Source organism: Pan paniscus, chromosome 2 (genome assembly GCF_029289425.2).
Source record: "Pan paniscus chromosome 2, NHGRI_mPanPan1-v2.0_pri, whole genome shotgun sequence".
NCBI lineage: Eukaryota > Metazoa > Chordata > Mammalia > Primates > Hominidae > Pan > Pan paniscus.
In genome coordinates this window covers 12,732,941-12,854,836 of record NC_085926.1, presented here as the reverse complement: position 1 = coordinate 12,854,836, position 121,896 = coordinate 12,732,941, and the positions used below count along the sequence as shown (strand labels likewise).

At 49.6% G+C, this 121,896-nt stretch overlaps 4 protein-coding genes, 1 non-coding gene and 1 pseudogene across 7 annotated transcripts in view; 4 read left to right on the top strand and 2 right to left on the bottom strand.

The window, feature by feature from the left end:
- Positions 1-284: 284 nt before the first annotated feature.
- Positions 285-31,133, bottom strand: LOC129397375 (intraflagellar transport protein 122 homolog). Its single transcript, XM_055109515.2, has 3 exons — positions 30,970-31,133; positions 21,410-21,607; positions 285-465 (listed from the first exon to the last, which is right to left on the bottom strand). Exons 1-3 carry the CDS (start codon positions 31,120-31,122, stop codon positions 427-429), a joined length of 390 nt encoding a protein of 129 aa, XP_054965490.1. The 5' UTR covers positions 31,123-31,133; the 3' UTR covers positions 285-426.
- RPL32 (ribosomal protein L32) lies at positions 30,558-36,318 on the top strand. The gene is made up of 4 exons (XM_003826249.5): positions 30,558-30,848; positions 32,099-32,199; positions 32,816-32,997; positions 36,121-36,318. Exons 2-4 carry the CDS (start codon positions 32,104-32,106, stop codon positions 36,248-36,250), a joined length of 408 nt encoding a protein of 135 aa, XP_003826297.1. The 5' UTR covers positions 30,558-30,848; positions 32,099-32,103; the 3' UTR covers positions 36,251-36,318.
- Positions 31,891-32,029, top strand: LOC112439459 (small nucleolar RNA SNORA7). Its single transcript, XR_003027736.1, has one exon. It is a non-coding gene; the product is annotated as a small nucleolar RNA SNORA7 (small nucleolar RNA).
- Positions 36,319-37,547: 1,229 nt separating the features above from the next.
- CAND2 (cullin associated and neddylation dissociated 2 (putative)) lies at positions 37,548-73,422 on the bottom strand. Of its 3 annotated transcripts, none has more exons than XM_003826247.5 (15): positions 73,056-73,422; positions 66,225-66,368; positions 62,400-62,554; positions 61,527-61,650; positions 59,537-59,802; positions 56,957-57,062; positions 56,664-56,806; positions 54,620-54,912; positions 54,044-54,185; positions 52,176-53,678; positions 49,869-49,964; positions 46,725-46,894; positions 44,762-44,926; positions 40,788-40,895; positions 37,548-38,600 (listed from the first exon to the last, which is right to left on the bottom strand). In XM_003826247.5, exons 1-15 carry the CDS (start codon positions 73,121-73,123, stop codon positions 38,373-38,375), a joined length of 3,711 nt encoding a protein of 1,236 aa, XP_003826295.1. In that variant the 5' UTR covers positions 73,124-73,422; the 3' UTR covers positions 37,548-38,372. The 3 variants fall into 3 exon arrangements, with proteins under 3 accessions (XP_003826295.1, XP_054965482.1, XP_063458258.1); XM_055109507.2 differs by lacking the exon at positions 73,056-73,422 and adding an exon at positions 72,408-73,002; XM_063602188.1 differs by lacking the exon at positions 73,056-73,422 and adding an exon at positions 63,362-63,469 and having other exon boundaries at positions 66,225-66,363.
- A 7,624-nt stretch (positions 73,423-81,046) lies between these two features.
- Positions 81,047-83,331, top strand: LOC100971872 (keratin, type I cytoskeletal 18-like; annotated as a pseudogene).
- A 35,075-nt stretch (positions 83,332-118,406) lies between these two features.
- TMEM40 (transmembrane protein 40) overlaps positions 118,407-121,896 on the top strand; it is an 18,963-nt gene continuing 15,473 nt past the window's right edge. The window contains exons 1-2 of the mRNA XM_034955845.3: positions 118,407-120,198; positions 121,166-121,306. Of these exons, the coding sequence (XP_034811736.1) occupies positions 120,126-120,198; positions 121,166-121,306 (214 nt within the window). The 5' untranslated portion in view covers positions 118,407-120,125. The remainder of the gene's footprint in view (positions 120,199-121,165; positions 121,307-121,896) is intronic.

Below are 121,896 nucleotides of genomic sequence, written 5' to 3'. Positions count from 1 at the left end.
CATGGGCAATGTGTGGGACTCTGCCCTGCACCCACTCAGAGCCTCAGCCCTTCAGAGCCACTAATAATGATTTGCTGTGGGTGGGGTCATCCTGATACTTCCCTGAGGTCTCTTTTCCTTTCAATTTTTCTGAGTAACTGAGAGGATCATATGACTGCCTGCCGCCTAAACTAGGGTTTGCACAGCCCCCTTTCTGTGCAGGGAGGGCGCAAAGCAGCAGAGTGTCTGTGACCCACCTGCCACTTTTCCAATGCTACTACAAGATTTGCAGGAAACGGTCATTTATCAGGAACCATCTTTATTAAAAAAGATAAAATAGAGCAGGGCAGAGGAAAAGCGCTGCAGGCTCCAACGTTGCTGGGCACGTGGCAGCGTGGGCGTCTCACCAGGCTCCTCCCCGCAGCTGTTGGCATCCACTGTCAGGTTTCAATGTTCTTGGACCTCAGGGCCTTCGTCCTCTCCAATCTAAATGCAGGGAGACATTTGACACGGACTCTCTCAGGTGTTTTGCAAAACGCAACACATTCTCATTGATCTGGTCACCCTGCTGTGCACTAGATGTCAAAACCTCTTCCTCTGGTCCAGACTTTGGTCCTTTAACCGACAACCCCCCATTCCCTCCCTCTGTCACTCCCCAGCCCCAGTTCAACATCGATCTACTTGCTACTTCTATGGGGTCAACTTTTTCAGATCAACACTTCTGGGACATCATGTGGAATTGGTCTCTCTGAGATGGCGGAGATGCTGAGTAGCGGGATTTCCTCATTCCATGGTGCACACATCTATCGAATCCTCACATTGTACCCCATAAGTGTACAAGCATGATTTGCCAATTAAAATAATACTAATAAAGACATAATAAATACCATAAAATGCAGTAAGTGTGGTTTCACTACCCCACCTACTTGGTTTTTGTCTTCACTACTGCCGTCCAACTACTTCTTTGGGGTGATTTTATTGGTTGGAATGTTCTGCGCTGGGCTCAAGTGACCGAATCTTAGCAGAAATGAAAGTCATCTTCTGGCAGCCCTGCGGCAGCCCTGGTTTCTTGGTGAGGCTGACGTCACAGCCTCTGGCTGCCCAGCTTGGAGGAAGCTGGCTTCCTGCGATGGTTCTCGCTGGGCCAGGGACGTTTCTGGGTCTCTGTCACTGCTTCTGGTGCTCTGAGTGGAGGGGGAGGCCACAGGGTCATGCTGGGGGCTTCACTAAAACTGTCTGGCTTCCTCTGCAGGCCAGCAGGTGCACTGGCAGGAATGGTGGTCTTCTGCCCTGACTTCTGGCTGTCCTTGGGCAGCTGAATTTTAAAAGTGTGACAAGCTGGCTTGCTGTGAGTCCATTTCAGTGGGAGCAGGAAGGTGGAAACTTCGGTGGATAGGGAAAGACAGGTGGGAACCCCAGGAGGAAGGGACAGTTCTCTGAGGGTAGAGTGCTTCCTCTTTTGTTTTGGATGCTCTAAAATGAGGTATGGGGCCATGGGATAGTTGAATTTTCTTTCTACTATTGACACGGAGATGTTCTCAGCCTGGAATCCCATGACCATCATGAGCTGAGTTGTTTGTGGCTCGGGTGGTCCAGGAGTGGCACTTCATATGGTATCACTGGCATCTCCCGACCACTGTTCTCCCATGGGTCCCTCATCAGTTATTCCAGTGGGGGGCTGCTCCCTGGGGTCTAGTGTTAATAACTTTTTAATCAGTCTTTCAAGTTGAAGGGAAAAAATGGTGGGGCATGGTATTTTCTTGTGATAGTTTTATTATTGAGGTCTGTAGGGCTCCCTGAGTAGAAGGGCAGGGCCCAGCCACCATGGAATAGAGAATGACATGGAAGCTCCATATGTCCATGGTGGGGCACTGGCACCCCCAGGCCCAGGAAGAGTTCTGGGGCAGGAATGGTGGTCTTCTGCCCTGACTTCTGGCCCTCCTCAGGCAGCTGAAAATTAAAAAGTGTGAACAGCTGGCTCCCTTTGAGCCCTCTTTGGTTCCATGGGGAAGGTGGACTTTGTCAGATGGGGAAGAACAGGTGGGACCCCCAGGAGGAAGGGACTGTGCTCCAGTGATGGAGCCCTTCTTCCTCTGCACTTTTCCTGTACCCCAGGATTAGGTACGTGGCCATGGGATAATTACATGCATATTTTTTTGTGGGGGAAATACTGATTCGGAAATGCATGGGGCCTGAAATCCCAGGGGCACCATGACCAGGCTTGTAGGGGGCCCAGGTGCTTAGGCTCTCTGTATGGTGTCAGCAGCATCTTCTGGCCAAAATTGACCCAGGGGTCACAAGTCAGCTGGTTTAGTGGGGGTCGCTCCCTGGGGTAGAGGGTGAAAAATTGTTTTACTAGTGTTTCCAGTGGAAACGAAAAAAAATAGGTGGGGTGTCATACTGTCATATAGCCTGAGGTGGGAAGGGGCCACAGGTGGGGCTGGATGTTCTTTCAGCCTCTCTGGCAGAGATCACAGACAGAGTGGTCAGCTTGGCCAAGCTTTTGAGGGCTGGCTCTGATGTAGGGGAGGGAGGCAGTCCCCAGAGCAGAAATGCCTTCCCTGGGGCTCATATCCTTGCAGGGGAAAAGCTGGCCATCCTCCCCTCAGAGCCTCCTTCACTGCAGCCCGTGGGAGGCGAATGACCTGGGGAATCCGTGCCCCAGGGGCAAACCTCTGGGTTCTGGCTTCAGCCCCACCCCGGGGAAACATTCACAGCCCCTTGGGAGGAGAGCCCTGCTGCAGGAACACTCTAGGGGAGGGCCCAGCTGCGGGAGTCCTGGTCTGTTGGTGACAGTACCCCAGGCTCCAAACTCTCTCGGCCTGGGGGCAGTTCCCTTCTCTGGTTACAAGATTCCCATCCCTCACTGCCCTACTGCCCGCTCCGCGGGGAAGTGGCCCGGGAGTGGAGGCGTGGACAGGCAACCCGGTGTCTCGAGTCGGGGGACAGCCTGGTCAAGCCCCCAGGCTCCAGAGCAGCAGCTAACAGGTGGTCCGGCGGCGTAGGGTCTCCATGGAGACGGAAGCGGGGCCAGGAGGCGGTGAGCGGCGGGGGGCGGGGCTTCCAACGGCCATCAGCCCCGCCCAGCCTGGGCAAAGAGAGCCCGGCCTGGGAGGCGGAGCCAGGGACCCCCGGGCTGAGCCTGATTTCTGAGGGCGGTCGGGGCCACCTCCCTCCAGGGGCTGCTGCGCCCACAGGGACCGGCGCCCTCTGTGCGTACCGCGGCTCCTGGCCCCGTTCAGCGCCTCCAGAGGCCTCACCCGGGCCCTCTCCACTGGGTCCACAGGGGCCTCAAAGCGCTGGCCCAGACGCGGGGTCACTCCCCTGAGCCTCCCGACCTTCCCATGCATTGGTCCTTTGGAGCCCTGGGTTCTGGAGTTTGTCCTTCCTAAGTGCCGCCCGCCAGGACGCGGCTGCTCCAGGACCACAGCGGACCGAGTGCGGCCGCGTCCCCTGCGGGCCACCCATCAAGGGCACAGGGGGAGAGGCGTCGTGTAGGGTCCAGCCCTACTGGGTCTGTGGGTTTTTCTCCTCGTTTGCGGAGACGAGAGATTGTAGAAATAAAGACACAGGAAAAAGAGACAGAAAAGAGCAGCTGGGCCCGGCGGACAACTACCAGCTAGATGCGGAGACCGGTAGTGGCCCCGAATGCCTGGCTGCACTGTTACTTATTGGATACAAGGCAAAAGGGGCAGGGTAAGGAGTGTGAGTCATCTCCAATGATTGATAAGGTCATGTAAGCCGCGTGTCCACTGGACAGGGGGCCCTTCCCTGTTTGGCAGCGGAGGCGGAGAGAGAGAGAGGGGACAGCTTATGCCATTATTTCTTCTATGCATTTCAAAGACTTTTAGTACTTTCACTAATTCTGCTACTGCTATCTAAAAGGCGGAGCCAGGTGTACAGAGTGGAACATGAAAGCGGACCAGGAGCGTGACCGCTGAAGCACAGCATCACAGGGAGATGGTTAGTCCTCCGGATGGCTGCGGGCGGGACTGACTGATGTCAGGCCTGCCACAAGGAGTGGAAGTCCTCCTGCAGAATTGTGGAAGTCAGCGCTTCCACAAGCGTTGGCGTTACCGCTAGACCAGGGAGCCCTCTAGTGGTCCTGGCCGGGCGTAACAGAGGGCTCACATTTGTCTTCTGGTCACTTCTCACTGTGTCCCTTCAGCTCCTATCTCTGTGTGGCCTGGGTTTTCCTAGGTTGTAATTGTAGAACAAAGATTATAATATTGGGATAAAGAGTAATGTTACAAACTAATGATTAATGATATTCATATATAATCATATCTATAATCTATTTCTAGTATAACTATTCTTATTCTATATATTTTATTATACTGGAACAGCTTGTGCCCTTGGTCTCTTGCCTTGGCACCTGGGTGGTTTGCTGCCCACAATGTCCCAAGGTGTAGTGACCAGCCCTGCCCGGGGCTGACCCTCGGGGTAGGGAGAGGGCACTAACTCGGGTCCTCTCCCCTTCCTCAAGGCTCCTTCCTCAACTGGGCTGAAGGGCTCCCAATACCAGCACCTCAGGGGCCTTCCTGTTTCATTGATGCCAACAAGTGAACACTGATGCCAACAAGTGAACATTGACCATCTCCCATGTGCAGGGACAGAGAAGACAGACACGCTGGCCCCCGGGTGGGTGAGAGAGACTAGTCTATCAGTGCAGAAAACTCTCCATAGAGATAGGGGCTAGGAAGGAAACACCAGGAAAAGTGAGGGTGGGAGATGGAGGTGACCCTACTGCAGATGGGGTGCTCAGGGAGGGCTTCCCTGAGGAGGTGACATTCACTTGATTGGCAAAAGGGATGGTCAGGGCCTGTGAAAGTCTTCTAAGGGAGGGAACAGCAGTGCCCAGTGAGGTGGGACCCACGGAGTCTGAGAAAGGCTTGAGCCTCAGAAGATGAGAAAGCAGGAAGACCCATTTCCAGGCCTTCACAACCTTCTAGGGCACAGACGGTGAAAATGGCTCAGGTCAGAGTTCAGTTTAGGTTTCAGAAGGATGCTGGGTCCCTCACACTTTTCTTGAGGCTAAAGGGCTCTAGCTCCTTGGGCCCTTTCTATGCAGACATGGTTCTGGGGCCCCGGCTACATGGACACCCTTCTGGTGGTTGTCTTCTGCAGCCAGACGGGGGGTGTGGGGCGACCTGCCCCTTCCTTGGCCAAGTGGACAGATGAAGGGAGCCTCTGGGGGCAGGACTGCTGGACTGAGAATTAGGCTTGGAGTGTAACTCAAACGCCCCACGGGCCCTACCTCTTCTCTGGAGCTCTGCTTCTTCAAGAAAACTGGGGATAAGGGACATCAAGACCCGCTCTCAGGACCCTTGCCCCTCCACCCCGTGATGCTTCTAGATGGCTCTCAGGGGCCACCTTTTTCAGGAAGAATTCTTGGGATATAGGAAAGTAAAGGGAGGAAACGTGTTTTGAGTGGCACTTAGATCAGGCTCTAGACTGGGTGTTGGTTTGGTGGGGTTTGCTTTTGCTTTTTCTTTTTTTTTTTGAGACAGAGTCTCGCTGTGTCCACCAGGTTGGAGGGCAGTGGCGCAATCTCAGCTCACTGCAAGCTCCGCCTCCCGGGTTCAGGCCATTCTCCTGCCTCAGCCTCCCGAGTAGCAGGGACTACAGGCGCCCACCAACACGCCGGCTAATTTTTTGTATTTTTAGTAGAAACGGGGTTTCACCGTGTTAGCCAAGATGGTCTCGATCTCCTGACCTCGTGATCCACCCGCCTCAGCCTCCCAAAGTGCTGGGATTACAGGCGTGAGCCACCGCGCCCAGCCGGGGGTTTGCTTTTTTCTACTGCCCAACACCCCTTCACAAAACCTGGGTCCTGGCTAGGCTGGGAGTGAGATTCCTGTATCTAGATGTTCATCATTCCGTGTTGCACAGGAGGAGGTCTGGGGGAAAACGGAGCAGATACTAGCAAGTGTATAAAAAGATAACTTTGAGAAAACCTAGAAGAGGAATCAGGATGGGGGGATTAGGAATGGCAAAGGAAGAACTGGGGGAGAGGGAGTTGGGGGTGGGGCTGGGACAAACAGAAAGGAGGTGGGGGAGGGGGCCAGGGAAATAAAGTCCAAGAAGTCAGCGGGGACCAGAAGCCACAGCCTTAGTCGGGGCATCAGGAGAGCAGCAAGCTGCATCTACCTTGGAAAGGTGGAGAGGACTGCAGCGAGCTGGGTGGCGAGGAAGGGAGAGGTGGCAGGGCAGAGGAAGCAGGGGACAGACAGGAGGAAGAGATGGTGCTCTGGGCCATGTGGCCACCACCGCTACCATCACTGAAAATGGAAAACTCTTTGCCTTCTCCTTACCCCTGTCACCATAACTACCCCATTCTCTCTGCCCCCCGTTCTTTAGTAATAGGTGCTGGCAAGTAAGGAGCAGAGTCTTCTTTGAGGTTGCCGAGGAAACCCTCAGGGGCAGCTGTGAACCCACCAGCCTTGTCCCGTAGAGAGCTCAGGATCCCCAAGATTGGATGAGCAAATAAGCTTAGTGAGTGACAGTCCCACCAGCCTTGCTGAGAGTCACAGTAGGCGTCCACTCCCCCTGTGGGTCCCCAAGCCTGCTCTGCTGGGCAGCCTCAGGGACCCAGAGCTGCACTTCCAATGCTCTGCAGACACAACTCGGGCTTGAATCCCATCTCACCAATTCCACATGTTGGATATAAAATACTCCAGGAATAAATGCTTGGTGCCGCGAGTAAAAACAGCACTCAAGCAAAAGTTTAATCCTCTCAGCAAGGCAATTTACTTCTGCAGAAGGGTGTCACTCCTGTCAATCAAGATCGCAAGTGCACACAGAACAAAGGAGACCAGGGGGTTTTATCCTTAAAGCAGTCCCTATCCCTATCTCTGTACCACTCCCCCATGGGCTGAGTTCAGACTGCACAATCTAAGCTGACCTGATTGGCTACTTGTACATATTTTCCTAAATATAGCAGAGGAGGGAGACGTGAGGTACAGAGGTGAATCGTGTGAGATGTTCAGTTTCGGGGGAACAATGGGTGCAGGTAACCAAGGGAACAGATGTGAGTTATTGATTAGAGCCGACAGGAAGTGGTAGGCTATTTACGGTAACTAGGGGCAAGGGAGAACAAGAAAGTTGAGTTTCAGAACAAAGGATAAGGAAGTTTTTTGTTTGTTTGTTTGTTTGTTTTTTGAGACGGAATCTCACTCTGTCGCCTAGGCTGGAGTGCAGTGGCACGATCTCGGCTCACTGCAAGCTCCACCTCCCGGGTTCAGGCCATTCTCCTGCCTCAGCCTCCCGAGTAGCTGGGACTACAGGTGCCTGCCATCACGCCTGGCTAATTTTTTGTATTTTTAGTAGAGACGAGGTTTCACCGTGTTAGCCAGGATGGTCTTGATCTCCTGACCTCATGATCCACCCGCCTCAGCCTCCCAAAGTGCTGGGATTACAGGCGTGAGCCACCGCACCTGGCCAGGATAAGGAAGTTAACAGGCTAAACCCTTTGAAGAGAAACTCAGAAAGATTTATTGTATCTTACACACAACTATTGATTGAGGGCCTACTGGGTGTGAGGGCTGTGTGGCTGTGGGGGGGAGGCAAGGTCCCTGCTCCAGTGGTAGTGACAGGTGTAAAACAAGATAACTTCAGAACCTAAGAAGGGGGACGAAGCAGAAAACTGGGAAGTGGCTGGGTGTGTGTGGGGCAGCCTGGGACGGGGTAAACAGCAAATCTTTGCCATCCCTTCCTGTCTAGATATCATTGGGGATGCTACTCAATCTCTTTGCAGCCTCAGTGGCCTAACCTGGACGGTGGAGCTGGAAAGCCCCCCACTGCCTGTTCCTCCTCTCTGGGCTGCCACTAAAGAGCCTACCCTGCTCAGGCCTGCTACCCACCCTCCATGGCTGTCATTCCATGCCAAGAAGAATATTCTCCCAAAAGGAGGCCACTGGCTGCAAAGGGAGATGAACAAGTCAAGGTTGCCCGGCCTGCACCTAGGGCTGCGTGGCTCCTGAGGCCCGGCCTGTGTGGACACAGGAGGGAGCTTTCTTTGTGAGTTTTCCCTGGTACCTGGAACCCCTTCTCTATGGTCCCTTGACTCAGCCCATCTCACTGAGCCTTGGATCCCTGGCTTCTAGATTAGAGATGTCAAGCTCTACTGCAGGACATGAGCCAGAAACAATTCTGGCCTTCTCCGAGGCCAGTGGAAGCCAGGAGTGGGGAAGGCGTCTTCACTCACAGGGCTGGCACTTCCAGAGAGTGGATGGCAGCAAGGAGGGGAAGACAGACTCTGAAGGAGCACAAACAGGGCCCACAGGGACCCTCTCTCTGGGGTTGCAAACTGGCATTAAGTGGAGGGAGATTCAGTATTGACACCTGGGGGAATCTCATCTCCAAAGTGGATTTAAAAACGGCAGCAAACTGAAGAGAAAAGGGGTCCGCAACACTCCCATCCTGTCCCCAGCCCACTTCTTACTTCCTGGTCCTGCTATCTTGGGGGGAAGGAGAATCTTAACTGCTTTTCTCTGACTTCTGGCCCTGCTTGGGCAGCTGAAAATGACAAGAAGGAAATACTGGCTTGCTTGGAGGCCTCTTTGGTTTTGCTGGGAAGGTGGAAACTTTGGCAGAGGGGAGGGATAGGTGGGAACGCCAGGAGGAAGGGACGGTGCTCTGATGGTGGAGCGCTTCCTATTCTGTTATTTCTTGTGTTCTCAAATGACATATGTCCCATGGGATAGGTGATTTCTTTTCCATTGTTCACACTGAGATGTTCTCAGCCTGGAATCCCATGGCCACAATGAGCTGGGTTGTTTAGGGTTCAGGTGGTCCAGGAGTGGCTCTTGGTGTGGTGTGAGTGACATCTTCCTGCCACTGTTCACCCACGGGTCCCAAATGAGCTTGTCCAGTGGGAATTGCTCCATGGGGTCCAGTATTATAAGTTTTTATTCTTTTTTTTTTTGAGATGGAGTCTTGCTCTGTTGCCCAGGCTGGAGTGCAGTGGCACGATATCGGCTCACTGCAAGCTCTGCCTCCCGGGTTCACGCCATTCTCCTGCCTCAGCCTCCTGAGTAGCTGGGACTACAGGTGCCCGCCACCACACCTGGCTAATATTTTGTATTTTTAGTAGAGACGGGGTTTCACCGTGTTAGCCAGGATGGTCTCGATCTCTTGACCTCGTGATCCACCCGCCTCGACCTCCCAAAGTGCTGGGATTACAGGCATGAGCCACTGCTCCCGGCCAAGATTTCGTTTTTTTAATTTGAAATGAAAAAAATGGTAGCAAGTAGCTCTTTTCTGTTCTATTTTGTTCTTGAGGTCCATAGAGTTAAAGCACAGGGACCTGGCCATTGTGGAATAGAGAATAATGCTGAGGTGTTGTTTATCCCATGGTGGGCCACTGGCACCCTGGAACCAGGAAGAGTTCTGTGGCCACATAGGGGTACATGCCACAAAAAGGGTTTCCGAATCTCCTTTCCCCGAATGTCATGCTAAAGCCAAAGTCCACGATTTTTATATTGCACTCTTCAGGGAGCAGGATGATTTGTAAACTTACGTCTGCATGTGCGATGTTTTTATAGAGGCAGTACTACATTGCTAACAGAATTTGCCCAAACATGGTCTGGGCCTCCTCCTCTTCCTTGATGTGCCCTTGGTGGCATATCTGGTGCAGCAGCTCTCCTCTGGCTTACAACATCACCAGGCGGATGGTTTCTGCCTTGTCAAACACCTGATAAACCTGATTTATATTTGGGTGGTTGAGAGTCTTCATGATACTCATCTCTGTCTCTGGAGAGCAAGGCCAGTCTTCATAGAGACAATTTGGAGGACAACCTGGGTCCCAGTTAACCTAAGCTGGGCCAGTTCCCTGGGGAATGGTGTCTATGATCTGCTAATTTAGTATTTCCTTGTGAAGTGAGGTAGAGACCAATCCCTGCTTTATGGTACCTCCTCACTACACTGCTCCAAAGGGAGATGAACAAGCCAAGGTTGCCCGGCCTGCACCTAGGGCTGCACAGCTCCTGAGGCCCGGCCTGGGTTGACGCTGGTGGGGGCTCTCTCTGTTCCTAGGTTTTGTTCTGGTGCCTGAGGCCCTTTCCCTATGGTCTCTTAACCCAGCCCAGCAGGCTGAGGCTGGAGCCCCGGATTCAAGAGAAGAGATGTCAAGCTCTACCACAGGTCATGTGTCAGAAACAATTCTGGCCTTGTCTGGTGCCAGTGGATGCCAGCTCTGAGGGAGGCACCTCCTCTCAAAGGGCTGGCACTTCCAGAGGGGCCCCTTGAGAGCTCAATGGGGCTGACAGGGACCCTCTCCCTGTGGTTTAAACTGCCATTGGGTGGAGGGAGATTCAGTATTGACACTGAGTGGACCCTCACCCACGGAGTGGATTTTAAGGACAGCAGCACCCTGCATAGACAAGAAGGTCCACAACACTTTTACCCTCTCCCCAGCCTGCTTCCTGCTTCCTGGTTCTTCTGTCTCGGGGGAAAGACGAATCTTATCTGACTTTTGGCCCTGCTTGGGCAGCTGAAAATGACAAGTAAAAAATACTGGCTTGCTTTGAGCCTTCTTTGGTTTTGCGGGGATGGTGGAAACTTTGGCAGATGGGGAGGGATAGGTGGGGACCCCAGGAGGAAGGGACGCTGCTCTGATGGTGGAGCGCTTCCTATTCTGTTATTTCTTCCCTTCTCAAAGGAGGTATGTGACATGAAATAGTTGAATACTTTTCCAGTGTTGACACTGAGATGTTCTCAGCTTGGAATCCCGTGGCACCATGAGCTGGGTTGTTCGGGGTTCGGGTGATCCAGGAGTGGCTCTTCATACATTGGTAGTGGGATCTTCTGGACACTTTTCACTTAGAAACTTTCCATCACTTGTTCCAGTGAAGGACACTCCCTGGGGTTCTGAGTTAGTCACTTTTTAGTAAGTCTTTTCATTCATAGGGAAAAAAAATTGTGGTGAATGGTATTGTGCACTGATAATTTTTTCTTGAGGTCTGTAGGGTTCCCTGAGTAGAAGGGCAGTGACCCGACCATCGTGGAACAGAGAATAGTGCTGAGGCAGGACACGTCCATGGCAAGTCAGTGGTACCCCGGGCCCAGGAAGACTTCTGTGACCATGTAGGGGTACGGGCTACAAAAGGTTTTCGGCATCTACTCTTCCCGAATATTGTCCTAAAGGAAAAGTCCATGATTTTTATATGCTTTCCTCTGTGACTAGATGGGTTTGTGGCTTTAGCTCTGGGTGTGTGATGTTCTTTAAGTGGCAGTACCGCAGGCCTGACAGAATCTGCCTGAAGTTGATCAGGGCCTCCTGATGTGGCTGCCTGATGTGGCCATGGTGGCATATCTGGTGGTGCTGTTCTGTTTCTTGCTTCTCTAAGTTGTGGATTTTGTGTTGTAACTTTGTCAATTACCTGGTATGCGTTTATAATATTTGGGTGGTTGAGAGTCTTCATGATACTCATCTCTCTCTCTGGAGAGCAAGGCCAGTCTTCATAGAGACGATCTGGAGGACAACCTGGGTCCCAGTTAACCTAAGCTGTGCCAGTTCCCTGGGGAATGGTGTCTATGATCTGTTAATTTAGTATTTCCTTGTGAAGTGAGGGGGAGACCGATCCCTGCTTTCTGGTACCTCCTCACTACACTGCCGCAAAGTGAAATCAACAAGCCACGGTTGCCCAGCCTCCACCTAGGGCTGCACAGCTCCTGATGCCCACCTGGGTTGATGCTGGTGGGGGCTCTCTCTGTTCCTGGGTTTTGTTCTGGTGCCTGAGGCCCTTTCCCTATGGTCTCTTAACCCAGCCCCACTGGCTGAGCCTGGAGCCCCAAATTCTACAGAAGAGATGGCAAGCTCTACCACTGGTCACGGGCCAGAAACAATTCTGGCCCGTGTCCAGTGCCAGTGGATGCCAGGTCTGAGGAAGGCACCTCTTCTCAGAGGGCTGGCACTTCTAGAGGTGGTGGATGGCTGCAAGGTGGGGAAGACAGACTCTGAGGGGCCCTTTGAGAGCTCAAGTGGGGTCCACAGGGATCCTCTCTCTGAAGTTTAAACTGCCATTGGGCGGAAGGAGATTCAGTATTGACACCTGGTGGACCCTCACCCCCAAAGTGGATTTTAAGGACAGCAGCACACTGCGTAGACAAAGGGGCCCGCAACACTTTTGTTGTGTCTCAGCCTGCTTCTTGCTGCATAGACAAAGGGGCCCGCAACACTTTTGTTGTGTCTCAGCCTGCTTCTTGCTTCCTGGTTCTTCTGTCCTGGGGGAAAGGGGAATTTTATCCAACTTTCTCTATTCTCTGACTTTTGGCCCTGCCTGGGCAGCTGAAAACGACAAGTAAAAAATATTGGCTTGCTCTGAGCCTTCTTTGGTTTTGCGGGAAGGTGGAAACTTTGGTAGATGGGGAGGGATAGGTGGGGACCCCAGGAGGAAGGGACGCTGCTCTGATGGTGGAGCGCTTCCTATTCTGTTATTTCTTCCCTTCTCAAAGGAGGTATGTGACATGAAATAGTTGAATACTTTTCCAGTGTTGACACTGAGATGTTCTCAGCTTGGAATCCCGTGGCACCATGAGCTGGGTTGTTCGGGGTTCGGGTGATCCAGGAGTGGCTCTTCATACATTGGTAGTGGGATCTTCTGGACACTTTTCACTTAGAAACTTTCCATCACTTGTTCCAGTGAAGGACACTCCCTGGGGTTCTGAGTTAGTCACTTTTTAGTAAGTCTTTTCATTCATAGGGAAAAAAAAATTGTGGTGAATGGTATTGTGCACTGATAATTTTTTCTTGAGGTCTGTAGGGTTCCCTGAGTAGAAGGGCAGTGACCCGACCATCGTGGAACAGAGAATAGTGCTGAGGCAGGACACGTCCATGGCAAGTCAGTGGTACCCCGGGCCCAGGAAGACTTCTGTGACCATGTAGGGGTACGGGCTACAAAAGGTTTTCGGCATCTACTCTTCCCGAATATTGTCCTAAAGGTAAAAATCCGTTATTTTTATATTGCCTTCCTCTATGACTAGATGGGTTTGTGGCTTTAGCTCTGGATGTGTGATGTTCTTTAAGCGGCAGTACTGCAGGCCTGACAGAATCTGCCTGACGTTGACCGGGGCCTCCCCTGCTGCCTGATGTGGCCGTGGTGGCATATCTGGTGGTTCAGCTGTTGTTGTTGTCGTGCATCATCATATAAGTTGTTTCTGGCTGGTCAATTACCTGGTAGAGCTGAATTATATTTGGGCAGTTGAGTGTCTTCATGATACTCATCTTTCTGCAGAGCAAGGCCAGTCGTCTTAGAGATGATTTGGAGGACAACCTGGGTCCCAGTTGACCTATGACTGGCCAGTTCCTTCGCAAATTGTGTCTATGATCCAATAATTTTGTATTTCTTTGTGAGTTGAGGTGGAGACCAATCCCTGCTTTATGGTACCTCCTCACTATGCTGCTGCAAAGGGAGATGAACAAGCCAAGGTTGCCCGGTTTGCATTTAGGGCTGCACAGTTTCTGGGGCCAGGCCTGTGTTGACACTGTAGGGGGCTTTCTGTCTTCGTGGGTTTTGTTTGGTGCCTCTTGCCCCTTCCTTATGGTCTTTTTACCCACCCAAGCTGGCTGATCCTGGAGTCCTGGCTTTTAGAAAAGAGATGTCAAGCTCTACCGCAGGTCATCACCCAGAATCAGCTCTAGCCTTTTTTGGTGCCAGTGGATGCCAGGCCTGAGGAAGGCACCTCCTCTCAGAGGGCTGGCACTTCTAGAGGGGGTGGATGGCAGCAAGGTGGGGAAGACAGACCCTGAAGGGCCTTCAGGATCTCAAGTGGGGCCCACAGGGACCCCTTCTTTGGAGTTGCAAACTGGCATTGGGTGAAGAGAGATTCAGTATTGACACCTGGTGGACCCTCACCCCCAAAGTGGATTTTAAGGACAGCTGCACACTGGGTAAACAATGGGGCCCACAATTCTTTTGCTCTCTCTCCAGACCTCTTCTTCCTGCCTGGTCATGCTCTTTTGTGGGGAAGGAGAGTCTTACCTGACTTTTGGCCCTGCTTGGGTAGCTGAAAATGACAAGTAGGAAATTCTGGCTTGCTTTGAGCCCCCACTGGTTTTGCTGGGAAGGGGGATATTTCTGCAGATGGGGATGGATAGGTGGAAACCCCAGGAGGAAGGGGCGGAGCTTGATGGTGGAGCACCTCCTCTTCTCTTATTTTTTGTGTTCTCAAATGAGGTATTTGCCATGGGATAGTTAATTTCTTTTCCACTGTTGACACTGAGATGTTCTCGGTCTGGAATCCCATGGCACCATAAGCTGGATTGTTTGGGGTTCAGATGGTCCAGGAGTGGCTTTTCATACATTGGTAGTGACATCTTCTGGACACTTTTCACTTAGGGATCTTTCATCACTTTTTTCAGTGAAGGACACTCCCTGGGGTCCAGCGTTAGTCACTTTTCAGTAAGTCTTTCCATTCGTAGGGAACAAAATTGTGGTGAATGATATTCTGCACTAATAATTTTTTCTTGAGGTCTGATAATTCTTTCTTGAGTCGAAAGGCAGGGACCCGGACATCGTGGAATAGAGAATACTGCTGAGGCAGTATATGTCTATGGCAAGTCAACGGTACCCCAGTCCCAGGAAGATTTCTGTGACCATGTAGGGGTATACCCCACAAAAGGTTTTCAGCAATCCGCTGCTCCCTGAATACTGTGCTAAAGCCAAAGTCTATGATTTTTATTTTGCCTTCCTCATTGAGTAGGATGTTTTGTAGCTTTAGGTCTGGATGTGTGATATTCTTTAAGTGGCAGTACTGCAGGGTTGACAGAATCTGCCTTAACATGATCCAGGCCTCCTCCCCCTCCTTGATGTCATGGTGGTGGTGTATCAGGTGATGCAGCTCTCCTCCTCTGGCATACTCCATTACCACCTAAATGGTTTCTGCCTCGTCAATCACCTGGTAGAGTTGAATGATATTTGGGTGATGGAGAATTTTTATGAGCTCATCTCTGTCTGGAGAGCAAGGTCAGCCTTTTAAGAGATGAATTGGAGGACAACCTGGGTCTCAGCCTATGCTGGGCCAGATCTCTGGCGGGATGGTGCCTATGATCTTATGGTTTTGTATTTCTTTATCAAGTGAGGTGGAGGCTGATTCCTGCTCCATGGTACCTCCTAACTACGCTGTTTACAAGTCCTAACTCTGCAAACTAGGCTAAGATGCACAGCACCACGGTTGCTAATTAGGCTAAGGTCACTAACCGTTGCTGACAATACCTCAGCTGCCAAATTTTCTGGGCCTGGAGGCCCTTCCCTTTCATGGTTATAACAGACTGGATCCCTGACCTATTGCCCACTTCACAGGGAAGAAGCAGAAATGTGGACACATGGACAGACTCATGGTGTCTCCTGGTGGGACAAGCCTGGGCACCATGGCTGCAGGCACAGACAAGGCAGAGACTGGGGCAGGGCCAGGTGCTGGGGGCGGGTCTGAAACAGAACTCCCATGGGCAAAGGCCCTGCCCAGCTTGGTCTCCCTAGGCACAGCCTGACCCCTATGGGCTGCTGTGGCCACATTTCTCCAGGCAATGCTGTCCCTACACTGTTGGGCACCCTCAGCAGGTTCTGCAGCTCCCGTAGGCACTCAGCACCTCTGGATACCTATCAGGAGGTCCTCTCTGCTGTGTCCCCAGTGGCCTCGAAGCACTGGGCCCAGTACAGGTTCACTCCCCTGAGCCTCCCAACCTTCCCATGGGTCCTTTGGAGCCCTGGGTTTTGGAGTTTGTCCTTCCTAAGTACTGCCTACCCAGACGTGGCTGCCCCAGGACCACAGCTGACTGAGTGTGGCTGGGTCCCCTGGGGGCCACCCATCAAGGGCACATGCTACAGGCACCCCAAGGCAGAGTGGCCTGGCCTTCCCGGGGCTGACCCTTAGGGTGAGGAGAGGACACTAACTGGGCAAGATAGACTAGTCTATCAGTGCAAAAAACTCCCAATAGGGATAGGAACTAGGAAGGAAATACCAAGAAAAGTGATGATGGAAGATGGGGGTAACCATACTGCAGATGGGGTACTCATGGAGGGCATTTTAACATGCTTCCCAATGGACAGAAATCATTTTTTAAAAATCCTGCACATAGCTCAGGCTCACCAGACAGACTAACTCCTAGTACTTGGAAATGAATTAAAATCTGGCAGTGAGTTTAAACAAAAACAAAAACAAAAAAAAACAAAAAAAAACCAAAAAAAAAAAAAAACCTTTTTGGCTGGACATAGGAGCTCACACTTGCAAATCCTGCACTTTGGGAAGCCAAGGCAGGAGGATCGCTTGAGCCCAGGAGTTCCAGACCAGCCTGGTCAATATGACAAGACCCTATCGCTACAAAATATATATTTACAATAAGAATTTACCAGACATGAAATTCAGACCATATCCATTCTAGGCCCCAGAATATCACTATGACCAGTAAAAACGATCTATGGCCTGGCACTCAGCAGGTGCAGGTCAATGTGGACAGATTCTTTCCCCCCGTCAGCAGGACAGGGACATCTTCCCTCTCCAAAAGGCATCTGCTGAGGATCCGCGGTTCTCTGGAATTATGCTGGGCACCCAGATGTGTGCACCTAAGGCCATAGGACAGTCAACATGGAGTGCACTTGAAGGCACTTAACTTTTTTTCAAGAAACCTCTTACGAGTTTACTTTAACCCACTTCCCACCTCATAGCACATAAGGAGAGTCAGACATTTTGACCTCAGTAAGACGTGACAAATGACAATAGCTGGACCCCACAGCAACCAGTTACTTTTGTAGAGAGGAAAATTATGCTCATTGGCTTCAGGTGAAGACCCCTAGATCCAGGCCAGTGGATTTACAAGTGAGAGTCAGCAGCACTGGGCATTTTGGGCAATGGCTCTGAACAAGCCCTTTACCATGCGGGTAGGTAAACCCCAGAACATACAGATGCCCTTTACGATGCGCAGGTGGGGAGGGTACATGGCCGAGAGAGCATGAGCTTAAGAAACAGACTGGGCTTGAATTTCACTGAGCTTTTGTCTGTGGACCCATGGGAATGTGGCATAGCCTCGCTGAGCCTTAGTTTCCTCCTGCATGGAATAGGGATAGCAACAGTACCTGCCTCATTCGGTTGGCGTAAGGATCTAGAACAGCGCCCACATGGACTGACCCAGTCGAAATGGACTGACCTGCACCTAGAGGAAGCGGCAGCTCTGGAGCCCTTTGAATTGAAAGTGCAGCGCAACCCTGCTTGCCACTGGCAGCCTCTGCTTGGCTGTATGGTATCCTCCCTCCTAAAAAGACCTGGGGAGATGAGCGAGACCCTGGCCCCTGGCTGCTTTGAAGATGACCACAATGTGACTTCATCTTTTCATCCTGCAGGGCCAGGCTTCTGGTCAGAGGCTGCTCTGCAGGCATCTGTGATTCAGTTGTTGCACAGCTGGACAAAGCTGTGAGGATTGAGTGGGAAGATGCCTATAAAGTCTGACCCAGGAGCAGCATGTCAGATTCTGGCTGTCACTCTTATTAGCTGTTCTCTATGGGAAGCACCTGACTAGTAGCCTGGCACATCATAGGCACTCCATAAATAGCGGCTTTTATTATCGGTGTAATCACTGGCCATGATTCTGCACACAATGCTGCTTTTCTTAGCATCTGCCAACTAGAGTGGAAAAGATGGTCAAGGTCTCTGATTCTGACAGCAATGTGGGCACTTCCCACGTACCTTCATGGCGGGATTCATGGACTTGATTCATTGTGTCCTTTCCTGGCCTAGTCTATGAAAGCTAGAGAGATGGCTGAAAACATCTGACTCCTTTCTGCACATAAGGAAATGCCTAGGTATGTTCCTGAGCTGTGTTTCCATCTAGAACCTGAGATGGAGGAAAGAATGGCTTCCAATCCCCTCTCCCCTACTCCTTCCCTCTTTATCTCCTCACAGTCAATTAACGAGCTGCTCATTTTGTCCATACTCCTGGGCTGATATTGAAGGAGTGGCAAGGAGGGATGTGATGCCAGCCTTGGGTTAGGTCAAGACTTGTAGGCATGAAGAGAGAGGAGACCGGACCAGACCAGGACTAAGAAGCCTGGCTGAGAACCAGCTGTGCCACGTAAGGGGCTCTGGGACCTCAGGCCAGCCACTTTCCTTGGAGCCCCAGTCCTCCCAGTTCTGAAATGGGGGTGGTGAGAATGCCTGCTACAGTCATGAGGCTTAACTGAGATGTTGTAAAGGGGAATTCAAATCAGGGATGGTTGTGCAGATGCTAGCCATTACTAAACAAGGGAAGTGATCGTTGTGTAACAATGATCTAGATTATATTTTTAGATGTCCTCAGTGTAGGTAAGTGGAGATGGAGGAGGCTGTAAGAGTCAGAAGAGGGAAGAGGCATCTCCATGGAGGGAGCTTCCCTCTCCTGCCTCAGCCAGAAATGCCAGCAGGGAGGAAGATGACAAATCCCTAGAATAGGTGTTGCTTGCTTTGGGCACAGAATGAAATTTAAAGTCTTCCCTCTAGATTGTCACCTCCTTACACCCAGGAACTAAACACGTACCTCATCTTAGCATCACCCCACACTACCTAGCACAGTGCCTTCGACGGGTCCTTTGCTCAGCAAATGTTCGAATGGCAGAGTCAGGACTGAAAGCCGGTGCTCCTTCCCCAAACCGCACAACTCCTTGCCACACTGACTGCCCCGAGAGTGGGGCGGGCACTCAGGCATATCACAGCTGAGCATATGATGGATGGCTAACACTTGGACTTGCTGGGGGGCACAATTTGAGTGGAGTTTTAGAAATAGACTCATTCACCCTCTGAGACTCACTCACCCTCACTCACCCTCTGAGCTATACTTTATCTTGCTGTTGCTTTCCAAACATGAAGTCACCACCACCTGGAGAAGCCCTCCTAGGGCTCGCTGTCCTACTTGGCAGCCCTGACAAACCAGTTCTTGCACAAGATTATATAAATTTTGAAAGAAAACCAAAAATTCCAAGACTGTATCTCATGCTTTATCCCTCCTCTCTGGGCAGGATGGCCAGAGGCAGAGGTGACAGATGTTGCCTTTGTCTTGAGACTGCCTTTCCTAACTTTTGACAGTCCTGACCTGCTGTGTCAGGATGGCCTCGGTGCAGCCAGCAAGACTTTGCTGCTGAATCTTTTTTTTTTTTTTTTTGAAATGGAGTCTCGCTCTTGTTGCCCAGGCTGGAGTGCAATGGTGCAATCTCGGCTCACTAACCTCAGCCTCCTGGGTTCAAGCGATTCTCCTGCCTCAGCCTCCCGAGTAGCTGGGATTACAGGCGTGCACCACCACGCCCGGCTAATTTTGTATTTTTAGTAGAGATGAGGTTTCTCCAGGTTGGTCAGGCTGTTCTCGAACTCCCGACCTCAGGTGATCCACCCGTCCTTGGCCTCCCAAAGGGCTGGGATTACAGGTGTGAGCCGCTGCACCTGGCCTTGCTGCTGAATCTTAAGGTCCTGGCAGAGGAAGCCCCAGGCCACCCCTTTGGCTCCTCTTGGCTGGCCACAGTCAGGGAGCAGCAAACTGCATTTATTTTTGAGGTCAGGATGGCAATCTTGGGAGAAAACCTTTTAATAAGCAGAGCTAGTTTGGGGCAATTGAGGGAGATGAGTTCCTGGTGGATGTGGTGCGTGGGTTTGTAATGGGGCAGACACGGATGACGAGGACACAGTCCAGGAGAAGCTGTTTGTGCCCCTCATCCTGCTGCCACTTCCACCCACCTCATTCCCTTCTTCCTCTTGCTTTCTGGTCTCTTTCCTCAGATCTGAATTCCACTAAATTTCTGAATTCCACTAACATTTCTTGAATAGCTGCTCTGTGTCAGGCATGGATGATGGACCTTTCCCCAGTAAGTCTTGCAGTCATGAGTTTCGAGGGTATCATCAGCTTAGAAGAAGTGGGCTCTAGCCTGAAGCTGAGTTGTGTGGGGGAAAACACAGACTGACAGAGCCTAGTGGAAGGAAAACCTGGAAATTTCCCTAAAAATCTTTCAAAGGTACACATGCTTTGACCCAGCAATTTCATTTCTAGGAATTTATGCCAAGGCGCCAAGTTGGGACAGATGCAAGGACTTAGCTAGAAAGATGCCTGCTATTTACAATACAAAAAAAGCTGGCTGGACACGGTGGCTCATGCCTGTAATCCCAGCACTTTGGGAGGCTGAGGCGGGCAGATCATCTGTGGTCAGGAGTTCGAGACCAGCCTGGATAACATGATGAAACCCCATTTCTACTAAAAATTCAAAAAATTAGCCAGGCATGGTGGCACGTGCCTGTAATCCCAGCTACTTGGGAGGCTGAGGCAAGAGAATCACTTGAACCTGGGAGGCGGAGGTTGCAGTGAGCCGAGATCACACCATTGCGCTCTAGCTTGGGCAACAAGAGCAAAACTCTGTCTCAAAAAAAAAAAAAAAAAAAAAAGCCATAAGCAGCAAACATGTCCAGTAGAACTGGTCAAAGAAGCTGTGGACCACCCACAAGACAGGATAAAATCCAATGGTAAATACAATGCAGGAGGGCCCGGGCAGGAGGGAGGTGTGCTGGCTGTAAAAGGGTAGTGCAACACCCTTATGCCCTTTGCCCAGTTTCCCCCAATGGTAACAGTGTGCAAAGCTCTAGGGTGCTCTTTCCTTCTACGTCAACATGTGTAATCTCCCCTGACAGTCATGACTAGATGACTGTGTATATTATGTTGTATATTATGCATATATTATATATACACAAAGAAAAGCTCTAAGCAGATGTATTCCGATATGTTTAGGAGTGATTCTGTCTTGAGGATGGGATGCTGAGGGCTAAAGTTTCTCGCTAGCTTGCATCTCTGTTTTATGGCAATCTTACAGTAAGCACCATCTGCGTGGGGTGCAGAAGGCAGAGGGGAGACCACCCCACATTCGGGAGGTCAATCTCAGCCACCTGTCTGTGGTTCTGCCCTCCCCCATTCTGTGGCTCCACACTTCAGGGCCCCATTTCTGTTGTGGCCTCCTCCTAGTTCAGGGGCTCATGCAGAGTCCCATGCTCCCTTATCGGCTCACAGACCTCAGCCCACACCCCCCACCCACTCATTCTCTCTCTCACACACACATCACCACCATCACACACGTGCTCACGCACACACCCTGCCGGACTCCCGGCTTTGCTGCTCTCTCCACTTGGCCTCATGCTTGGCTCTCCACAAAACACACTCTGCTGACGACACTGCATACCCTTCCCATCCCTACAGAAAGGGGACAAGGAAGAAACTGAGGCTCAGGGAGGTTGAGCTGTTTGCCCCCAGTCACACAGGTTGCAAGGAGTGGAGACAGGGCTGCAGGTTCCAGGCCCAGACTGCCTCCCACGACATCACAGCTGCCATTCTTCTCTCCTTGCTACTCTCTCCCCAAAGCACCAGCAAAGGGCCCAGCTTCCCTGGTCTTGTCAGCCTTGCCAGTGCTAAGAGTGGACAGGCGCTCCCAGTTACCTGCGGCACCTCCACGGCAGAAATGGAGAAGACGTGGAGGCAGAAGATCTTGGAGCCATTGTAGCCGACCACAAAGCCCTGCAGCTTCTGCCGGTGCATAGGGAAGGTGCTGGCTTTGATGTTGAGGTAGCCTCCTCCCAAGAAGCAGAGCATGTCCTCACACTGGGTGTTCCAGGCCACACTGTTGGCGTTTGGTTCCTGGGGGACAGGGATGGTGGGGATCCTGTGAGAACCACTCTGGGCTTGGGCAGTGCTTGCACATTTCAGCCCAATACCCTCTTAAAGACTGAATCCCCTCCCCCCTCCCCCTCCCCCTCCCCCTCTCCCTCTCCCCCTCCCCACGGTCTCCCTCTCCCTCTCTTTCCACAGACTCCCTCTGATGCCGAGCCAAAGCTGGACTGTACTGCTGCCATCTCGGCTCACTGCAACCTCCCTGCCTGATTCTCCTGCCCCAGCCTGCCGAGTGCCTGCTATTGCAGGCGCGCGCCGCCACGCCTGACTGGTTTTCGTATTTTTTTGGTGGAGACGGGGTTTCGCTGTGTTGGCCGGGCTGGTCTCCAGCTCCTAAACGCGAGTGATCCGCCAGCCTCGGCCTCCCAAGGTGCCGGGATTGCAGACGGAGTCTCGTTCACTCAGTGCTCAGTGGTGCCCAGGCTGGAGTGCAGTGGCGTGATCTCGGCTCGCTACAACCTCCACCTCCCAGCCGCCTGCCTTGGCCTCCCAAAGTGCCGAGATTGCAGCCTCTGCCCGGCCGCCACCCCGTCTGGGAAGTGAGGAGCGTCTCTGCCTGGCCGCCCATCGTCTGGGATGTGAGGAGCCCCTATGCCTGGCTGCCCAGTCTGGAAAGTGAGGAGCGTCTCTGCCCAGCCGCCATCCCATCTAGGAAGTGAGGAGCGTCTCTGCCCGGCCGCCCATCGTCTGAGATGTGGGGAGCGCCTCTGCCCCGCCGCCCCGTCTGGGATGTGAGGAGCGCCTCTGCCCGGCCGCAACCCCATCTGGGAGGTGAGGAGCGTCTCTGCCCGGCCGCCCCGTCTGAGAAGTGAGGAGACCCTCCGCCTGGCAACTGCCCCGTCTGAGAAGTGAGGAGCCCCTCCGCCCGGCAGCCGCCCTGTCTGAGAAGTGAGGAGCCCCTCCGCCCGGCAGCCACCCCGTCTGGGAGGGAGGTGGGGGTCAGCCCCCACCAGGCCAGCCGCCCCGTCTGGGAGGTGAGGGGTGCCTCTGCCCGGCCGCCCCTACTGGGAAGTGAGGAGCCCCTCTGCCCAGCCAGCCGCCCCGTCCGGGAAGGAGGTGGGGGGGTCAGCCCCCCACCCGGCCAGCCGCCCCGTCAGGGAGGGAGGTGGGGGGATCAGCCCCCTGCCCGGCCAGCTGCCCCGTCCGGGAGGTGAGGGGCGCCTCTGCCCGGCCGCCCCTACTGGGAAGTGAGGAGCCCCTCTGCCCGGCCAGCCGCCCCGTCCGGGAGGGAGGTTGGGGGGTCAGCCCCCTGCCTGGCCAGCCGCCCCGCCCGGGAGGTGAGGGGCGCCTCTGCCCGGCCGCCCCTACTGGGAAGTGAGGAGCCCCTCTGCCCGGCCACCACCCCGTCTGGGAGGTGTACCCAACAGCTCATTGAGAACGGGCCATGATGACAATGGCGGTTTTGTGGAATAGAAAGGGGGGAAAGGTGGGGAAAAGATTGAGAAATCGGATGGTTGCCGTGTCTGTGTAGAAAGAGGTAGACATGGGAGACTTTTCATTTTGTTCGGTACTAAGAAAAATTCTTATCCTGTTGATCTGTGACCTTACCCCCAACCCTGTGCTCTCTGAAACATGTGCTGTGTCCACTCAGGGTTAAATGGATTAAGGGCGGTACAAGATGTGCTTTGTTAAACAGATGCTTGAAGGCAGCATGCTCGTTAAGAGTCATCACCACTCCCTAATCTCAAGTACCCAGGGACACAAACACTGCGGAAGGCTGCAGGGTCCTCTGCCTAGGAAAACCAGAGACCTTTGTTCACTTGTTTATCTGCTGACCTTCCCTCCACTATTGTCCTATGACCCTGCCAAATCCCCCTCTGCGAGAAACACCCAAGAATGATCAATAAAAATAAACTAAAAATAAATAAATAAATAAGACTGAATCCCACAAAATTGCTTACAGTGGGATGGAGGGAAAAGGAGGAAAGGGGACCACAAAGAAATGAACAGAGGCAAGCCCCTCCATGCACCTGCGTATTGTTGGAATTTTTCAGTAAGCAAGTATTACTTTTGAAAAATGTTCTCCTGAAATATGAATCCCTATATAGAAAGTGGAGAGTCAGCAAAGTGGGATTCCACTTCTATTACAGAAGAAATATACGTCTCTCTACACAGAAGAACGTTTACAAGAATAAGCTCCAAACGATTAACAGCGTTTCTGGGTAGGTGGAATTGCATAATTAGAAAATCTTTTTTGTTTGCCTGGATTTGTTTTGTCATGAACATCTATTGTGGGGCTTTTTTTTTGAGATGGAGTTTCACTATTGTAGCCCAGGTTAGAGTGCAGTGGCGCGATCTCGGCTCACTGAAACCTCTGCCTCCAGGGTTCAAGTGATTCTCTTGCCTCAGCCTCCTGAGTAACTGGGATCACAGGCATGCACCACCACGCCTGGCTAATTTTGTGTTTTCAGTAGAGACAGGGTTTCTCCACGTTGGTCAGGCTGGTCTCAAACTCCTGACTTCAGTTGATCCACCCGTCTCGGCCTCCCAAAGTGCTGGGATTACAGGCATGAGCCACCGCGCCCAGCCCATCTATTGTGTTTTATAAGAAAAAAAAAAAAGTGAGTTATTTGTAAGATTTGAAAAGAATATCTTGTATTTGCATTTACAGTTCACACATTGTGAAAATAGAGTTTTCCTGGGAGGCACCCCGGGTACCTCAGTTTTCTGCTCAGCCCTGGAGCCCTGGGGACCAGCAGATGCTCACGGCTTTCTACTTAGGATATTTTATAATGTCTGACTCTTTTGTAATGAGCATGGATTGCTTTTATAATGAGAAAAAAAGCAATATAGCTGTTTTATGTGTAGGGGGAGGGGCCGTGGGAAGAGGAAAAGCCAGCAGGCAATGTCACAGCTGGGAATGCTGATGTCTCCTGGCAGGGCTGAGAATCACCTCCCCTAGCCCGCTACAGAGCCAGCAGTGGGGACAGGGAGGAGCACACACCCTTCCACACTTGTATGGTTCTAGGCTCAGACAGATTCACATTTGGGGCCGCCTACCCACCCCCACCATAGGTGGAAGTTGAGGCTGGGGAGAGAAGAAGTAACATTTTGGGCCCTGTTTTGTGCCCAGCACTGAGCTAGACACTATGGCATCTTGTTTATTCCTGTAACAATTCTGTGAGGGGCAATTACTAATTTCATTTTAGAGAAAAGAAATCAAGGTTCAGAGAGGCTCACTAACTTGCTTAAGATCACACAGTAAGGGATGCGGGCAGGACCCAAGCCCAGGTCAGCCTGAAGGCCGTGCCCTCTCTTTCCCCTGAACCATTTTACTTCCTCAGGGACTGAGTGAGTTGAGATTGACAGGGTGTCACCTCTGGGCTAGTGGTGGCCAAGTGTATTAGTCTGTTCTCACACTGCTAATAAAGACATATCTGAGACTGGGTAACTTATAACAAATAAAGGTTTAATTGACTGAGAGTGCCACATGGCTGGGGAGGCCTCACAATCATGGTGGAAGGCAAATGAGGAGTAAAGTCACATCTTACATGGTGGCAGGCAAGAGAGTTTTTGCAGGGGAACTCCCATTTATAAAAGCATCAGATCTCGTGAGACTTATTCACCACCATGAGAACAGTATGGGGAAAATCACCCCCATGATTCAATTACCTCCACCTGGCCCCACCCTTGACACATAGGGATTATTATAATTCAAGGTGATATTTGAGTGGAGACACAGCCAAACCATATCATTCCACCCCTGGCCCCTCCGAAATCTCCTTTCCTCACATTTCAAAACCAATCATGCCTTCGCAACAGTCCCCTAAAGTCTTAACTCGTTTCAGCATTAACTCAAAAGTCCACAGTCCAAAGTCTCATCTGAGACAAGGTAAGTCCCTTCCGCCTATGGGCCTGCAAAATCAAAAGCAAGTTAGTTACTTCCTAGATAAAATGGGGTACAGGCATTGGATAAATACACCTGTTCCAAGTGTCAGAAATTGTCCAAAATAAAAGGACAACAGGCCCCATGCAAGTCTGAAATCCGTGGGACAGCCAAATCTTAAAGCTACAAAATGACCCCCTTTGACTCCATGTCTCATATCTAAGGTCATGCTGATGCAAGAGCTGGATTCCTACGGCCTTGGGCAGCTATGCTCACAGCTGTGTAGCCACAGCTATGCTCCTGTGGCTATGCTCCTACAGCCTTGGGCAGCTTTGCTCCAGTACAGCTCCCCCACCCCCACCCCATCCTGCCTGCTTTCACAGGCTGGCATTGAATATCTGTGGCTTTTCCAGGTGCACAGTGCAAGCTATCAGTGGATCTACCATTCTAGGGTCTGGAGGACAGTAGCCCTTTTCTCACAGCTCTACTAGGCAGTTCCGCAGTGGGAACTCTGTGTGGGGCTCTAACCCCACATTTCCCTTCTGCACTGCCCTAGCAGAGGTTCTCCATGAGGGCTCTGCCCCTACAGCACAACTCTGCCTGGACATCCAGGCATTTCCATACATCCTCTGAAATCTAGGTGGAGGTTTCCAACCTCAATTCTTGACTACTGTGTAACCACAGGCTCAACACCACGTGGAAGCTGCCAGGGTTTGGTGCTTGCACCCTCTGAAGCCATAGCCCAAGCTGTACCTTGGCCCCTTTTAGCCACTGGAGCAGCTGGGATGCAGTGCACCAAGTCCCTAGGCTGCACACTGCAGGGAGGCCCTGGGCCTAGCCCACAAAACCATTTTTTCCTGCTAGGCCTCTAGGACTGTAATGGGAGGGGTTGCCTTGAAGGTCTCTGACATGTCCTGGAGACATTTTCTCCATTGTCTTGGTGATTAACATTTGCCTCCTCCTTACTTATGCAAATTTCTGCAGCCAGCTTGAATTTCTCCCCAGAAAATGGGTATTTTTCTATTGCATCATCAGGCTGCAAATTTTCCAAACTTTTATGCTGTTGTTCCCCTTGAACACTTTGCTGCTTAAAAATTTCTTCCCCTAGATAACTTAAATCATCTCAAATTCAAAGTTCCACAGATCTCTAGGGCAGGGGCAAAATGCCAATATTCTCTTTGCATAGCAAGAGTGACGTTTACCCTCGTTCCCAATAAGTTCCTCATCTCCATCTAGACCACCTCAGCCTGGACTTTATTGTCCATATAACTATCAACATTTTCATTAAAGCCATTCAGCAAGTCTCTAGGAAGTTCCAAACTTGCCCACATCTTCCTGTCTTCTGAGCCCTCCAAGTCTCTAGGAAGTTCCAAACTTTCCCACTTTTTTCTATCTTCTTCTGAGCCCTTCAAACTGTCCAATGGGGCAGGAGAATAAGGCCTGGAGGCAGGGAACATAAGGCTGATCCATGCTGACTTCTTAGAACTAAATCAAATGGAAGCACTTCAGCAATGACAGAAATGTGAATGGCTTTGTAACTTCACTTCATCCTCTCCATTTACACCATTTACACTTTGTAACTTAACATTCATCTTCTCCATTTCTGTAGCCCACACACTCCAAGTAACATCCTCTCCATTTACACTTCGTAACTTCACATTCATCCTCAGTATTCACATAGATCACACACGCCAAGTAACATCCTCTTCATTTATATAGGATGCATTCCGAGTAAATGACTTTGCAACTTCACTCCATTCTCATTTACACAGAGGTACACCAAGTAACCAAAGAGAAACCACTAGAGTATTGAAACCCCAGAAAACTCTGTAATGGGGACTCTTGAGCCCTGATGCTCAGGCCTGCTTCCAACACTGTGGAGTGTACCTTTAAGAAATCTCTGCTTTTGCTTTCCTTGCTTTGTTTGTGCATTTTGTCCAATTCTTTGTTTAAGACGCCAAGAACCTGGACACCTTCCACCAGTAACCTCTGCCTGTTACTCAGTTCCAAAGTCGCTTCTACATTTTCAGGTATCTTTACAGCAGCCCCTCACTCCAGGTACCAATTCACTGTATTAGTCTGTTCTCATGATGCTAATAAAGACATACCCGAGACGGGATAATTTATAAAGTAAAGAGGCTATTGACTCACAGTTCCATATGGCTGTTTACAATTCATAATCATGGCGGAAGGCAAAGGAGGAGCAAAGTCACGTCTTGCACAGCAGCAGGCAAGAAGAGTGTGCGCAGAGGAACCCCCCTTTATAAAACCATCAGATGTTGTGAGACTTATTTACTACCAAGAGAACAGTATGGGGAAAACTGCCCCCATGATTGGATTATCTCCACCTGGCCCTGCCCTTGACACTTGGGGTTTATTACAATTCATAATGAGATTTAGGTGGGGACACAGCCAAACCATATCACCAGGTAACCCTTTCTAATGACTGAGGCTGCTCCCTACTCCAGGCCCCTCGCACTATCGATTTTGCTGCCGAGAACAAGGAGGAGCCTAGTAAGGGGACCGAATCTGCCTGTAACATTGGGAAACCCTGCAGTGGCCAAGATAACCAGTCAGGAGGGGCTCCAGGTCTGGGGGGAACTTCATTCCGGAAAACCAGCCCTGACCACCTACAAAGCCCTAAAGAGGCAAAGAATGGTGCAAGCCCAGCAGAAAGCCAGCCAGGCCCTGGGCATGGAGCCTTCGAGCTGTCTTCTCTGGTGACATGCTTCCTCAGGCCACAAGGCTGAATGATACGTAAACGCCCATGCCCCCAAAGATCCAAGCACTTCCTGTTCTGCTGGCTCTTCCGGCATTCCTGTGAAGTGAGCAGAAGGCCAGGTTTGCCCGTCTCTTTTCCCCTTTCAGATGACAAAACTGATGGTCTCCTTCCTGCTCTTTAGGTGCGCATAGACACAGGCAGGTCTGCAGCAGGTGAAATTTACTCAAGCTAGAGTGCAGTGGTGCCATCATAGCTCACTGAAGCCTCCAATTCCTGGCTCAAGCAATCCTCCTGCCCTTGCCTCCCAAGTAACTGGGACTGCAAGTGAGTGCCACCAAATCCAGCTATTTTTTTTAAATATATAAATGGGGTCTTGGTTTGTTTTCCAGGCTGCTCTTGAATGCCTGGCCTCAAGCAATCCTCCTGCCTTGGCCTCCCAGAGTGCTGGGATTACAGGTGTGAGCCACCATATCCAGCCCAGCTCTAGACTTTTAGAGAAATTTTAATAGTATTTTACACCACAGTGATTCCTTTTTTAAAAAAAATTTATGTCCCTAGTATGTAAAGTAAACACTAAAGTGATTCCTAAAGAATTCTTCCCTTTTATCACTTCCAGTAGGCCTCTGTGAAACCAAATCTACCTCCGCTTACAAGAAAGATGCTGGGCTGGCCTTCTCTCAAAGTCTTTCCAAACTTTTCTTGGCATTGACTTAGACACCCTAGGAATCTAACTTGAGAAAATGTTTTCATTAAAAAAAATCTCAGGAAGTAAAACCTCCTGAATGATTACTGAGTTGACATAAATCTTATGTGTATATTCTTATCAGAAAAAAAGTATCTTCATTTTGTGGGACACCAATTTATGTATTATTATTATTATTATTATTATTATTTTGAGACAAAGTTTCGCTCTTGTTGCCCAGGCTGGAGTGCAATGGCGCGATCTCCACTTACTGCAGCCTCCACCTCCTGAGTTCAAGTGATTCTCGTGCCTCAGCCTCCCTAGTAGCTGGAACTACAGGCATGTGCCACCACACCCAGCTAATTTTTTGTAACTTTAGTAGAGATGGGGTTTCACCATGTTGGCCAGGACGGACTCGAACTCCTGACCACAGGTGATCTGCCCACCTCAGCTTCCCAAAGTGCTGGGATTACAGGCATGAGCCACCGCGCCCAGTCGCTGGGTCTTATAGTAACTTTATGTTTAACATTTTGAGGAAATGCTATTCTTTTCCAAAGTGACTGCACCATTTCATATTTGCACTAGCACTGTACGGAGATTCCCATTTCTCTGTCCTAGTGAGTGTGAAATGGTATCTCACTGCAGTTCCAGTTTGTATTTCCCTGATGGCTAACGATGTGGATCATCATTTCACGTGTTCATTGGCCACAGAGAAATGTCTATTTGGATTATTTACCCATTTTTCAATTGGGTTATTTGTCTTTATAGGTTTGTTGTTGTTGAGACAGAGTCTTGCTCTGTCACTCAGGCTGGAGTGCAGTGGCATTATCACAGCTAACTGCAGTCTAGAACTGCTGGGCTCACGTGATCGTCCCAGCTCAGCCTCTCGAGTAACTGGGACTACAGGCATGCGCCACCAGCCCCAGCTAATTATTTTATTTTTTGTAGAGACAGGGTCTTACTATGTTGCCTAGGCCGGTCTTGAACTCCTGGGCTCAAGCAAATCTCCCACCTCAGACTCCCAAAGTATTGGAATTATAGGTGTGAACCATAGTGCTCAGCCAATTTTCACAATAATCTTAAATACAAAAGCTAAGCAAAACAAATCAAGAGCATCTTTAAAAACTAGGCAGTCTGGGAGGCAGGGGCTGCCGTGAGCCGTGAGATGGCACCTTTGCATTCCAGCCTAGGTAAAAAAAACCAAAAAACAAAAAACAAAACAAAACAAAAAACATCTAGGCAGTAGCTCGTGCCTGTAATCCCAGCTACTCAGGAGACTGAGGCGAGAGAATCGTTTGAGCCCAGGGGTTCAAGACCAGCCTGGGCAACAGAGTGAGACCCCATTTCTAAAAAATGAACAAACAAAAACTAGGCAGTTTCGCCCAGTGGTTAGAAGCGTGGAGTTTGGAGTCAAGTCTCCAAATTTCATCTTCCACATATGCAAAATGGAGACAATAATAGGGGTACGTTATAGAATTGTGGTAGGCATAGTGAACTCCATCGCATGTTAGCTGTTTTCGTTACTATTTACTGTCTAAATTCGGTGATGAAATTATTAAGAAGTCTCTGTCTTGTTCTCTTCTGACCACTAAGAGGCGCACTTCGGAGTAGAAGAAACGCGGGCGGAAATAGCCCAAAAGCGGATTGGCTTCAACTTCTGGCGGAAGTAAATTCCTCCCTCCACCAGGTCTTATTAGCTCAGAAAGAATTCCAAATTTCTACGTAGTCCCAAGGATAGGTAGAATACATTTCTCAGTCCTATTCCTAGTTATTATGGTCTATTAAAACATGTATACTCAGAATTTTTGCGGCATTATTTTTTGACGTGTCTTTATTTTATTTAAAAGAGCCGGAGCCGGAAGTGCTTGCCTTTTTCCCTGCCAGGACCCAGGGGTTACGTCCCATCAGCCCTTGTGCGCCACCGTCCCTTCTCTCTTCCTCGGCGCTGCCTACGGAGGTGGCAGCCATCTCCTTCTCGGTAAGTGTTAATCCGTGGCAATCCGCATTCCTGCGGGGTTCATCTGGCCCCGTTGCCCAGTGGTGCGGAGGCCTCCCCTTCAGCGCGGTAGTGTCTGTGGGTATTGTTATTGTCAGCTTACCGGAGCGTGTACAGGAACAGAACGAAGCCGCCGAGTTGATAGGGCTTTGCGTCCCAGAGCCTCCTGCCCTCCGCCTGTAGTCAGAGCTGCGGGCTGCTTGTTTGTTCCTTGGCGGTGGAGGGTGCTAGTTGAGGCCAGACTTCGGGGTCTCATGGGGGCCGTGGGACGACCAGGGGTGGCCCAGCTTGACAGCTTTCAGCTGGGATCTGTGGATCCCGGCGCTCACCAATGTCGGCCCACGTGTATTCGTTCATGCCATGGCCGGCTTCTTCCGCTGCAGTCTCTGGCCCGAGGGCTCTGCTGCGGGACCGCCAAGGAAAGACGAGCTGTAGGTCGGCTGGTTCAGCTGCAGGCAGAAATTCTGGTAGTATCTCTGGGAATATGAAGATGCAACTGCCCCCACCTTGCCTTCGAGGATATCATGGGTCAGAAGGCAGAGTCGTTTTGAATACGTGGTTCATTGAGTACCCACTCTGTGCCAGTTGGTGGCTGCGAATAGAGCAGAAGGGGTGCTGCTGTAGGAAATCAATGGCTCGGAAGACCACACTGAGGAAGGTGTGAGTTGATACTGGAAGATCTCCAGGTTTGAGGCATCTTCAGAGGTATATGGTGGTTTTGTGTGTGTTGAGGGTGTGGTAGCGCAGCAGCTCCCTAGGGAATTAGAAGATTTTATTGAACATTTACCCTGTGACAGGCACTGCAGGCATTCAGCGCGCAGTGTCATCTTCATTTTACAGGTGAGGAAAAGACTCAGGTTCAAGTAGATGGTCAAGGCCAGTACTACTGGAAGGACCATCTGGGGGTTCGGACACTGGTGGGGTGGGATTTGCTGCCCCTTGCAAATTGAGAGTGTCTTGGGGTCAGTTTTGATTTGCTCAGCTGTTGGCATTCTTTGGGCTCTGAGTGGGTGAGGTGACCCTTGACCTCCTGGGATCGCATCTGGAGAGTGCCTAGTATTCTGCCAGCTTCGGAAAGGGAGGGAAAGCAAGCCTGGCAGAGGCACCCATTCCATTCCCAGCTTGCTCCGTAGCTGGCGATTGGAAGACACTCTGCGACAGTGTTCAGTCCCTGGGCAGGAAAGCCTCCTTCCAGGATTCTTCCTCACCTGGGGCTGCTTCTTCCCCAAAAGGCATCATGGCCGCCCTCAGACCCCTTGTGAAGCCCAAGATCGTCAAAAAGAGAACCAAGAAGTTCATCCGGCACCAGTCAGACCGATATGTCAAAATTAAGGTATGTGGTCCTGGGATGGAAATGGGTGTGGGGTGAAGAAAAGAGTTTCCAACAGGCCGCCAGTTTCTGACATCACCTAGTCAGGATTATCTTTGACCGATGAACCGGCTTGTGGAAGAGCTTTCTGTAGAAATACAGGTCTCCCCCAGTGTGCCCTAGTGCTGGTACTTATGTCTCTTGATGTGTGAAGTGAAACTTTAATGAAAAGGGACATTTGGCCGTTTTGATGTGTTCAGAGGGCTTTGCATTTGTGTCATGTATTTTGGGTTGCTTTGTGACAGCAGGATCCCTATTTTATAGACAAGAAAACTCAGGTGCTGAGAGCAGTGTCTGCAGCTGTGCTTGCCATCTCTATCTACACAGTCCCCTCGCATCCCATTGGTGCCTCCTCCATTGCTTGGGAGTGGCAATGGCGGGGGTGCCTTCATACCTAGTGGCTAAAGCCACGAGCTCCTGGTTTTTCCCACCAAAAAAGTAAGGAAATAGTGAAGTCCTGTTACCAAAGGCAACTACTGTGTGGCATACTTCCTTTTCATTTGGTCCTTTTTTCCCTCCCCAAAAGGAAGAGTTCGCACTCTGCACAGACGCTAACCCACTTGTGTATTATTTCCTTCAGCGTAACTGGCGGAAACCCAGAGGCATTGACAACAGGGTTCGTAGAAGATTCAAGGGCCAGATCTTGATGCCCAACATTGGTTATGGAAGCAACAAAAAAACAAAGCACATGCTGCCCAGTGGCTTCCGGAAGTTCCTGGTCCACAACGTCAAGGAGCTGGAAGTGCTGCTGATGTGCAACAAGTGAGTTGGGTCCCACCTCTAGTTTTCAGGGATCAGAAGTTTGCATCTGTGTGAGCACTTCTGGCAGGAACTCTACAAACTCTTGGGATGCATTTTGGCGGGGGGTGTTGTACATTCTCTGAGGGAATCAGAAGTTGTTCCTTGCAGGATTTTAGAGAATGCTTGTTGGGGAATTCAAGGTGTTTCCTTTGCTGAAGGGAGGAGACTTGGTCTTCTAAGTGTAGAGACCCAAGACCAGGAAAAGACTGCTTTGTGAACACTGCAATAATAGCCACTTTCCACTACTACAATATCCTTTGGCTGTTGTTTCCAAAATGTTGCTTTCTTTCTGAAGGTGTCAAGCAAAAGAGTTGAACTCTGAAATATTTGAAGAGATTTATTCTGAGCCAAATATGAGTTGACCATGGCCCGTGACACAGCCCTCGGGAGACCCTAAGAATATGTGTCCAAGGTGGGCGGGGAGCAGCTTGGTTTTACATATTTTAGGGAGACATGAGACATCAATCAAGTACACATAAGGCATACATTGGTTTGGTCCAGAAAGGCGGCACTTCGAGGTTTTGGATAGATTTTCTGTTTCTCGTCGAGAATTGGTTATCACTAGAAAGGAATGTCTTGGCTACAGTAAGAGGTTGTGGAAACCAAGAGTGCCCTATTCAAGGAGGGAGTGCATTCAGATGGTTGCTGGGGGCCTTTGAATTTTATTTTTGGCTTACAAGCGGGAGAAGGTCAAACATGGACCTCAGACCTTAAGGGGCTCTTAAGTCTGTGCTGTGGTAAGGGGTATCTTCAGGGGCAGGAGGGCTCTGGAAAGTTTGGATTAGATGGAGAACAGGAGGAAACTTGGCAGGCAGAGAGTGCTTACACAAAGGTGTAGAGGTGAAAGCGCATGGAGGGTTTGCAGGGCATTGGTTCCAGGTGGGTTTTATTGGTTTTTGTTTTTTAAGATGAAGTCTTGCTCTCTTGCCGGGGCTGGAGTGCAGTGGCATGACTTCGGCTCACTGCAACCTCCACCGCCCAGTTTCAGGCGTTTCTCCTGCCTCAACCTCCCAAGAGCTGGGATTACAGGCATGCACCACCATTCCTGGCTAATTTTTGTATTTTTAGTACAGATGAGGTTTCACCATGTTGGCCAGGCTGGTTTTGAACTCATGACCTTAAGCGGTCTGCCTGCCTTAGCCTCCCAAAATGCTGGGATTACAGGCATGAGCTACTACGCCTGGCCTGGTTTGATTTTAGAGATAGACAGGCTCTGTGTTGCCCTGGCTACAGTGCAGTGGCTGTTCACAGCTGTGATCATGGCACACCGCAGCCCCAAACTCAAGATGGGCTCAAGCTGTCTTCCTATCTCAGCCTTCCTGGTAGCTAGGACCACAGGCACACTCCACCCCACCCAGCTAGTTCTAGGTGTTTTGAGTAAGTTAGACACTTGGTGAGCTTTGTGTATAAAAGACTCAGTGACCTGCTTAGATCAAAACTAGGGCAGTGGAATGAAAAATTCTCATGGGAAGTGACAGTTTATTTTCTTCACTTACTGGTAAATGAAAGCCAAAAAGCTGAATTTTCCTAAGTAAACTAGAAAGAACATGGAGTGTGTGTGACTAACTAGGATATTTGTGTTTACGTTTACAAAGATAACTTTCACCTACAGTGGTTGTAGATACAAGTAATAAAAATGAACAAGACCAGTATTCTAACGTGGTTACCTTCCAAGATTGGAAATTTAACCAGGCGTTGAAATGCTGAAAATTTCTGTTAGAAAAGATGGGTGAAGGAATTAATGGTGGATACTGAAACCACAGTTGGCTGTATGAGTTGAACTGTAACAGGCAATACCTGTTGTATGGCCAGCATGATTACTCAGTTGCAGTGCACATGTTGGCTAGTTGGCATATGCTCTGTAAGCGCAGCTTGGCAGTCTTTAAGATCCATAGAAATACTCTTTGACGTTTGATCTCTAAGTTCCATTTCTGGGCATTTGTCCTTAAGGAATGGAAAAGCAGGCAAACTAAAGCTAGTCATTGCAGCAATAACCCACTGGAAACAACTGAAAATATAATGAGAGAATTGTAGAGTGCTGGATAAAATGTTGTGGGTCCATTCAAAATGACTGGAGTGCTGTAGTGTGGAAAATGCCCAAGCTGGGGGGACACATTTAAAATGGTGGGTACACTCTGATTGTGATTATCAAATATATAGATGGACAAGGACAGGAGGGTTTTTTGAAAAGTAAAGACAGATGAGAAGTGTAATGTAACCTAAGTCTTTAAAACATAGAAACATTTAAAAATACAATTGCTTTGAATTTGAGTGGACTCATATAAAACAAGAATTGTCTGGATTTGCTGCCTTGCTGTTAAGGCAGGGTTCTTGAAAAGAGCTGTGTGTCCACTGCCTCAATCACTCCTCACAGTCCTGCTGCTTCTCTCTTTGCTGAAAATGCTTTAGGGGTGGAATGTCTGTTCTTAACCACTGTGGGTGGCTTCATAAATCACCTCCTTACTGAAGTGTGCTTGTTAGGCCTATTGGTTATCAAATGGGGCACAGTGTAGCTGCCTCTTAAAAAGTTGTGAGGAATGAGTTAGAACTGGATCTGAAGTCCTCGGGTATTAGGCATGGCTATGACTGGGTGACTAAGCATTGTTGCGTCTCAACTTGCTTTGTATCCTCAGCAGTCAAACCACGTGCTCTTGGCTCCATTCAGACTCTTGGGTTCTGCTCTTGACCATTTTGCAAAGAGTTCTGAACCTTCATGGGCAAGGTCAAGCACCCTGTGACTGGGGGAGAACCTTTGAACCTGGAGTGTGGGCCTGGGTTCGCCCCGGATCCCTGTCCATTGCTTGCTGTGGGCCTTGGTTTCCTTATCTGTAAAATGGAGGTAATGCCTGGATTACGAGGCTGCTATAAGGATGAGAGGGGACAATGAGGGTACTTTTTAATGAAAGCATTCTTGTCACCACCAGGGAACCATAGTCAGGATTTGGGGGCATGTAGGTGTCATTCCACAGCCACTTACCAAGCAGCCCTCTCTTAGCTTGGTGCTGGGACTCATTGCCTCCCCAATGGAATTTTCCAAGTGTATTGAGGGCTGTCTTGCTCCTTACCTACTTGATTCTCTTCCAGATCTTACTGTGCCGAGATCGCTCACAATGTTTCCTCCAAGAACCGCAAAGCCATCGTGGAAAGAGCTGCCCAACTGGCCATCAGAGTCACCAACCCCAATGCCAGACTGCGCAGTGAAGAAAATGAGTAGGCAGCTCATGTGCACGTTTTCTGTTTAAATAAATGTAAAAACTGCCATCTGGCATCTTCCTTCCCTGATTTTAAGTCTTCAGCTTCTTGGCCAACTTAGTTTGCCACAGAGATTGTTCTTTTGCTTAAGCCCCTTTGGCATCTCCCATTTGGAGGGGATTTGTAAAGGACACTCAGTCCTTGAACAGGGGAATGTGGCCTCAAGTGCACAGACTAGCCTTAGTCATCTCCAGTTGAGGCTGGGTATGAGGGGTACAGACTTGGCCCTCACACCAGGTAGGTTCTGAGACACTTGAAGAAGCTTGTGGCTCCCAAGCCACAAGTAGTCATTCTTAGCCTTGTTTTTGTAAAGTTAGGTGACAAGTTATTCCATGTGATGCTTGTGAGAATTGAGAAAATATGCATGGAAATATCCAGATGAATTTCTTACACAGATTCTTATGGGATGCCTAAATTGCATCCTGTAACTTCTGTCCAAAAAGAACAGGATGATGTACAAATTGCTCTTCCAGGTAATCCACCACGGTTACTGGAAAAGCACTTTCAGTCTCCTATAACCTTCCCACCAGCTGCTGCTTCAGGTATAATGTTACAGCAGTTTGCCAAGGCGGGGACCTAACTGGTGACAATTGAGCCTCTTGACTGGTACTCAGAATTTAGTGACACGTGGTCCTGATTTTTTTTTGGAGATTTTTTTTTGGGTCTTGCTCTCACCCAGGCTGGCAGTGCAGTAGCACACTGACTACAGCCTTGACCTCCCCAGGCTCAGGTGATCTTCCCACCTCAGCCTTCCAAGTAGCTGGGACTACAGATGCACACCTCCACACCTGGGTAGTTTTTGAAGTTTTTTTGTAGAGATGGTCTAGCCATGTTGCCTAGGCTCCCGAACTCCTGAGCTCAAGCAATCCTGCTTCAGCCTCCCAAAGTACTGGGATTACAGGCATCTTCTGTAGTATATAGGTCATGAGGGATATGGGATGTGGTACTTATGAGACGGAAATGCTTACAGGATGTTTTTCTGTAACCATCCTGGTCAACTTAGCAGAAATGCTGCGCTGGGTATAATAAAGCTTTTCTACTTCTAGTCTAGACAGGAATCTTACAGATTGTCTCCTGTTCAAAACCTAGTCATAAATATTTATAATACAAACTGGTCATTTTTGGGATTTTGTTTTTGAGACTCATGCTGTCATCCCGGCTGGAGTGCAGTGGCTTGATCTTGGCTCCCTGCAACTTCTGCCTCCTGGGTTCAGGCGATTCGATTAACAATTGGAGACGAGTCATGCAGAGAAAAGAAGTAACTTAGAATCTAATCTTTATTAACCTGGGATATCACAGAAAATACTTGGGCCTGCCACTTGTATTTCTTTGTCCTCAATACTGAACACTAGACACATTTGAAACCTTCCTCAGAAGGAAACAAACCAACTGGTTATGCCTGGGTGGTGGCATGGAAGATGCCCATTGTTGCCCAATTTGCTAATAAGTATTTTGAAATTAGAAATGAAACATGAGGTCCAAGCCTGTCCAGTTCCCTACCCAACCCATTCCTCCTCCCTGGAAAAAAGAAACCCGTATCATCTTCCAAATTTCTGATTCATCACTGCCACTTAAAAATGAACCGTTTTGAATTTTAAAATGTGAATAACTCAAGTATCTTTTCTTTTGAGATGCCCGGCCTGAGCACTAACTTCAGGCATTGCTGAATGCAGTGAAGAAACCAGAGTGGTGTCTGCTGCCTCCTGATCTTTTACAGCTAACAGCACAGCCTATTTCTAAATACTACTAGTTTGTGAGGCAGAGACACCCTCTGAAGGAACCAGACAGACTATGGAGGGGTACAGTGTGAATGAAGTCACTGGAAAACTTCCTCACCCTATTTCTTTGGATGACTGTCCTGAGTTAAGGAAGGGGCCCAACTGTTGGCAGACTCACAGCTTGGGCTGGGGACCTTTGAGTTGGGTCCCTGGAAAAGGCACTGTAAGCCCTGACCAGGAGCGACAGGGCCCCCAGTGAGATGGTGGAAGGGCAAAAGTAGAGACCTGCGGTGGTGGGATGGGGAGGCCTCGGACTTGGGTGGGCTCCTTTCTCTTAAGCGAGGGCCCACCTTGGTGCTGAGGGGACTAGCTGAGCTCCATTGAGTCTGTGCTGGGGGCTGAAGCGGAATCCTTCTGGATGCTTTCAAAGAGGGCAGCAAGTTCAGGGTTGGATCTGATTTGGGAAGAGAAGTCGGCCATGATGGGGCTTTTCCCCACCTCGGGGATGGTCAGCAGGGCAGCCACTGCCCTCATTGCAGAGCGCTTCAGTTCATCTTGCTTTTCAAACTCCTGCTTCACAGAACCAGCTTTGACCTAAAGTAGGAGACAGCAGAAGCAGCCATCCTTTATTGAGCCTGGCCCACACCACTGCCTCCTCACTGGTCTTTGGCTTCCTCTCTGCCCCATCATCTTCCCCAACATAAATCCCTGCTGCGAGGTCTCCTGAGGCTTCTGTCTCACCAGCTATTTCCTAACTCCACCTCCGGGCTTTTGCACTGGCTAGTTTCCCCACAGAGGTTCTTTGCCATTCAAATCAGCTTGAGTACAGCCTGAGGGGCCTCTGAGCAGCCAATCTGAAGTGCTCGCTTTTTGTTAATTGACAGTGGCAAGTACTGTGTTCCCATACTTACGTCCTACAGACCGCAGGGATCCAGCCTATACTTGCTGTGCTTAAAACCAGCTCTTAGCACCATATGACTAGACTGAATGAGTGGATCACCGCGATGGTCTTCTAGCAGCCTCCTCCCCACACTCAAGTCCCTGCCCCGCAATCAGTTTTACAGATGCAGCCGGAGAGTAAGCACCCCAAACTACCTCCTGCAGTTTCTGTTTCCTCTTCCCCCACCATCTCCCACCTAGGCAGAGGAGCTCAGTAATTCCTCCACTGCTTATGGACTAAAGTTCAAATTCCTTATTATGCTGGGCTCTTCCTAAAGAATTCAATGCAGTGGGTAACAGCTTGGCATTGGAGTTGCAGAGTCCTGTGTTCAAATGGCTCTGCCCCCAAGAGCTGTGACTTCAGGTAACTACATCTTTGAGCCTCATTTCCCCATCTATAAGTAAGAGCTGCCTCGTCGTAAGAGTTGCCAAGAGGATTAAACAACTTGACACAAGTCCACACTCCCTTCTCTGAAACCCCTGGATCCAGATGTGCTTTGGAATCCAAGACATTTTGGGTTTTAGAAAGGTAATACTGTGCAGATAACATTCCCGGGGGGGGTTGTACAATACCCTGTAATCAAATACATGAATACTCTACTACATGTATGAGTAATGTGATAGTACAGGTGTCCCTCAGTATCCATGGGAGTTTGGTTCCAGGATCCCAGGGGATGCCAAAATCCTCAGATGATCAAGTCCCTTATATAAAAGTGGTACATTGGTAAAAATTAAAGATCATAGCCTCATGCCACTTCAAGTCAAGTTGTGTGACAAACAGATTCCTAAAAAGCTTTTGGTTGTCAGAGCTTGGTAGATTTCAGGGTCATGGGTAAGGACTGTGGGTGTGGATTTACCCAGGCTCATCCCTATGCCCAACAGACAGCATCCTCCGCGTGGCCAGATGAGTGGCTCTTGTGGAAACTCAGGGCAGAGCTTCTCTTGCCACCTCGGCTTTACTGCAAGAATGTTCTGGCACTGCAGTGCCATATATACCTCCCTCTTAAGAACTGGGACTTTTCTTGGTGCCATAGAGCTCAGAGAAAACCAGAAATGAGAGACTGTCAAAACTGGCCTGGCCCTGTAGAAGTGTTTTTTTGGATGGACTCAATAATAAGCATATGTTAAAAAATGTAAACTTACAAGGCAGGTTTCTTTGAATAAACTACCAATTTTAGTGTTTTATCCACAGAAGATTTCATTTTTGAAAATCACCACTCTATGGGTATCTCTCCTCTTTAAGTGCCAACCTAAAACACTGCTCTCCTTTTGGTAATGATTCCCATCCTTAAAAAACCCAAATGTATTCTTTCATTCAACAGGTATTTACTAGGTACCACCTAGGTGCGCCAGGCTCTGCTCCCAACGCCAGCTCTCCATGAGGGCTTGCACCCCAGATCCCTCCTCCAGACCCTTCAGGCACTCCACTCTAGCAGCAGCTTTGTCCTAGACCAGTCATCTGACCCAGCTTCCCAACAAGGAGGTGAGAGATTGACAGTAGGGAACCTATCAGGCTCAATGTTACATCTTTAGTATCTCCCACGAGGCTCAGCACCCAGGAAGTGTTTAATGAATGGAAGGAGAGACAGAGGTGGGTCTGAATCCAGCTCTGCAATTTACTAGCTGTGTAGCCTTGGCCAACAACAACCTCTCAAAGCCTCTGTTCCCCTGTGTATACAATGATAATAAGAGGTACTTTATAAGGCAATGACAATGATTAAATGAAGCACTTTCACAACATCACCTGCACTGCAGGAAGTGCTCAGTAAGGGTAACTGAACGACTGGCTGAGGACTCCGTAGGTGCTCCAGGGCCTGGGCTAGGGCTGGGCCAGGGACTTACCTTGGCAGTGCAGGTGGCCCTTAGTGGCTCAATGAGTCGGTCCACCCTCTGCAGGACAGGTGCAGGACACAGGGTGGCCAGCCGGGCAAGCATGATGAAGGTCAGCATCTGCCCAGAGGAAGGAGACGGTTCTTAGTAAAATGGTGCAGGAGCAAGAGCAGCAGCCAGCCCTGGGAAAGAGCAGAGGCCCCACACCCGAAACCTGAAGCCCAAGTTCAGACCACTGTGAAGTCCTGCCAGAGTCTCTCCCTCTCTGGGTCTGTTTCCTCAAATGGTGACGCTTTCTTTGCCAACTACACTTGGATGACCCAAGGAGGAGCAGATAAGCACCAGGGAGGGAGTCGTTCTCAAGCTCAGCTGCCCACCAGTCAGGCAGATGCTGGGGATGAGTGAAGGGGGCTGCTGGGGCAGCTCTGGCTGAGTGTGGCCAGGTGGGAATGCAAACATGCAGCTTGGGGCCACTGGACTGTTTTCAAAAGAAATCCCGATTTTCATGTAAAAAAAAAAGTCTCGATTTTTAAATGTTGACACCTGATTTCAAAACCAAACAAAAACTTTAACACCAACTAAACATGGCTGCAGGCCTAGATTCAGCCTGTAGGGGAATAATTGTCGTGTCTTTTGAAAATGGTCAAGTCCTCACAAAGAAGCCTTGCACACCATAAAGACTGGTTGTCTGAAATCCCCACGCCCTACCCATCTCCACACCCTGACCCCTAAGCCCCACAGCAAAGGAGGAGGCCCAGCCCACGGCAGCAAGGAGCAGCGGTGCTAGACTTCAGGAGCTATGACTCTTGGCTACTCCATGACCCTGTGCCCTAGAACTAGACAAGATTCTGTCTCCCCTGTGAACTGGGCGGTGTTCACTCCCTCTCTAAAGGCTCACTTGAAGACTTGATGACGCAAAGCTGGGGGCTCTATAGCTGTAACACCCACCCTCCTCACCCCAGGGGGTGGCAGCAGAGTGGACTCCAAGGCTGCACTGGTGCCTAGGCCCTGTCCTGCGCTCCTGGAGGGCAGGCATGAGAGGATATGGCCAGACTGGATGGAAGAAACAGACTTGCTCGATCCTGGGGAAAAATCCCCACAAGCTGGAGCTTTGGGCTGGCCCAGAACTCCTCACTCTGTGTCCTGGGGTCAGTAGCCCCACAAGATGCCTAATACCAGGCACACCCAGATGATGGAAGCTGAGTACACCCCTCCCACCTGGAGCCTCCCGGAACCCTGTGGTGGAAAGTCCTGTTCAGCTTTGTGCGCCCCATCATTTTCCACTAGTTCGCATGGCATACACTGGAAAACCCAACCCCCTTTCTCAACCAAGATCTTGGGGCTGGAATCCCAGAGAACTTATGTTGTTTCTTCTTTTCTCTTTCTTGGGGGTTGGCAGGAAGCAAGAGTTTAAAGCAATAATAAAGCCGAGGAGGAGACAGGCAGACAGGAAGTGCAGGAAGGAGCGTCCCGGGAACTCCAAGTCTGGAGTGGTCAGAGGCACGCCCGCTGCAGGAGGTGCAGCCTCACCACGCGCATCGAATGCTTTAGCAGGAACACGCACTCCACCCTAGAAGCCCACCAATCACACCGTGGGTCACAGTAATGCACCAGGGTGTTCACAGCAGCATTGTCTGTGAAAATGTGCAAATAACATACATGTGTAGCAGTGAGTGCAACAGAAATGGGAACTCCTGCAGCTGTTGACAGGACTGATATATATTGAAAAGCAAAGCAAACAACATACAGTAAATGTAAGTTAAAAGGTTGGGGAAAAAACAGCATGTGTGTGATCCCATTTCTAGAAAACAGGTCTCATAAACTCATCTCCACAGCTTTGAGAACAGGGACCCCACCTCTCACACTGACCTCGGCGTGTTGGCACTCACTTAATACTGGCTGACTAATGAATGAGGGTCTATGTGCATCATCCCAAGAAACACACTGAGACTTACAGCAGGCCTCTCTGGGTGTGGGGAAGCTTTTGGGTGATTATTACTTGCTTCTTTATTTGCTTTCATCTTGTGTAAATCTTTTAAAACAAGTATGGGTTACTTTTGATTACTTTGTATTAATTTTTCCTTATAAAAAGTGACTCACGCTTACAGTACATATTTTTTAAAGTTGTAATATGGGGCCGGGCGTGGTGGCTCATGCCTGTAATCCCAACACTTTGGGAGGCCGAGGTGGGTGGATCACCTGAGGTCAGGAGTTCAAGACCAGCCTAGCCAACATGGCGAAACCCTGTCTCTACTAAAACATATAAAAATTAGCCGGGCGTGGTGGTGCACATCTGTAATCCCAGCTACTCAAGAGACCAAGGCAGGAGAATCACTTGAACCCGGGAGGCGGAGGTTGCAGTGAGCCAAGATTGCACCAATGCACTCCAGCCTGGGCCATAAAGTGAGACTCCATCTCAAACAAATAAATAAAAACTTAAAAATAAAGTTGTAGTATAGCAGTTCCTTAAGACATTAAACACAGAATTGCCGTATGATCCAGCAATTTCACTTCTGGGTAAAGTGAAAAGAACTGAAGGCAGGATTCCAAAGGATATCGGAACACCTAGGTTCACAGTCGCATTACTCATAATAGCCAGAAGCTGGGAACACCCAAATATTTGTCCAGCGATGGATGAATGGGTAAACAAACTGGTGGTCTGTACATACAACACTGGGAAATTCTGACATGCTGCAACATGGATGAACCTTGAGGACATCAGACTAAGTGAAACAAGTTGGTCACAAAAGGACAAATACTGTATGATTCCACTTACAAGGGCAGAAACCTAGAGTAGTCAAATTCATAGAGTGTTGAATGGGTGCAGTTTTCAGTTTGGGAAGGAGAAAAGAGTTCTGAGATGGACAGTGGTGACGGCTGCACCGCAGTGTGAATGTGCTTACTGCCACTGTGCTGTGCACTTTAAAATAGTGAAGATGGAGCCTGGCGCAGTGGCTCACACCTGTAATCCCAGCACTTTGGGAGGCCAGGGCAGGCAGATTACTTGAAGTCAGGAGTTCGAGACCAGCCTGGCCAATATGGTGAAACCCCGTCTCTACTAACAATACAAAAAAAATTTAGCTGAGTGTGGTGGTGGGCACCTGTAGTCCCAGCTACTTGGGAGGCTGAGGCAGGAGAATCGCTTGAACCTGGGAGGCAGAGGTTGCAGTCAGCTGAGATCAAGCCACTGCACTCCAGCCTGGGTGGCAGTGCAAGACCCTGTCTCAAAAAAAAAAAAAAAAAAATCTTCACCTGCAGATAGTAAGTTACTGAAGATAGTAACTTGTATTATTAATATTTCGCCACAATTAAATGATTTCTATCATATATGTGAATAAACTTTAACATTTAAAAAAATGATATAGAAAGATATAAATTGAAGAAACCGAAGTCTCCCCACTGCTCCACCAGCCCCAGACTCACTCTGTTTGTTAAGAAAATGGTCCTAACTTCTGGAACTAGCTCTTGCCACTCAACATTGGGGCTTGGAGCTCTTTCAGGTCACAACACGAAGAGATGCAGCTCGTTCCTCAATGCTGCTAGTATTCCACAGCTGAAAGTGCCCTGCAGGGTCAAAAATTTCGTCTGGGAATTTTTTTTTTTTTTTTGAGACAGGGTCTCGCTCTGTCGCCCAGGTTGGAGTGCAGTGGTGTGATCATGTTTCACTGCAGCCTCAACCTCCTGGGCTCAAGCCATCCTCCTGCCTCAGCCTCCCAAAGTGCTGGGATTACAGGCATGAGCCACCACACCTGGACAACTTTTTTTTTCTGGTTGCTGTGAAACCATCCTCCAAAGAGCCTGCCCAGTGTAGACTCCCACCAAAGGTGTTTGAGACACAGGTTCCTTTTCTTATCAGAAAACAACAATGCACCTATTTTCATTGGGTGCCTGGAGTAGGGAGCAAGGACAAACAAGCATGGCCCCAATGGTGCCCGACTATCCCTTGGTACAGGGGCACATAGATCTGGCAGGGGGCTTGGTCTTACCCGGATGTCGTAGTGGTCCTTCAGCCCGTCCTCCACATGGTTCAGGAACTCACAGATATCCAGCTGGCCCAGGCAGCTCTCAAGCAGTGAATACATGCATTCAAAGGCCGCCTTCCGCACGTCCAGCCCATCGTCCACTGTATGTTTAAAGGGCCCCATCTCCACCTGCAGGAGGGATGAAGGTTGGTGATATGGCCCCAGGGTGTAAGGACACCTCTTCTAGCTTCTGCTACAAACCCCACATCTCTATTCCACACTCCATGCCAGCCCCAAATCGTGCCTTATACTCTCAAGTCTCCATGCCTTTGCTCAGCCTGCAGTGTCATTTCCCCCAAGTGATAACAGTGGCAATAAGAACAATTATTCTTATAATCTACTGAGCAGGCACTGCCTGAGTGGCAGGCACTGTGCTGACTGCTTGACTGATGACGTTTCATTCAAGCATCACAAATGCCATCAGAAGTAAATGTTACTGGCCAGGCAGAGTGGTTCACGCCTATAATCCCAGCACTTTGGGAGGCCAAGGCGGGCGGATCATGAAGTCAGGAGATTGAGGCCATCCTGGCTAACATGGCGAAACTTCACCTCTACTAAAAATACAAAAAGTTAGCCGGGCATGGTGGCACGTGCCTGTAGTCCCAGCTACTTGGGAGGCTGAGGCAGGAGAATTGCTTGAACCAGGGAGGTGGAGGTTGCAGTGAGCTGAGATCGCGCCACTGCACTCCAGCCTGGGTGACAGAGCGAGACTCCATCTCAAAAAAAAAAAAAAAAAGTAAATGTTACTGATCCCATTTAACAGATGAGGAAACTGAGTTGGGCAGGTTAATTAACTGAGCTGGACAGGTTAAGGATACACTGCTTGTAAGTGGCTGAACTGGAATTTAAAACCCAGGTAGGTTGGGCATGATGGCTGTCCTCCCAGCACTTTGAGAGGCTGAGGCAGGAGGAATTTGAGACCAGTCTGGGCAACATGGCAAAACCGCATCTCTACAAAAAAATACAAAATATTAGCTAGGTGTGGTGGTACACGCCTGTAGTCCCAGCTACTCAGGAGGCTGAGGTGGGAGGATCGCTTGAGCCCAGGAGGTCGAGGCTGCAGTGAGCTGTGATTGTGCCACTGCACTCCAGCCTGGGTGACACAGCAAGACCCTGTCTCAAAAAAAAACAACAAAAAAGACACCCAGGTCTTTCTGAAGCTTTCAACCATGAAGCCCTGTTTTAATGGTAAACACCTTTTCACCCTTCAAAGCCCAGCTTAAAGGGCCTCAATGCTGCTAGTATTCCACAGCTGAAACTTACTAAATCACCTTTAACCTCTGCCCCCTGAATCCTTCCTTTACCAGGTGGGCTGTAAGTGAAACGCAGCTGCTCCTTGGTGTATGATGGGATTACATCACAATAGGTCCATCGTAAGTTGGCTTCCAGAAGCAATCCCATCATAAGGTGAGGAGCCTGCTGAACGCTACTGCTTTTGCACCATTGTAAAGCTGAACCACTGTAAAGAGGGGGCTGTCTGTAATCAGCAGAGTTGGCATCTCTGTCCTTTAGGGGGCCACGATGAACTCCTTGGTGGCAGAAACCCAGTCAAGCCCAACTCTGAGTCCTGGCACTTGGGCTCAGTGCAGATGCTCAGTGAACACCTGTCAAACATCAACATTTACTGAGCGCTGGCTGTGTGCCTGCGGTGGTTCTGAACACTTACAGGACCTCACTCACCGAATTGTTGCAGCAACCCTATGACGCAGACACAATTAGCACCCTCATGTGCTCATGAGGAGAAACTGAGGCTCAGAGAGGATCAGGTTGCCCTGGCTGGGGTCCCACAGCTCGGAGTCAGGGCAGGACTTGACCCAGGCCATGTGGCCCCAGCACCTGCTCTGATGAGATAATAATGCCCTAACAGTGAGGCATGAGAGGTGGCATCACCCCCAGCTTCCCCTGGGTCCCCAGCTCTGCTCCACACCTCTCGGATGAGGTCCCGCCGGATCTTTGTCTCCTGGTAGAGGAGGGGCAGGATGTCATCCAGCAGGTCCCGGACTAGCGAGGGCTTGTTGTGCACAGCTGAGTTGAAGAAAGCCAGAGTCGCACGGCGCACGTTCAGGTCTGGGTCCTGCAGGCTCTCCATGAACTCTCCTGGCAGAACAACATGAGGGGCGTGGGGGATGCACAGCCAAAGCACAAAGTCACCTCCCTCACCACCCCGGCCATCTGGTTACTGTGCACTTGCAGAACTGGCTGAATGGGGGTAAGCTGGGTGTGGTGAGCATCTACTTTGTGCCAGGCACAAACAACCCTTCAAAGGCCAGATAAGAATGTGGGCTCGAGCTGATGTGGCTTCCATTCCAGCTCTACCAATTAACTGTGGGACCTTGGAAGGAGGGACAAAGAAAGATGTGCATGGGTGTGCATCTGGAAGCACATGTATACACGTGTGTGTTTGTGTCTCTGCGTATAGACATGCATTTCCTACTTCTGTCTGCTGAGAGGGCCTAGAAGCAATGAGGCCCCAACAGCAACAGGCACATCTCTAGTGTCCAGATTTTGGATTCAAAATACCATTCTCCACTAAAAGGAATCAGGACTCCTTGGAGAAATGGCTGATTCCAGGACTGGGGCAGGAGAGGTTCGCAATGAATCTGGAGCATCTCATCGTGCCAAAAGCAAGGATACACTTAAAGAGAATGATGGAGGCTGGGCACGGGGGCTCACGTCTGGAATCCCAGCACTTTGGGAGGCTAAGGTGAGTGGATCACTTAAGCCTAGGAGTTCGAGACCAGCCTGGGTAACATAGCAAAACCCTGTTTTTATAAAAAAAATTTAAAAAGTAGCCAGGTGTGGTGGCTGGCGCACATCTGTAATCCCAGCTACTTGGGAGGCTCAAGTGGGAGGATTGCTTGAGCCTGAGAGGCAAGGGTTGCAGTAAGGTATGACTGTGCCATTGCCTTCCAGCCTGGGTGACAGAGTGAGACTCTCTCAAAAAAAAAAAAAAAAATTGAAACATGTCAATAGAAAATAGGAACCAGCTTGAAGGGCTCCCAATGCATCAAAATTAAAGACAGTAACAGTATAGCCCACGGAATGAAGTGGGAAGAAGCCATGAGTCTCTAATGACAAATAAATTGATGAATAAATAAGTGGGAGAGAAGAAAAAGTTCTTCCAGACAGTAGAATGCAAACTTGTAACTACGGAAAGAACAATGGAACTAGAAAGTCACCATTTAGCAAATATCACAGTAATCACTGACCCAGGCAAGAAACAACCGTGGATGCTAAACCTAGTGGGCAAAAAAATTGATGAGAACAAGGATGTTTACATAAAATACTTATTTTATGTACTCAAAACTTCATATTCATTCCAAAGGAAAAAAAGAGTAATTTTAGAGTGGAGAGAAACCATGGCGGTATCCACCTGAACTGGGTGATCAAAGTTACCATCGCCAGCCAGGGGACAAGCCACCTCCACATGCCCCAGATGTGATGCACTGGGAAGGGCAGGAAGGCTCCCAGCAGAGCAAGGATGCTCACAGCTCCCTGCTTCTGAGCATCCACTATGATGAGGTATATTAAAGGGCCTAGTGTGGTGCCTGATACACAGTGAGAGCTCAAAAACCAGTTCAAATGTTTTAAAGCAAGCCAGAACCCCCATGTGAAGGTCGCTGGTGGTGCTAGCCAAGGGCAGCTCCGTTACAATGGAGGAAATCAGGCCGGAGGGGGGGCATGTGCCCACTGCATTAGGGCAAGGGACAAAGTTGCTGCCGATGACATTGCTAGAGCTTCTGCACGTGTTCTCCAGTGCAGAACACGGTCACATCTGCTGACCCCTTGGTCCCACATAACAGGCCCCTGGCAGATGAGTATCAGCACAACCGTTCCTTTTTTTTTTTTTTATGAGACAGAGTTTTGCTCTTGTTGCCCAGACTAGAGTGCAATGGTACGATCTTGGCTCACTGCAACCTCTGCCTCCCGGGTTCAAGCAATTCTTATGCCTCAGTCTCTCGAACAGCTGAGATTACAGGTGCCCACCACCATGCCCAACTAATTTTTTTTTTTTTTTTGAGACGGAGTCTTGCTCTGTCGCCCAGGCTAGAGTGCAGTGGTGCAATCTCCACTCACTGCAACCTTCACCTCCTGGGATCAAGTGATTCTCCTGCCTCAGCCTCCAGAGTAGCTGGGATTACAGGTGCCTGCCATCACGCCCGGCTCATTTTTGTATTTTTAGTAGAGACGGGGTTTCACCGTGTTGGCCAGGCTGGTCTTGAACTCCTGACCTCAGGTGATCCACCTGCCTTGGCCTCCCAAAGTGCTGGGATTACAGGCGAGAGCCACCGCACCTGGCCCAGCACCCCCATTTTATAGCTGAGGATGAGAAGACTTGTCCACACTCACACACCCAGGGAATAGCAGGGCCAAGATTTGAACCTGAGGCAGGTGAGCTCCAAAACCTCTCTCTACTGGGCTGCCCTGCCTAGATGTGGGCTGAGACTCCAGTGTGGCCCAGTGAGGGGCTGCAGGCTCCAAGCTCTGAAGGGGTGAGGGCTCTGCCTTCCTAGGAAAAACCCAGTGGTCCTGCCGAGCCCCAGAGGGAGGTCTCAGTTCCTCTCCTCCCAGTGAGGGCTGCTTGGGCTCCTCAGGCCAGAAGGCCCCTCAGACAGAGGGCGATCTAGTGGGCGGGCGGGGCGGGGGGGAGCACTCTTCCCTGCCCCACTTTGGGGCCCGCAAAAGCTAAGGCATGTGAGAGGCTGGTGGTTTTCCATTCCCAAGAGTCTATATGTTGATGAAGCATCTTCTCCCTCAGTTGCTCATGGGCTTCCAGGACAACGCTAGAAAATGCAGATAATAAGAGTTTCTTACGCCCATTTGACAGATGAGGAAAGCGAGGCTTAGACGTGTGATGGGCATGCCACGCCCACGCATGATTGAGTGGCAGTAGGAAGGCAGGGATGTGAACCCAGGCCTTTTAACTGGAGGGCCAGGCCCTGCTGCCCATCATGGGCACACCTCCCGGGTCTCCCATTGCCCTTGGCTATTGGGTAGTAAACATCAGCCCAAGCTCAAGGACTGGGTGGGGGCACTGAACAAGGTGGAGGGGCAGGAGGTAGGTGCTCACCGATGAAGCTCTTCAGGAGGGGGTCAATGGGATGGGGCTGGTCCGAGATAAGGAACTTGACCGCTGTGATGACGGTGCTCCGGGTGTGTGGCCGACCTGCAGGACAAGAAGAGGTGAGTTAGTGAGGGGCAGGGGCCAATCCTGGAGGCTCACAGATCAGAAGGCGCTTAGGCTCCTCCCCCTGCTTCCCTGGAAGACAGAACTGTACCCCCTCCCCATCTCTGGGAAAGTGGATTCTACCATTTCCCTTGGCAGCCTTGAATCTCCCCTCAATTCTTCCTGCTGCAGCTGAAACAGTAGGACTGCCAGTGCTCAGGTAACACCACAGGCTGCAAACAGGGAACCAATAACCAAGACAGGAACTGCTCCAACAAAGACCTTCCCTCGGGCCTTGGGATTTTTCAGACATGTTATCTCAATTAGTCCTAACAATGATCCTATTAATTAATAATAAAGTAGTATTAAAAGAACCAATAAAATCACCAATAAAAATCACCTCTTTGACATATGAGGAAAGAGAGACTCAGAGTTTAAGTTCATGTCTAAGGCCACACAGCAGATCCAGAATTCCTGGCTGGGCCCCTCTTCCTGGGGCTGCGTTCTGGCTGGTGGTCAGGGGGGCCTAAAAGAACTCGGGTCACCTCCAGGCTCAGTCACAGAGAGCTTGCTTACTTGTGCTTTGCCGCTTGCTTTCTGAGTAGAGAAGCCCAGTAAAGAGGGGAAGTACATTCCCTTAATGAAGGAAACGAATGGGTGGATGCTCCACCTGCGTCTGAATCTCTCCTCAGTGGCTCGCCCCCTTTGCTCCCTGCCCAACCCCCAGCACAATGCAGTGAATGGGCTAAGGTGTTTCCACCCCACAGGCTTTATGTTCAGCCTCGAGGAAAAGTTTACCATTTGGTGCTAAGGCATGAATGAATGGAAGAGTTACTGAATTCAGACTCTTAGCTTTTACCTCTTTCCCTTGCCAGCCTGACTGGCTCCCAGGAAGATTTAGGGTGGCTGATGAAGACAGGCACAAGAGAGTAAGATTAAGTGAACTGAAAACAAGAACAAGGCCAAGGACGACTGAAGGCAGGGAGGTGAGAAGGGGACTAGCAGGAAGATGTACAGAGAGCATCAATAAGGAAGTCCCAGGAACCTACTAGAAGCAGACCACTCATCTGGCTCTAAGCTTCCCAGCAGTTGGTGCTAAAAAGGAAATGTGACCGGGTGGCTGGTTCAACAGTGCACGTGAGATAGAAACAAATAGGTGTTTAGGCAAAGCAGGGCTCCTCTGCATCTTAACACTCTCGTCTCTCAAGGTTCTTTGTGTGATGTAATAGACAGTGTCCTCAACAATGTTCTTCCATCCAGTCCTGAGGCCAGACAACTGCTTCTTACGAACCCAGCAACCCAAGAAGGCCTTAACTGAAATCACTAACCTACCTAGTAACAACAGCAGCTCTTGATTTACTCAGTATTAATTACTGTAGGTACCACATAGCTTACCAAACACTGTACCTGCATTCTGTCAACCAGAGCATCCACTGGTTCTGTAAGGGGCCAGCTGGCCAGCTCGAAGCCCACTGGCCTTTCATTCTGGGAACTCTCACTTTCCTCGGAGCCTGATGACCCTACCTGTCTGCTTTCCACATCCTGAAGCTAAGATACCTGGTGTGCCAAAACATGACAAGCCAAAATGCCTGCCCCTCCTGGTTCTTGCCCAGCCCTCTCCAAGCCTCGGGGGCATGTCAGCCTGTCCCCATCTATACTGACGTCTGCTCTTGGCTCAGGCTAGCCAAAAGAGCTGACCCTCTGCAGGCTGCAGTCTACGGCTACTGGGAAAACTGTTTTTGTTGACCTCTGTGTGGAGCACTAAGCTACTGTCCACATCAAGGATTATGAAGTTGGCATCATGAGGTTTTTTTTTTTTTTCTTTTGGTAGAGGCAGGGTCTCACCATGTTGCCCAGGCTGGTCTCAAACTCCTAGGCTCAAGTGATCCACCCACCTCAGCCTCCCAAAGTGCTGGGATTACAGACATGTGCCACCATGCCTAGCCAACATCATGAGATTTTTAAATGTATTTGTTGTAGGGACCAATCAAGGACTCTGTCCCTTCTATCCCACAGTCCCATAGGAGGAAGCCTTTAAGTCTCAGGTATCACTGTGTGTTCCTCTGTAGCTTCCTTGCCTCTGTCACATAGATACCGTGATTCTTGTATCCAGTGACTTGAAATAGCTCACTCTGCCCCAGCTGCCTGGATGCTCAGTGGCAAACTGCCCACCTCCAAGGTGGGCTGCCTTGCCCACACCTGTGTGCCTACCTGCAGCAAGCTGCTTCCGCAAGCGGGGCAGAAGGAACGAAGGGTTCACAAGGACCAGCTTCCCAATGCACTCGGCCACCACCCCCCGGGTGCCCTCCTCAGCACCCTCGCAGCACTGGAACAGCAAGGCCCAGATGTCCTCGGCGTAGGGCTTCAGGCTGTCAGGCTGGGCGGCCCCCAGGGCCTCCCTGAGTGAGTGCAGCAGCAGGTACTGTCGTCGGGGCTCAGCCTCGATCTGCTCCAGCAGGAAGGGCAGGAAGTCGGGCAGGCTGCCAGCACCCACGCGGCCCAGTGCATACGAGGCTGCAGCCCTCACATCCTCACTGGGTGACCCCAAAGCTTCCAGGAGCACCGCCTTCAGCTCCCGCTGGGGGCCTGGCCCAGCCACCTGACCCACCTCAGCCAGCGACAAGAATGCCAGGACCTTGACCCCCGTGCTGGAGTGGGGCGACCTGGCATCGCAGACCAGGCGACTGGCTGTGCTTGCTGCCTCTTGGGGACAGGCAGCTGAGAGGGCTGCCACACACCGGGCCAATGAGTGGAACACCTGCTTGTGCAGGCCAGGCCCACCATCCACAGCCTGCTCATAAACAGGCGCAGTGAGCAGGCTGATGAGTTTGGCATAGTCCACACACGGGGGACGGGTCCCTACCAGGGCCTGCAGGAAGCCTTCAGCAGCTGCCAGAACCCCGGCTGGCAACAGGGGCGAACGCAGCAGCCGCAGCAGCTCTGAGAGCACAGGGCTGCTGACCTCCACCAAAGAGGCTGGCTGGGCCTGGGTCACTGTGGCAAGGAAGTCCACAGCCAGCTGGGCCACATGCATGTCGCTCTCGTTGACCAGGGCAGGCAGCTCAGCCAGCACGGCCTGCACGGCAGACGGTGGGAGGCTGAGGCCCTGGCTCTGGGCCAGGGCGTCCAGGGCTGCCAGTGTGGCCAGTCGCAAAGCCCGCTGGTTCTTCCGCAGGAATGAGGCCAGAATGCGCAGTGCCTCGGCCAGGATGGGCTGTAGGTCAAGCTGTAGTGGGGATACGGCCACCAGCGTAAGAGCCTTGATGGCGGGCAGCCGGGTGATCTCATTCCGCAGGCGGTCCAGGAGGAGCAGTAACGTGGGCTCCAGATCATCCCCAAGCCGGTCACCCAGGTGGCCTACAAGGTGGCCCATGCAGGAAATGGCCCGCTCCTTCACCTCCTGGTCCAGGTCAGTGGCACGAAGTCGCGCCAGGGTGACCGCAGACATCTCTCCAACATATGGCTCAGGATCCAGCATCTGAGGCCTGTGCAGCGGCCACAGGGCCCGCACCAGCTCCTGCAGCACCACCAGGGCCTCGGCTGCAATCTTGTAGAAAGGGTCAGCCACACAGGCCATCACAGGTGGCAGGAGGATAGGCAAGTGTGGGTGGAAGGCCTCAGCTGGTTCGGTGCCCAGCAGCCCCTGCAAGAAGGCCAGGGCATCCATCCGGATGGTGGAGGAGCTGGAGCGGTCGGCCAGCGAGAAGATGATGCCTGCAGGGTGAATGCAAAGGTTATGAGGCCACCGCCTCTGATGCAACACGGCCCTCCCTGGAAGCAAGGCTGGGGTACCTACAAGTGCCTGAGCTGGACTGAAGCACCTAAACTCTTCTGCAGAAGTTTCCAAGAAGTCAGCCCTGACCAGTGGCCAGGGCTGAGGGAAACATGTCCAGGGAACTCACTGGAGCCAGCCTTGTTCTCACTGCTGGTAGTGGGAGGCCACTGGAGACTCTTGACCAGGGACTGAGCCTGGGATTGGGTCTCAGACTGTCTCAGGAACTGGGGGCTCAACTCAGGGGTGGGGTCTGGGTTCTGGAAGTGGCCCAGAACAGCAGATACCTGGTTGCAGTCCAGCCTACCTGATACCAGCACAGGCATATGCTCGGCCAGGCTGCCTGGGAGGACACCCGCCAGCTCAGTGAGGAGGCTGAAGCATCCCTGGCGGGCTCTGACGCTCCGATCTTTAAGCTGCCGCTGCAGGGCCTTGACCACAAGGGGCACCTGTGGGCAGGAGGGGGAAGTCAAGGTCAGGGACCACCCAAGAAACCTACCCACCTGCCCACTACCAGGAGGCTTTGCCAGACACATCCCCAGGGAGGATGTCGGCATCAAGATATCTCCCAAGCACTCGTCCCTCACTCTGTGCCAGGCTTTTGGTGACCCCACATAGACCCTTGGAGAGTAGGCAAATTTCCTGCGTCCATTTTACAGGTAGAGAGAGACCAAGCAACTTGCTCAAGCTCACTCAGGCAGGCTGGCTGTCACTACTACACTCCAGAAGCCTGGCTGGCTCCCGCCCCCCACCCCAGGGACCCCTTCCCTTCCCTTCCATGGCTGGATGTTCTCCCCAGGTGAGTTTCCAAGTCCAGGGACACTAACAGTGAGTGGCTGGGTAGGCAAATCGGGGGTAGGGGTGGAGGTGAAGGCACGCCCACCTGTCCACGTAGCATATGGAGGTTGCTGCCGGTCTGGGTGGGTTCCTCCATGGCCTCCAGCCATCCCTTCGGGGGCCGTGTTTGCCGCAGCAGCACGATGTAAGCAGTGAAGACGTCAGCCTTGACGTTCTCCTCGCGTTCTTTGAAGCGGCGGATGAGCACAGGTGCCAGGGTGCAGTGGAAATCGGGCAGCAGGTCAGGCCGCGAGCTGATCAAGGCTGCGATGCACTTGGCAGCTGCCCGGCGCACCTTCCAGCTCATGTCATCGTCATCGCTGTACTCGTCTTCACTCTCTGGGGCAGGAACAAGACACACGTGGAACCCTCATCTCCCAGGACAGGTCTGTGGCTCGGGGGAGAAGGGACAGGGAGGAGAGAGAGCTGGGCACTGTGCTTCACTTTTTGATGATCAGCATTTATAGATACCCTATGGGGAACATTCCCTACCTTTTAATGGGCATCTACTGAGTGCTATGGATGGGGCTAAGCATGTCAAACCCATAATCTTATTTTAGCTTCATGACGACCTTTTGAGACAGGGATTATTTCCCCATTATAGAGATGAGGAAACTGGGGTTTAGAGAGAGGAAGTGGCTTGCCCCAATTAAGGAAATACTTGGAGTTAAACTAGGGTCCTCCCCTCTGCCTCCAGACCCTTAATTGTCTGGACTGTACCAGGGAAAAAACAAACTTCCAAGTCTTCATGTAGACTTGGAGAATCAATTTGGGGCACAAAACTCATCTTTTGGCATCAGGTTTGGCTATGTGATGTTTCGTTTACTGGGACTCCAGAAGGGAGAAGGGACAGAGCCTCCCTTTGGCCTCTTCTCTCCCCTGATCTCTGCCTCTCAAGGGTCCTGATTCCAAAGGCTTCCAGGCAGGATTAATAAAGAGGAAATGCTGGGTTTGTGTGGCTTTCTACCTGACAATCTCCCTGAAAGTCAAGGGCTCGTGCAGTCTTTACCATCACCTCAAAAGTGAAGGTACTGCCAAGCTCCATTTTACAGACGATAAGACTAAGACTCAGAGGGGGTGAGACTCTCAGGGCACACAGCGAGGAACAGCAGAGCTGAGATTCAGGCCCACGAGGCCCAGCCCTATCACCTGCAGAGGCACACAGGAGGCTCAGAGGGGGACAGTCTTGCCTGGGAGCACCCCAAGGCACAGGCTCAGAGCCCAGCATGGCCTTGCCCATACCACTCTGTGGACCACTTGGACCCACGGGGTGGTGTCTGGACAGCCACAGTGGGCCACAGCCACCAGGCAGCTCAGCAGCCATCCCCTCTAATGGATCACTGTCACCCCCACAGTAGGCCACCCACGAACACACATCCTTAGCTCTCTATTACTGACAAGTGTCCCACCTCCCTGGCTTGGCATTCAAGGCCCCTGCATGCCTGTCCAATCTCATTTACCACCCCATCTTGTTCCAAGTACCCCATCAGGCTCTAAATCCATCGTCTCCATCGATGCCCTGCCTTCAGGCCTAGGGGCATCTCTGCCCTGGAAATCTGTCTGAATGACAGACAGGACCACAGGCATAGGAGGAAAGAAGCTATCAAGTCCACCCCCATTGAGACATCTTGCTCCCCTGCCAGTGCCTGCCATTCCACCATCAGAGCTTTCCTCTGCTGGGTTAAAGACATTATCTCCTGAAAGCCATTCATAAAAGGGTACACGGTGGCAGTGCAGAGGTGGGGGAGCCTGACAGACCTGGCTCTAAGGCCCAGCTATGCCAATTCCTAGTTGTGTTATCTCAGGCCACTCTCTTCTCAGTATGTGTCCTTGTCTGAAACATGTGGGTAATAATTTCTGTTTTTTTAGGGTTATTGTGAGGAACACGACTAGTAGATGCTCAATAAATGACAGCAATGACTACTATCATTACTGTGGTCTGTGCAGTCACAGCGGGTGGGACTGGAGCTTGAGGAAGAGCTGGCATCAGGACAGGGGCACCAAATGTGACCGCTGTCTTTGGCTGGGGGATCCCAGGAAGGCTGTGTTCACCTCCACCCTCCAACCCCAACGATGGGCTGTCCACCAACCTTGCTCACTGAATTCACTATCCTCTGTCTCCATCTGCTCCTCATCCTCATCACTGTCGTAGTTGTAGTTGGGGTCGTGTTTTATGTATTGGAGGCAGAGGCTGGTCACGTTGGGCACGTGAGGACCCATTTCCTTGGGGCACCTGTGGGGCAGGATGAGGAATGCTTTGCTGGATCCAGCCAGGACAGGAGTGGGGGGCAGGGCCCAATGGGAGTCCTGAAATTTTACTGCTTTGGGCCAGCATCCCCACCAACTTCCCAAAGGGATCCCCAGGCAACCCCACCATACATACTTCCTCAAGAAGGCCTCAAAAGCCTGGAGGCAGGACTCCCGGAGCTCATCATCATCCAGGTTGCAGAAATCCTCCACCAGGGGCACCAGGCGGTCCAGGTGAGCCCCTGCAGGGCCAGGTGGGTCACTGAACCCAAGCCAGACACTCTCCCGGAGTTCCCCCAGCCCACAGCACTCAGACTGTCTATGCACCTGCAGCCCTGACCACTGTAGATTCAACTCAGAGGTTTCATAGTCAAGCAAATGTGGGTTCTAGCCCTGACTCTGCCACCCAACTGCTATGGGACCTTGGGCAGGTCACATTTCTTTGACCTTAGTCAGCTGATCTTCACAACAAGGATAACAATGCCTCCTGGGCAGAGATTTTGTGAAGATAAATTATATAAAGATAAATAGCTTAGGCCAGGCACGGTGGCTCACGCCTGTAATCCCAGCATTTTGGGAATCCAAGGAAGGGAGATCACGAGGTCAGGAGACTGAAACCATCCTGGCTAACACGATGAAACCCTGTCTCTACTAAAAATACAAAAAATTAGCCGGGCATGGTGGCACACACCTGTAGTCCCAGCTATTCAGGAGGCTGAGGCAGGAGAATTGCTTGAACCTGGGAGGTGGAGGTTGCAGTGAGACAAGATAGCGTCACTGTACTCCAGCCTGGGGGACAGAGCGAGACTCTATCTCAAAAAAAAAAAAAAAAAAAAAAAAGATGAACAGCTTAGGCCGGGCATGGTGGCTCACACCTGTAATCCCAGCACTTTGGGAGGCCAAGGCAGATGGATCATCTGAGATCAGGAGTTCGAGACCAGCTTGGCCAACATGGTGAAACTCCATCTCTACTAAAAATACAAAAATTGGCTGCGCGTGGCAGTGCGCCCCTGTAATCCCAGCTACTTGGGAGGCTGAGGCAGAATTGCTTGAACCTGGGAGGTGGAGGTTACAGTGAGCAGAGATCGTGCCACTACACTCCAGCCTGGGCAACAGAGCGAGACACGAGACTCAGTCTCAAAAAGAAAAAAAAAAAGAAGTTAAAAAAGCTTAGTCCAAGGTTGGGTGCAGTGGCTCACCCCTGTAATCCCAGCACTTTGGGAGGCCGAGGCGGGCAGATCATGGGATCACAAGGTCAGGGGTTCAAGACCAACCTGGCCAACCAACATAGTTAAACCCCGTCTCTACTAAAAATACAAAAATTAGCTGGGTATGGTAGCGTGCGCCTGTAGTGCCAGCTACTCAGGAGGCTGAGACAGGAGAATCACTTGAATCCGGGAGGCGGAGGTTGCAGTGAGCCGAGACTGCACCATTGCACTCCAGCCTGGGCAACAGAGCGAGACTCTGTCTCAAAAAAATAAATAAAAAAGCTTAGTCCAGGTTCTGCACGAGCAGGCACTCGATAAGTAGCATCTGTTATCAAAACCATTATTCATGTCCTGGCCTAATTTCCTTCACTAGGTTTAAGTCCTTGGATAGGAGAAAGGGAGGCAGGTACTGCCCTAATAGACCAGGCAAGAGGGGTTCCTGCCTGGCCTCCAGGCTTTAGAGCACTCCACTCAAGCCCTTCTCCAGCCATACCCTTCCCCACAGCATAAGAAGAGACATGCTGACCTAGAGACCCCCAACATTCCTAGACTCCATTCTGTCTGGGTATCTGGGGACCCGAGTTTCCTGCCCAATGGATCCTGACCCCTTGTCCGAGCCTGCGCAAGCCTCTTTCCTAGGTCCATGCAACCAAGGATGGCTGAGGGCTGGCTGCTGTTTGGGAGAAATGGGACAGGGTGTGGCCATGTCAGCTGGGGTTGTCCCCCGCGTGTGCCTGCAAGGCCCCTTGCAGTGAGAGAGCCAGGGGTTGGGAGGGGCTGACCATAGGCCAGTTCTATCCAAACTGTCTTGGTATAGTCAGAACTCCAAGGTGTCTGAGGATACATTCAAACCTGATTGCAGCTTTCCATTTCTAAAAAACTAATCTATAGTGACAGAAAGCAGATCAGTGGCTTCCTGGACAAGGCAGAGAGCTGGACTGCAAACGGACATAAGGAAGCTTTTGGGGGTGATGGAAAGGTTTCACGGATATACACAAAGGTCAAAACACACTGAATTGCACACTTTAAATAGTGCGGTTTATTGTATGCACATTAAATTGTTTCTTAAAAATTCAAACTTGGCTCACGGGCTGTTACTAAGATATCTTTGTCAAAGTGGGAGAAGAGAACATAGTCTAACAGTTTAGTGGCATGACTTAAAATTGTAATTACCAGCCAGCCTCCACGTCTCATAAGTGATTGATCCAACCCCCTTCTCTGAACCATCAGGGGCTCAGGCCTGGGGGTTTGTCGAGCTCAGGGCCCGCCCTGCGCCTCTCAAGCCCTGTCTCGCCCCAACCTCTGCGTTTCAGGGGCTTCAGCCGCCCGCCCCAGGCCCCACCCACCACGTCAGCCCAGGCCCCGCCCCATCCTCCCTACCAAGGCAGACGGCCCACCCTTAGGCCCTGGCTGCACTGCGGCCGAAGCTCCACCCCTTTACCGAGTCATTGGCTCACCCTAAGATCCGCCCACCATGCCAGCCCAGGCCCCGCCCCCTGCCCCCTTACCGAGGCGGTGGCCGGCCTGGCGGCCGACGCTGCCCAAACATTGGATCAGGGTGCGGATGGCAGTCGGGCTGGTGGGCACCCGCGGGCCGGGCAGCCGGTCCAGTAGGTGGTCAGCGAGCTCGACGAAGAGGTCGGTGCTGCAGGCGGCCGCCAGGTGGCCAAGCGCTCCGACCGCCCGCTTGCGCACTGCCAGGCGCGGGCTGCTCAGCTGTGGCAGCAGACAGTGCAGGAGGCTGGCGTGGAAGGCGCCCAGCGGGACACCCAGCCTGGGGAGCACGAGGGGGCATCAGGCCGATCGCACTCCGCGGGCAACCTGGGCCAGGCTCCGCCCCTCTCCCCATTCTCTCCCGGCCTCCTTCCCAGGATTATGGCAACTCAATGGCCCTTGCAAAAGAGGTGCCCTGCAACTGTGAGGAGGAATTATTTTAATTACTTTTGTTACATGAGAGAAAGCGGAGAGAGAAAGGGACTTCTCAGCAGTGCAAAGCCTGGCTCCCAGCCTAGGGAGAAAGACCTGATAGGGGAAAGCATAGAGGATCTAGTAAGGCTGTCCCTATTTCTTGGAAGTCTAGGCCTTGCCTCAATACCATCCCCTTCTGTCCATCCTCCTCGCTGAGAGCAGAGCAGTATAAAATCTACTTCTCACCTGGTCACTCCTCTGCTTAACTCCTTCCATGGCTCCCTAGTGCCTTTGGAGATGCTGAGCTCTGGGCTCAAGACAACAGGCAACACCAGACAATGGTTTCTGCGCACACAGCACAGCCCCTGCCTGCCTCAGCAGCTTCTATCCACACCTTCAAACGAGGCCCGTGCATTTTCTGTCCTGTAAACATCTTGAGACCTTTTCTTTCTCACTTTACAGAAACACACTGACCTTACCCTCCCTTATTTCTATGTCCTACCCAACCCCCTCTCCTAGGTTTCATTTGTTTGCCTGTCCACCTGCTAAGTGACAGGGACTGTGCTGGAAGCCAGGGTGAACAACACAGACTGATCCTGGGACCTGCCCTCATGGAGTGTGTGGTTGAGTGAGTGCCTCCCAGGAGCCTCAAGTTCAACATGCCCCAGCTTGAATCCATCGCCTTCCTCCCCACACACCTGCTGCTGGCTCCCGGAGTGCACCCCATCACAGCACCTCTGTCTGCCCCCGCCAGTTACTAAAGGCAGAACCCTAGGGGTCAGCCTCCAGTCCCTGCCTCCCCTGCCCACTCCAAGTCCTGTGGAGTCCACCTCCTGAATACAACCCGAATTGCTTTCCCTATAGCAGCCTCTTAACCAGTCCCCTGCCTGTTCAATCCCCTCCCATCTACTCTCCACTGCAGAGAGAAAGATCAGGGTGGAACACACAAATACTCACCCCTGCCCCATGGCTCCTGGCCAGCCCTGCACCTCAGCTCTCCATACCCACCTCTCCACATTACAGCCTGCCCCACGACCCCTGGCAGACTCTGGGACCCCAAGTCTTCCCGTCTCTGCCTTCTGGACTGGGGGCAGTCTCCCCTCCAGCATCCTCTTTATACCTGCCCAAACTCAGCTAAGTCCTGCCCCTCCTCGAAGGCTCAGCGCTAGCAGCATCCTCTTTTAGAAGGCTCCTCACTCCCAGCTGGACTGGGGGCTCCCCTGAGCTCCTATCAGCCCTGCTCTTATCCTTACTGTTGTGCTTACTCCATTCACAGTTTTATACATGTCTGTGAACTCCTCCCTAGGAACAACCAAGACTGATCTAACCCCATGTTCCCAACACTAGGCCAGCACCTGACATTTTTCTGGCCAGAGCAGGTGTTCAAGTCGTGGGAGGTTTTACTGACTGCATCATCTCTCAGAGCCTGTAAAATTGTGACAATTTAGTTCTCCTTCACGAGGCTGCTGGGATGATTAAGGAGCCCCAAGCACAGGGCCTGGTGTGCAGTAGGTGCTAGCTCTGTGATTTGAGTCCCTCCCTGTCCCCTTTTACCCGCTCTTCCTCAATACCCAGGGTGGCCTCCCACACCTGCTCAGCATGTCAGAGAGGATGTCCAGGGCTTCCAGCTGCACAGCCACATCCTCCTGCTGGGCAATGGCACTGGTGAGCTGGCCTGTGATCTTCCGGCACACGTTGGTGGCCAGCCCGGAGCCTGCACAGGGCACAAGGTGGGCACAGTGAGGCCCTGGCCTGGGGGAAAGGCAGCCTCCACCACTAGTCTGCCTCTGCTCTGGCTGTGTTCCTGAGCCCACATCCCTGGGAATCTTACCAGGGCTCCAGAGGTCCCAGGTTTGACCCAGAGTCTGGCCAAAGTAAAGGAGACAGCTAGGGGAGCTGCAGAGCCGATGGCCGAGCTTCTGGGTGACTTACAGACACCCAAGCCCTTCTTCCTTTCCCCATTCCACTAGGGAGGCAGGGAAAGTTAAACACTTCCTTTCCTGCCTCTCTTGCTGCTGGGAGTGGCTGGGTGATCCAGCTCTTGCCAGTAAGATATAAGTGGAAGTCCTCTGGGGGTTTCTGGGAAAACGTGTGCTTTCCCTATAAAGGGAGGGGACATGGGGCAAGACTGGAAACCTGTCAATATTGAGCCACTAAATGAACTGCTACAAAAATGGAGTGGCTGATTCCTCCAGGATTGCCATGTGAGGAAAAACCACCCCGATTTCTTTAAACTGCCGTTAGTTAGATTTCATCACTTGAGCTAAAAGCATTCCTAACTGACACAGAACCATGAACTTAAACTGAGCTGGGGCTGAATTCTCTGCCCTGCTTACTAGCTGAGTGACCTCAGGTATGTCTCTTCAACTCTCTGAGCCTCAGTGGTTTTTTTGTTTTTTCGTTTGTTTTTTACCATAAACTAGGACAAATACTAACAGTACCTAGTCCTGGGGACCTGGGTACCTGTGGCTGCAGGGGGGAGCTCCGAGAGGACGGTCTTGAGGCCAATGCCGGCGATGTCTCGCAGCTGCTCCTTGTCTGACCGCATGTTGGTGCACAGGGTGTCCACGATGGTCTCCACCTGGTACTCCTTCACTTTGGCCACCAGAGGACCCAGGCTGAGCAGGGAGTGGGAAGGTGAGTCCAAGGGCACAAGGTTCAGCCTGAGTCAGGCTGCCCCTTTATGTCCCCTCATGCTCCTGGGGCCACAAGTGCTGAGGAAAAGGCCTCAGATCATCAGGGGAGCCCCTGTTTGGCCAGAAAGAGATACTCTCTGGGTATGCCAACATCGTTCCTGGGACCTCCCAAACCTACATTTCTTCTTGTGTTTTACGTCTCAGGAAATGGCCAAATAGTGCTCCAGAACAAGGGTTCTCAAACTTGAGGGTGCATCTGAATCCCCTGGCGGGCTTGTTAAAACAGATTGCTGGGCCCCACCCCCAGAGTTTCAGAGTCAGGAGGGCTATCTAGGTGTGGCCTGACAGTGTGCATTTCTAGCAAGCTCCCAGTTGAGGCTGATACTGTAGGTGGTCCAGGGAGCACACTTGGAGAATCTCTGCCTTAGAGGCTTGCTTCTCAAAGTTTGGTGGTGAGTTAGCATTGGCAACGCCACTCGGGAGCTTGCTCAGGATGTGGAATCTCAGGCCTTACCCTACCCTAGATCTACTGAGCCAGGATCTGTAGCGCCACAAGGTCCCCAGGTGATTCCAATGCACAGGAAAGTGTAAAAACAGCGGCACTAGACGCCCTCGTTCTTGGCCTTAGTTGCCATCACCTGGGCCTCTAAAAAATGCCTACCTGGGCACTGCTCTCAGAGAGTCTGAGTTAATTGGTTTCAGATGTGGCCTGGAGGGGGTTGGGGGAGGGCTTTTAAAATTCCCCAGGTGATTCTAACATGCAGTCGAGGCTGACAACCTCTGCCCTACCTGAGTGGTTCTCAGACATTGGTGTGCATCAGAATGCAGATTCCAGGGTGTTATAGTCTCATCCTCTGCCCCAGCTCCCTTCCTGCTCCATCCCCTGAATCTGAATCCCTGGGCAGGGAATACAGGGTTTCAACAAGAGCTTCAGGTGACTGCAATGCACAATGGTTTTCTTTTTTCTTGATTTTTATTGAGATGAGGTCTCGCTCTGTTGCCCAGGCTGGAATACAGTGGCGTGATCATAGCCCATTGCAGCCTCAAACTCCTGGGCTCAAGCGATCCTCCTACACAGATGAGATTACATATTCAAGCCACCATGCTTGGCTAATTTCCTTTTTCAGTGTCTCGCTATGTTGCCCAGGCTGGTCTTGAACTGCTGGCCTCAAGTGATCCTCTTGCCTCAGCCTCCAGAATAGCTAGGACTACAGGCATGTGCACCATGGTTTTCAAACCTTGGTTCTCTCAACTTCCTTCTCCACAGCTCCTCTATCTACGTAATCATGGAGTCCTCCATCCTACCTCTTATAGCACTGGTTCCCACTAGGAGTAATACCACCTTGGCAATTTATGGGGGTCCTTGGTCATCAAAACTATTGAGTTAGTACTTCTGGCCTTTAAGGGGGTGAGGAGCAGGAACAGCAGAAAGACAATAATGTAAAACAAAGCACTGTCCATGCCCCGCAAGAGGTTCTAACATCCCAATGGGCATTTGTATAGGCAAAAGGCCTTTCTATAATTATCTGAGTCTAAAATTTCATTTTATACATAGACACAAAATACTTTTTACATTGTTTTAATATACCACATTTTAGATTTTCTAAGAATGCAATTTTCAGGTAAATTGAAGGAAAATTCTACTTTGTTTTCTGGGAAACTTTATTGGGAGATGGTCACTCACTTTAGAAAATCCTGGCTGGGTGTGGTGGCTCATGCCTGTAATCCCAGCACTTTGGGAGGCCTAGGCAGGCAGATCACTTGAGGTCAGGAGTTCAAGACCAGCCTGGCCAACAGGGTGAAACCCCGACTCTACTAAAAATACAAAAATTAGCCGGGTGTGATGGTGCATGCCTGTAATGTCAGCTACTGAGGAGGCTGAGACATGGGAATCGCTTGAACCTGGGAGGGGGAGGTCACAGTGAGCTGAGATTGCACCACTGTACTCCAGCCTGAGTGACAAAGTGAGACTCTGTCTCAAAAAAAAAAAAAAAAAAAAGAAGAAAAAAAAGAAAATCTTGCCACTAAGAGCAATGGCCTCCAATTCTGAAACCTGAGTCCCCAACACCCCCTGTCTGTATCTGTACTCACGATGAGTTCACATGTAGATGCAGGCTTCTCGTGACTTCATCACTTCTACCATCACAGTGCCCAAGCACGCATACATGGAAACACACATTACTATAAACTACATTCCTTCTAGTTTGCCTTTATGGTTATGGTTAGGGCATTATGTGTAGAGGTAGGTTTTATAATGTATGAATTTCATTTCCTAATAGGAAACGGTATTACAAACTATTTGTTATAAAAAGGTATTGGTTCTGCTGGTGTGAAACCCATCCTAAGTATACTCCATGAACAGAAAGACATTCCCAGCTCATAAACTTGTCCATGTCACCTTCCTACATAAAACCCTTTATTGAATTCTCTCTGCTCTTGGGATCACGTTGCAATTCATTAACATGCCCCAGAAGAATGCCTGGACCCAGCTCACAGACAGTGGTTTGAGAGACAGTGCCCAATTCTCTCACCCTGTTGTCCCTTGATCCCTGGCATTCTATTTAAAATTACCCAGGTGATGCTAACCTGCAGTCAAGGTTGACAACCTCTGCCCTACACTAGTGGTTCTCAGCTGTGGGTGTGAGAATGACCCTACCACACAAGCATCCCCACGTGCTCTGCACATACCCTTGTCTTGTCTTTTTCTACTCGAGATAACTGGCCAACGTCTCAGGATCACAGCCTCACAGTGATCTAAGGCTGGGGCTTTTAGGACCTCTCCCAGTCCCATGTGCCCTAAGCCTTTTTTGTTTGTTTGTTTTTGAGATGGAATTTTTGCTCTTGTTGCCCAGGCTGGAGTGCAATGGTGCAATCTTGGCTCACTGCAATCTCTGCCTCCTGGGTTCAAGCGATTCTCCTGCCTCAGCCTCCCAAGTAGCTGGGATTACAGGCACGCACCACCATGCCCGGCAACTTTTTTTTTTTAATTATTATTTAGTAGAGACAGGGTTTCACTATGTTGGTCAGGCTGGTCTCAAACTCCTGACCTCAGGTGATCCACCCGCCTTGGCCTCTCAAAGTGCTGGGATTACAGGCATGAGCCACCGCACCCAGCCTTTAAGCCTTTACCACCTTGATGTGTGTCAGCTTGACCTTCCCAGCATTTACATCTGTCTGAGGGCTTTCTCTGGCTGGAGGTGGCAGGCAGTGGACAACCCTCCATCCTACCCCAGAAGCAGCCCTTAACCAATGACTACCAGGGAGCTGGTGGATTAATACCCCAGCTCCCTTACCCTTTGGGAAAAGTCCAAGGGGCACGTCCTGTACTGTGTCCCAGAGGCCCCCATGGGGTTAAGCTCATCAGGCCCACTGTGGTCACTTGCTTCGTACCATACCCTTGATTGGTCCTCTTCCCTTTCCTGCCTCACTTCCCTACTCCTCTACCATGTTTCCTGGGATCACCTCCCAAATAAATTTAGATTTGAATCCTTGTCTCAGCATCTTCTGGGAAAACTCAGACTAAGGTACCATTCAACGAGAGCTGCTCAGCAGGTCTCCTCTGCGAGGCTGTACCCCAAAGGGACAGCGGTCCCCAGGATGCTCCCACACCAGGTAGGGCCCCTTCTCCTGCTCCACCGAGGCTGACACTCACCACTTGACAGCCAGGTTCTGCACCTCACCGTTCTTGTCCTCCAGGAGCCGGAGCAGCATCTTCACCACCTTGCGCTCGCTGTCCTCGTCCAGCTGAATGGAGTCCTTCTGCAACTCTGACATCAGGTCGCTGGTGGCCATGAACCTGCACAGGGAGGATGGAGGAGATTGCTGAGCAGCTCCCGGGCCCTGGTGGATTCGGGCAGTACCTCAGGGTTCCCCTAGAAGTAGACCTTAATACAAAGATTCGAGGTCAAATGCAGTCCTGTGTCACATAATGATGTTTTGGTAAGTGACAGGCAACATATACAATGGTTGTCCCATAAGATTATAATGGAGCTGGCCGGGCGCAATGGCTCACGCCTGTAATCCCAGCACTTTGGGAGGCCGAGGTGGGCAGATCACGAGGTCAGGAGATCAAGACCATCCTAGCTTACATGGTGAAACCCAGTCTCTACTAAACAAAATACAAAAAATTAGCCAGGTGTGGTGGCGGGCGCCTGTAGTCCCAGCTACTCGGGAGGCTGAAGCAGGAGAATGGCGTGAACCCGGGAGGCAGAGCTTGCAGTGAGCCAAGATCATGCCACTGTACTCCAGCCTGGGTGACACAGCGAGACTCCGTCTCCAAAAAAAAAAAAAAAAAAAGATTATAATGGAGCTGCCCTATACAGGCATGCCATTTTAATCTTTTCTACCTTATTTTTACTGTACCTTTTCTATGTTTAGACACACAAATACCACTCTGTTACAACTGCCTACAGTAGTCAATACAGGTTTGTAGCCTAGGAGCAACAGGCCACACCATATAGCCTGGGAGTGTGGTAGGCTCTACCATCTAGGTTGTGTAAGCACACTCTATGAGGTTCACACAAGGACAAAATCGCTTAAGGATGCACTTCTCAGAATGTCTCCCCGTCGTTAAGTGCCACATGATGGTGGATTATTTGAGCAGTGGGCATGGTTGGGCTACAAGGAGACCCACATATGTGTGACACCAACTGCCACATAGTGGCAGACTAGGAACGGCTCAGCATGCTGGCTAAATGCATAATGTTTCAGGGTCGGTGGCTCCCGCCTCAGCCATTTATGAGTGTGAACTTGGGCAAGTCATTTCACCTCTCCAAGCCTTAGTTTACCTGTCTGAAAACGGGGATGAGACTAGTACCTGCCTCATGGGGTTTTAAGTGCACATGGTGTGTGCTCAGTAAATGGCACTGCCATTATTATAATGGCACAGGACATCATCCACATCTCACAACAGCTGAGAAAGTGATGCCAGAAGGTTGTTTTGTTTTGTTTTGTTTTTTGAGATGGAGTCTTGCTCTGTTGCCCAGGCTGGAGTGCAGTGGCACGATCTCAGCTCACTGCAAGCTCCATCTCCCGGGTTCACACCATTCTCCTGCCTCAGCCTCCCGAGTAGCTGGGACTACAGGTGCCGGCCACCACGCCCGGCTAATTTTTTGTATTTTTAGTAGAGATGGGGTTTCACTGTGTTAGCCAGGATGGTCTTGATCTCCTGACCTCGTGATCCGCCCACCTCGGCCTCCCAAAATGCTAGGATTACAGGCGTGAGCCACCGCGCCCAGCCAAGGGATACCAGAAGGTTGAACAGACACCTTGTGTCCAAGTCAGAGCTAGAGGCCTGTCTGCCAAACAGATGGAGGAGGGCGAGCCCTGTTCACTCCCATCTCAGAGAACCGGCTCAGTCCCTGCCCTTAGAGCAGTGGATCTCCAGCTATAGCCAGCATCAGAATCACCAGCAGCGCTTGTTAAATAATACTAGTCCCCATTCCCAGAGTTTCTGAATCAGCAGGTCTGAGTTGGGGCCCAGGAATCCACATTTCTAACAAATTCCTGGATGACACTGAGGGTCAGGGACCACGCTTTGAAAACCACTGCCCCACGCCATGCTGATGGGCATGGGCATATTTTGGAGACCAGCGCCAATAGTTGACTGGCTCACTGACCTAGGGTGGGCACCAGAGGCAAGGGCTACCCACCTGGAGGTGGGGGATTCATGGGGCCTGACGCGAAAAGCCTGATGCTGTCCCAGGCATTTGAAACTGCAGTGGGAGTCTAAGCTGGAAGCCATGGAAAGTTGAGGCTGGGGCCAACTTTCCAAGTTGAGGAATGGTGCGGGAATTGGGCACCATTCCCGCCAAAATTAAGAGGGTAGGAGCAGAGGTCTGAAACTAGTAGCCCTCAGCTGTGTCCACCTTGCAAACATGTTTTCAAAAATTTAAATTACTTGTCAACATTTGAACATTGGGAGAGTTGACATAAAAATACTGACTTTGGCCTGGCATGGCGGCTCACGCCTGTAATCCCAGCACTTTAGGAGGCTGAGGCGGGTGGATCACCTGAGGTCAAAAGTTCTAGATCAGCCTGGCCAATATGGTGAAACCCTGTCTCTATTAAAAATACAAAAATTAGCCGAGCACGGTGGCGGACACCTGTAATCCTAGCTACTGGGAAGGCTGAGGCAGGTGAATCACTTGAATCCGGGAGGCAAAGGTTGCAGTGAGCTGAGATCGTGCCACTGCACTCCAGCCTGGGTAACAGTGTGAGTATCCGTCTCAAAAAAAAAAAAAAAAAAAAATACTGATTTCCAGGCTGGGCGCAGCAGCTCACGCCTGCAATCCCAGCACTTTGGGAGGCCAAGGTCGCCAGATCACTTAAGGTCAGAAATTAGAGACCAGCCTGGCCAACATGGGGAAACCCCATCTCTACTAAAAATACGAAAATTAGCCAGGTGTGGTGGTGCACACCTGTAGTCCCAGCTACTTGGGAGGCTGAGGCAGGAGAATCACTTGAACCCAGGAGGCAGAGGTTGCAGTGAGCCAAGATCGTGCCACAGCACTCCAGCCTGGGTGACAGAGTGAGACTCAAAACAAAAACAAAAACAAAAACAAAACACTGACTTCCACATTATCTTGAAAACAGAATATTTGAATACAGCGGGGCCTACAATCCCTGGTGACAATACCTGATTAGAATCAGGTTGTGGCTGCCCTCTCCCCAGTTCACCTGGTCCCCACTAGGCCCACTTCACCCACTGACTGGCTCCTGCAGGCAAGTGAGAGCGGAGTCTCAGGAGAAAACAGGACAGAGCAGTGAGGAGATACTGTGAGGCTGCCTTGGAGAAAGCCTCCAGCTTTTACTGACCCTGCTGGGCCACTCTACCACCCCACGCTGGCCCTGCTTTCCAGCATGGTTGAGCAAATCAACCAAGAGCCCTGACCCCAGCGTCCTGTGGCAAAATCTATCACAGTTGGGATTCTGGCTCTCATCTGTGCAGACTGAGACCTGCTCCTAGATGTCACCGCAGCCCACAGTGCCCTGTTACCAGGGGTGGACTGGTCGATGTCCTGTTTATTTTTAACAAGTAGATTAGCCACAAGTTGCTAGGAGAGAGGAGGCTGGGCTGGCAGCATGGGCAGGATGGCAGGACTGACTGTGCCCACCTCTGGGCAAAGGTAAAGTGAAGGAGGAGGTTTGGATTTGAGCCAGGCCAAGGCCTGAGGTGAGCACATGCACCCCTACGTCTGCTCAGCTGAGGGGACATTCTGAGATGGCACCCAGGGTCTCCAAGTTGTGTTTCTGCTGCAGTCCATGGGGGCCCAGCTCAGCCTGGCAACCCAGGCGATGTGCCTCTTTGCCCAAGATAGGCCTTCTATCCCCGCTCTTCTTCTTCATCTGTTGAGCTCCTATTCACCCATCAAGAGCCCAGCTCAAATGTCCCAGCTCAAGGATGACTGACCTCCCTGCCCTACCCCTGCATCCACAGCCCCTAAGCACAATGGTTCCCTGGACAAGATCCTTTCAGAGCACTCTGCACCCCTCCTTTATAGTACTTCTCACACTGCAATACAAGTCTGGCCACCAGAGCATCTTCTCCATTGGACTGTACACTCACTGAGGGCAGAGGCTCATCAGGTTTATCTCTGGGACTCCAGGCTCAACAAAGAACAGGTCTGCAGAGGGCTTTGTCGGGGAGGGTGAGAGCAGGAGGAGAGGTAGTGAGAGAGCTAGCCCTTAACAGAACTTACAGCCAAATAGTCCGAATTCAGAAACCAACTCTTCTGAAGTATGCCTCAGCATTTCAGACACCCCTGGTTCCTGCAGACACTAGCTCTCGGAGAAAGCAAGCCATGTTTTATACGTGTATGTGTGTAGGGATGGGAGAGGGAAGGAAAAGTATATAATTTGGTGGATAAGAGCTTGAGCACCAAAGTTTGGCTTTAAATGAGTATACTGGTCTTGCCGTTTATCAACTAGGTGACATTGGGCAACTACCTCCTTTTCTCTGGGCCTCAGATTTTCTATATATAAAATGGGAACTTTTCTTTGCCCTACCTCATAGTATCCTTGGGAGGTTTCAATAGGACAATCTAGCTCTTAGCATGAGGTAGTAAGAAAACTAGGCTCAGGAAGGCTGCACAAACTGCCTACGGTAACAGCAAACTGGGCGGAAAACCAGCCCACCACACAGGTCTCCTGGCTTTTCAACCAATTCTACTGTGTTTTCAAGAAATGACTTGGTAATTCCTGCAAGACCCGCAAGGTACTCGTTTTGACTGCTGGAGCCTCCGTGGTAATGGGGCACCTCCTGCCCATAAAGCCAGGGCCCAGGAAGAACAGGAAACAAAGATCTCCTCCACCCCACCTGGGACCCCCATTTGCAGTCGCTGCCCCGCTCCAGGAACCAGAGGACACAGTCTCAGTTTCATTACAGAGAAACCCTAGAGGCAACTCAGCTGAAACCCTTGGCCACACGGGCGCCTGGACAGCTGGTCTGCAGGACCCAGCACCCTGGTATTCGGACTTTAAAAATAGACACCATTCTCACATGCTTGGGGTGGTTTTAAGTGTTCTCCAGGCCACTGGCAGAGACAGGCTGAAAGGGCTTCTCAGGCTGTAGCTGGCAGGGCCAACTCCCTCTCCCAGAGACTGGACCAGAGGCCTGAGAGACACTAGCGCAAATCCCCTAGGCCACTAGCCAGCTCTGTGACCTTGGGCAAGTCACTGCACTCCTCCAAGCCTCCGGAAAACAGGAAGAACAATCACTACCACCCATGGGTGGACTGAGATTACACGTGGGGTGCACAGTAGGGAGCCTGGGACCCAGCGAACATTCACTAAGCACCTACCGTGTACTCAGCACAGGTGTTGGGGCACTAAGAGGAAGTGCATAGTCCCGGTGGCCCAGGAGCTCAGGGTCTCCCAGGGCTGAAAAGTGATCTAGCAGAAACATGAGGGGAGGCATGATGGGAGCTGAAAGGAGGTACCTAATCCTGCCTGGGGTCAAGAGTTATAGGAGCTGTCAGATGAAGGGAGGAGGTCAAGGGAGAGCAAAGAATCCCCCTAGTGAAGGTCTAGAGAGGGGACAGGGCGTGGCAGGTTTTGGATGTGCACAGAATCATAACAGTGTCCGTTTATTAAGCACCAACCTAGTGCCTGCCATGAACCTGAGCATTTCACATGTACTATCTTATTTCATCCTTACCCCAATCCTCAGAGATGGGTTCTGTTATCCCCATTTTATAGAAACAGAAGCACAGGGAGACTCATGGGGGTTAAGTTACTTGTCCATGGTCACACGGCCAGTGAGTGACGGCAGCTGGGATCTGAAGCCAAGACCTTGGATCCCAGGCTCTATTAATGTGGGGGGGGCTCTTGAGGGGTACTGAGGAATGGGCTGCAGGAGAAGAGTAGGAGTCAGACCACCAGAGCAGGTCTCAGTCTCCTCACCTGTCAGGGGGCTGGAATCAGAGGACCTCACTAAGATCTTGGCCTCTGTATTAGACTGGCCTGGATTCGGACTAAGTCTCCCACTTCCTGGCTTTGTGACTGAACCTACGCCCTTCATGCCTCTGAGACTCAGTTTCCCTATCTGTAAAATGGGGACAAAGTGAAAAAATGTTCATTGAGTCTCCAAGGTCTTCTTTCAGCTGGACGGGCCAGAACTGGCCATGAGACCACGGGCCAATCCCTTTTCCTCCCTGGGCCTCAGTTTCCCCAGGGAATGCAGGTGGAAACTCATTGGACCAGATGTTTCCACCGTTCTTTTCAGCTCTATTCCTGTGGTTCTGTGATGCTGTGAGAGGGCGAAAGAAGAAAAAAGGGAGTGGGGAAGGAGACTGGCACACAAAACCTAGAAGGTCCCACCCCAACCATCACCTACCTGTGACTGGAAAGCCAGACTCAGCCCAGCCCCCTCCTTTAGGCTGGGTCTGAACAATCGCAGGAGGGGAGGGAGACGGGGAGGGAGGGGTCCGGGTGATGTTGAGAAGGAGGCATCACTGAGGGTGCCAGTGAGAAAGTCAGCTGGGGGTTGCGGTCCCGGGAAGGGTCCGGGTTCAATGCGGAGAAGAGGCAGGTGCTGGGGTCCCCAGGGAGAGGCGTAGGGCTTCACTGTGGGCTCGCTGAAGGTGGTGGGGGCGGGGGGGAGGGGGCGCTGGTGCATCAGTTGCGGGGGAAGAAGGGGGCCGGACACACACGAGGGAGGAGAGGCCGAGGCAGGGTGCAGAGGGGTGGAGCTGGGGCTCTGATCGGGGGTGAGAGGTAGGGCTGAAGCCTGCACGGTGGGAGACGAAGCAGGGACTGGAGTCGCGGAGGGGCAGGACGGCCACTAGGGGAGAACGCCCGGAGCTTCAGTGGGGACCACGAGGCAGGAGTGGGTCTGTGGGGAGGGGGGCAGCTTAATCCAGGGAGAAGAGAGAAGAGGCAGGGGGCTGCATGGTCATGGGGGATGGGCTGGCGCTTCGAGAGGGGAGGAAGGCCCCCGGCTTCAGAGCGGGAAGGAGAGAAGGGGGCCGGCGGCGGGGTGCACCTGAAGTCCTTGTCGCTGGACGTCATCTTCTCCAGGAGGCTGGAGATGTGGAAGGCGGCGGTGCTCATGGTGGCTGCGCGCCGCGGAGCCGGCCGGCGGGAGGGAATATGGCGGCGCGGGCGCCCCCTCCCTCGCCAGCTGCGCGGGCTGCGCTCACCAGACAGAAATAGCAGCTCCCGCCCCGCCCCGTGCTCACGCCTTGGCCATGGCGGCCGCGGGAGGCGGGCGGGCCTGGGCCTGGCTTGGTGGTCTTGGCCCCGGCCCCAGCCCTTGCCCTGCTGACAGCGCAGCGCCGGATTGCACACACCCCCAGAGACGGGGAGCTCACTACCCGGCCACCACCTCCTTGTTATTCCTGTAGGTGCCAGCTCTGTCTTGCGGCATGGACATAATATCATAGAGTCTTAGGTTCGAATCCCAGTTCTGCCTCTTCTGCTGTGTAGCCTTGGCCAAGTTACTTTACCTCCGCTTTCTCATCTGTAGGCATTCAAGAAACAGGAGCTATCAACCAAAGCTGGTCAGGCCAACCAAAAGACCCCTCACCCAATCCCCTCACCCACGATGCTTGCCCGCCCCTGAGCCAGACAGGATCTGGGGAATGAACTGAGTCACACAAGGCCCCCTGCCTCGCATCCCCAACCCTCAGGACGGCAGGGTCAGTTTCTTCATTTTTTTAGCAATGCAACTGAGGCCGAGAAGCAAAGGGATTTGCTGAGGGTCACACAGCCAATGAATCTGGGATGGAGTCAGGATTGACTGCAGATCCCTTAATATCCTGCGCAGCAATCCTTCCATAAACAGCCAGGAGGCTGCTGGATGGGAAAGGGAGTAGTGTGTGCTTCAGAGCCAGACAAGCCTGGCTTCAAATCTCTGCTAGGCTCCTTCCTGGCTGTGTGACCTTGGGATAATGAAACAACCTCTCTGGGCTATGTTTTTCTCACTCATAAGATAAGGATAAAAGAAATCTTTATTCACTTGGGAGGCCGAGGCGGGCGGATCACGAGGTCAGGAGATCAAGACCATCCTGGCTAACACAGTGAAACCCTGTCTCTACTAAAAATACAAAAAATTAGCCGGGTGTGGTGGCAGGCGCCTGTAGTCCCAGCTACTCGGGAGGCCGAGGCAGGAGAATGGCGTGAACCCGGGAGGAGGAGCTTGCAGTGAGCGGAGATCGCGCCACTGCACTCCAGCCTGGGCGACAGAGAGAGACTCCGTCTCAAAAAAAAAAAAAAATCTTTATTAAATTGACACCCCCCTTGAACACCTGTTATTATGAGGTACGTAGGTTCTAGACCAAAGCTAACAGAACACTGCAATGTTGAAAATGTTCTACATCTTCAGTATAGTATCTAATATGATAGCCACTAGCCACATGTGGCTATTGAGCACTTGAAATGGAATTAGTGTGACTGGGGAACCAAATTCTTAATTATATTGATTTTTCATTAACTTAACTTTAAATAGCCCACTATGGGTAGTGGCTATCATAATGAACAGTGCAGATCTATACAATAAGGATGTAACGCAGCAGGGTGTTAGACACAAACGGCCCCTGCCCCCTGGGGACTTTACATTTTAGTGTAGGAAATTAGCAAGAAGGAAGAAGTGATTAGATAAGGAAAATAAGAGCTCTTCAGAAAATAAAATAGAGTTCCTGGAGCGTGGAGGGGCAACTTCAGCAAAGGTCAGGGAGGGCACTTTTGAGGAGGAGACATTTGGGCTAAGACCTCAACAGATGAAGCAGCTGGGCAAAGTTTTGAGGGAAGAGCTTCCCAGGCAGAGGGAGCAGCAGGTGCAAAGATCCCGAGGTGGTGGCCGGGTGCGGTGGCTCACATCTGTAATCCCAGCACTTCGGGAGGCCAAGGCAGGAGGATCACGAGGTCAGGAAATCGAGACCATCCTGGCTAACACGATGAAACCCCGTCTCTACTAAAAATACATAAAAATTAGCCGGGCGTGGTGGCGGGCGCCTGTAGTCCCAGCTACTCAGGAGGCTGAGGCAGGAGAATGGCGTGAACCCGGGAGGCGGAGTTCGCAGTGAGACGAGATCGCGCCACTGCACTCCAGCCTGGCGACAGAGCAAGATTCTGTCTCAAAAAAAAAAAAAAAAAAAGGTCTCAAAGTGGAAACCAGCCTGATGTGTTTAAGAAAATGCTGTGGCTGGGCCGGGCACGGTGGCTCACGCCTGTAATCCCAGCACTTTGGGAGGCTGAGGCGGGTGGATCACAAGGTCAGGAAATCGAGACCATCTGGCTAACAAGGTGAAACCCCGTCTCTACTAAAAATACAAAAATTAGCCGGGCGTGGTGCCGGGCGCCTGTAATCCCAGCTACTCGGGAGGCTGAGGCAGGAGAATGGCGTGAACCCGGGAGGCGGAGCTTGCAGTGAGCCAAGATGGCGCCACTGCACTCCAGCCTGGGAAACAGAGCGAGACTCCGTCTCAAAAAAAAAGGAAAGAAAGAAAGAAAAGAAAAGGCTGTGGCTGGCTGGGCGCAGTGGCTCATGCCTGTAATCCCAGCATTTTGGGAGGTTGAGGTGGGTGGATCACATAAGCGCAGGAGTTAAAGACCAGCCTGGGCAACATGGTGAAACCCTGTCTCTACAAAAAATGCAAAAATCAGCCGGGTGTGATGGCACACGCCTGTAGTCCCAGCTACTTGGGGGGCTGAGGTGGAAGAATCTCTTGAACCTGGGAGGCAGAGGTGAGCCTGGGAGGCAGAGGTTGCAGTAAGCTGTGATCGCACCACTGCACTCCAGCCTGGGTGACAAAGTAGACCCTGTTTCAAAAAAAAGGAGGGGAGGAAGGGAGGGAGGGAGAGAGGGAGGGCGGGCTATGGCTGGAATGGAATGAGATCAGTCTTCCACTGAGGAAATGAGGACAGAGAGGTGGACAGGGGCCAGATTACTTGAAACCTTTCAGGCCAAGGCAAGGAGTTCGTATTTTATATGGGAACACTAATTTTATGTGGGAACACTAACGCCAGGGAACACTGGATGGCGTAAAGCAAGAAGGTAACTTGATCCGTTTTTGTTGTTGTTTTTGAGACAGAGTATCCCTCTGTTGCCCAGGCTGGAGTGCAGTTGTGTGATCTCGGCTCACTGCAACCTCTGCCTCCCAGGTTCAAGCAATTCTCCTGCGCCAGCCTCCCGAGTAGCTGGGACTACAGTCACCCGCCGCCACACGGCAAAATTTTGTATTTTTAGTAGAGATGGGGTTTCACCACGTTGGCCAGGATAGTCTTGAACTCCTGACCTCAGGTGATCCACCCGCCTCAGCCTACCGAAGTGCTGGGATTACAGGTGTGAGCCACTGCGCCCAGCCAGATCAGTTTATTTTATTTTATTTATTTAATTAATTCAGTTATTTATTGAGATGGAATCTCGCTCTGTTGCCCAAGCTGGAGTGCAGTGGTGCAATCTCAGCTCACTGCAACCCCCACCTCCCAGGCTCAAGTAATTCTCCTGCCTCAGCCTCCCAGGTAGCTGGGATTACAGACACGCATCACCATGCCCAGCTAATTTTTGTATTTTTAGTAGAGACAGGGTTTCACCATGTTGGCCAGAAGGCTGGTCTTAAACTCCTGACTTCAGGTGATCTACCTGCTTCGGCCTCCCAAAGTGTTGGGATTACAGATGTGAGCCACTGCGCCTGGCCTGTTTTTTTAGAAAGATCTCTTTAGTGCTGAACAGTCCACGCAATCAAGAATCAGGGTGGTTTGGGCCGGGCGTGGTGGCTTATGCCTGTAATCCCAGCACTTCTGGGAGATCACCTGAGGTCAGGAGTTCAAGACCAACCTGGCCAACATGGTGAAACCCTGTCTCTACTAAAAATACAAAAATTAGCCGGGTGTGATGGCACACGCCTGTAGTCCCGGCTACTCGGGAGACTGAGGCAGGAGAATTGCTTGAACCCTGGAGGCGGAAGTGATTGCAGTGAGCGAGATCACACCAATACACTCCAGTCTGGGCAACAGAGCCAGACTCCATCTCAAAAGAAGAAAAAAGAAAAAGAGGCTGGGCACGGTGGCTCACGCCTATAATCCCAGCACTTTCGCAGGCCAAAGCGGGCAGATCATGAGGTCAGGAGATCGAGACTATCCTGGCTAACACAGAGAAACCCCATCTCTACTAAAAATACAAAAAATTAGCCAGGCGTGGTGGCGGGCGCCTGTAGTGCCAGCTACTCAGGAGGCTGAGGCAGGAGAATGATGTGAACCCGGGAGGCAGAGCTTGCAGTGAGCCGAGATCACGGGCCACTGCACTCCAGCCTAGGCGACAGAGCGAGACTCTGTCTCAAAGAAAAAAAAGAAAAAAGAATGAGGGTGGTTTGCATTGGGGGAATGGTGGCGAAGATGGGAAGATTCGGGTTATGTCATGGAAATAGAATACAGCAGTTTCATTTGAGGATTGGATTCACATACTTTTTTTTTTTTTTTAAGACAAGGTCTCACTCTGTCGCCCAGGCTAGAGTGCAGTGGCATGATCACCACTCACTGCAGCCTCCACCTCCCGGGCTCAAGCCATCCTCCTGTCTCAGCCACCTGAGCAGCTGGGACTACAGGCACACACCACCACACCTGGCTAATTGAATCCACACTCTTGAATTGGGTGACGATTACAGGTATATATTTGTAAAAATTAATCAAGCTGTACTTTGCTATATGTAACTGTTGCCTCAATAAAAAGGAGGGAAATGGGCTGGGCTCGGTAGCTCTAGCCTGTAATACCAGCACTTTGGGAGGCTGAGGTGGGTGGATCACTTGAGGTCAGGAGTTCGAGACCAGCCTGGATAACATGGTGAAACCCCGTCTCTACTAAAAATACAAAACTAGCCAGGTGTTGTGGCGCGCACCTGTAATCCCAGTTACTTGGGAGGCCGAGGCAGGAAAATTGCTGGGAGGTGGAGATTGCAGTGAGCCAAGATCATGCCACTGCACTTCAGCCTGGGCAAAAGAACGAGACAAAAAACAGAGCAAAAAAGTAAATAAATAAATAAATAAAAAGGAAAGGAAATGAAGTAAGTACATAGTTTCATAATATTTTCGTAATAATTTTATGAGTCAGTGCATATATTTTTACAAGTCATATTTTTATGGGTAAGGAAAAGGGAAGAATTATGAGTTTTTAGCTGGAGCAGCTGAGTAGATGGTGGTGCTTTTTATGGGGATGAGGAAGTCAAGACAAGAAACCTTTTGATGGGAAGGAGGACTTGAAAACTCTGCATTGATCTGTTAACTTGGAATTACCTACTAGACATCCAAGGAAAGATGCCATGTTGACAACTGAATACATCAGTTGCATCAGGGGAGAATTCCTGGTTGGAGATACAGATGGGGGAAGGTCTTCACACAGAGGAAGTATTTAAAGCAATAAAAGTGTACAAGGATGGACAACATGAAGTGTTATCAAGAATGCAGGACAAACACAACTCTTTTTTTTTCTTTTTCTTTTTTTTTTTTTTTTTGAGACAGGGTCTCACTTCACCCAGGCTGGTGTGCAGTGGTGCAATCTCAGATCACTGCATCGTTGACCTCCCAGGTTCAACTGATCCTCCTATTCAAGCCCCACAAGTGGCTGGAACTACAGGTGTGAGCGACCATGCCTGGCTAATTTTTGTATTTTTTGTAGCAACAGGTTTTGCCATGTTGCCCAGGCTGGTCTCAAACTCCTGAGCTCAAGCAATCCACCTGCCTCAGCCTCCCAAAGTGCTGGGATTACAGGAGTGAGCCACCACACCTGGCCCCAGAACTCTTATATGGTGGTAGTGTGAGCTTTAAATTGGTAAAACTACATTGGTACAAACCGTTTGTCCATATTTTAAAAAGCTAAGTATGTGTCTACCTTGATGTATTCAGATAAGCACTTTCACTCTGGGGCGTATATTCAAGATATATGAACGTATATGTGTTCATCAAAAGAACGTTCAGGCCAGGCTCGGTGGCTCACACTGGTAATCCCAGCATTTCGGGAGGCCAATTTGGGTGGATCACCTGAAGTTAGGAGTTTGAGACCAGCTCAGCCAACATGGTGAAACCTCATCTCTACTAAAACTACAAAAATTAGCCGGGCGTGGTGGCAGGCACCTGTAATCCCAGCTTCTCCGGAGGCTGAGGCAGGAGAATCGCTTGAACCCGGGAGGCGGAGGTTGCAGTGAGTCGAGATCCCGCCATTGCACTCCAGCCTGGGTGACAAGAATGAGACTCTATCTCAAAAAAAAAAAAAAAAAAAAAAAGTTCAGACCACCCTTCTTCTTCTTCTGAATAGCCAAAAATTGGAAACAACCTAAGTGTTCATCAACAGGTGAATGAATAAACAAACTGTAGTAGTTCATAAAATTGAATATTATATAGGAATGAAAATTAATGAACTACTGCCATGTGCAATGACATGAATGAATCTCAAAGATATTGGCCAAAAGAAGCCAGATGCAGGAGTGCATACTCTATGTGGTTCCATTTGTGTGAAGTTCAAAAACAAACAAGGCACAGTGGTGCAGGCTTGTAATCCCAGCACTTTGGGAGGCTAGATGGGAGGACTTGAGCCCAAGAGTTCAAGACCAGCCTGGGCAACATAGTGAGACCCCATCACTACAAAAATATTTTTTAAAAATCAGCCAGGTGTGGGCCAGGTGCGGTGGCTCACGCCTGTAATCTCAGCACTTTGGGAGGCCGAGGCAGGCGGATCACCCGAGGTCAGGAGTTCAAAACCAGCCTGACCAACATGGCGAAACCCCGTCTCTACTAAAAATACAAAAATTAGCTGGGCATGGTGGCAGGCGCCTGTAATCCCAGCTACTCAGGAGGTTGAGGCAGGAGAATCACTTGAACCTGGGAGGCGGAGATTGCAGTGAGCCAAGATCGCGCCATTGCACTCCAGCCTGGGGGATAGAGCGAGACTCTGCCTCCAAAAAAAAAAATTTCACCAATTTTTCCATCAATGTCCTATTTCTGTTGAAGGATCCAGTTCAGGGTTACTCATTACATTTAGTTTCCAGGTCTCTTCAGTCTCTTCCAATCTGTGACTGTTCCTCCATCTTCTCTTGTATTTAATGTCCTTGACACTTTTTAAAAGAACTGGTTGGCTATTTTACAGAATGTCCCTCAATTTGGGTTTGTCTAAGGCTTTTCTCGTGATTAGATTGAAGTTATGCATTTTTTGGCTAGAGTACAGCATAAGCAGTGTTAAGCTTTCTTCAGTGCATCAGAGCAAGGGCTTTGTGATGTCACTAAGTCTTCTTACTGCTGGTGTTAATGTTGATCACTTAGCTAAACTGTGTCTTGGTTGAGTTTCTCTACTATAAAGTTACTATGTTTCTCTTGTAATTAATAATTTTATACTTTTTGTAAATTTGCATTTAAATTTTATTAACTTGAGAAATTGCACCGGATAAATATCTTGGAGGAGATTTTTTGAGATGACCAAAATATCCTATTTCTCCTCAAAATTCCACCTACTAATTTTAGCATCCATTGGTGGATCTTTCTTTTATGAATATTACTGTTGAATGGTGATTTTCTATTTCCCTGTTTCTCTTTTTCTGAGACAGGGTCTTGCTCTGTTACCCAGGCTAGAGTGCAGTAATGCGATCTCAGTTCACTGTAGCCTCGACCTCCTGGGCTTAAGAGATCCTCCCACCTCAGCCTCCTAAGTAGCTGGGACTACAGGCTTGTGCCACCATGCCTGGCTAATTTTTGTATTTTTTGTAGAGATAGGGTTTCACTGTGTTGCCCAAGCTGGTCTCAAATGCCTGAGCTCAAGTGATCCTCCCATCTCAACCTCCCAAAATGCTGGGATTATAGGAGTGCACCATTGCATCCAGTCACCTTCTGCATTTATTAAAATTCTTCTGGAAGGAAGATATGGTCATTTCTCCCCCATTTATTTATTTTTCAATTATTTATTTAAATCTGTGGTCTCTAGGCCAGGCACAGTGGCTCATGTCTGTAGTCCCAGCACTTTGGGAAGAGGTAGAGGCGGGAGGATCACTTGAGCTTAAGAGTTCAAGACCAGCCTGGGCAACATGACAAAACCCCATCTCTGTTAAAAAATAATAATAGGTTGTCGGCAAAGCTGAGTCCTGTCTTCTCGCCCTCCTCCCCAGAGAGCATGAGCTTCACCAATCGCTCCACCTTCTCCACCAACTACTGGTCCCTGGGCTCTGTCCAGGTGCCAGCTATGGCGCCCGGCTGGTCAGCAGCATGGTCAGCATCTCTGCAGTCGCTGGGGGCTCTGGTTCCCGGATCTCCGTGTCCCACTCCACCAGCTTCCGGGGCGGCATGGGGTCCAGGGGCCTGGCCTCGGGGATGGCTGGGGGTCTGGCAGGAATGGGAGGCATCCAGAACAAGAAGGAGACCATGCAAAGCCTGAACAACCACCTGGCCTCCTACCTGGACAGAGTGAGGAGCCTGGAGACCGAGAACTGGAGGCTGGAGAGCAAAATCCGGGAGCACCTGGAGAAGAAGGGACCCCAGGTCAGAGACTGGAGCCATTGCTTCAAGACCATCGAGGACCTGAGGGCTCAGATCTTAACAAATACTGTGGACAACGCCCGCATCGTTCTGCAGATCAACAATGCCCATCTTGCTGCTGATGACTTTAGAGTCAAGTATGAGGCAGAGCTGGCCATGCGCCAGTCTGTGGAGAACGACACCATGGGCTCTGCAAGGTCATTGATGACACCAATGTCACTCAGCTGCAGCTGGAGACAGAGATTGAGGCTCTCAAGGAGGAGCTGCTCTTCACGAAGAAGAACCACGAAAAGGAAGTAAAAGGCCTACAAGCCCAGATTGCCAGCTCTGGGTTGACCGTGGAGGTAGATGCCCCCAAATCTCAGGACCTCACCAAGATCATGGCAGATATCCAAGCCCAATATGACAAGCTGGCTCAGAAGAACCAAGAGGAGCTGGACAAGTACTGGTCTCAGCAGATTGAGGAGAGCACCACAGTGGTCACCACGCAGTCCGTGGAGGTTGGAGCTGCTGAGATGATGCTCACAGAGCCGAGATGTACAGTCCAGTCCTTGGAGATCAAGCTGGACTCTGTGAGAAATCTGAAGCCCAGCTTGGAGAACAGCCTGAGGGAGGTGGAGGCCCGCTACACCCTGCAGATAGAGCAGCTCAGCGGGATCCTGCTGCACCTGGAGCTGGCACTGACTTGGGCAGAGGGACAGCCAGGCCCAGGAGTACGAGACCCTGCTGAACATCAATGTCAAGCTGGAGGCTGAGATTGCCACCCACCGCCACCTGCTGGAAGATGGCGAGGGCTTCAATCTTGGTGATGCCCTGGACAGCAGCAACTCCATGCAAACCATCCAAAAACCACCACCCCCGGATAGTGGATGGCAAAGTGGTGTCTGAGACCGATGACACCAAAGTTCTGAGACATTAAGCCAGCAGAAGCAGGGTACCCTTTGGGGAGCAGGAGGCCAATAAAAAGTTCAGAGGTATAATAATAATAATAATAATAATAATAAATTAAAAATCAATAAATAAACATGTGGTCTCCTGTATATTCATTCTGTACTTTGGGTTACAATCCAATAACATACTATTTATTTTGTTGCTCAAATTGCTCTTGGTTTGCCCATTGAGAGCTCCTTCAAGTTGGCTTCTATGTTCCTTTGACAAGCTCCCATTCTTTTTGGAGCATTTTCTTTCTTTCTTTTCTTTTCTTTTCTTTTTTTTTAAATAACAAAAGATGTTCTAGGCTTATCTTGTATTTTCCCTGTTCCAACCCTATAATCACCATCCACTTTTCTAAGGAGCACTGGTTCCTTTTATTGGAAAGTGGCACTTAGAAACCAAGATCTGGGTTCTGGCTTTGCTCATTGCTACTGAGATGTCATTTCTTCTAGGCCCTCTCAGAGGACAAAGCTATGAAATATGTATGTGTATACTAACTCTCACACACATACATCTCTATCTATAAAAAAAACCCCACAAGTTCATACTGATATCTCTGATTTCAACCCAACACCAAAGGTTCATTCTATCCTTCTATCTTTCCTATCTTTCCTTATTTGTAACTATTTTCTTTTTTTTCTTTTGAGACAGAGTCTCACTCTGTTGCCCAAGCTGGAGTGCAGTGGCACGATCTTGGCTCGCTGCAACCTCCGCCTCCCAAGTTCAAGAGATCCTCCCGCCTCAGCCCCCCAGTAGGTGGGATTACAGGCACCTGCCACCACACCCAGCTAATTTCTGTATTTTTAGTAGAGGTAGGGTTTCACCATATTGGCCAGGCTGGTCTTGAACTCCTGACCTCAGGTGATCCACCCACCTCGGCCTCCCAAAGTGCTGGGATTACAGGCGTGAGCCACCTTGCTCAGCCATTTGTAACTATTTTCTTTGACAGTGATAACTCTTGTTCTCATTAGCTATATTTATGTATTTGTTCAATCCTAGTATACATACACACTACTTGCAGAATTGCTAACCCACACCTCAGTGAGAAACAAATTTGCTAACTAGAGTACAGTATTTATATGGAGTTCTTTTTGTCTGTAGCCTTACAGAATCCAGTTCAAATTCTATATTCCACAGTTATTTAAGTTAGGTCTTTTCTTTTCTGTCCCTTTGGTATGGTCTGTTATTCATTTGGAATACAGTTAGGTTTATTTGCTAGTGTTTGTATTCCATCTTGGGTTTCCCCAACAGTCTGGTTGGTTTTAATTGTTTCTTTATTTGGGGAGTATGTGAAATATTACTCTTGTTCCTGGAGTCAAACCTAAGCAAAAAGGTATACTCAGTAAAGTGTCACTTCCATACCTTCCTTCTTGTCACCCCAGTCCTACATACCCCCTGTAGGTAGCCAATCTCTTTAATTTCTGGTTTACCTTTGCTAGATTTCTTTTGCACAAATGAGCAGAAATGTGTATCTTCCTATAACCTCTTCTTTCTTACATGACCAGTAGCATGCCATGGATACTTTTTTGCACTTTGATTTATTTCCGCCTTAACTGTATATATGGAAATCACCCCATATCATCTCATAGAGATCTCATCCATTTTTACAGCTATATGGTACTCCATTGCTGGAGATGTCACAGTTTATTCAACCACTCTCCTATCTATGGACATTTAAGTTTTTTCCAATATTTTGTAATTATAAATAATGCTGCAATGAATAACCTTATAAATATGCATTTTCTTTCTTTTATTCTGAGACAGGGTCTCATTTTGTCACCCAGGCTGGAGTGAAGTGGCACGATCATTGCTCACTGCACACTTGACCTCCCAAGCAATTCTCCCAAAGTGCTGGGATTACAGGTGTGACCCACTGCACCCAGCCACATATTTTTTATTTATCTTCAGGTAGATTCCAAGGGGAGGGATTACTGAGTCAAAAGGTAAATGCATTTGTAGCTTTCTTAGCTACTGTCAAATTCTCCTCCACAAGGGCTGCACCAGTTTGCATTCTCACCAGCAACGTAGGAAAATGTCTGTTGCCCCACAGCCTATGTGTTATGCAAATGCATGTGTTGTCATGCATTTTAGTCTCTGCCAGTCTTATGGGTGAGAAACTGTATCTCAGTGTTGTTTTAATTTGCATTTCTCTAATTATGAGTTTGATTTTTTTCAAATGTATGGAGGCCCTTTTTATATCTTTTTGTGAATTATCTATTCATATCTTTCTCCCATTTTTCTATCCAGTTTTTAGTTCTTTGTTCCTCACATTTCTTAAAATAATCTTTTAATTTTAGAACAGTTTTAGAATTATGGAAAAATTGTGAACACAGTAGAAAGATTCCTATATCCTCACATCCAGTTCCCCATATTATTAACAATTTTACATTGACATGGTATATTTGTCCCAATTAATGAACCACTATTGATACATTATTATTAACTAAAAGACTATATTTCTTTCAGATTGCCTTGGTTTTTACCTAATGTTCTTTTTTTGTTTGTTTGTTTTTTGGTTTTGGGTTTTTTTTTTTTGAGACAGAGTCTCACTCTGTCACGCAGGCTGGAGTGCAGTGGCACGATCTTGGCTCACTGCAACCTCTGCCTCCTGGGTTCAAGTGATTCTCCTGCCTCAGCCTCCCGAGTAGCTGGGACTACAGGCGTGCGCCACAATGCCTGGCTAATTTTTCTATTTTTAGTAGAGATGGGGTTTTGCCATGTTGGCCAGGCTGGTCTCTAACTCCTGACCTCAAGTGATCCGCCCTCCTCAGCCTCCCAAAATGCTGGGATTAGAGGCATGAACAACCACGCCCAGCTACCTAATGTCCTTTTTTGGTTCCAGGATACCACCTTTAGTTGTCATGTCTCCTTAGGTTCATCTTGGTTATGACAGTTTGTATTAGACTATTCTCACACTGTTAAGAAGAAATACCCGAGACTGAGTAATTTATAAAGGAAACAGGTTTAGTTGACTCACAGTTCTGCATTGCTGAGGAGGCCTCAGGAAACTTACAATCATGGTAGAAGGCAAAAGAGAAGCAGGCACCTTCTTCACAGGGTGGCAGGATGGAGTGAGTGCAAGCAGTGGAAATGCCAGACACTTATAAAACCATCAGATCTCGTGAGAACTCACTCACTATCACGAGAATAGCATGAGGGAAACCACCCCCATGATCCAATTACCTCCATCTGATCCTACCCTTGACACATGAGGATTATGGGAATTACAATTTAAGATGAGATTTGGGTGGGGACACAAAACCAAACCATATCACAGTTTCTCACACTCTCCCTGTTCTTGATGATGCTGACAGTTTTGAGTACTGTTCAAGTATTTTATAGAATGACCTTCAGCTCGGATTTGTCTGATGTTTTTATTATAGTTAGACTGGGGTAATGAGCTCCTGCAAGGAAGACCACAGAGGTAAAGCATCATTCTCATCACATATCTGGGGTGCATACTATCAGCATGAATTATCACTGTTGATGTTAATCTTCACCACGTAGCTTGAGGTAGTGTTTGTCAGGTTTCTTCACTATAAAATTATTCCTTTCCCCCACCTCCCTTTCCATGCTCTACTTTTCAAAAGAAAGTCACAACGTGCGGCCCACATTTAAGGAGTGGGGTGTTACGTACCACTTCCTTAAGGGAGGATTATCTACATAAATTATTTGAAATTGTTCTGCACTAGATACTCATTTTTCTCCCGCATTTATTTATTTATTTAATCATCTATTTGTATAAGTATGGACTTACGGATATTTTATACTTTCAGTTCTAATCCAATACTACTTTACTTTTTTTTTTTTTTCTCAAATTGTTCCAGCTTTGGCCATTGGGAACTCTTTCAGTTGGTTCCTGTGTTCCTTTGACATACCCTGATCGTGTGTGTGTGTGTGTGTGTGTGTGTGTGTGTGTGTGTGTGTGTGTGTTTGAGCACTTCCTTATTTACTGGCATTAGAAGATGCTTCAGGCTCATCTTGCGTATTTCCTGAAGTTCAGCCATTTCTCCAAGTATCCCTGGTTCCTTTTACTGGAGAATAGTATTAGAAATCAAGTTTTGGCTGCTAGATATAATTGTTCCTACTGGGGTGTCATTGCTTGTAGACCCTCTCAGCTGATAGACAAGGAGATAGGTGTATGTATACTGATCCATGTATATCCACATATCTATATATATTTCTATATGTAACCATTTGTATCTCTATTAAGCTAAACACAAATTTATACTGATGTGTCCAACTTGAATCCATTATCCAATGGATAATTCTAGCTTCCTCCCCTTGTTTCACTATAACTCCTACTCCAACAATGAGAATCCTAGCCACTCATTTACCCAATTCTTCAATTCCAGTATATATGTATAGTGATATCACAATGGTTAACCTCTACCCCATGGGAAACAACTTCACAGACTAGAGGATAGTGCTTGTGTATATCTTCTTTTGCCTTTAGTTTTGCAGATTCCATTCATTTCCAAAGTTACTTATGAGGTAGGAGATCAAGACTTTCACAACCCTCCTTATCTAAACAGGATTTACAAAGAAGCCAGCCCAAACCAATTAGTACCAAGATGGCCACGAAAGCAACCTCTAGTTACCCTCACTGCTTATTTGCATTGGCATGTCACTCCCACCAGTGCCATGACAGTTTACAAATGCTGCCATGGCAATGACCCAGAAGTTACCTTATATGATTCTGGGAACTCCCCGCCCCTTTCCCAGAAAGTTTGTGAATAACCCACCCCTTATTTAGCATATAATTGAGTGTTTAGCAATCCAAGAGTGCTATTCTGGGCCACTCTGCCTGTAAGATAGCCCTGTTCTGTCTATGGAGCAGCCATTTTGCTGTACAACGTTGCTCTAATAAACTTGCTTTCTTCACTGTTGGCTCCCTCTTGAAATCTTCCCTAAGTGAAGCCAAGAACCCTCCCAGGCTGATTCCCAGTTTTGGGGTCTGCCTGCATTACTTAGGTCAGCACTTTTCTCCCACCCTGCATTCAGTGAGGTTGTTGCATACATTTATAATACAGTTGCATTGTTTCATCACATTCTGCTTTCCACCCTGAAATCCCCTGACCTCCTAAATGATTTTAGAAACTTTGCACATGTTAAGATTCCTCTGTGCTGTAAAGTTCTATAGGTTTTGACAAATGCATAGTTGTGAATTCACTAATTAGAGTATTATATATAGTTGCTGTATATACCTTCGTCATCCTAAAAAAATCCCCTCTGCTTTACCTAGTCACCTCTCCCTCCTTCTTTTGGAGCCCCTGGCAACAACTGATCTTTTTACTGTCTCTATAATTTTGGCTTTTATAGAATGTCATATAGTTGGAAGCATATAGGATATAGCCTTTTCAGACTGACACCTTTTACTTAATAATATGCATTTAAGATTCATCTATGTTGGCCAGGCGCGGTGGCTGATGCCTGTAATCCCAGCACTTTGGGAGGCCGAGGCAGGTGGATCATGAGGTCAGGAGATCAAGACCATCCTGGCTAACACAGAGAAACCCGGTCTCTACTAAAAATACAAAAAAATTAGCTGGGCATGGTAGCAGGCGCCTGTAGTCCCAGCTACTAGGGAGGCTGAGGCAGGAGAATGGCCAGAACCCAGGAGGCAGAGCTTGCAGTGAAGCAAGATCGCGCCACTGCACTCCAGCCTGGGTGAAAGAGCAAGACTCCGTGTCAAAAAAAAAAAGATTCATCTATGTCTTTCCATGAGAACTGCAGAACTCAGCCAGGCACAGTGGCTCATGCTTATAATCCCAGCACTTTGGGAGGCTGAGGTGGGCAGATCACCTGAGGTCAGGAGTTTGAACCAGCCTGACCGACACGGTGAAACCCCGTCTCTACTAAACTACAAAAATTAGCTGAGCGTGGTGGCGGACACCTGTAATCCCAGCTACTCAGGAGGCTGAGGCAAAAGAATCGCTTGAACCCTGGAGGTGGAGATTGCAGTGAGCCAAGATCATGCCATTGCACTCCAGCCTGGGCAACAGAGCAAGACTCCATCTGAAAAGAAAAGAAAAAAGGTAAGGGGAGGGGAGGGGAGGGGAAGGGAGGGGAGGGGATTGCAGAACTCTTGGCATATAACAACCCATCTAAACCCCTGCATTAAGAGATTTGACCATAAGAATATATCCTTAGAATGACCTCAGACCTTGTTAAAATGCCTGTCTGAGAAAGCTCAAGCTGCCTGGAGAACTTACTGTCTATTTTAGCCAATATCTCATGATAAGCCTCTGACCTCCCTTTCTTAAAGCATTTACTAGAAACAGCTTACAACTGTGAATATGTATCTCTTATAACTCAGAAGCGTTTCTCTCAAGGACCTGAGAGCCATTCCTTTGAAATGTAATCATCAGGAACATTTCATGATGTTAGGGCCTCTGTCTCCCACTCTCTGAGGGAGGACAGAACAAACACAGCTGGCCTAATTGCACCGACCAACGCTTTGTAATTTTTCACTTCTCTGATTCTACAGAGGGCCGCTCTCCTTGCTCCCTCATTCTCCCTTTAAAACATCCAAATCACCTCTGCACAGATCAGAATGGAGCTCAGCTCTTTCCCCTGCTGTCAGTAGTTACTGAATAAAATCTGTTTTCACTGCTCTAACTAATAATGTCTGGCTGTGTTTATCATCAACAATAGTGCATTTCCTTTTATTGCTGAAGAATATTCCATTTTATGGATGTACTGTAGTTTACCCATTCACCAATCAAAGGACATCTTGGTTGCTTCCAGTGTTTAGCTATTATGAATAAAGCTGCTATAAACATTCACGTGCAGGATTTTGTGTGGAGGTAAGTTTCAGATCAGTTGCATAATTACCTATGAGTGTGATTGCTGGCTGGAAGGTATGGTAAGCTATATATATGGTAAGCTTATAAGAAACTGCCAAACTGTATTCCAAAGTGACTATACCATTTTGCATTCCCACTAACAATGAATCAGTTGCTTACTTAGCATTTGGTAGTGTCGGTTTTTTGGATTTTAGCTATTAGAATAAGTGTGTAGTGATTGCTTATTGTCATTTTAATTTGTGATTCCCTAAAAACAAATGAGGTTGGCCAGGCACGGTGGCTCACACCTGTAATCCCAGCACTTTGGAAGGCTGAGGTGGGTGGATCACCTGAGGTCAGGCGTTCATGACCAGCCTGACCAATATGGTGAAACCCCATCTCTACTAAAAATACAAAAATTAGATGGGTGTGGTGGCGGGTGCCTGCAGTCCCAGCTGAGGCTGAGACAGGAGAATTGCTTGAACCCAGGAGGCAGAGGTTCCAGTGAGCCGAGATCGCGCCACTGCACTCCAGCCTGGGGGACAGAGCGAGACTCCATCTCAAAAAAAAAAAAAAAATGAGGTTAAGAATTATTATGTGCCTATTTGCTATCTGTATATATTCTTTGGTGAGATATCTGTTCAGATCTTTGTCCATTATTAAACGGGTTGTTTGTTTTCTTACTGTTGAATTTTAAGAGTTATTTGTATATTTTTTGATATAAGTCCTTTACCAGAAATGTAATTTGCAATTATTTCTTCTCAGTCTGTGGCTTCTCTTTTTATTCTCTTAGTAGTGTCTTTGGTATAGCAGTAGGTGTTACTTTTAATAAAGTCCAACTCGGGCAGGGCCTGGTGGCTCACGCCTATAATTCCAGCACTTTAGGAGGCCAAGGCAGGCGGATCACGAGGTCAAGAGGTCGAGACCATCCTGGCCAACACGGTGAAACCTCGTCTCTACTAAAAATACAAAAATTAGCTGGGCATGATGGCGCATGCCTGTAGTCCCAGCTACTCGGGAGTCTTGAGGCAGGAGAATCACTTGAACCCAGGAGGCAGAGGTTGCAGTGAGTCGAGCTCGTGCCACTGCACTCCAGTCTGTCAACAGAGCGAGACTCCGTCTCAATAAATAAATAAATAAACAAAAGAAATAAAGTCCAACTTATTTTTTTCTTTCATGAGTCATGCTTTTAATGTTGTGTCTAAAAACTCATCGCCAAATCCAAGCTCACGTTGATTTTCTCTTATATTTTCCTCTACATATTTTATAGTTTTATGTTTCGCATTTAGGTCTATGTGTTTTTTTCTTTTTGAGATAGAGTCTCACTCTGTCGCCTATGCTGGAGTGCAGTGGTGCGATCTCAGCTCACTGCAACCTCCGCCTTCCGGACTCCAGCAAGCCTCCCACCTCAGCCTCCTGAGTAGCTGGGACCAGAAGTGCATGCATTTTTGTATTTTTAGTAGAGGTGGGGTTTCGCCATATTGGCCAGTCTGGTCTCGAACTCCCGGACTCAAGCGATCCACCTGCCTTAGCCTTCCCAAAATGCTGGGATTATGGGCATGAGCCACTGTGCCAGGCCCTATGATTCATTTTGAGTTAATTTTTTGGAAGGTGTAAGGTCTGTGTGTAGGTTTTTTGTTGTTGTTGTTTTCATATAAAGTACAATTTTTCTTTTTTTCTTTTTTTTTTTTTTTGAGATGGAGTCGTACTCTGTCACCCAGGCTGGAGTGCAGTGGCATGATCTCAGCTCACTGCAAGCTCAGCCTCCCAGGTTCATGGTATTCTCCTGCCTCAGCCTCCCCAGTAGCTGGGACTACAGGCACCCGCCACGGTGCCCAGCTAATTTTTTGTATTTTTTAGTAGAGACGGTGTTTCACCATGTTAGCCAGGATGGTCTCCATCTCCTGACCTCGTGATCCGCCCTGGGCAACAAAATTACCTCCTCTAATTTCTAAAAATATTAGAAAAAAATAGGCACGGTGGCTCACGCCTGTAATCCCAGCACTTTGGGAGGCTGAGGTGGGCAGATCACGAGGTCAGGAGATTGAGACCATCCTGGTCAACACGGTGAAACCCCGTCTCTACTAAAAATACAAAAAAATTAGCTGGACGTGGTGGCAGGCGCCTGTAGTCCCAGGTACTCAGGAGGCTGAGGCAGGAGAATGGGGTGAACCCGGGAGACGGAGCTTGCAGTGAACCGAGATCGCGCCACTGTACTCCAGCCTGGGCAACACAGCAAGACTCCATTTCAAAAAAAAAAAAAAAAAAGGGAAGAATGCAACTGACTTTCATATATTAACCTTGCATTCTGTGACCTTTCTATACTGGCTTCCAGCTAGTTGGACTGAGGAAAAGGAAAAAGGGACAAAGATCATATGCTAGATGTGTTTTAAGCAACATTCTCAGAAGCTGCCACTAGATACTTTAACTTACAACCCATTGGCCACACTGGAAAATGTAGTGTATATTCAGGCACTGGAAAATGTAGTGTATACTCAGGCACTGGAAAATGTAGTCTATGTAGCCATGTGCCCAGTGATTACTATGCAAAAGGGGAAACAGATAGTTTCAGCCACAAGGAGTTAATACTACCTAGTTCTTTAGGGGGCATCCATGGGTCTCTCTTTGCTTCCTGTCCTACATACCATACTGCAGAGTATATTTGTGTACTTTCTCATGTTCTGTTCCCCAACACATCCTGCACTTTCCCACCTTTGCTGTAGTTCAGGGTTTGGCAAACTGTGACCCACAGCTCAGACTTAGCCTGCCACCTGTTTTTGGAATACAGCCACACCCATTCATTTACAATTCACTATTAATGTTGTCAAAGTCAAAATAAAAATGCAGAAACAAATATCTGAAATTAACTGTTTTATTTGTGAAGACAGAACTGCAATCTGGGGCATACACACAGCCTGGGTGGTCTTTGGTATGTCCAAAGAACAGAGAGGAGGTTGGAGTTTTTTTTTTAAAGGAGAAACGTATTGCTCTTTGAGAAAGTTCATTGGCACCAGTAAGGTTCTGGGGAACTGCTGGCAAGCTCTGGTTGGTGAGCAACAGTCGTGGGTAAAGTTGGTCCTAGAGTTACGGCAAGTTAGTTCAGTAGTTACAGATACAACTGTTATCAAGTTACAACAGGCAGTTTCTGCAACGGGACTTGCAGAGAATTACATTTCTGGAACAATGTTATGTGTCCAGAATGCTTCCCCACCACCACCACCACAACCACCACGCTGCCACAGACACTGCCTGGCCTACAAAACTCAAAACACTTTATCTCTGTCCACTTACACAAAGGGTTTGCCAAGCCTTGAGCCTAGCTGCTCCCCACAGCCCTTCTAACTCCATCTTTCACACAGATTAACAGGATTAATTTTATCTCAAAAGACAGAGGAGAAAGCCTGGATGTCCACACTAGGTAATGGTCAAGTAAACTATGACGCAGCTACATAAAGCCGCCATTTAAAAAGTTGTTAAGAAAAGCATTGGCTAAAATGTCAAATTCTTCATACTATTTGGTGATTTCTATTTAGGGTGTTAATAAACAACAGCCCCTTTCCCTTTCACAATGTGGAATGAATTGAGAAACAGAGACAGGCAGACAGATGGAGAGGAGGGTGATTAGAGAAAGTGGTTTTAGACACCTGCCCCACTAGTCTCACTAATTCAGCACTCCTGGATTAGAGAACATGTCTAGTCTACCAGATGTCTGAGGGCAGAAAGCAATCCCCACCCAAGTGAATGGTCTGAGTATGTGTGGTTCCTTTACATACCCACCTCCATCAGATGCTCCCTCCTTCTCTCTTAGGAAGACACTGCAAGAAGGATCAGCCTCCCATCTTTCTGGGGGAAACCTGCATTAGAACCTCATAAAGCAGCCTGTACAGCTTGAGCTCACATTCGTAACAAAGTATTTATGGATAGAAAAAAGATGAAGGATATATACACATGTATCAACAGTGGTTATTTCTGGATGGTGGGAATTCCAGGAGATTTTTGTTTTGATTTCTTTGTTTACCAGTATTTTACTCAAGTTGCTATAAGGAATTGATGCTGCTTCTGTCAGGGGGTGGGAGAAGTTATTTAAAAAAAAAAAAAAACAAACCAAATAACCCCCAACCAACCTTCAAAACCAACTGTCACAGCCTCCTGGAGGCCTTCGTGGATTTCTCCTCTCACTTCTTGTATTAGTCTGTTTTCACACTGCTGATAAATACATATCTGAGGCTGGGCAATTTACAAAAGAAAGAGTTTTATTGGACTTACAGTTCCACGTGGCTGGGGAGGCCTCATAATCATGGTGGAAGGTGAAAGGCACGTCTCACATGGCGGCAGACAAGAGAAAGAATGAGAGCCAAGTGAAACAGCTTTCCCCTTACTATCAGATCTCGTGAGACTTATTCACTACCAGGAAAACAGTATGCGGGAAACTGCCCTCATGATTCAATTATCTCCCACCAGGTCCCTCCATAACATGTGGGAATTATGGGAGTACAATTCAAGATGAGATTTGGGTGGGGACACAGACCCAAACCATATCACTCCCTTTTCCTATGTCTCCTCTGTCTCACCTTCAATTTCCCTTCCTGCTGTTTTTTCTGTCTCCATAGCTGACTGAGAAATCTCTTTTGGCTGTAAGAGAGTTAGTAGTAGGAAGAAGTGGGGTTTTAAGAGCAGAGTCCCTGCATTCAAGTTCTAGCCTCACTACTTCGCCCTTTGTTGTTAAATGCAATAGCACTTACCCTCCCTGCCACCTAGCACCTGGTACAGTGCCTGGCACAGTGTAGATGCTCGAACAATGGACTGAACTGAGAGAAGTGGTGAGGAGCAAGGAAGACAAGAAAGCTATGGCTGTGACAGTGTTTTGTAGAATTTGGGAATAAAGATTCATTTCCATCATCTCCCACCCCTACAGTGAGGGGCAGGGCTGGCTCACTCCCAGAGCCTCCAGCTGGTAGGTATCCTGCAAGTGTCTGAAGGTGGGTTTGGCTAACAAACCATCCTCCTCATTTATACTGGCCCATGGTCAGGGCTTCAGGTGTTGCCTGCAGAGAAGCCCCCCAGATGCAGCCCCTTGCTCCAGAAGTCAATCTGCTTGGCCCTGTGGGGGGACCAGGCTGCTCCCTCTGGGCCCCACTTCTTCTGCCTGGGTCTCGGCAGAGGCTTCTGTCCATGGCCTGGTGCTCTGTGTGTGACACCCCAGCCCACCTCAGCAGGATGCTGGAAGAATTCTTTAACTCCTCCCGGAGAACTGAAAAGAACATTTGCTGAGCACTGTCAGATGCCTTCCCTCAAGAGACAAGGGGTTTCTCCATTTGCCCTACAAAGAAACCGAAACTCATGGAGGTTATGTGATTTTGTGAAGGTCACACAGCCAGAGCTCAAAATGGGGTCTCTCAGCTCCCAGCTTAGGGCTATTTATAAAACTGAGCCACTTCTCTTTGGGATGGAGAAAGACGTTTGTAGCTTGAAGTGAACAAGGTGGAACTCTCATTCCATCGCACCTTTTGGGAGTGAATGAGGCAGGCAAGTTGCTGGGGGAGGGTGGCAGGCTCCCCAGACTGGGAGGGAAGTCGAGTCAGAGTGGTGAGTGTTTCTTCAAGCATTTACCAAGGAGCCAGCCATTCGCTAGGCACAGGGGGAGCTAGAGGCAAGCTGGTTAGAAATGTGGTTAAGAACAACTGCTTTGTGGGAAGACAGAGCTGCGTTTCAGTCCCCTCTCGCTGTGTGATTTTGGGCAAGTGACTCAATCTCTCTGAGCCTCAGTTTTCATCTCTATAGAGTAGAAATTATAGCACCTACCTCATGAGGTAAAGCTCTTGGGAGAAAAGCTGGCACAGGGCAAGCTGCTGTGAATGGTAGCTGTTAGTTATTTCTATTACTGTTATGCCCAGTAGGGGAGACATTAACTGACCAACAATTACCGCACAGTGCGATGTGTGCCACGGCTGAGGGAAGAATCATGGAGACGGTGATGGCTAATTTGATGTGTCAACTTGACTAGGCTAAGAGATGCCCAGATTGCTGGTAAAACATTATTTCTGGTGTGTCTGTTTCCAGAAGAGATCAGCATTTAAAGCAGTAGACTGAGTAAAGAAATCTGCCCTCACCAGTGCAGGTAAGTATCTTTCAACGTGCTGCGGGTCTAACAGAACCAAAAGGTGGAGGAAGGGCAAATTTGCTGCCTGTGCTTGAGCTGGGACACCCACCTTCCCTTGCCCTCTGATGTCAGAGCTCCTGGTACTGGAACTTACACTACTGACTTTCCTGGACCCCCAGCTTGCAGATGGAGGATTATGGAACTTCTCAGCTTCATAATTGTTGAGCTAATCCCTCACAATAAATCTCTTCCTGTACATCTACATAAAGTCTATTGGTTCTGTTTCTCTTGGAACCTTGACTAATACAGGGACACAGAAGAGGGAAGGGGGAGAGGGGACTCATGAGCCAAGCCTTGAGGAGCAGTTGCCTTCTCCAGGTATAGAAGTGGATAGGAGTCCCGCCACACATGCTTGCATCTGCACATCCTCAGGCTCCTGTCATTGGGTGGGTGGGACAAATGGTCCTGTGACATCTGCCTGGGCTTGAGCTCAGCTCAGACCACTCAGAGGAGTTACTGCCCAGAGTTCTTGGGAGAATTCCAAGGCTGAAGGCACTGTCTCCTTCCAACAGAGATGAGCCCATTCCGAACACTTAGGGCTTGGGTCTCAAGATGATCTCAAGAGCCTTCTCTTTATCTTCTTTCCTTCCTCCTGCTCCTTTTCTTCCTTCTGAAAGGGGCCCAAGAATCCCATAGACAGTTGTTTTTGGATAAACATAGAAATTGACCATTCTGCTGTTAAAGATTGAAACTTACATTTGTTTTATCTGAGTTCCTTCCTCAGGAAAGGACCTTCAGGCCTCTCACAAAAAGTATCAAAGAACTGAAACCAGGTGACTGAACTAGGTGCCTGACCCCTCATTCACCATGATTGCTTCCTTGCCCCTCCCAAGTTCCTGTTTTCTTACACATTGTTACATTTCTTGCCTGCTATACCAACCCCTGGTTTTAGTCAGTCAGGAAAATAGATTTGAGACTGAACTTCCATCTCCTCAGCTGAAGCACTTGATGAAAGGCTTCTTCCTTGGCAATACTTGTCTCAGTAATTGATTTCTGTGCAGCAAGCAGCAGGACCTAGACCAAACCCCTGGTATTTTGGTAACACTTCCTTCTTCCCTCTCCCCTCCTCTTTTCTTCCTTCCTCCCCTCTTCCCTCTCTCCCTCCTTTCCTCTCTCCCTTCCTCCTTCCTCTCTCCCTCTCTCTCTCCTTCCCTCCCTCCCTCTCTCTCTTCTTCCCTCCCTTCCTGTATTTGTCATAAAGGTCAACAACCCCCACTTATTTATTGCCAGAGACTGTTGAACCCTCCTAAAGAAGTGAACTATATTGGTAGATCCGACAAATCTAGAAAGGAATCACCAGGCCCAAAGGAAATCACAATCGGAGATTCCATAACATTTATAGCAAGGAGTGTCCTGGTGTCCAGTCACTAAATACTTTCATTCTGGGTTTAAACAAAGATATGGAATACACAGTCCAGACATTTCTGAAAACAGTACTGCCTCTCTAATGCCATGGAACATGGATCCAGTGATGTACTGCATCCTTGGAAACTTTTATTAAGGAAATTTTGATATATATCCAGTTAGACAATAATATAGCAAATCACCCAGCTTCCACTGTTACCAACATTAGCCAATCTTGCTTCGTCTCTCCCTCTTCCACATTTTTCTGCTGCTAAGTGCTTCAAAACAAATCCCAGACACAAGTAATCACTTCAGCCCACATTGCCAATGTATGACTTTGTTTGTTTTGAGACGAAATCTCACTCTATCACCCAGGCTGGAGTACAGTGGCACAATCTCGGCTCACTGCAACCTCTGCCTGCCAGGTTTAAGTGATTCTTGTGCCTCAGCCTCCCCAGTAACTGGAACCACAGGCGTGCTCCACCACACCTGGCTAATTTTTGTATTTTTAGTAGAAACGGGGTTTCACCATGTTGGCCAGCCTGGTCTTGAACTCCTGACCTAAAGTGATCTGCCCACCTTGGCCTCTCAAAGTGCTGGGATTATAGGCATGAGCCACCATGCCCAGCCTGTTTTTTACATACCACCATGCCATTTTCATACCTAAAAAAAAATAATAATTCCTTAAATAACTCAATGCCCTATATTCAGTGTTCAGACTGTGTCAAAGCTGTCTATCTGCAATTTGTTTGTAAGATGAGTATTCACAAAATTTCCTGAATTTCCCCCTCCTTCCTGTCCCTGGCCCATCTCAGCCCCAGGCAGGACAGAGGACTGTCTGCCTCCTGTCTCTGTTTTAGAGTAGCCTTGGCCCCACTCGAGTCAGGCCTCCTATAGTGCAGCTCTTGTCTGAGTGTTCCTGCTTAAACCTCTCCAGGGATTCTCCAGCATTTCTCTCAACAACAAAGCTCCCAAACTTCATTCATTCACATACCACTTCCAGAACATTTGCCACATCTATAACCACTTGTATTATATATTACATATTTTAATATTTAAGGTTTTTGTTTGTTTGTTTGTTTTGAGACAGAGTCTCACTCTATCACCCAGGCTGGAGTGCAGTGGTGTGATCTCGGCTCGCTGCAACCTCCACCTCCCAGGTTCAAGTGATTCTCCTGCCTCAGCCTCCTGAGTAGCTGGGGAGCATGCACCACCATGCCCAGCTAATTTTTGTATTTTTACTAGAGACAGAGTTTCACCCTGTTGGCCAGGTTGGTCTCAAACTCCTGACCTCAGGTAATCCACCTGCCTTGGCCTCCCAAAGTGCTGGGATTACAGGTGTGAGCCAGTGCACCCAGGAATATTTAAGGTTTTAATATTACTTTATTGTAGGGACCAGCCCCACAGGGTTGGTGGGTTTCTCCCCGTGTGTGGAGACGAGAGAGTGTAGAAGTAAAGACACAAGACAAAGAGATAAAAGAAAAGACAGCTGGGCCCAGGGAGCCACTACCACCAAGTCACGGAGACTGGTAGTGGCCCCAAATGCCGGGCTGCGCTGTTATTTATTGGATACAAGACAAAAGGGGCAGGGTAAAGAGTGTGAGTCATCTCCAACGATAGGTAAAGCCACGTGGGTCACGTGTCCACCGGACAAGGGGCCCTTCCCTGCCTGGCAGCCAAGGCAGAGAGAGAGAGAGACGGAGAGAGAGAGACAGCTTACGCCATTATTTCTGCATATCAGAGACTTTTAGTACTTTCACTAATTTTGCTACTGCTATCTAGAAGGCAGAGCCAGGTGTACAGGATGGAACATGAAGGCGGACTAGGAGCATGACCACTGAAGCACAGCATCACAGAGAGATGGTTAGGCCTCCGGATAACTGCGGGTGAGCCTGACTAATGTCAGGCCCTCCACAAGAAGTGGAGGAGTAGAGGCTTCTCTAAACTCCCCCAGGGAAAGGGAGACTCCCTTTCCCGGTCTGCTAAGTATCGTGTGTTCTTCCTTGACACTTACACTACCGCTAGACCATGGTCCGCCTGGCAATGGGCGTCTTCCCAGATGCTGGTATTACCGCTAGACCAAGGAGCCCTTCTGGTGGTCCTGTCTGGGCATAACAGAAGGCTCGCACTCTTGTCTTCTGGTCACTCCTCACTGTGTCCCCTCAGCTCCTATCTCTGTATGGCCTGGTTTTTCCTAGGTTATGATTATAGAGCGAGGATTATTATAATATTGGAATAAAGAGTAATTGCTACAAACTAATGATCAATGATATTCATATATAATCATATCTAAGATCTATATCTAGTATAACTATTCTTGTTTATATTTTATTATACTGGAACAGCTCATGTCCTCGGTCTCTTGCCTCGGCACCTGGATGGCTTGCCGCCCACACATTATAACTTTTTAACTCACATCTTAAAAAAATTTTTCTTTTTTAATAATAATTACTATTTAATCTTCAACTTTTATTTTAAGTTCAGGGGTACATGTGCAGGATGTGCAGGTTTGTTACATAGGTAAACGTGTGCCATGGTGGTTTGCTGCACAGATCATCCCATCACCCAGGTATTAAGCCCAGCATCCATTAGCTATTCTTCCTGATGCTCTCCCTCTCCCTGCCAACAAGCAAAATAATTTATTTTTAAAGGAAACTTTATGTTACTACCCAAGACAGAAACCCAGTATTATCTGCCGTAAATTGAAAATAACTATTAAAAAAGACAAAATACCAGGAAAGTGGAACAAGGTTATTATTACATTCTAATTAGATAGCATTGTCTGCTGAAAATTAGAGTGTGTCTCCACAGAGATACATTCTAATACTTTATTAAAAGTGAGCATGGGCTCAAAATGGGCAAGCTGTGTTAAAAACACATCAACAGTACACAGAGACTTTCTCCTAGATGTAATAAGTCACCAATATGCAGTTTAAGTGAGCTAAGTTAATGTAACAACCCAATAAGGTAGGTACGATTGCTATCCCCATTTTATGGATGAGGAAACCAGAGCTCAGAGAGGTTAAGTAACTTTCTTGAGGTCAAACAGCTGGTAAGTCACAGTCAGGATCCAAATCCATGCTGTCTGGTTCCAGAGTCATAAACACCATGTTATTCTTAATCAGAAGGACCCAGACACGTTGAAAATGGAACTTGTTTCTGACTATGTGATTCAGTATTATTGGTGCTAACTATGATTATCTCCTGAACCACCAGGAATTAGAGGGGCTGACTTGGGGACACCCACTCCTATGGAGTAACTTCTAAGTCCCTTTCATAACCAACTCCTCTCGCCTCAGCTTCCCATCTCAGCTGGGACTGCAGGTACACGCCACCACTCCAGGCTAATGTTTTTTGAATTTTTTGTAGGGGCAAGGTCTTGCTATGTTGCCCAGGATGGTCTTGAACTCTTGGCCAGAATCAATCCTTTTGCCTTGGCCTCCCAAAGTGTTGGGATTACAGGTGTGAGCCCCTGCACCCTGCCCCAGCCTCATTTTATTACCCCTCCACTCACCTCCTGCTCCAGAAGGTGGAGCCTTTTTAAGTTGTTTAACTAAGGGTGGCTCCTGTTGAGAGGTGACAGCGTGTTGGCAGCCCTCGCTCGCTCTTGGCGCCTCCTCAGCCTCGGCGCCCACTCTGGCTGCACTTGAGGAGCCCTTCAGCCCGCTGCTGCACTGTGGGAGCCCCTTCCTGGGATGGCCGAGGCCGGAGCCGGCTCCCTCAGCCTTCTGGGAGGTATCGAGAGAAAGGCACGGGCGGGAACCGGGGCTGCGCGCAGCACTTGAGGGCCGGCTACAGTTCCGGGTGGGCTTGGGCTTGGTAGGCCCCGCACTTGGAGAGGCCCCGCCAGTCCTGGGCAGTGAGGGGCTTAGCACCCGGGACAGCAGCTGTGGAGGGTGCGCCGGGTACCGCAGCAGTGCCAGCCTACTGGCGCTGCGCTCGATTTCTCGCCGGGCCTTAGCTGCCTCCCTGAGAGGCAGGGAGGGATCAGGACCTGCAGCGCGCCTTGCCTGTGCCTCGCCAGGCCGCGCCCCCCCCGCCGCCCCCCCGCCCCGCCCCGCCGCCCCCCCGCCCCGCCCCGCCGCCCCCCCGCCCCGCCCCGCCGCCCCCCCGCCCCGCCCCGCCGCCCCCCCGCCCCGCCCCGCCCCCGCCCCCGCCCCACCCCTCCCCCGCCCCGCCCCACCCCTCCCCCGCCCCGCCCCACCCCGCCCCGCCGTGGGCTCCTGCAGGGCCGAGCCTCCCCAATGAGCGCTGCCCCCTGCTCCACGGCGCCCGGTCCCATCGACCGCCCAAGGGCTGAGGACTGTGGGCGCACAGCGCGGGACTGGCAGGCAGCTCCACCTGCGGCCCCTGGTGCGGGATCCACTGGGTGAAGCCAGCTGGGCTCCTGAGTCTAGTGTGGACTTGGAGAACCTTTATGTCTAGCTAAGGGATTGTAAATACACCAATCAGCACTCTGTATCTAGCTCAAGGTTTGTAAACACACCAATCAGCACCCTGTGTCTAGCTCAGGGTTTGTGGATGCACCAGTCGGCACTCTGTATCTAGCTAATCTGGTGGGGACTTGGAGAATCTTTATGTCTAGCTAAGGGATTGTGAATACACCAATCGGCACTCTGTGTCTAGCTCAGGGTTTGTAAATGCACCAGTCTACGCTCTGTGTCTAGATGATCTGGTGGGGACTTGGAGAACCTTTATGTCTAGCTAATCAGCACTCTGTATCTAGCTAACTGCACCAATCAGCACTCTGTATCTAGCTAATCTAGTGGGGATGTGGAAAACTTTTGTGTCTAACTCAGGGATTGTAAATGCACCAATCAGCACCCTGTCAAAACGGACCAATCGGCTCTCTGTAAAATGACCAATCAGCAGGATGTGAGTGGGGCCACATAAGAGAATAAAAGCAGGCTGCCCCAGCCAGCAGTGGTAACCCGCTGGGGTCACCTTTCACACTGTGGAAGCTTTGTTGTTTTGCTCTTTGGGTCCACGCTGGCTTTATGTAGTTGTAACACTCACCACGAAGGTCTGCAGGCTCACTCCTGAGGCCAGCATAGACCACGAACCCACTGGGAGGAACGAACAACTCTAGACGCGTCGCCTTAAGAGCTATAACACTCACCGAGAAGGTCTGCAGCTTCATTCCTGAGCCAGCGAGACCATGAACCCACCAGAAGGAAGAAACTCCGAACACGCCGCTTTTAAGAACTGTAACACTGCAAGGGTCTGTGGCTTCATTCTTGAAGTCAGTGAGACCAAGAACCCACCAATTCCAGACACACTGTGGTCTCTGGCTGAGGGGCAATGATGGTCCTTAGTGTTCCATTCTGCTCTTGAGTCTGTAACTATGACACTTCCACAAGTTTTGCTTCCTGGACAAGCTATAAGGGGTGTGGAGACAGCAGCTGCACCATATTCCTCCCTAAAAGCTCCAGCTGTATGCTTGACACAAACTAGCCCCAGTAGGTCCTCAAGGTGAGACCAGGCCTTTGACCCTCCTTGCCTCTTTGTTAAGTCCAATAGTGCTGGGTGGTGAATCAGCCCTAGTCGTCCTGTTTTCCCATCCCCTTGGAGACCACCTTCTGGGGCCCCTGCTCAGAGCAGTGGAGTTCAGAGGAGTCTTGCCCATGCTGCTTTTGCCCTGCGAATGGAGAGCATTTCTGTCTAGCCAGGCCTGTAGGGACCCAGGGCTCAGATAAACTCCCATCTGATGGGTACGTTACTTCATTTCTCTCTTCACCCCAATTCTCTAATCTGCGGGTAAAACAGACCCTAAGGACCTCAGAGCTCATACTTGACCGTAGAGAAGGTGGACTGAAGCTCCTGACCTGCTACTTGCTCTCATCTCTTCTATCAATGCCATAGTCGCCTGGGAAAGAGGACATCTCCCGCCCTAACCATAGTTGTCCCCACTTGCTCTTCTCCAAGGAGAGCCTTTTCCCCCCTGCTGTCCTGGAGGCCAAATTTTTATTCCTCTGACCCATTGAATACATCTGATGACTCTATAGTCCTTCCCCTATAAAAGCCAGTATCAGGGCTGACAGGAAGGCACTGAAAAAATTTGGTAACTGACCCCCCAACTTTTACCACTAAATCATTGTGACCTCAAGCAAGTTACTTAACCTCCCCAGCTTCAAGGTGTCCCACAAAACTCATTCTCTAGTAGCTGCTCCAGGGTCAGATCTTCCCTCACCTGGAGGAAAGTGCGTATTTTCTGGACATAGGGTCCTTTTTGGAGACTGGCCCTTCCCCAGGCGCAGACATCTCTCTCCTTTGGCTTCAGCAAGCTCAACTAGAGCTGTGGCTGTGTGGTGAGCATCCATCCAGGATGAGAGGGGAGGGAAAGGGAAGATCTCTCGTTCCACAAGGTGGCCTGATCACTAGGCCGAGGGTCAGGAGATCTGGGTCCTGGTCCCCCCTCTGCCCCTAAACTCCTTGTGCATTTGTGGGAAAGTCCTTTTACCCTCTAGACCTGTGTTTCTGCATCTGTGAACTGTCCTCAAGAATGCCTGTCCAGCTGGCCTCTCAGAGTCCTGTGAACTAGACAAGAGAATGACTGTTCAGCATTGTCAAAGGGTGGCCGATGGACTGGAGAAAATATTTGCAAACCACATAGCTGACAAAAGGTTACTATCTGCTATATATAAATAATCCTTTTTTTTTTTTTGAGATGGAGTCTCGCTGTGTCGCCCAGGCTGGAGTGCAGTGGCACAATCTCGGCTCACTGCAAGCTCCGCCTCCTGGGTTCATGCCATTCTCCTGCCTCAGCCCCCCCGAGTAGCTGGGACTACAGGCACCTGCCACCACGCCTGGCTAATTTTTTGTATTTTTAGTAGAGACGGGGTTTCACTGTGTTAGCCAGGATGGTCTCGATCTCCTGACCTCGTGATCTGCCCTCCTCGGCCTCCCAAAGTGCTGGGATTACAGGTGTGAGCCACCGTGCCCGGCCCTGTATATGAATATTTATAGCAGTTTTATTCATAATAGACCCAAACTGGAAACAATCAGATGCCCCTCACTGGGTAAATGGCCAACGAACAGTTGCCTATCCACACCATAGAATCTGAACATCCACACTACTCTGCAATAACAAGGAACAAGCTGGCCAGGCACAGTGGCTCATGCCTGTAATCCCAGCACTTTGGGAGACCGAAGTGGGAGGATTGCTTGAGCCCAGGAGCTTAAGACCAGCCTGAACAACATGGCAAAACCCTCTTTCTATTAAAAGTACCAAAAAATTAGCCGGGCGCAGGTGGTGCACACCTGTAATCCCAGCTACTCAGTAGTCTAAGGTGGGAGAATTGCTTGAACCCGGGAGGTGGAGGTTGCAGTGAACAGAGATGGTGCCCACTGCACTTCAGCCTGGGCAACAGTGCAAGACCATGTCTCAAAAAAAAAGAGGCTGGGCGCAGTGGTTCACGCCTATAATCCCAGCACTTTGGGAGGTGGGCAGATGACGAGGTCAGGAGATCGAGACCATTCTGATTAACACGGTGAAACCCAGTCTCTACTAAAAACACAAAAAATTAGCTGGGCGTGGTGGCAGGCGCCTGTAGTCCCAGCTACTCAGGAGGCTGAGGCAGGAGAATGGCGTGAACCCAGGATGTGGGGAGCTTGGAGTGAGCCGAGATCGCGCCACTGCACTCCGGCCTGGGCAACAGAGCGAGACTCCGTCTCAAAAAAAAAAAAAAAAAGTAATCAAACAGCCATTTTTCGTTAGAACCCAAAGCAACCATTTAGTGGACCTTCTTGTCTCTCTTCAAACAGATCTCTAGCGATGGTTTGTTTGTATTGCTGCCCTCCAGTGATTGTCAAACTGGGTTCTCTGGCACCCCTGGGCTCTTTGTTGGCACCCCAAGGGCTGCCTGCAAGGCCAAGGTGATGCTGGGCCAGTGTTCCCATCGACAGCCCATGGCTCCTACTTCAACCAGAAAAAAAAAAAAAATCCACTTTGATCAGATAAGATTTCTTAAATTTTATTTGTCAAAAGGATTTTTCTGCTTAAAATAAGATTGTTGAGTACAAATCACTAGTTTTGCACAAATCAGAATGAGCTAGGCTTGACTTTTCCTCTACTCCCTCTTTATTTTTTTTTAAAAATTTAACTTCAGGCCAGGCGCCGTGGCTCATGCCTGTAATCCCAGCACTTTAGGAGGCCAAGGGAGGTGGATTACTTGAGGTCAGGAGTTCAAGACCAGACTGGCTTGTCTCTGCTAAAAATACAAAAATTAGCCAGGCATGGTGGCAGGTGCCTGTAATCCCAGCTACTCGGGAGGCTGAGGCAGGAGAATTGCTTGAACCTGGGAGGCGGAGGTTGCAGTGAGCCGAGATCGCGCCACTGCACTCCACCCTGGGTGATAGAGTGAGACTCTGTCTCAAAAAAAAACAAAAAACAAAACTTAAATATTAAAATATGTAAACCTGCCTCCTGGGTTTAACTTTAAATTAATTTTAACTTTAAGTTTAACTTTAGTCCTTGCCTTTTAAAGTAGGTGCAGGGACACAGGCATCTGAGGGTTAGGAGAGCCCTCAGGTAACCAGATCCAACTTTCTGCTTTCAGCCAAGGCAAGCTTTCATTATGCCCATTTTACAGGTGAAACAACTGAAGCCTGGAGGCCCAGGGTGAGTAAGGCTTAATCTAGTTTAGGAATCTTTTAAGCTCCATCTCAAATGGCATCAGCTACAGCCACTGTTTCTCTAAGACCATAGATTGCAAGGGTTCCAACGTGGACCAGAAGCTAACACTTCAAACATGGATTTAAGTGGCACATGCAGGAGCTTCCAAATCTGTGAATTAACTTGGAGTTTCTCCATGAAGGGATAGAAAGAGCCCCAGGTTTCAAGTCAGGGAGACTTGAGTGAAAATCCTGACTCAGCCACTTCCCAGCCATTTGACCTTGAGCACATCATTTAACCTTTCTGAACCTCATTTTTCTCATCCATGAAATGGACACAATACTCTCCAATTTAGAGTTCATTTAATAGATGCTTTAAGATGACTAAGACAGGTGCTGCCCTCACACACATCTTTCTGGTGACTAAAAATTCATGTAGCCGGGCACGGCAGCTCACACCTGTAATACCAACACTTTGGGAGGCTGAGGCGGGTGGATTATCTAAGGTCAGGAGTTCAAGACCAGCCTGGCCAACATGGTGAGACCCCCGTCTCTACTAAAAATACAAAAATTAGCCAGGTGTGGTGGGTGCCTGTAATCCCAGCTGCTTGGGAGGCTGAGGCAGGATAATCACTTGAAGCCGGGAGACGGAGGCTGCAGTGAGCCGAAATCACGCCACTGTACTTCAGCCTGGGCGACAGAGTGAGACTCTGTCTCAAAAAAATAAAATAAAAATAAAAATAAACCTCATGTAAAGAACCAGGCTCCTGGGTGCTCATAGTAGGTAAACATTCTTTTCTCCATACACCTGCAGGGCATCATTTTCAGATCTAGGAAGTCACTGGGGAGTTCCAATCAGCCTGAAGGATCCCACAGCCTCATCACAAGAACACCAAGGTATAGCAGGGGCTGACGTGTGCCAGGCGCTGCCTTGACCACTTTATATAAATATTCTCACCATGGATAGGGGCTGTGTCTCGCCATTTTTATGGATGGGGAGACTGAGGCTGAGCTGTCTAACTTGTCTCCAGAACACCCATGCCTGCTGAGTCAGGCAGGCCCCCGCTTGCAGTTCTGGAATTCAGGGAAGCTGGATGCCATGCTCAGCTGCTGAGCTGGCTCCCCCGGGCTGTCAGCTGTGCTCACAGGACAGTAGGAGATTGTCCTATGAATCACCCCCTACACACAGGGCAATGAGGTCACCTCAGGATGGAGCTGAGCTGGGGCCTGCCTTACACTTCTGGCAGCTCTATCATGTCCCCTGAGATCTGCCCACAGCAAAGAGGTAGGAAACGCCCTGAGGTTCATCCATCCTGTACCAGGTACACACACAACCAGATGCTGTAGGAGGTGCAGAGAGGGAAACTAAGGCTCAGGGAGGGAAGTACCTGAACTTGGGAGTAGGAGGCAAACAGAAGGTAATGAACAGTTTTTTTGGAGCACCTACTATGTGCCAGGCATTTAAACCTTTTTTTTTTTTTTTTTTTTTTTTTTTTTTTTGAGACAGAGTCTCACTCTGTCGCCCAGGCTGGAGTGCAGTGGCGCGATCTCGGCTCACTGCAAGCTCCGCCTCCCGGATTCACGCCATTCTCCTTCCTCGCCTCCCGAGTAGCTGGGACTACGGGAGCCCGCCACCACGCCCGGCTAATTTTTTGTATTTTTAGTAGAGACGGGGGTTTCACTGTGTTAGCCAGGATGGTCTCCATCTCCTGACCTCGTGATCCACCTCAGCCTCCCAAAGTGCTGGGATTACAGGCGCGAGCCACCGCGCCCAGCTGCATTTAAATCTTTAAGTGGCAGGAAACATCACCCAGTCCAGTGGGGCTTATTTAAATACAGATTCTAGGTCCCACTCCTGGAGTTTCTGATTCAGGCCCGGGATGGGGTCTGAGAATTTGCATTTCTAAAAGGTTTCCAGGGGATGCTGTAGCAGCTGGTCCGGGGACTATATTTTGAAAATATCTAGTTCCACCTCCTTTCCTCTGCTTAGTGGTGGTCCTTAATTTTCTTCTTACATACCTCCAGAGACAGAGAACTCACTGTCTGTTCAGTCAGCCTATTTCATGTCTAGATAGATCTTACTTTGAAGATATGAGCGTGTGTGCTTATGCTGAACTGAACGCTCACGCTGTAGGCTCTCCCCTGTGGCCTCTGGACCACAATGGTCTCATTAGAAAGGAGCAATTGGAGAAGACAGACTTATAATTAGACCCGGGGTCCCCCTCACAGTACTCCAGCCTCTGCCAGTTCTACCTCTAAATCAGCACCATCCAATATAGAAGTTCTGTAGCTCCTGAAAACTTAAAATTTAAAAAAATTTTCAGTAACTATGTTAAAAATAGTAAAACGAAGCAGGTGAAACTAATTTTAATAATATATCCAGACCAGGTGCCTTGGCTCATGCCTATAAATCCCAGCACTTTGGGAACCCAGGGCTGGAGAATCACTTGAGCCCAGGAGTTCAAGACCAGCCTGGGCAACACAGCAGACCCTTTCTCTACACAAAATTTTAAAAAGTAAAAGTTAACCGGGCATGGTGGTGCACACCTGTAGTCCCAGCTACTGGGGAGGCTGAGGTAGGAGGATCACTTGAACCCATTTCAAGGTTACCATGAGCTATGATTGTACCACTGTACTCTAGCCTGGGCAAGAGAACAAGATCCCGTCTCTACAAAATAATAATAATATATCCAAATATCATTTTAGTAGATAATACAAAAATTGTTAATGATCTATTATACATATATATGTTGTATATATATATACATACATTTTTCATACCAAGTCTTTAAATCTAGTGTTATTTTACACTCACAGCACATTTCAATCCTGACCAGCCATGTGTCAAGGGCTCCATAACCGCATGTGGCTGGTGGCTACTGTTCGGACAGCGGAGCTGTAAACTTCCCATGACCCTGTCCCTAGTCCCCATCTCCCCTGCATGGCTCATGCTCACCCAGATGCTGGATCCTCACAGCTTCTCCACCAGTCCACAATGCAGCAGCCAAATCCTTATCTTTTTTCTTTTCTTTTTCTTTTTTTTTTTTTTTTGAGATGAGATCTCACTCTGTTGCCATGGTTGGAGTGCAGTGGTGTCATCTCTGCTCACTGAAACCTCCACCTCCCAGGCTCAAGTGATCCTCCCACCTCAGCCTCCCGAGTAGCTGGGACCACTGGCATGCACCACCACACCCAGCTAATTTTTTGTATTTTCAGTAGAGATGGAGTTTCACCATGTTGGCCAGGCCGGTCTTGAACTCCTGGACTCAAGTGATTCACCTGCCTCGGCCTCCCAAAGTGCTGGGATTATAGGCGTGAGCCACGGCTCCCAGGCAAAATTCTTATCTTAAACGCAGGTTTGGTCATGTCCCTCTCAGGTGGCTCCCCATCCCTCTCAGGATGTCTGGCTGCTGAGGCCCTGCCTCTCTTGCTTCCTCCTCTCCCCTCTCCATCTCCAAGGCCCCCACTCTCTGGCTGTTCAGAATTATTTGCAGATCCTCCACACAATAGTGCTCCTCACCTCTAAGCCCTCACACATGGCTCCCTCTGCATGGAATATCCTTGGAACACTTCTTGGGCTAACCTTTCAGGTCACTCATTCATTCAACAGATGTATTGAGGGCCAGATGCAGTGGCTTACGCCTATAATCCAGAGCTTTAGGGGGCCAAGGCTGGAGGATCGCTTGAGGCTAGGAGTTCAAGACCAGCCTAACATAGCAAGATCTTGTCTCTACAAAAAATATAAAAATCAGCCAGGCGTGGGGGTGCATGCCTGTAGTCCCAGCTACTCAGCAGGCTGAGATGAGAGGATGGCTTGAGCCCAGGAGTTTGAGGGTGCAGTGAGTGATGATCGTGCCACTGCACTCCAGCATGGGCAACAGAGCGAGACACTGACTCAAAAAAAAAAAAAAATTAGTGAGCACCTACTGTCAGACATGATCCTAGGTCCTGTAGCAAAGCAATACGTAATGAGGAAATAGACATAACAAGAAAATATGCAGCACAGCAGATGGTGAGCAGTGAAGCAGGCAGAGGGAAAGCTGGTGCGGGGTTACTACTTTAAGCAGGATGGTCAGATAAGGCTTCATGGAGTAGGTGACTTGTGAGGAGAGAGGGAGGGGCCAGGTGGCTTTCTAGGGGGAGAGCACTCCAGGCAGAGGGAACAGCCAGGGCAAAGGCCCTGAGGAGGGAGCCTACCCAGGGGAACTGGAACATGTTCCAGTGTTACTGGAGCAGAGTGAGGGAGGAAGTCATGGGAACCAAGGTCAGAGAGGGCCAGAGGTGTGGGGAAGATCTCGCAGGAGCTTGTAAGACCTTGGGTTTTACCCTGAGTGCAGTGGGAGTGTGGCAGCTGCTGAGCGGGGAGGGACATGAGCTGCTTTGGGTTTGAACAGGACCCCCTGGCTGCCTGGCTGATGAGAATAGCCAGGGGCGAGGCGGGGAGCAGGGAGCCCAGTGTTGACACTGCCTGGATCAAGGTGACAGTTGAGGAGTGGAGAGAAGGGGCTGAATTCAGGCTATACTGAAGGCAGGACCAACAGGATTTTCCAGATGGGTCAGATACAGAGTGTGAGAAAGCAAAGTGTCAAGATTTGGGGGCTGAGCTTAGGGTATGGAAGACCCCTCTTCAGGAAGTCCTCCTGGGGATCCCACAGCTCCCTGGGCCTTGCCTGTTTCCCTCCAAGGCTGGGGGCTCCCGTGGTAGGACTTGTTTCCTGTCCTGCTGCCACAGTGCTGGATAAGTGAGAGGTGAGAGGTGGAGGCAAGCTGAGCTGGGGCCCTGCCCTCGGCTGTGTGAGGTCTGACACTGCTCCTCTCACCTCTCTAGGGACCTGTGTTTTCCCACTTGCACAAGGCGAGTGGGTGCTCTCCAAAAGTACTTCTAGCTGTAACCCAGTTTCCTCCCTAGGAGTGGGCACTGCCAGTCTCCTGAGCCCCCAGGCCCTCTCTCCTGCTCCCTGCCCAACCTCAGCCTCCTGGGAGCATTGGAATATCTTCCTTCCCCTCTGGGACGCGCAGGGCAGGTTGGGACACGTGGCTGGGGCCTGAGTCAGCCTCACCAATGTGGGTGGAGGGGGTACCTGGGACACGTCCCCTCCTTCCTTCCCAGAGCTTGGTACAGCCAAGGGTGGCACAGCTGCCCCCATTTCACTGTCTCCTGGAGTCTGAAGGCATGGCTGTGGCCCTGAGGCAGGGCCAGGCATGTAGCTGCCCCACCTGCCCCTCCGCAGTGTTGTAGGGAAGAGTCAAGTCAGACAGGAAGGCCTGGGGCTGATAGCACCAGCAGGAAGGCATGCCATCCCAGTGAGCGAGTGGGGCCCAGGGACAACGTCACGGTAGTCCCGCCCTCCTTGCTGTCACAGGTGCAGCCTGCCTCTCCTTCCCCTGACCAGCCCAGCGTCCACACAGTCTACACAGAGCTCCCCTTGCTGCCCAGACAAGCTGAAGGACCACAGGTAATGGGACATGGGGCTGGGTGAGCAGTGGGGTGGAGTGTCAGCTTTTAAGGAAATCGGGAGAAAGAGTGTCCTCAATAGGCTTGATATTGTGTGGTTTCTTGGTGGACCTGGGTTTGAGTCCCAGCCCTGCATCTTCCTAGCTGTGTGAGAACCTGTCTCTACTTCAGGGGAGGATGACAAATATTCACCTTCCTGGGTTGTGTTGAGGTTTCCACCCGCCTATACTTGGCCATGGTAGGTGACCAGCTCCCAATTCTGTCACCAACTTGCTGCAAGACTTTCAGAAAAACCCTTGACCTTTCTGAGCCTCAGTTTCCCTACTTGTAAAATGAAGGGTCCAGCTAGATCTCTGAAGGCGCCTCACACCCTCACTGTTATGGAACCTAACAGCTTAGGAGGGGAGGGGTGTTCCTGCAAATGTCTCAGCCTCTGCACCACCATCAGTGACTACAGGCAGCTGCCCCTCTCTCTGCCCCTCCTGGAGGAAGCCACCCTGGGCTGCCAGCCAGGTTTGGGAGACTTGGAAGGAAGAAGTCAGCTGTCCTCTGCCTCCAGCTCAAAGGCACCCCCGGGGAGGATATGCCAGAGAGCTGGGCCATGGGGAGGGGGCCCTGCTGCCTGTCGGGGGCTGAGGCACAGGTGGTGTGGCCCAAGGGGAGGGGGGCTTGGCAGACCTCTCAGAGCTCCCCCCACCCACCCCCGTAGACTGTCATCCTTGTCCTAGAGCCACCTCTGCTCAGAGCACCCTGGCTTTTAGGCCTCAAGCCAACCTAGTTTCCTTTTAAGGGGGATGAGAATGATTATGGTCTTGTGCTTATTATTTTCTTCTGTTTTGTTAAGAAACTGCCCAGAAGAGTTCAGAGCCCTAACTAAGGAGTCAGGAGTGTGTGTTAGTGGGAGTGGTGGGGAGTGAACTCAAGCTAGTGTAGCCCTAGAGCACCAGGTTACTTTTGCTGGGAAATCCTCCTTGTGAAAAGGATCAGAGAGAGAGAGATCTCAAGTGCTGGCTGCACGTCAGGGACCATGCTGGGCCTGCCCTGCTCCCTGCCTTATTTCACTTTCACAACAATCCTGTGGGTGGAGTCTTTCCTTTTTCTTTCTTTCTTTTTTTTTTTTTAAATAACAGATTTACTGAGATGTAATTCACTACTATAAAATTCACCCTTTAAAAGTGTATAATTCAGGGCCAGGCGCCATGGCTCACCTATGTAATCCCATTACTTTGGGAGGCTGAGGCGGGTGGATCACTTTGAGGTCAGGAGTTCGAGACCAGCCTGGCCAACATGGTAAAACCCCGTCTCTACTAAAAATACAAAAATTAGCCAGGCATGGTGATGCGCACCTGTAATTCCAGCTTTTCCATTTTTGGCTGTTATGTGTAATGCTGCTATAAACATTCATTACAAGTCTTTGTTCGGATATAGGTTGTCAATTCTCTTGCGAATATACTAGGGATTGGAATTGCTGGGTCAGGTAGTAAATCTTTTTTAACCTTTTGAGGAGCTGACAAACTGTTTTCCAAAGTGACCACCATTTTACAATCTGACCAGCAATGTATGAGGGCTCCAGTTTCTTCGTACCCTCACCAATACTTGTTAGTGTCTGTATGTCTTATGGTAAGCCACCCTAGTGGGTGTGAAGGGGTATCCCATGGTGGTTTTGATTTGCACTTCCCTAATGACTAATGATGTGGAGCATCTTTTTTTTTTTTTTTGAGACGGAGTTTCACTCTTGTTGCCCAGGCTGGAGTGCAATGGTGCGATCTCAGCTCACCACAACCTCTGCCTCCTGGGTTCAAGCGATTCTCCTGCCTCAGCCTCCCGAGTAGCTGGGATTACAGGCACCTGCCACCATGCCCAGCTAATTTTGTATTTTTAGAAGAGATGGGGTTTCTCCATGTTGGCCAGCCTGGTCTCGAACTCCCGACCTCAGGTGATCCGCCCGCCTCAGCTTCCCAAAGTGCTGGGATTACAGGCATGAGCCACCGCACCCAGCGATGTGAAGCATCTTTCTATGTGCTATTGACTATTTCTGTGTCTTCTTTCGAGAAATGTCTATTCGAATCCTCTGTCCGTTTTTAAACTGGATTATTTGTCACTGTATGTTGAGTTGTAGGCATGCCCATTTTTCCAACTAAGGATTCTGAAGCTCTGAGAATGGATGTGACACGCTCCAGGTCTCAGAGTCAGTGAGGGGTAGAGGCGGGAACTGAAGATCTAGGTCTGTCTGATGTTCAAGAGAACTGACAAGCTCTTGTGCTGGATGCTACCTTTTTGTTTCTTATTGTCAGTTGTGTGTGTGTATGTGTGTGTGTGAGAGAGAGAGTGTGTATATGTGTGGTGTGTGTTGTGAGAGACAGAGTGTGTGTGTGTGAGAGAGAGAGAAAGAGATAGAGAGAGAGAGAGAGGGAGGTGGGTAGAAACAGAGAGAGAGAAAGATGGGAAAGAAAGAAACAGAGACTGAGATTCTAGGCTGTGGGAGAAGGGACCCGCCCGGCTCTGTCTAGCTGGGCACCCACCTTGGTGCTTTGGTGTTTGACTCAACACTACACCAAGTTAGGACGATGCGAGCCAGGGAAAGAATTTTATGAGTTTTAGGTTTCTTCCTATTAATCTTCAAATGTGTCAGTGGAGCCTCAAAAAAGTTTTATGGAAAGCAAACTCCCCCTCTAGTTTTCCTTGTCCCCAAATCTGGAACAAATTATCTGATTAGACCCAAAAACCCCAAACCAGGACCAGCATCCCCTAGTATCTAGCTTGGTCTGAGGATGTAGAGCAGCACTCATCTAACTTTTTGATTGCACAATCTTCTCAAGAAGAATGCTGTGGGCACCCCCAGCATATACATATGCATAGATATGTACATGTATATACAAGTATGGTGGCCGTTAGCTGATGTCTCAGGGCCAGTGTACGCCCAGAATGAATTTCAATCACCAATGATAGTGGGTGGAAATCCACCTTTCAAATCGTTTCTCATTATTATTTCAGGAACTCAAATACGATTGTATTTGAGTTTGAGTTTGTATTTGTTTCTCGTTATTATTGTGTATTTTGAGTTTGTGTTTATTTCTCATTATTTCAGGAACTCAAATACACAGGAAACAGTTGTTTCATGTGTCAGACTCCTTTCCATTGCTCTTTCCAATGTGCTCATGCAGCTAAACTAAGAGTAAGGACAAGTCTGTCCCACACTTTTCCTGTTGCTTGTTTGTACTTTCATGATTAGGGTTATCTCCATCCGCTGTTTCTTTGCAGAGACTCTTTGAAGTCACTTGTCAACAAGAAGGGGGCTGATTCAGTGAAAGCTGTTTCATTTGAGCCTCAAATTAACCCAACTGGGCTCCTGCACGCCACAATATATGGCAATAGTCTGGATGTAGAGAAAAGGAAGACGTGGCCACAATCAACCTGTCTGCCTTGTGGGGCTCCCCACTGGCCTCTGGGAGCCCCACTTAATAGACATGACATGTGGTGTCTGACATATGAGCCAAGGGTGCACATCAGGGCTAAACTATATACTATTAACTATTTTTAGTTAAAAACTACATAGAAATCGATACATTAATATTTTCCTCCTGTACTTTGGAGAGAATTGCTTGAGACACTAATAGGTTCTGAGCTAAGAACATCTAAGCCAACCCTTGCCACTCCTCAACTTGCCACCTCACATGGCAACGTGCTCAGGACAACCCCAAAGCTGTTGTCATTTTTAGAATATTATTTTATATATTGAGGCCAGGTGCAGTGGCTCAGCACACTTTGAAAGGCCAATCCCAACACTTTGGGAGGCTGAGGCAGGAGAATTGCTCAAGGTCAACAGTTCAAGGCTGCAGTGAGCCATGATTGCTCCAATGCACTTGAGCCTGGGTGACAAAGTGAGACCCTGTCTCTAGAAAAGAAGAAAGAAAGAAAGAAAAAAAAAGAAAGAAAGAGAGAAAGAAAGAAAGAAAGAAAGGAGAGAGAGAAAGAAAGAGAAAGAAAGAAAAAGAAGGAAAGAAAAGAAAAGAATAGAAAAGAAAAAAGAAAAGAAAAGGAGGGAGGGAGGGAAGAGAGAGGAAAGAAAGAAGGAAAGAAGGAAGGAAAGGAAGAAAGAAAGGAGGGAGGGAGGGAGGGGGAAGGAGAGAGAGGAAGGAAGAGAAAGAAAGAAAGAGAAAAAGAAAAGGAAAGAAAAAAGAGAAAGAAAGAAAGAAGGAAAGAAAAGAAAAGAAGAAAATTCTTTTATATATTGAAGTTGGCAACTTCTCTGGTGACTTCCTCAAGTACTGACCTTTCCTTCTGAGCTCACAGCCCTACCTGCTCCCCATGTCCTGGAGTCCTGGAGTAGTTCTGCAGAGACTTGGGGTCAGTGACTAGGCCCATCCATGTGGAGCTCATCCCTAGGTCAAGTGCCCTGCTCCCCAAGCCACTTCTCTTGGGTGTAGTCTCTGTACCTGCTACATCCTCTGGATTCTCTTTGTCTGTCCAGAACTTATTCTATGCAGGACCCAGGAGTAAACCCAGGATGGAGGATTGGGGATGGTGGAATGTGGGCCACCTTCTTCACCGTAGACTCTGTGCTTCTGTTAATGTCACCTAAGGATATGCTAGCTTTGCTCTGTAGCTATATCACCTTGTTGGCTTATATTGCCACTTTAACAAACATTGGTTGTGCATCTACTATGTGCTAGACATGCTAGACAACAACCTAGATGCTTGCACTATTTTCTTTCCTTCCAGATTATCTTTTTAAAATCTTAGATCTTTCTGTATAAACAGCCTCCACACAGAGTCCAACCATCCTCTTTCTGTACAGCCATTATTTTGTTTTGTTGTTGTTGTTGTTGTTGTTTTTAGATGGAATCTTGCTGTGTCGCCCAGGCTGGAGTGCAGTGGCGCGGTCTTGGCTCACTGCCAGCTCCGCCTCCCGGGTTCACGCCATTCTCCTTCCTCAGCCTCCCGAGTAGCTGGGACTACAGGTGCCCGCCACCACGCCCGGCTAATTTTTTGTATTTTTAGTAGAGACGGGGTTTCACCGTGTTAGCCAGGGTGGTCTCGATCTCTTGACCTGATGTGATGAAAGAGCCAGCCTTGCCCCGTGTGGCTCCATGACCTGCGCAAGTTCCTCTCCATTTCAGGGCCTCAGTTTCCTCTTCTGTAAAATACGACAGTAATCTCCAGTCTGCCTCCCTCCTGGTTGTGTGAGAGTCAAGAGAGCTGGGAGAGGAGAGTGCTGTGAGGCTGTGATGGCTCAGTGTGCTCTGTCAGCCCTCCTGCCCTGGGCCCAGGCCCTGTGACAGCAGGAGCTCAGGAAATCTGGGCTCACCTGAAGGGGAAATCCAGTTTAGCAGGACCCGTGGGTACAGAGGCCCTGGCACCACCCATGACTCAGCAGGGCTGGGCTTTTTGGAGAAAAGTGCCAGAAAGTCAGGCATTCCATTTCCTTGTAGGATCAGCCTTGGATGTGGGGGCCACCTGAGGTGGTGCTAGAGGCCTCTAACCAGGGGGCAGCTGGGGCATGAAGCTTCTCTGTTGGGGTAGGGGTCAGATTTGAGTCCATCTATAAGCTGGGAGACCTTGAACAAGTCTCTTCCTCTACCTGAGCCTCAGTCTCTCCCTATGTTAAATAAGACCTGTGTGGAGGCCGGGTGTGGTGGCTCATGCCTGTAACGTCAGCACTTCGGGAGACCAAGGCGGGAGGATCACTTGAGCCCAGGAGTTCAAGAGCAGCCTGGGAAACATAGTAGACCCTATCTCTACAAAAATATAAAAACTAAAAAATTAGCTGGGTGTGGTGGCAAATGACTGTAGTCCCAGCTACTCGGGAGGTTGAGGTGGGAAGATCACTGGAACCCAGGAGGTCGAAGCTGCAGAGCCGTGATCGTGCCACTGCACTCCAGCCTGGGTGATAGAGTGAGACCCTGTCTCAAAAAAAAAAAAAAGAAAAAAGAAAAAGAAAAAAAAAGGCAAAAAAGAAAAACAGGTGGAGGAGGAATAGACAAGGACATTGAAAGGAGAAACAGAGCCACGTCCGGTCTTCCCTCTGTGATGGTTCCATTCCTTCCCTTCAGTGTGCTAAAGACCTGCCCAAGGAAGTTCCCTTGGCTATGGGAACAATTACTCAAGGCTCCATCAGTAGCTAAATATAAGCCAAGTCAGCATATTTGCATAACACTCTGATGACTGTTAGTGTGTCCTCTTTCCTGGTGCCAGTGTCAGGGTCCTGAGAAGAGGAGCCAGCATCACTCCTTTAGTCTCCCAACATGGGCTTAGCAACCAACTACCCTTGCTTAACCACTTACTATGTGGTCCTGGACAAGTTTCTTTCTTTCTTTTTTTTTTTTTTTTTTTTTGAGACAGAGTCTCGCCCTGTCGCCCAGGCTGGAGTGCAGTCGTGCGATCTCAGTTGACTGCAACCTCTGCCTCCCGGGTTCAAGTGATTCTCCTGCCTCAGCCTCCCGAGTAGCTGGGATTACAGGCCTGCAACCACCATGCCCAGCTAATTTTTGTATTTTTAGTAGAGACTGTGTTTCACCATGTTGGCCAGGATGGTCTCGATCTCCTGACCTTGTGATCCGCCTGCCTCGGCCTCCCAAAGTCCTGGGATTACAGGCATGAACCACCGTGCCCGGCCAGTCCTGGGCAAGTTTCTTATCCTCTCTGTGCCCCAATATTCTGACCTATAAAATGGGCATGGCCCTAGTGAGCCTTCATAGGTTTGTGGTGAGGAATAGATTAGTTAACACAAGTTAACTGTTAGAACCTTGCCTGGCAGATAGTAGGCACTTATAGCTGCTTGTTATCATCATTTTTCCTTTGTTCTCGGCTCTGTACAGGGTATGTGTGACACAGAAATGAATCAGCCTTAGTCCCTACTTAGGCTGCATTCATGATCTAGTGAAGGAGACAAAGCCTGGATGGTGGTACATGCTTGTAGTCCTACCTACTCAGAAGGTTGAGGCAGGAGGATCACTTGAGTCCAGGAGTTCAAGGCTGCAGTGAGCTGTGATTGCACCACTGCACTTTAGCCTGGGTGATAGAGAGAGACCTTGTCAAAAAAACAAAAGCTAGGGATAGTGGAGGGAGTAAGGTTAGGGGAGTGGGGAATAGAGTTGATGGGTATTGTTTAGGCAATCGAAAGAGTACTTCATGAGCGAAGTGGGTTTTGACCTGTGCTTGGAAGGTCAGATGCAATTTTGACATTAGGAAAGAATGGACTAAGCCAAAAGTGCTGTGTGTGACCAGGACACAGAGCAGGATGGAGATGAGACTGGAAAAAGAGCTCATCACTTTGTAAACTTCGGTCTATCTGACATCAGCCAGCAGCTCTCTTTCCCCAACGTGACTCTACAACTCTTCCTCCACTCTAGCTGAAATGCCTTCATTAGAGATGATCTCAGCCAATGAATATGTACTAGTCACCTGTTGCAAGCAGAGAACCCTGTTCAAAATAGAAATATGCCCTGGAGGCTTCTGCTGTCAGTCATTCCATCTCGATATCGATGCATTTTAATGGCTAGTGACTTCCTAATGCCTAGCTGAATTCTGCTCTGAGAAATGGGAAGTTTTATTCTAGAAAAGTGTAGGCCAGGCGCAGTGGCTCACGCCTGTAATCCCAGCACTTTGGGAGGTCAAGGCGGGCGGATCACAAGGTCAGGAGTTCGAGACCAGCCTGGCCAATATGGTGAAACCCCGTCTCTACTAAAAATACAAAAATTAGCCAAGCATGGTGTGGCGCCTGTAATCCCAGCTACTCTGGAGGCTGAGGCAGAAGAATCACTTGAATCCGGGAGGCAGAGGTTGCAGTGAGCTGAGATCGTGCCACTGCACTCCAGCCTGGGCGACAGAAGCGAGACTCCATCTCAAAAAACAGAAAAAAAAAACGGGTAATGGAGTCTGGGGCCTATGAGATGAGGGATGAGCAGGGATGGGACTGGACACTGAATGTCCAAGGGTAAGAGGAGGCCTGTAGAGGAGGAAACACACATTCACAATGGCCCTGCTGACTGTCCTGCCATTTTCACATACTATAAGGTAAGCACTATTACTGTCTCCGTTTTACAGATGAGAAACCCAGGGCACAGTGAGGGATTAAGTAACTAGCCCATGCTTCCATCGCTAGAAGAGGCAGAGACAGGATTCCAACCCAGGCAATCTGGCTCTAAGACACAGGGAGGAGGCTTCCTGCCAAGGTCTTGTGGTAGATTCTCTAGACATTCTCAAATGGGGGGTGATGTTTGCCCCACAACAGGGGTCATTTGGCAATGTCTGGAGACATTTTTATTGTCATAGCTGAACAGGAAAGTGCTACTGGCATCTGGGAGGAGGCTGCTAAACATCTCACAGTGTGTTACCCCGTCCCAAATGTCAGTCGTGTTGAGGCTGAGAAACATGGTTTAAATGAGTCAGAGGCTGCCACAGTGGCACGTGCCTGTAGTCCCAGCTACTCAGGAGGCTGTGGTGGGAGGATTGCCTTAACCCAGGAGTTCAAGACTAGACTGGGTGATATAGCAAGACCTCTGTCTCAAATAAAAAAGTAAAAAATAAATGAATCAGAGACTAGTAAATCTACCTCCTCTCAGATTTAAGGTCTCAGCCTCAGAGCTGAGAGAAGAAGAAATAGGGCAAGGAATCAGAAGGAAGCCTGCACTTCCTGGCTCAGCTGCTATAACAGAGACTCATAGCACATGGGCTCCATTAAAAGAAACTTCTTTCCTGTGCACGTAGCTGTCAAGAGGTGGCAGGTGGCTCTGTGTGTGAGGCCGGCCGGGGCCCAGGACTCCCTTGCCTTTTTGCTTAGTCATTCCTGGATGTTGGCCATGTTTGTGGGATTGGAGTTGGTTCACCAACTTCAAATCTGCATTCCCGTCAAAATTGTACCTAGGCTGGACATGGTGGCTCACACTTGAATCCCAGCACTTTGGGAGGCCAAGGTAGGAGAATTGCTTGAGCCCAGGAGTTCAAGACCAGCCTGGGCAACATAGAGACACCCTGTTTCCACAAAAAAACAAAAAAGAAAAAGAAAAAAGGATTGTGCCTGACTTTTCAGGCACAGATAAAAACTGATTTCCTTCATGAAGCCCCCTGCTAGTTGTCTAACCAATACCCACCACCCCGATTCCCCACTGCCTTAACCCTCCTCCCTCCACTACCCCGGCCTTCTTGCTTGCCAACAGAACTACCATTTTTTTTGTTAATTATTTTTCTTATTCCTTTGAATGTTGAGTGTTTGTCTTTTTCTTATTTATTTGCCAAGCTCTTTGTATATTAAGATATTAACTAAGGTGATATTAACTACTGATTATTGTTATTCCTCCAGGAAAAGCCATGGAGACTTCAGCATCCTCCTCCCAGCCACAGGACAACAGTCAAGTCCACAGAGAAACAGAAGATGTAGACTGTACGTTTGCCTTCTCTGACCCTCTGGGCAAAACCACATGGGAGGTGGAGTCCAAAAGTAGAAGGGACAGAAGAAGACCCTGCTCAGCTCACGTTGCACAGGGCCTCAAATCACAGCTGAAATGGGGAAGTAGTGGTTTTACACACATGCACACACACATTTGCATGGTCCAATCTGTCCTCCTGTGCTGTCTAGCTATGGGGACCCTCAGCTGCTTGCCAAATCTCAAGAATTCTCTGGGGGCTTGGGTTGGCACTAGGGAGCACCCCTAGAAGGTGGAGAGGGTCCTGTGTGACCCCAGAATGGGGAATGGGAAGGTTTAGGACTTGATCACACCTCATCTTGGCTGTAATGTACAGAGGATCCTAAGTTAGCAACTACTCTACAGAATCTAGCTGTCTCTGGGCAAGGCAGGGGGCTTAGAAACCCCTTTTCTGGCCGGGCACGCTGGCTCACGTCTGTAATCCCAGCACTTTGGGAGGCCGAGGCGGGCAGATCAGAAGGTCAGGAGATCGAGACCATCCTGGCTAACATGGTGAAACCCCGTCTCTACTAAAAATACAAAAAATTAGCCGGGTGTGGCGGTGGGCGCCTGTAGTCTCAGCTACTCAGGAGGCTGAGGCAGGAGAATGGCATGAACCCGAGAGGCAGAGCTTGCAGTGAGCCGAGATAGCGTCACTGCAGTCCAGCCTGGGCAAAAGAGCGAGACTCCGTCTCAAAAAAAAAAGAAAGAAACCCCTTTTCTGAGTCCATATTCAGATAAATCTCTGTATTGAGCCTTCCTTGAGCCCCTGGCATCTCTGAGAGCCTTGGTCTCCTGCACGTTGCATTGGCTCTAGATATTTGGGAAGATAATCCAGTCCTTCCTGGCTCTCCAAATCCAAGTAGAACCCTGGAGAGGACTGGGTGGTCCCTGGGGTGGGAAGAGTGGGAAACGCTCATCCCCTGGCCTCTGTGTGCCTTGCAGATGGAGAGACAGATTTCCACAAGCAAGATGGGAAGGCTGGACCCTTTTCCCAAGAACAATATGAGAGAAACAAGTCTTCCTCCTCCTCCTCCTCTTCCTCCTCATCCTCCTCATCTTCCTCATCCTCCTCCTCCTCCTCAGGTATAGCAGAGATTTAAATATCTGTATATTATTCAAGAAAAAGATTTACATGGGGAAATAATCCCCCATACTTGAAGTCATTGAAGTACTTGAAACTCCAATACCGTTTCTCCACATTCTCTTCTAGAGCCGATCTGTCTACATGTGCTTCTACGTACGCAGTTATCATTGATCGTATAGGCAATTTTGTCCTCCATTTAAAATTTTCCCCATCTTATCCTAAGCTTTTAGCCATGTTGTTCTGTAATATCGCTGTAGCTATTTTTAATGTTTACTGAACAGCCCCTCAAGTGGCTGCATCTCATGTAAAGTAACATTTAGGTTTATTAGAGGCACCCCAGTGCCATAGTCAAAGCGTGTGTTACAGGTTCAAATCCTGTCTTTACCACTAAGTAGCTACATGTCCTTGGGTAAACTGCTCAACCCCTGGCTGCCTCAGTGCCCTCATCTAGAAGATGGGGATGAGAGCAATACATAATACCTCATGGGATTCTTGTGAGGATTAAATTCGTTATACAGGTAAAGTCTTAGCACGTAGCACGTATTAAAAGCTCTAAAAGTAATTGTTGTGTTATGGTCTTCCCCTCCCA

Coding starts and splice junctions, on each gene's coding strand:
- LOC129397375 (XM_055109515.2), bottom strand. CDS start 31,122: ATGAGACCCCGAAGTCTGGCCTCAACTAGCACCCTCCACCGCCAAGGA. Junction 21,608..30,969: donor CTGTTCCTGTACACGCTCCG/GTAAGCTGACAA, acceptor CCTGTCCCCCAG/GAACCAAACGCCAACAGTGT. Junction 466..21,409: donor CTGCCGTGGAGGTGCCGCAG/GTAACTGGGAGC, acceptor CCCTGCATTTAG/ATTGGAGAGGACGAAGGCCC.
- RPL32 (XM_003826249.5), top strand. CDS start 32,104: ATGGCCGCCCTCAGACCCCTTGTGAAGCCCAAGATCGTCAAAAAGAGA. Junction 32,200..32,815: donor ACCGATATGTCAAAATTAAG/GTATGTGGTCCT, acceptor TATTTCCTTCAG/CGTAACTGGCGGAAACCCAG. Junction 32,998..36,120: donor GTGCTGCTGATGTGCAACAA/GTGAGTTGGGTC, acceptor ATTCTCTTCCAG/ATCTTACTGTGCCGAGATCG.
- CAND2 (XM_003826247.5), bottom strand. CDS start 73,123: ATGAGCACCGCCGCCTTCCACATCTCCAGCCTCCTGGAGAAGATGACG. Junction 57,063..59,536: donor CCAGGCCGGCCACCGCCTCG/GTAAGGGGGCAG, acceptor CTGGCCCTGCAG/GGGCTCACCTGGACCGCCTG. Junction 44,927..46,724: donor GGCGGGACCTCATCCGAGAG/GTGTGGAGCAGA, acceptor TCCCTCCTGCAG/GTGGAGATGGGGCCCTTTAA.